This window comes from Strix aluco, chromosome 25 (genome assembly GCF_031877795.1).
Source record: "Strix aluco isolate bStrAlu1 chromosome 25, bStrAlu1.hap1, whole genome shotgun sequence".
NCBI lineage: Eukaryota > Metazoa > Chordata > Aves > Strigiformes > Strigidae > Strix > Strix aluco.
Window position 1 is genome coordinate 3,629,642 of NC_133955.1, and position 121,950 is coordinate 3,751,591.

Genomic DNA, 121,950 nt, shown 5'->3' on the forward strand with positions numbered 1-121,950 from the left:
ATGGCTCCTTCAGTGTTGGGATGGTCTTGCTAACATAAATGTGAAGCCAAATCCAGAACTTGCACCCTTTTGTTCCAGGGTGTGTGGCAGAGGATACAGCCCGAGCTAATCCCTGCTGACCCTGAGAGATGGAAGCAGACTCCTAACAGCAAGGGGTAGTCTGTCCCTGTTCTGAAAATCTCCCAGGAGCTTTGCTTCTCTGGCAAGATGTAAACCCTCTCCATCTTGACATCTTGCAGTCAGTAACTTTTTTTCAAGTGCCTTTTGCATCAGCAGCTTCAGAGTTCAACATTCTTCCTGGTCCTGAATAGGGTTTGTCCCTACCAGGGTTCTTCCAACTGTCATGGAGCTTTTAGATCAGTGTTGGGCACTGCTACAAGTAGAGCTGGATTAGGAAATTCTGGGAGGTGACTCAGCGCACAGCTTGGGTGAGCTCAGCCCCTCCTGACCTCTGCCTCTTGCCCTGGACCTCCTGCCTAGCTAAAAGCTTCCTCATCCAGGGTGATGCATTTAGAGTAGCCAGACACTGCTGTCTAAGGGGAATGAATTTGTGTTATATGTGGCTGAGTGAAAGTGTGGGCAGCAGGTCGAAGGGGGGGGATTCTGTCCCTCTGCTCCACTCTCATGAGACCCCCCTGCAGTACTGAGTCCAGCTCAGGGGGCACCAACATCAGAAGGACAGGGACCTGCTCGAGTGGGTCCAGAGTGGGTCATGAAGATGCTCGGGGGGCTGGAGCACCCCCCATGTGAGGACAGGCTGAGAGAGTTGTGGGGGTTCAGCTGGAGAAGAGAAGGCTCCGGGGAGACCTTAGAGCAGCCTCCCAGGACTGAAAGGAGCTACAGGAAAGGGGGGGAGGGACTCTTGATCAGGAGGGTAGGGATAGGATGAGGGGTAATGTTTCAAACTGAAAGAGGAGAGATTTAGATCAGATCTAAGGCAGAAATTCTTCCCAGTGAGGGTGGTGAGGCCCTGGCACAGGTTGCCAGAGCAGCTGTGGCTGCCCCCTCCCTGGAAGGGTTCAAGGCCAGGTTGGACGTGGCTTTGAGCAACCTGGGCTAGTGGAAGGTGTCCCTACCCATGGCAGGGGGGTGGACTAGATGGTCCTTAAGGTCCCTTCCAACCCAAATCATTCTATGATTCTATGAAAAAACATTCAGGACGTGACTTTCCCTTTTTTTTCTCAGTTGCAGGAGATGATATTTGTGGACATCCAGTGGTCTGCATGGGAAGCAACACACCTGCAGCTCACAGCTAGTTAAATCCTGCAAGGCACAGCAGTACCAGCTCATCCGCTGTACATTTAATGTACTTGTTGAGGTATGTGCTAGTGCTTGAAGTCTGACAAACTGCACAGCTGATTCAAAGTGATGAGGTGATTCATTGTCCCACAGAAATTAATTCCTCAAAGCCTTTCTCTTGAAATGACTTGCACATCAGAAACCATATGTGGGTTAGGAACACCACTGGATTCCCAGAACAGTGCAGCCCTGAGGTCACAGTTTTGTTGTTGCAGAAGATCTGTGAAAGAAACGTCTTGGTCTGGCGTCAGCTCAATGCTAAAATATGCCACCTTGGGGAGCCAAGATACCCTCTTGGCATCTGTCAGCCTGTTCCCTGCTGTGTCCTGACTAGGCTGCTGGGTTAGCTGCTGGTTCATTTTAATGCCGTAGGAGGAAAATCCTATTTTGGGTATTGCCCTGTATTGTCAGTTATTTTGTGAATGTGCATGGATTCCTTTGTTTCATTTGGCTACCTGAAGTGGTGCTTCAAACTGGCCTACCCTGAATGGTCAGTTTGCTCAAGGCCAAGCTTGGCTTTGTCCCCAAAGCTGGCATGAAGAAATGAGAGGCAAACGAGCAGGGTCCCTCTGCTAGGAGCTGTTTCAGACCCAGTGATGGAGACATGACACACGCTAAAGAGCATGAGGGTGTTTGACCTGGTTAAACAGACCTAAAACTCAGGGCATCACGCAGGCATACACACAGTCTGTGTCCCATCCTGGTGCAGGGCAGAGAGGGGCCAAAAAACAGCTTCTGCCTTTCCACATCAGGATTTCTCAGTTACTGTTTATGCCATCTGGGTCACTACTATTCAGATGACTTGGATTTCTCCTACATTGCAGGCTCTGCTGTTGAGGCCTGGGTACCTCTCACTCTGACCCAAAGCCCACCCAGCGCTGTGTAAACAGGTTTGCAATTTTATTTTTTCACTCCTTGCTCCTTTTGAAAGACACCAGGGACAGTTCGAGGGTTTGAAAGACAGGGAGAGATGGCAGTACCTGCTAGTGATGAAGTAAGCAGGTGGAGACTTGGCTTCCCTTGATTTTTCCACTATAAACACTATTTACTACTTAGTGCTGCAAGATTGGGTAAGAAGTTAAAACAAATGGATTTACCAACTAGCTCAATAATACAGACATGCGATTAAAACATGGCCTGAGTGGCCTGATCTGTGGGTTTGGATTGCGATTTGAGTAATACAGTTGTCCAGCTGTGTTTGGAAAGCAGTGCAATAATGTGTCACATTTCTAGCTCCCTGCCCATGTTGCTGACTTAGGGGAGGAGGGCTTGCACCCAAGGCTTGGAGCAGTGAGAGTGATGTTGCTTCTGCAAGGCTGGCTCTATTTTCTTGCCCTTGTCCTGGAGTTGGGCATCAAAATTTCCCTTAATCTCAAGAGCCTCCTTTGCATGGCTCACCAGTGGGTTTCAAGTGCCACATCCCTCTTGCACCAATAAAACAGCACTAAGCAGCTTCTGGAATTGACTCTTCTCATTGAAGTTAACTCTTAAGGGTTCCTTACACTAAAGAGTAGATGGAAAATTATTTCCAGTGCATTTGTTCTCTTGACTAGGTGTGGAAAATATTCCTCTCTTCTTGAGTTTTCTTCAGTTTTTCTTTGCTCTTTTTCCTTTGCAGTTCAGCTGTGGGATCTGCAATGCTCATGCAAGGTGTGTGCAAGGAGCTCAGTGGCTCCTGGATGGGGCACGGGGTGCTCCCATGCAGAATTGGGGCTGGGTTAACACTGTGCTGATAGTGCTTGGACAACAAGAGTTTGGGGTTTAGTGGAGCTCACAGCTGCTGTGCTATCACCAGAGTTGCTTTGCAGCCCCCTTGCATAGATCAGGGCTGCATCCAGCCACAAAACTCACCCAGCACTGCCCCAGCACACAGCAAGAGGGAGAGAAGCATCTCCTAAGCAGTTTTGGAAGCTTTTTTACTTGAAGAGGCTGGGTGGATTTCCATGTATCTCAGAGAAATATGTCCAAGTTCTTGTTATTGCTTGTGTTGGGCAGCTGCTTCTGCTCCTGCCCAGCTTTCAGCGCTGCTTTTCCCTGTAGGAGTTTCCCAATGTCTTGCCTAGCTGCAAGGCTAAGGAGACTTTGCATTTCTGGATGGATAATCAACACATCACTGTGTTTGTCAGACTTTTCTCACCCCTCTTTACTTCTTTATTGACCTGTTGCTCTGCTGAAACCTCAGCCATTTAGGAGTCAGATTAAGCCAGGAGCTGTTACCTGGACTCTGTGTTTTTACCCTTTTGTAAGCAAACTCCAGCCCTGAAATTGTGAAACTAGGAGAACAACTTGGGTTGTGATTTCTTTAGTAATCCAATCACTTTCTCCAACCTCTCCACTCCCTGGGGTGGGGTTTAGTAACTTGTTACAAATGGGGCAAGACAGTTTTGAGCAGCACCTTGCAAGACTCTTGTATACCAGGGAATATTTGCTGATTCCTACCTCCCAAGAGGCTGAAAACTTAGGCTGGGACCCCAGGGTACCACTAAAGCAATCCACCACCTGGGGGAAGCAGCTTTATTCTCTGGTGGGCTGACTTTTGAGGTCCTACTGACTTCCCCTGGGCTGCTTGCCCAACACATCAGTGTGCCATGTGGCCCTCCACATCGCCTGGGGCTTTCACCCAGCAGCAACGTGCACACCTTAGAAACATATTGCAATGTAGTAATTTTATTTTAATGAGTGGTCTTAGGTATTAAGATGTCACGTCATCCACTTCTGCCCACTGCTATTGTTTCACTGGACATTTGACTTAAAGATCTACGTCAAACAGAGAGATATAAGACAGGAAGAGTGTGGTCAGACGCAGAAGCAGGTTGGGAACAGCCACAGCTAAGTATTGGCTGACTGTAGAAAAAAAGTCCAAACCTGTCCTGGGTAGCTGCTTTCTTGTGGCTTGAGTGCTTGGTGTTAGCAGAGGTGATGAAGATAAATGAAAATGAAGGAAGACCTTTCTCTATACTGTTTAGAGGCTGCAGTTTCTTGCTGGCATATCAAGGTGGAGTGTTATCTGCTTTGCGGGAATTGTCACCTGACGTACTGAAATCTGCATCCAGGATCTATGGGGCATCTTCAGGATCGATTGTAGCTACGGCTGCATTGTGTGAGTGCGATATAGGTAAGGGCTATCCCCTTCCATTTATTCTCTGTCTAAAGAGATTGCATTTTGGAGTTGCAAAAGATTTTTTTTTTTTTAAATATCCTTGATCAGTGGTTAATTCCTCAGAATTTTACTTCACTGACTTCTTTAAGAGTGGAAAACATGACTAAATTAGCCAGCTCAGAGAAAATAGACTTGATATTGTTATTAAATAAGTCATTGCATCTTACTAATTTGAATTAACAGTAAGCATATCTAATATAAGAAACAGAAGCGCCCTCCCTAATAAGGCATTTGGGGTTGTTGGTAGATTCTCAAAACACAGAGATGACAGAAAATATTGAATATGGAGAGGATCAGTACTGCTGTTGCATGAATAAAAAGCAAGTTGTAGTCACAAAGCTGAGAAATACATTAGGGGGCATAGATGAAGAGCCACCAGGAGGAAATGTTATGCAAAGGCTTCCTATCAATTTTCTCCCATATCTCAAAAAAAAAATTAAGATGTAATATGGAGGAAATTGAGAGAAATGGGGAAAGAAAACAAAATACTACTTCTTGCAGTATTGGAGGTCCTTGGAAAGTCTGGCTCTACTCATGAGAGCTTCAGCCCCAATGAAAATAATGGCTCTTTATGAGCTTTTACCAGCATGGTAAAATGCCCCCTTACCAGGTGACTGTGCAACCCAGAAAGTACATAAAATAACAATATAAGGCATGTGGAATGATTGCTTTGCTTTGCTTTAGAGGAGCTAAAGCAGTCCTTCCTGAATGCTTTGAAAACCTTTTCCTGGTGGTGTGTTCCTGGAGAAGGCGGCCTTCAAATCTTAAAGAATATCTTAAACAAACATCTGCCTACGAACGCCCACCAGCTGGTCTCTGGGAAGCTGCATATCATCCTCACCCGTCTGCATGACTGGAGGTGTGTGGTGGTTTCTGAGTTTGCCTCGAGGGAGGACATCATTCAGGTGAGAGCAGCCACAGCCAACCTGCGAGGGGATGAGATTTACTGCCTGTCCCTGCCCCACAGCACCCCCGGGGGCAGCCTGGGGCCTCACAGGAGTCCATGACTTCTGCCCTTGCCAGCCTCTGAAGCCAGACAGGGTCACAAGCTGAAAATAATAAAAAATCAGCCCTTTTGAATGCTGGCTGAATTATCTACAGGGCCCTGAGTATACAGGGAGAAAAATGAGGCATTTCACAGGTTGCCTTCCTACTTCTCCAACCCTGGCTGTGGATATCAGACATTGTCTGGTCCGCAGTCGTCAGTGGTGCCCAGTAACCCAGTGAGTCCCCGTTTGGGGGGGATATAGTATACTTCACATTTGCTGGTAGCCATGGTTAATGATTATGCTAGTAGGTATAGTTACCATATGGAAACAATTTCAAGGTCAAGCAAGAAGAACAAACTCCAGTCTCCAAACCCTAGAAAATAGGTAGAACGTCCTGGGCCATAAAGACAATATCTGGGATTGTTCTGAGGATGAATTATTTGACAACTTGGCAAAGTGACTATTCGCTTACTCAACTTGGCAACGAAACTAACTTTTGAGTGTCTTAAAGTGAACTACCTTCATTATAACACTAAAAATCATGCCCACAGGTCAAAAAGACCCCTGCCCAGGTTAAGACCCTTCCCCTGAGCAGGCATAGTAGTAGAAGCATTAGGTAAGCCGTATTATGATTGTATGTTAATCACTCACCAATCAGTATCTAATAGGCATGTTCTGGAAAAGTACTAATCTCTTGTTTTTGTGTATAAAAAGAGCATGAAAACCTGCTGCTGATGTGCTTAATTTGTGGAAAAGTCCACCGAGTACCCAGGCCTGAAGAAATACAGTATCTCTCCTGAGCGTGTTAAGATTGGGTTATTGCACGCCAGGCACGAATCCGCTCTTCGGGTAACAAGATGAGTTTCCATTCCCAAGGCAACAGGTTTTCATGGCTCTTTGCTCACCTCTGTACTTTGCATCTCATCTACCCACAGGCTGTAGTATGCAGCTGCTTCGTCCCTGTGTATTTTGGATTTTCATTGCCTGTGTACCATGGGGTGGTAAGTAGCCTTGTGGTCTGGAGACCCCATCCTGGGTCAGGCCAAAGGTCCTTCTAACCTGCATCATTTCTCCAGTCGTGGCATTAAGCCTGTGTATACCTGCATTTTCCACCAAAATTGCTCGGTGCTGTGTTCACACAGCGTCTGCAGAGGGAAGAACTCAACTCTGTGCCCCACAGTCTGATCTCACTGCAGATGGAACTGCCCTTCTCACAGCACCATCCACCCTCAGCCATGGGTGTTAACCCCTCCTGGGGTTAGCTCAACTCCTTTTTGCTGTGCTTTCCCCCAGTTTCATTAAGGGCTAATTTTTCAGCTGGGAAGGGAGGAGGTGGTGGGTGTAGACCTGGAGCACATGGGACAGTGGTCAGGGCTGTTCCCTGGAAGGGGATCTCTGTAGCCCCAGTACCTCAGTCTAGTTTGGGACTGGGTAGGGAAGAAACCCCAAATGCATGCACGTGTGACACAGCACTCTTCTCCCTGAAAAGAGCAAGGCTCAGGGTTCCTTGTTTTCTCTCCTAGCGTTACATTGATGGGGAGCTCAGCATGTGGCGGGCCAACTTCGTGACCCGGACCACGATCACCGTGTCTGGTTTCGCCGGCGAATACGACATCTGTCCCAAAGATTGCCCAGCTGCCTTCTTCAATTTCCAAATCTCTGATTGCATTTTACAGATATCAAAAAGAAACATCCACCGCTTACAGAGTATTTTTCTGCTTCCCACACAGCAAGTGAGCTGCTTCTACAGGTACCCAGAGCCATGAGACCCCTATAACTGGCCCATCTGCCCCAACTGCCACCTCTCCCCTGCAGGTTCTGGACCAGCTTTTTACCCATGGCTACCAGGACACAGTCTCCTTCTTAAAAAGACTGAGTAAGTGATTGGGAGTGAGAAGCAGGTAGGTCAGGTGCTTCTCCTACAACGCTGGTTTGCTGACAGAAGGTAAGAGATGGTGCCAGTGCACCTAGAGTGACCGGGTCGGAGAGATCCCTGCACCCCTGGCATTGCCAGGATTACTTCAGTCCCATCTTCTCTGTGGCCTCTCCTGAATCTCCCTTCTCCTCTGATGATGTTAGGTTCCCTCTTCTCTGCCACACTGGGCATGGTAGAACTTTCCAGGGAATGCAAGTCCCCAAGACTTCAACAGGAGAAGTGTAGGCTTGGGTGCCCTGTCTGGTGCTGGACTGATAACCCACTGATGCACAAGCAGCAATGTTTGGTGATCCCTGACCCAGGAACCCAACTCAGATTAGCCAGGCACTGTGGTCACCAGTCCCCCCATTTTCCAGTCAACCCTGGTCATGCTGGAGATCTGGTAGTTGAGCAACAAGCAGTGAGAGCTGGATTCTCTTCTCACCAGGTGCATTTGGAATAAATTACCTTGATGAGGACTTTATGCTTTCATTGGCATCATGTCATAAAGATGAAGACACTGTGTACTGGAAGCCAGAAACAAGAGTACTTTGCTCCAGAGCCACAGACCCTGAGGATGTCACTGAAGAGAATCCAGGGACCATCATGGCAGAAGATGAAGAGGAAGCCTCACTCCACCTTCACCACCAGAAAGGTAGAGGACCAGCACTTCCTTTACCCCATCAGTTTTCATTCGCTAAGTGACACTTGCCCAGGGCTCTCGCTGCCAAAAGAGTCTGTCGGGGTTTTTGCAGTCTCCAGTAGGTGAGAACGTCAGGAATGGGAGAGAGTCCCCTCTTGGGTCAGTGATTATTAGTGAAGCCTCATGCTGAACTTATTTTGGGTGAGGATTGAGGACTTTGGCTGTGACCAGGTCAGAAGGGCTCTTCAGAGAAGTAGCTCTATGAAGAAAGCCATTTACTCACCTTGCAAGGTAGTAACAGGTTCTGCCCACACATCATTGCATTGAGGGTGAGGGAAGGAGCAGTGTCTCAACGATTAGAGCTGGGTTTGCTGTGCCCATCAAATCAGAATTTCTATTTAGTAACTCTGGTGTGCAGCCATGTGTAAATACTTAAGTGCAAGAAAAGCTTATTAGAGCTGCAGGTAAACCTCTACCTGTATTATTTTTAGGCAACAGAAGGCAGGTTTAAATCCAGAACTTCTAGTTTTCTGCAATCCTATGCAAAATAATGCCCTCTCCCATTTCAGTTTTGACACGGAAAACCGGTGAACCCTCAGCACTTCAGATTCCAGTTTGTCTTATTGTTATTAGCAGAATACAAAGAAGTATGTGCTGGAGGTGCAACATTTCTTGCAATTTTATTATTTCTTTTCTTTTTCTTTCTGACTCTTTCAACATTTTAGAATTTGTTAGGAAAAATTACACAGCTTTTCCAACATGATAATTTAAAATGTTACCACATAAATAAAAAGTGAAAAAAGATCCAAATATTGTTCTGCTATATCTAGGAGGATCACACCAAATGAGGAATGTAAGAGGGAAAAAACAGGACCATTACCATTCCAGATCTAAAAATAAAAGCCTGAAAAACATAAAATGAAAGCAAAGAAGAGATTTCCATTGATAGCAAGACAACTCTACTTATGGGAAGAGACCCACTCTAGGAATGAAGGACACTGTTAGGCTGTACATTTTCCTTCCATACTTGCTTTTTTAAAGGCTTCATCAGTCTGAACTACATGGGGCTTTTGAGAGCAACATAGTAGGAACCAGGTTCCTTTGGAGGTTGGGCAGGCTCTAGGCTATCAGGAGTCTCAGTGTCTGGTTTGCAGCTCGGCTGCAACATGTTTCACCAACCTAAGGTCACCTGTGGAAGGAATCAAGACCCATCTGTTAGGCCAGAGAGCAGCCAAGAGGTAAGTCAGTGCTCTCAGTCTCCAGAGGAGAAGCACATCAAATTTTTCAGTTCTGGGAAGGAAAAGCCTTGATGATTTAGGCCAGGAAAAAGCTATTTTACTGTTTATCTGCACAATACTATATCATCATTGGTGTTACCAAATAAGCAAGGGTATAAAACTGGGAACAACTCGCACCTGTTTTCCTGAATAAGTCAGAATATTTCCAAAGGACTGCTGCTGTGGTAGAACCTGCACACCAGCAAGGCTCAGGCTGGATTAGTAGATTAACCACAAGGTTAATCTTTATCCAGTGCCCACCAGGACGGCTGCACAAGGAGTTGCACCCTCCTTAGTATCTAGACTAGAAGCAGAGTCTGGCACAAAGCACCTGCAGCCAACAGCCAGAGACACAGGCGGGATTGGACAGAGGTTTGTTTTCATTTGGGTTGGTTGTGTGGATCGGGCCCCAGAACTCCCATTCCCGCTGGTGGGATCTAGCTTTAGAGAGAGCTGCTGCTGACTTGGGTTGTCTCCAAACTCTCAGCCCATCCACCTCAGGCTTCACAACTCTGCTGAGTTCAGGGCAGATCAGGGCAAGCAACAGGATGAGGTATAAGGGCAATATTTTAAGGATATCAAAACCTACTTGTCCTATTACCCTCTAGACAACAGGAGGGAGAGAAGCAGCCCTGATCAGATATTTGACTCCAGTTTGTTTCACCAGAACTGCCAGAAGTGTCTGTCAGATTGACCAATATGATTTTACTCCCTTTAGGGCCATGCCAGCCACAGAAGAGCATTTTTGACCCCACTGCTGCCTTTGGCCCCAGTTCACATTTTAAAGAGAGAATGAGCAACTTGCAACCCAGCCTGCAGTCAGACACCAAGAGGCACTGAAGAGCACACTGTGACAGCAGTGTCACCAGCACAGGCAGGGCCACAACCCCCACAGACCCCAGGTGATTCCCATCACCCACCTTTAAAGGAGGCATTTCAGGCTTGAAAACAGCATCTAGTGCAGCTGGTTTGAGCTGGGTGCAGTTGGGTTTCCCAACTTGCTTCTCTAAGGGTGAAACCAGCTCCTGCACAAGGTGATTCAAAGAGGTGCCAAACTTTGCCTCTATCCATTGCCTCTGGCAAAGCCTCCTCTTGCCATTAGGTCCAAGTTCATACAGAGGAGACAGCACCAGGGTGCTTGGTTGGAAAGATGGGGGATTAAAAAGGCAAAAGCCAGTGATTTGAATGATGGGTCATTAAATACCTATATCTTAGCACACCTCTGCAGGTTTGGAGCAGGAGAGTTTGGTGCTATGACTATTTTGGTTTGGGTGTTCCTTGTAGGCTGTTTTTTGTTAAAAGTTCTCAAAGTTTCACTAGCTTCTAATGATCAAGCACCATGCCATGTAGGGGCAGGTGGGATGCGCTGGGTAGTTCAAATTATGTTCCTGCTTGTGGTTGAGACTTTCAGGCAAATTTAGTGGATTTGTATGACCAATTCCTGTATGAGAATTTTATTTTGGGGATTTTAATTCCCATTCGAATAGGGATAGTGTAACTGCCTGAGGCTGACTGAAATGGTTATATCCTGCCTGGAGGTGGTGGTGCTTGCTAGGAAGACCAGGAGCCTGGTAGAAGCGCTGTTGCAGAAGTGAGGCTGTCTGCCTGGGAGGGAAAGCAGAAGTGCAACATGAGCAAAAGCAAGTGAGGGCTGACTAGCCCTGCTCCTGCCCGGGGAGTGGTGGGTGTCTCTGCTCTCTCCACTTTGGTCCGTGGCAGGAACATAGTCACGGTTCATGAGCTGGTTTTGGCTGGAGGGGTTGAGATGTGAGTAAATCCATCCAGGGTGGAAGGAAGACAGGGGTAGGTTTTGATAGATCCAATGCAAATAAGCATCCTGGTCTCTCTTAGCAAGCTCATTGCAGAGATAATATTCCCAGGTCACTGATTTCAACCAGAGATAGCAGAACATATTATATTAATCTTTCACCAAGCATTAATAGTTAACTTTGAATCTGTTTACATCAATGCAGCCTTCAGCTATTCCCCACATTCATGCCTGCAGTCTCCAGGGCACTTTGGATGAAACTTCCCTCTGTACCATTTCCCTTTGTGCAGTTATACAAGCTGTTTATTCAAATAAACAGCTTGTGCTGTTGTGATCCATTTGCCCATTGGGAACCAACAAACGGGGGAGACTCAGATGGGGTAAAGCCAACCCATCAGCCTCTGATGTGCAAAATGCATTTGGGATGGTTAAGAGTGCTGCCGATTCATTCTATGTACAGACCAGCAACACGGGGTGAGTTTGCCTGGACTGTTTGTACACTGGTTTGTAGCAGCGAGTTACAGAAAACTGCATGAAAAGAACTAATGTATTTGTGAAATGTCAGCTCTCTTGGTGCAATAGGAATTGCAGTCTGCAAGACTGTGGTACTTTGGAGGAGGAGGAGGTTAATCTAGGTTTCTCCATCATTCTCCACAGCTGCAATTTCAGAGGGATCCAAGTGTGTACCTACCTCTGCTGGCAGGAGAAGCAGGCCTGCGAGGGTGCAGGAAGCTCAAGAATAGGTAATTGGTAAAATAACTTCAGGGAACTGGACAGAAATTAGTCTCTGCCCACTGTGACGCTCCCTAAGCCTTCTCCCTCTCTCTGTTTTCTGTTTGATGAATCTCTCTGAAAGTTTTTGAGTGGGAGGAAAACACTTAAAATGTGACATTTCCTGGCAAATGCCTGCCATGTAATCTGCATTAAAGCAGGGGGAGGGATGCTGCTGGTGATCAGCAAGTGGGGAAACTGGTGGCTGGGCTGTACACACATGCAAGTGAAGATCCCTGGTCTCCCCTGGGCAGGCTGGGGTCTGGTCACAGATGCAGCACTGCAGTGCTTTTCCTCGGCCATCATGGTAAAACAGCTCAGGCCTTGGCACGGAGACTGCAGCAGCAGCACTGGAAACAAAATCAGCCGATTTTCCCAAGTGAAAAAAAAAAAAAAAAAAAAACACCGCAAAAAAAACTCCATAAAAAACAGCCGCCGTGCTGCTGTCTGAAATGAGCTCTGGTGTCACCCACCGCTTCCCGGGGCAGCAGAACCGCTGGTGTCAGAGAGCCCAGGGCCCATCCAGGGTGGTTACCTGAGGGAACAAGCTGGTGGTTAGTTGAGTCAGGGGTGATGAACCAGCAGGGTGAGGTCCCCTGGGGTTTCCCTGCTCTGTACCCTGCCCTCCCTCTGCTGAGGGTTTGCATCCCCCGAGCACCTCACCTCCTGGCCATGGCTTTCTTAAGCAAACCAGGCACCATGGTTTGGAGGAGCTTCTGGAACCGTTCTACCATGGAGCTAATACCTTCCAGCAGCCCCCACAGCTTCTCCAGCCTGCAAAACCAAAATAAACAGGCTGAGTTTAATGACTGGTAAATGCAGTAAAAGCAGGGGGGGTGCTAATGGTGAATGCACACTGTAATACTCTTTCGTAACGGAGCAATCCTCTGGTGTTCCTGCTAGCCATGCCCACTCTCCCCGAGAGCTTGCCTTCAGGGAACACCAAATCCCCCTGCGGAGGAAGGGAATGTCACTAAGCCTATTTATGCAGTAGATGTGCAGCAGCTTGCCCTGGTCTGTAGAAAAGGAGGGACTCGCTGCCAGCCCATGCTGCCCCAGCAGCTCCCCGTGCGTTTCCCACGGAGCTGCCGTGTGAAGGATGCTCCAGCCCCTGGCACAACCCAACGCTGGGCTTGCAAGGACACCTGCATGCCTCCTGCTAAGCTCGTACTGTGTCCCTCCAGCTGTCTCGCCCTGCTGAAGGCGCAACCACTGGTTTCTGTATCACTCTCAGCTTCGATGCCTCTATCAAGATGTTCTTACCCCTTCCTGACAAGAGCTGGCAGCCTGTATGGCTGCAACAGGACCTTTGACAGTGGATTCTGCAGTCCGGTCACCTGCTCCTTCCTCCACAGAGCCAAGCCTGGGCCCATGAATGACAACACAGAAGTAAATAAAGACCAGTAATTAGAAATAACCCAATAAATGCAAAAATTCTTCTTGTCCAGCAACTCTTGCTGCAGCTCAGCCTGTAGGTACTGAAGGCCAGGCCAGAATCCAGCCTGAGCTGCTCTTACAAAGCCTCTTTGCAAACAGCTACTGCAGATCTAGAAATATTTACCATAATAAATAACTCAATAATAAATATGATACTACTTCTCTCAGCAGCCCTCAGTGGTCCCAGCTACCCCCAAAACCCAAGATCTGTACCCCAAATCCTCTACCTGGCAGGAAGTAAGGAGTCAGGCGCTGTGGTACCCTTTTGCATAGGCCGGTGCTTCTCCCATTGGATTGTGAAAAGTCATTTTTCCCACACATGCTGGCGAAGCGAAAATTGCCATCGAAGTAGTTAAAGCCAAAGGCATCTGCGAGACATGGAAAGAAAGGGATGATGTTTGCATGTGCATCACGTTTCTCGGCTGCACGTCAGGTCTTGGGGTAACACTTAACTGTTCCTGTACAGGAAAAGGGCAGTGTCCTGGTACCCTTGGGAGAAAATGTCATTCAACACCTGCAAGGAGAAACACTTGAGGTCACTAAAGAGCCCTCCATCCAGGCACTGGCAGGATCTATCCGAGGCTGTTTGACTGCGCAGGGTTGGGGTGGCCCATTTGGGAAGGCAACAAGCACAGGTTGGTTTCCAACCACCAAAGCGCCGATCCGTTGCAGATTGTCAAACCAGGGTGGACCCCATCCCAGATTGGGCCACTCATCAGCAGTGCCCACCAAAAAAAGCACTGCAAAAGCAGTGGGCAATGCCTCCTCGCCTTGAAATCTGATTAATTAATGATGGGATCGAGCTGCACCTTAAAGTTGGGAGGGCAGGTCCAGCATTAATTTGTTTTAACTAAAATAAAGCTGGGAAGAAGACCTGGTGTGCTTACCATGGTGCTAGGTGGAAAGAGAGCATAGCTAATCCTGCAGAGGTTTTCTATCGAGATCTGAATGCTGCCGTTGAAGATCTGGTAACAGAAGAAGATAGCGGGGCAATCCCGCGGACAGATATCAAGCTCTCCCGTGAATGGGGACACAGTGATCACGGCTTCCTCCAAGCTGGAAACAGGCTGCAGGCCGGTGAATCCTCCATCAACGTATCGCTGAGGGCGAAGAGCAGAGGGAGAGTTTGTCTTGAGGACTGTTACAGCGTGTGTGCGAGGGCAGCATCATGGAGAGGAAGGCAAGAAACTGCAAAAGCAACATCTCCTGCCATGAACCAGTCCTGGAATGTCCTCTCTTCCCACTTGCAACTGCATCTCTTCCCACCCCTTGCTCTTTATCATGGCCTTTGCCAGCTCCTTCTGCTGCCCTGCCCATGGCACCCAGCCACCTCCTCAACCAGGTGCTATAATTCACAGCAGTTATTAAAATAGAAATATAATTATTTTAATTCACAAAGCTTTACAAAGTTGTGTAAAGCAGTCATTAGCCAATTCAAACATCACTGAATTTACAGCATCGGATAAATTTCAAGTCCTGAGCTCAAGCAGTAGGGCTCCCGCATTTAATAATTGCCTGCAAATCCCTGGAGGATTATTCACTGGGCAAGGAAAATGTCACTTGCTGTATTCCAAAACGAATCTGAATTTACCACCCACCTCAGTGGGTTTTGAGGTTGCAAGGACTGCAGCTGATCGAATTAAATGCTCGTGAAATAACAGTGCAGAGGAGCTTCATGCAGCAACACTGCTGAGTTCTGGGTCGTGCAAACTTCATGCAAAGCCCTGCAGTCTGGGGTAAGCTGGAGACCTGACCTACCAGCCAGGTACAGGCATCCAAGGACTAAATAGGCTCAATCAGTGCAGCCCAACAAGAGTTAAAGAAAGGTCCTGGCTCTACACCAGCTGCAAATGTGGTATCGGGGCTTTGTGGGCTTTGAAACACCACCAGGTCACGGTGCATCAGCTGCTCTGTGGTCCATCTGCACACACTTCCCCCCCACGCTGCTGTGCTCCTCCTTCACTGAGGGTTAGCCACAAGCCAGCCCAAATTTGTTGACTTCACCACGGTGTTTCGCAGAATATGAGTGTGCACGTGGTTGGGAGAGGATCCTCCCACGAACTTTTGATATTTCAGCCATGCAAGTCTGCACCTGAGCTAATGGAATCATCTGCGCTGCAGACAGATCCTGCCCAGGGTAACGGGGTTGTCTGTCAAAGTCCCGAGTGTGGGCATCCCCTCATCTCACTTTGGTGATCTGCAAGGCGAGGTTTAGTCATCCAGGCTCTGTCTGTAGGCAAAGCAGGAGAGGGCTCTCCAGATGGAAATTCCGCCCAGCTACCATCTTTGGATGGGGTGAAGAACAAGCTAAAAGGCTTTATCATCCTCCATTAACTAAAGAAGCAGCCTAGACATATCTATCCCTCTCTGCTCAAGGGCATGTTGTTCAAACCCAAGAACGTACTGCTGGGAGTATATATTTTATTGGAAATATCACTCACCACACCTCGGTAGGATGGAGGGATGAATCCACAGTAGATAGGAAGAAAGCAGCTGCAGAGGAGAGCCTGGGGAAGGAGAGGGATTGCAGAAGTAAGTGTTCCCAAAGTTCTCCTAGACAAAAGCTATTGACTGGGTGCCTGCAAATTCAGCCTTGACAAATCATCTGGAGCCAGGCTGCCAGTACCACCTGGACTTTGCACTCGACTGTGTCAAGAAGAAAGGTTCCAAGAAGGGGGAAACATCTCATTTCAATAAAGTTGAAACACTTCTCCTGAGAAGGACATAGCACTTCATTTTTTATTTTTATAGCTGCCAGCAGCATTAGAGTTGTGTATCTATATATCACTGTCTAAACACTGCCCTTTGATGGTGGCAAGGAGAAGCTTTGGCTTCATTTTTCATATTTGTGGGGTTTTGGACAAAACCAAGACATCCTCCCAATGCATTTTCATTCTGCTGGGTTTTGTCAATGATAAAGCCACTGCTGGGCTGTTTGCAACCATTTTCCACCAATCTCATCAGCTGAGAATGAACATCCAGGCTCCCGGGTTGACCTCGGGCTGGCACCACGGGGTGAACTCCAACATCTCCATGGACTTGTCATCCTCTACTGATTCCCTGGGACAAGCCCATGACCTTATGGGCATCTCTGTTAGGGTTTTACCCTGGGATTTTTTCCCCAGCATCTAATTTACTGGTTAATCAGCTGCTTGTTGTTTGGCAGCACAGACACTTTGTCCAGCTCTTTCCTCCCAGGAAGGTGCTGAGGCAACGAGGAAGATTATTGCCAGTGGGACTTGGCCAAGGAGAGACCTGTCCAGAAAGCTGAGAGGTCATGTCAGCGTTAACACCGCTCTTTGCAAAGAGCCATTAGCACTTATTAGATGTGGACAACATGTCGACATCTGCTTTTTGAGGCTGGAAACAAACCTGCTGCTTTTTTAGCATGCTTTATTCCTGCCTGACTCTGGACCTAACATCTTCCTCCCTCCCTCATGGAGCTCACTGTGATGGGACCATGGCTCTGGCAGAGCTTCCTGACACTCTCCCCATCTTGGGTAGAAAACAGTGCGGTTAAAGTCATCAGCGCTTCGGTACCTCCATCCCAAGCAGTAGGTAGAGATCTTCCTACGGCATCAGCGGAAGGTCCCTTTACCTGAATGAGCTCCTCTTTCGAGCTGAACTCAGAGGCTATGACATTTTGGCCGTCCACCACCCGCGTGAGCGAGATGTGCAGCCGCCCTGAAGCCAGCTGGTAGGAGTCCTCTGGTAGTGTCCGCTGCAGAATAGTCTTGATGTTCGCCAGCAAGCTGCACTTGGGAGAGAGAGGGCCCAGGAGGGTTTTCCTGACTTCCTTTGCCATGGCAAATAGAGATTCCTTTATGTCATCTGACACAGAGAGGGGGGGTGAAGACAGAGAGAAAGTCAATATCGCTGCTGCCCTAAGAGTTAGATTTTTAATCCTATTTTTAACACTCCCCAGCATGTGTACAACCCCGGGATGATACCGCTGCTATAACAGGGGATGTGGTGGCAGGGCAGAAAATGGGAAATCACCCCCAGAATGTCCTCAAAGGACAGTGTATTGCTGAGCATGGCCCCACTCGTGAAATCCCTGTCTGTACCGGTGATGGGTGCTCAGGATGTGCCTGGCCAGGGACTAGGGAAAGGCTGCAAAGAGCCCCGGGAAGGGGGTTATCGGTGCCAATGGGACTTGCACAATATGTTCCTGCCTTCCACCTCTGATTTTGCATGTGGGCCACCCCAGGCTTCACAGGGGAGCTGGGATGGCTCAAAGGTGAGGACAAGGGGCAGACCCCCACCTCCTCTGCTTAGGGCTTTCCTGCAAGCCGAGCACCCTGGCTCCACCGTCCCGGGACTCCCTGCTCCCCTGAGCTTCCCCAGTGACCCCCCAGCTGGTGTTAATAGTCATTACATGCACCTGCACGTCCCAAAAGCTGGATTAAAGGAGCAGAACTGCAGAGCCCCAGCTGAGGGCTCAGGAGACACTGAGTTTTAGAGTCTGTGCTGTGATGGGAGAGAAGAGGGGTGCAGCAAATTCCACAGTCAGCCTGACCCCAGGGAGGGAGCTTGGTCGTTTTGCTGAAATGGGCAGCTAGCTTGGGGGAATACCCCACCCTGGGCAGTTAAACTCTTGCAGCAAAAAACTTATTTGGCTCCCCAGTGCTGCAAAGAACCATCCTTGCGCCCGGGTGGTGTCCCAGCCCTGCACTGGCATGAAGCTGTGGGTTTGCTTTAGCACCATGGCTTTGTAGGGGCAAAGATTTCAAGGCTGCCTTGTGAGATTTCTTTACAAGCATGGACAGACAGATGGTTTAGGTGGAGTGTCCCAGAGGCAACTGGAATAACACAGGTATTAAGAGGAGTTCTAAATGTTTGAGTGGATGTTCAGGCAGTGTGGTGTGATGGTTAATGCTCGGTGGACTCACGCAGGGTCCTCAGGGATCCTGAAAGAGCCAGAGACACCCCAGGCAGGTGATGTATCTACCAGGCACTGTCTGACTGCTCTGTGTCCTGGAAATGGGAGAAAGCCTGGGAAAACCACCCGCAAGCTGCCGGGTAGGAGGCAAGAGCAGACTCCAGCTTTGAGGGCTTTGACTCTGGACAAGGCTTTGACTTGGGATGAGCGAGGGATGGTTCTGGCATGCAATACTCTTACTGTCCCGCCTGCACCAGCTCACTGGTGACAAGCCTGTGCCCAGGAGGTGACCTGTGGGATGGCAGAGGACAGCCTGGCTCAGAGAGCTTCTCACCCAGCTCAGGGCAGGGCAGGGGCAGGGTACACGACCGCAGCCACCCCATGGGACACCCCATCAGGAGCCAAGCACACCTTTAACCCTCTTTTTGCCCCAATCCTCCCTAGTGTGAATTTGTGACCAAGTTTGTGCCACATTCATTTTCCTTATGAGAAACCCAACCAGAGTCATCACTACCCAAAATGTCTTACCCTGGGCAAGATGTTCTGGGCACAAGATCATCTCAGCACCTCTAAGTGGATGGTGCCTACCACCCCCAGTAAAGCAGACCCCCATTTCAGCACTGGTGTCCACAGCAAGAGCAGTTACCAAACAGATACCAGCTCCATCCAATTACACCAGGATGAGGAATTAGAGAGGAAAATTTTGGGACCCTTGCTGATTTGTAGAGGAGTTCATTCCCATTTGGGCAGAAAGGTTCCTTTCTGCTTTGTCTAAATGTGTTTGCCAAAGTGTTGAGTTGGTTTTAGCTCCAGCAGAGTGGTTGTAGCATCCACCGGAGGTTTCAGGAACTGCGTGTTTCCTCCCTGCTTCCTCCATCATTATTTGGACCCTAAAACCCCTGCTCCTCCTAAAAGTCCCCATTGCTTGAAGCAGGGCTTGGATCAGTCTTTGAAGATTAAGTCTTGTGTACAGTTGTTTACACATGGACACTAATTGGAAATATGGGAGGATGTGATTATTAAAAGTGGATTAACTGCTTTGAATTAATTCTACACATAGATAATCTTATGGCTAGGGGTTCCTGTTTCCACACTGTCTAAAGAGGTTTGGAGTAAAACCTCTTCTGCAGCAGTAAGAGAAGGCCCAGCCCTGGGCTGGAGTGGGGACTGCTGTTGCCCCGGGTATGTCCTGCTGACGCGCCCTTGAGCTTTTGCTGGGGCGAAAGGTGCTCTGCTGTCTGGGAACAGGAATCACACCACATCTTCCTTTGTGCTGGGAAGGTTGAGTGGGATAACCCAAAGCAACACGCAGACAGGGCTGTCAGCTCTATGGGTACGTATGTGACTGCCACTCCTGTCCCTTTGTAGCTAAGGATGACAAGGGACCTGATCCGTAGGGGACAAGGGGGCTTTACATGGGCGTATCCACCCACTGTGGCCACGTAGTCTTGCTTTGGGACACATCTCAGCACTCCTTAGACCTCATAGCAGAAGAGAAGGAGATCTGCTCCTTCAGCAGGAGCAGGCAAATGAGCCAGTGAAATACAGGTACATCCAGATTTACCTGTGCAGTATCTACATGACCATCTGAAATAATATTCAGACAGTAATAACAGGCTTTTTCAGCTTACACCGCCCAAAATTGCTTCAGGGTGTCTGCCAAAGGTGACAACATCCGCAGGTTTCTTTGATGCCTTGTGAGTGATGTAAGTTACACCAGTATCGCATCCCCAGTGGTGCTTTAAGGCATTAGCTCCTCTATTTCTATTCTGAAATAAAAAAACTATAGTAAGGAAATCTAGGCAATAATTGTCTTACCGAGGCCGACGCCGCACACCACAGCAGCAGCGATGATCGAGCCGGCGGACGACCCATAGACCTTGCACGCAGACTTGAGGAGTTTGGGAGCCAGCTCCAGGAGGGACTGCACCACCCCAACCTGGTACAGGACGAGGAAGCCGCTGCCCGAAAAGGAGAGCGAGAAACGGGTGCTCGAACCCTGGAGATCCTCCTCAGCCATCTCAAGATCAAATCGGCGTATCTGGCTCAATGTCTTGAGTTGTCCTTCTTCACCAGAACCTCAAGCTCTCTTCTCTGCTTTATCCAGGCTCATCTCTGGCTGCAGAGGAGTCCAGAAGATGGATCTTCTACCTCCTTTTATGACAGCTCCCCGAGGCGTTTAGATTCACGAGCTATTTTAATTGCTGCCTGTGCTAAAAACAGAAATTTTCCCCTGATCAAAACAGCTCTTGTAATCCTCGACCACAGCCAACTCACATGCTCAGTGCTGAATCAAGGCTCCCCTTTTATATCAAGTGATCTGAAGTGCCCCAGGAGCCCTCCTGGAGATGGTCCCCGCATTACTGTGCCCGTCACACTTGGAAACATCCATGCAAAATTTCTTCTTTGCTTTATGCTTTCTTTATCAAGGGTGTTTTCATAAATAGGATTCTCCGTCAATCCCGGCTTAGGCACAGCTCAGTACTGAGTGAGTAAAGGCTTGTGTAAGGCACTTAAAGCCAGAGGGTGTTACACAAGGGGTGGATGCAGGGCGTTACGTTGGGTTAGGTTTGGAAATACTGCTTATATTTGTTCCATATTGGAAGAGATTTGTCCTTGCCTGGTTCTTGGATATCCTCGGGGCAGGGGGAGGGGTGGGGGGGGAGGAAACAGGGAGATGGATTTGCTTTTCTCTGCGCCCCGTCTAGCACTGTGCTCTATACGGCCCCAGAAAGATGCCCACAGCAGCACCGTGTTCCCCAAATCTGGGGTTACTGAACCAAAACCAAACTGCCTTTGGGCTGTCTTCACTGGCTGGGTGACAGTTTAAAAAAATAGGGAAAAATTCAGTAGATTTCTAGTGTCTTTTCAGCCTTAATAACCTAATGCTGCTGCCAACATGCAGAATAAAAATTGCCATTTTAAACAGATGTATTTATTAAATATTGCTAAATACTGTGTTGCTTATGTTGTCCAAATGCCGACAGCGTGCACACTATATAATGAATATTACATATGTTACCTTCGAGGTTGTACATACATGCCTCACGTGAGCACGTGTGTAGTAACAGAGAGGCTGAAGGAGGGAGCTTCCATTCCCCGTGTTGGTGCACCAGGGCGCTGGGTTTGTGTGTGGTGGGGTTGGTGGTAGCAGGGGAGGGGGCTACAGCGATGGCCCCTGTGAGAAACCTCTTGAAGCTCCCCCACTCCAAATCAAGGGCCAAGGTCGAGCCAATTGGCGGTGGTGGCTGTGCCTCTGTGATAATGTATTTCAGAAGGGGAATCTGGGAGGGGGGTGGGACTGGTGAGGAGGAGTTACGAGAAGGACACCTGCGAACACCGAGGGCAGCGGAAGGAAGGACGAGGAAGGGTGTGAGAGACGACTTGTGAAAACAGGCCCTGAAAGAAACAGGCCTGCGAGAAATGAGAACTGAGAAAAACCAGCCTGAGAAAGAGATGAAAGTCAGCAGGGGGAGTGGAGGCCCTCTGAGCTAAGGAATGTCTCAAACACTCGCAAGTAACGAAACTACCCTCACGCAGTGGATGGTGTGGAGGTCGAAGCTGATAAGGCTGCCCCAATAACACAGGAGGCAGCTGGAGGGGGGAGCCCTGTGGGGACAGGACGGCTCTGCTCTGGGGCACCTGGTCAAAATTCAAGGGCCATCTGTCCAGTGAATGACCTTTGCTTCATTATCCACGAAAAGCATATTAAAGTTAACACCCCTCAATATGCTAACGAGGACTAACAAGATCATGCTAATTGCATCATCCCATGAAACACCTTACCCCTCCCCATCCATGGGGTACGTAGGTAAGTGGGTCAACCCAGGGGACGGAGGACCCAAGGAAAGTGTGTTTAAATTGAGCGGGGGCAAAGGGGAGGGGGGGGCCCGGAGAGTGAAGTGAAGTGAAGAAGACAGATGCCTCCTGGAACCCTCGCTGGCAGGAACGACACAGGAACCCAGACCGGTGATCTCTATTCCCTTCATCTCCCTCCTTTCCTTTTTCCCTTTTTCCTTCACTACCACTAACACAAGGCATACTGTGTTGCTTGCCACAACTCGTTATATACTCAGCCAATTATCATGTATCCAATTAGTACATTGTGGGAAGTTAATAAATGTTTGGACTTTGAGACTTCTCTCACCGTTGTCCACTCCGTTGGGGATTTACGAATCTGAGTCACTTGTCTCTGTCGTCTGAGCGGGATGTGACAAAGGCGGGGAGGTGCACTGGAGCAGACCCCCCCTGTATTCCGTGGTGAGACATCAGGGACACCCCCCTGCCACCCATGGAGGTCCACGGTGGAGCAGAGGTCGACCGGTGGCCTGGGGAGGACCCCACACTGGAGCAGGCAGCTGCGCCTGAAAATGTCCGGGGCTCTGAGGGGAGAAGCAGCCCCTGCTGTTGTAGTTCAGCGCTGGGAGGGCTGCAACATGTGGGGGTGACCCACACCGGAGCAGCCCGGGAACGGCTGCAGCCCGTGGGGAGGACTCATGATGGAAAAAGTTCATGGAGGATTGTCTCCCATGAGAGGGGAACCAAATGGAGCAGAGGGAAGAATGCGGAAGGGTGCTTCCCCCCTTGGAGGAAGAAGTGGGAACTGACTGAAAACCCCCCATCCCCTGCCCCTGCACCGCTGGGAGGAGGAGGTAGAGATATCAGAAACAAAACTGAGCCCAGGAAGAAGGGAGGGATGGGGGGAGATGTTTTTCAGATGTGGTAACATTTGGGCACCTCAATACAAGAGAGATCTTGAGGTGCTGGAGCGAGGGCAGAGGAGGGCAACGAGGCTGGGGAAGGGCCTGGAGAATAAATCCTGTGAGGAGCCATTGAAGGAGCTGGGACTGTTCAGTGTGAGGAGGAGAAGGGGAGGGGAGACTCATCACTCTCTACAGCTCCCTGAAAGGACGTTGTGGAGAGGTTAGTGCTGGTCTCTTCTCCCAGGGAATTAGTGACAGAACAAGAGGGAACGGCTTGAAACTGCAACAGGGGAGGTTCAGGCTGGACATGAGGAACAAATGTTTCCCAGCAAGAGTGGTCAGAGAGTGGAATAGGCTGCCCAGGGAGGGGGTGGAGTCCCCATCCCTGGGTGTGTTTAAGGGCCGTTTGGATGAGCTGTGGGGGGATGTGGGGTAGGGGAGAACTTTGTAGAGTCGGGCTGAGGGTTGGACTCGATGATCCCAAGGGGCTTTTCCAACCTGAATGATTCTGGGATTCTGTGATTCTCACTGTCCCATTCTGTCTGTTAAGTGTTGTTGTTGTCAGCGTTTTGAATTAAAGTGATGTTCTTTTTCCTCCCTTAACGAATCTGCCTTTTGCCTGTGACCGTAATGGCTGAGCCACCCCTCCCTATCCTTATCTCAATTCCTGAGCCTTTTGCTTCATTTTCCCTTCCCAGAGCTGGGGGGCCAAGGGGTGAGTGAACAGCTGCGTGATGCTCAGTTGCCCTCTGGGCTCAAACCACCACAACCAGTCTGGCCAGAACGGTACAAGAAAATAGAGGACGGTTCCAGCATCCTGATGCAACCTTTGCCATGCTGTTTCACCCCAAATTTTCATACCTTTTTCCTTGGCCTCTCCAGCCATCACTGGGTCCCCATGACAAGAGTTGTGTCCTGTGCGATACCTGGGGGCAGAGCCCCCCCACCTCGATGGGAAATATGTCCCTGGGTTGGCATTTCACTGGTCGCTGCCCATCAGGTGAACGTGGCCTGCAAACCCCCCAGATAAATGTTACTCAGCGTGGCCAAGGCCGTCCTCGGCGGCCGCTGCCTGGACAACAGGACAAGCAGGAGCAAGTTGTCAGCTCAAAAATATATTGAAATGGGATCTGGACTATCCTGGAGGTGAAAAACTGCTTGAATTAGGGCATTTGCATGTGACCACCTCCTGCTGTAGATATCTTTACTGGATTTGGTCGTCTCATTTCTTGTCTTTCCGGTGTTTGATGTTGGTTTTACATTATCCCTTTGCTGGGTGAGTCTCCCACACGTTCCACCCTTTCTACCAGCCTTCTGGTGATACCTGAGCTTGGATCTGTGTGATTCCTGCCACTGTCTCCACTAGCCCTTGGCAAAGCCAATTCCTTCATTTAAAGGACTTTCTTCCAGCACTGGCAAACATCCGCAGGTAGAAGAAAAGTAAAAAGTATCATCTCTCATTGCCACACATCCAAACGTGCAAGTGCATCACAAGCGCGTGAGTTTTTGCACACTGAAAGAAATTGGTTCCGTGTTCTCTGTGCCTTAATTCTGCCAATTATGTGTGTCAGGCCCCGGGGAATTCAACAGACACTGCCTGGAAGAGGCGTAGGATGCTCCTGCTTCACTCAGCACTTGCACCTCCCAGGTGGAGTCCAGCCCCAGTTGCCAAGCTTCAGGAAAGCTGTAAACAATCCACAGGACCTGCGGGAACACACTCCTCCATCCAGTGCGGAGGACGGTTTCCTCGTAGGAGCTGGACTTGCGAGGACTTCACAGCATGCTCAGGTACCCCAGGCTCTCCTGGGGATCCTCAAAGCCCAAGAGGAGCTGGGCTCTGGGGACACACCTTGGGGGTCTGCCGGCTGAGGGGGTGCACAGCCACATCACAGCATTTCCCACAAATCGCCCTGTCCTGCAGTGAATTACGGGGGGCTTCTCAAGGCAGGGGGGGATGCAAAATCTGCCCTGCACCCTCACCCACTGCGAACACCGAGGCCCTGGGACAGCATCCCAGGAGACAGCATCCTCCCTGGCCCAGTGCCACACTCCTGTGAGATGAGACCTTGTCATCATCCTCTTAATGACAGAGAATTTTACATTAATTGGCTCATTAAGTGCCAGGCTGATTTTCTAAGTTGCCCTCCCCCACCTGGCATTTGGTAAAACAGGATTAGCAGGGACTAATGACTTCGGAGACACAAGATCACAGAAGCAGCCTGAGATGTTTTCAGGAGACGGCCCCTCGGCTCGCGTTGAGCGTGGGGCAGGCAGGGGGCTGTGCAGGCTGCAGCACATTGCCCGGGCAGGATCAGTGCCCAGATGGCTGGTGTCTGTGATCCCAGGGATTTTCAGGCAAGGCAATTGCTTTAGCTGTTTGAAGCCACAGCAGGGCGTCTAGGGAAGGATGAAGGTAATACCAAAAGTTGGAAACCGTTCAAAACCCTGGGGCTAATAACTTGCCCTTCTTTAATACCTTCTTAATATCTTCAGTGGCCACAGGCAATCAGGGTCTCAATTTTATAACCAGGAGATTAAGCCAAGATGCTGGAGTCGCTCACAAGAAGAGAGCTGGGCTCCGAGAGCCTCCAGCCCTGGGGTGCTGCACTAACGCCAGCCATGGCCGCTCCCATCCTCATCCCACTGTGCCAGGCTGGAGCAGCATCCGTGCTTCGGGTTAGGTTATTTGGGACCAGGGGCCCATTGTGCAAAGGGCTGTGAAGGTTTTTCTTCTTGTTTCTCCAGCACCGCTGCCCTGATGGGTGGGGAAAGGTCCAGCAACGACAGAAGGAGAATATTTGGTTCAGAAAAAGTGAAGGAGAAGGAAACAGGAGAGATGAGTTGTTTTTCTCACTGGTGTTTTGCCTGGCAGGCATGTTCCAAGTGCGGAGGGAAGATGATGTCCTCTGGGAAGTCAGCGAGGAGACAAAAGCCTTTTCTGCTCCATGCAAATCCCAACCCACACCTGGCACCGCATGAGCTCAGATGCAAAACAAAAGGGCGTCGCGTGATCCTCCCACTGGGTCCCCAGCATGTCCCCAGCACCAGCTCGCCCTGCCCCGGTCACAGCCCCGGCACAATCCCCTGGGCAGGGGACAGGAACGTCGTGATGGTTGCAAACACGCGACAGTGGTTTCAGTTTCTCCTGCAGTAAAAGTCTCCCAGCTTTGGACCCCGGCCAAAAGGAAACACGGTGCTGGCGCTGTGCTTGTTGCTGGCATTGCTGGGCAGGACACGGGAACTGAATTGGATGTTTTTCACAGTCCTAATTACACTGGGCTAAATTAGATGGAGCCCCTGCAAGGTAACGCCGCTCCTTGGGGCTTTTTGGCATCTGGTGATTCAACCCTCTGCAGCTCTATCAAATGTTCCCTTAATGGCTTCGCGAGAGGGGGATGTTGATCTGCGTGGGCAAGGGCTGTTTCCTTCCTACATGGGCTCTGCTTCCCCATTTTGTTTTACTTTGGGTTTTAAAAGGACTGAAACAATCCGATCCTCCAGCAGAGGAGGTGCTGGGCAGACACGAGCTGTCACCGGTGGCCCATGGTGGACTGTCACCCCAGGCACAGCACAGACCCAGACCCGCAGGTTTGTTTGCCACCATCATCACCTTCAACCCACTAGATCATCCCACCGCTTGCACGCTGCAAACCCCCAAATTTTGTCCCCTTCACCCCAGGCTGGGTCTGACCCTGGCAAGGGAGATGCTCCTGCTGGTACCACCACTCTGAGCACTGGCAATCCCCCCAGCCCCAGGCTGCCTTAATCCATGGCCCTACTTAGGGGTCTGGGCAAAGATTAGCTGGGAACATTCCCAGTGATTAGGGTTTAACCGCTTTGACATTCCACATCTTCTTAGACCTTGTAGGTGAGACCCTGGCAGCTGTAAATCCCCTCGGCCCTTGAGGGAGCAACAGCAAGGGCAGCTCCTGCACCACAGGAACAAGCTTTACCCAGTTCTTGGTGTCAGATCAAGCTGCTTTGGCTAATAAATCTCCTTCTGATGGAAAGGGAACAGCTATAAATAGTACAAAATGGCAGGGCTGCACCATGTATCTGCTGTAAGACTCCCTTTGTGCCACTTTGCGTTAGGCTTGAAAGGAGCAGCCCACAACAGCTGTAGCAAAGCAAACGTTATTCCATGTATAACATCACCCATTAGACAAGCCTGGCTGTCATTTAGGGACCAATTTATTTGAGTTTTAGGGGTTTTTTTCCTGAACTGGACACTTGGCTAACAGCAGAAGCTACAAAAATTACGTTGTACATTCACAGATACATATAGAAAAGCAGGTAAATAAATACACATACACAAACACAAACAGTGAGGTTCAACAATGCACCTGGTGAGAGCTAAAATGCAAATATAAGGTGAAAGTTGGGTGTTGCTTAATTTACAGACTCTTTGCCCCAGCCAGGTGGGTTTTCAGCATTCCACGCTGTTGCGGCTATCGCTGTGGTTTTCCTTAGATTTTAAATCCACAGCTCAGAAAATCACCCCCCAACTGGGTCACCAACAGGGACTGTCCCCCCTCATCAGTAAATCCGCATCCTTGGGTTCCCAGGCAGCACAGGCCCTTCAGAGCAGCTGATGTCAGTCCGGGCTCTCGCAGTTGTCTGTGCTGAACTTTTCTCTGTCCTGCTGAAATAGAAGGAAACATCTGTGAGGTCCCTTCCCAAACGGAGCTGATGCTATTGGTCTTCCAGATGGGTTTAGGAGGAAATTCTCCCCAGGGAAAGCTGCAGTTACACCAGGTTGCAGCAATGCCGTGCACCACAGGGCATCTCCCGGCTGTGGAGACGCAGCAGGCAGGGAGCAAAGTTCTGCTCCTTGTGGGTACATGGGCCATGCTCATGTTGGAGGAAGGCAAAGGCAGCCCAAACAGGACGGGGCAAGATCCAGCACCCAGTCTCCCCCCCAGTATAAGCCAGCATGACTGCTACCCACCCAGGTCTGTCGATCACCCCAAAATTACACCACTTGCCCTAACTTGCTGCTGGAAGCTCAACCCCAGACTCAGTCCTCCACCCTACCTGGAGAATTTTGCTGTAGGACAAGGGTGCAAACGAATCTTCCAGGTAGCGGGTGCCGAAGCCCATGATCCTGTTCACCGCCTGGTTGCAGATACCCGCCACCTTGGCGGTGAGGTGCACTGCGAAGGCAAACTGGATCTCTTGGGGGTTGACATCGGGTCTACTGGTCGTCATTTCCTTGTGGACGTACGCATCAGCCAAGTTCTTGAAGGAGCTGTAGGACATGTCTCTGAAGAACATCCGTAGCCGGACATCTTCCTTCACCTGGTTAAGAAGCAAGTGAATACACACATTATGAGTGAATAACTCGGTGTGTCATCCTTGTGTTGATGCCTTCACTCCACACTAGGATGGCATCTGAGGGAGGACAGACAGACAGCCGTGATCACACCCAGTCGGGGAATTAAAAGATGCCATTTCCTTGATTTTACTGAGTGTTCCCCTGCACCGGGGAAATCAATGGTGTTGCTGTATTTTAGAGCAGTACAGAGCTTGGCCAAAATTCCCTCGACCCCATCCAGCTGTCCACAGCTCTCCTCTCACCTGTCTGTCCAGCTCATCTCCTGCAATCTGGAGCAGGGCGACGATTCTCCTGATGGCTTCATCTGCAGAGAGAGATCCCACATTATCTCCAGCCCTTTCTCCAAGCTTTACACCCAGATGCTCTGTTTAGTCCCCAGGAAAAATTCCCTGAAAAATGTTTATCCACCTCCATCCCTCCAAAACCCATTTCAGCTCATTGTCTTGTTATCCTCAGGAGCAAACCCACCCTCCTGCCTTTGAATTTCTCTCTCCCCAAATCAAGCCCTGATGCTGAAAATCTCCCCCAAAGTCTTCATATGACTTTTCAGGTCATGTAAGCCCCTGGGTCAGGGTTGAAGCAGGTTTGGGTCCCGTGTAGGCTCTTACATGGGGACAAGTCTCGTGCATGTAAGTTTTCTATATGTGCCAGCGATGAAGCACTTGCAAAGGCAACACTCACCAACCCCATCAGTGCTGGCCGGCCGTGGTGGCTCCCCGCATCCACGTGCTCTGCTCCCCTGGCTCTCACTGCCCTGCACGATCAGCCCGATCTCTTCTGAGACTCGTGCGTAGTAACCGTCGGGCTGCTCCGCATCTGCTGGAAGGAAAACGTGTATTCAGAAGTGTGGATTTATTTTTTGTTGGCCATTGATTGAAAAAAAAAAAGCAGCCGCAGCAGTGACTGCATCCACGTGGTGCTCGTGCCCACCCTGGATTAGTGCATACCGCCGGAGAACGATGGGGCTGTGCTCTCTGAACCGTGACTGAGCAGTTGTAACTTGCCTCGAATATGCTGAAGCTTCACAGAAATCCCCTTGCCAGCTTTTCTACAGAGGAAGGGCTGGGGCGTGGACAGGGGTGTCCCATGGGCTCTGGCTGCCGTGCCACGGTGGCTGGCTGCCTGCACCCTTCCCCACAGCAAATCGAAAGCAGCTTAACATTGGCCCTAGAGTGGCTTAAGATTTAATCTCAGGTCTCAAATGCAGGTTTAAACTAAACCACTATATCCCTCATTTGCCAGAGGGGGAAAACCTGTGCCTGGATGGTGCTCGGGGTAACTTGCTGTGCTCAGAAGTCAGAGCAACGACGTGTGCTCAAAGAATGGGCAGATTGACCCTTTCCTGGGGCAGAAGGTTGAGATCACAGTCCCCAAAACCTATCCCAGACCCCAGAAAGCAATGGGAGGGTGATGCACAGGGTTAGGAACCAGCACTAAGCACTACTGCTTTCCTAAAAGATGCCCAATGGAAGTCCCGTTGGCCGTAGGGTTGGGTTAGGGTGGTGGGGGTCCCACCTGGTGTGGTCGGCGCCCGGACATGCTGCAGCGGGAGGCAGCTGGGTCGCTTGGCCCTTGCCCCGGCTGCCGCCTCTCCCCGCTCCTCCTCCACGTGCTTCTTGAAGGAGAAAACCCTCTTGAGGCTGGATCTCCTCTTCAGGGCTCTGCCCAGCGGCGGGGACGTACTCGAGTCCCCTCCAGATCTTTTAGCCCCTTCTGGTTTGGAGCTGTGAGGAGCTTTGACATCTTTTTCTTTTGCTTTTTGCCCTGTATTTTCCTTCTGCTCCTCAGGGCTCTTCTTGAAAAGGAAATTTAAGAAACTTTTGAACCAGGTGCGTTGGGTTTTGCCCTGGGAGTTTTTTGTGCTTCTCCTCTTGGGTTCCAACTCCTCTTTAGAGCCCTCCTTGGGAGCTTTGCTCTCATCATCCAGAGATTTGTCTGGGTCCTGTGCTTTGGGTTCCTCCTCCTGGTCCTTCTTGGGGCTGAATTTGGCACATGAATACTTGCTGAAGTCACTTTTCGACCGTTGCAGCCCATCTGCCTTCCTCCCTCGCCTTCTGGCTCCCTCCTGAAGCGTCTTCTTGGCCACCAGCGAGTTTTCACAACAGCTTAGCGAGCGCCTGACGTAGATCTCCAGCACTTTCTTGGCCCCTTGCCTGTCCAGTGAGAGAATCTTGCCCGACGGCTGCCTCCCCACGTCCCACCGAGGCTTCTCCACAGCCAGAGCCTGCATGTTGCTGCAGAGAAAAACAACGTTTTCAGCCCAATTTTTGCTTTCCCTGGGATGCTGCGTGGTCAGATTGGGCATGATAGAAATCAGCCCCATTTTGGCACCCAGGGGTGCTGTGGGTGTCCAAGACTGTTTATGTTCCCAGTAAATGATCAACCCCTTTTATTGTTGTTATCTGAGTGCTCCTTATGCAGACTGCACACGCGAGGTTTTACGATGGGCTATCGACACTGCTGATAAAGGAAGTGAAACTGTGGGGAGGAGGGAGACGAACTGGTCCCATCTCAGGGAGAGAGCCTGGTTATTACCCAGAGGGTTTAATCCAGCAAGGGTATCATCCAGGTACCGTGGTGCTGTATCTTCCCATTGCGATGTGTTCCCATTCTACGATGAAAAACTATGCACCAGGAGCACCATCCCCCCAATGAATTGCACAACCCAGATTTTTTATTGTCTCCCCTTAAAGTACTGGCTGCTAAAAAAAAACCAAAAAACAAAAATCAAACAACATTCCCCAACAAGGCTGGGTCCTTCCAGCCCTTGGAGAGGCCAAGGGCAATGTGGGCACTTGCAAATGTCCTCAGTCACTGACAATATTGGCCGAGCACCTTGCAATGACGTAGCCCCTCTGCGAGCTCTCACCAGTACAGGGCTGTGAACAGAACTCAGAGCACCTGGTGCCTGACTTTCCCATCACCCTTTTTCTCTACATTTACAAGCAAAACTAAACAGAAGATGCTGCTATTGAAAAAACGGAGAGCTGTGCCTGTGCCTCGTGTTGGCTCTGCTTCCAAAACCAATTTCACCCTTCAGAGAACCAGACCCAAACCAGACTTTCTTTACCACTGAACAGTACATGGGAAGCCGACACCAAAATCCGACACGCTCGGCTGTACAACCGCCCTGCAGCCAGGCATCAGCCTCTGCTCAGTCTAGATGAGCCTCATCAGAAGGCGTAAGCACACCCACCCACCCCAACCTGGCCTTTTTTTTGGATCAAGAAGGCAAGTTTCCTTCATCCAAGCCAACACCAAAGCCACCCGACCACCCAATAATAAATCATTGAACTAGATTTAATCACAGCAAAGCAACAACCCCCATCCTACTTTGATTGATTCCAGTACATTGGCCACATCATTCTTTATTTGCTCTTTTGGTATTTACCTTTCCATTAGTATTTCTGCCCTTCTGGACATCTGTCAAGAGAAGCTCCTTAGCCACGGGCACTAAGGGTTGTCAGGCTCTCCTGAGAGGTGCCTTTTTTATACCCAGGGCTGGCAGCTGGCTGAGTAAGTCCTATTTTTAGCAGCCATTCAGGTAGGAGAGCGGCAAATGCTTCCGCCTGGGATCCCCGCTATCACCTCCCTCGTGGCGGAAAACCAGCGGGCGTGAGTTTCGCTGGAGGAGAAAACAATTTCCTTATGACAAATAGCAGCAGCACAGCATAAAAATCACCTGTCACCTGGTGTAAGCGCTGGCCTTTGAAACCAGCTATCTAACCCATCTGTTTGGCATTTGGTTTTGGTTTGTTGTTTGTTTTTTTTTTAATGGGTGTGATGCCATGTATGGGCTTTTCCGAGTTGTTTTTGTAAGAAGAAGTCATAACTTTCTCAGATAAATGGGGTTTCAATGCAGTAAGCAGATTATCCCGCTCACATCCCAGGAGCTTCCAGGAAATTGGATGCTGGGGGCTGTTGTGGCACTGCAGACACTCTGGAGCATGGTGCTATCAAACTGCTGCCTAACACCCAGCATGGCTGGGCTACAACATGTTTGAAACCCACCCTGGGGTCCTTCAGACAGCCCGTGCACCCACCCTAAAACATGAACCAGGATGGGCTTCATGACCCGAATCCTTTGCACCCACGTGGCTCCCACTCAGCCTTGCCCAGGGGCAGAGCATCTCCCGGGGCCGAACTCGCAAGACAGATCTGCACATCCCAACATCTACAATCTGCCCCTTGGGCCCAAAAAATCCTCATATGCCTTTCTTACACCAAAGGTCCATTTGGCCCCACAAGCCACCTCAGAATCACAGAATTACAGAATCACAGAATCATCCAGGTTGGAAAAGCCCTTGAAGCTCCTCCAGTCCAACCATGAATCTCACATTAACCGTTCCCAACTCCACCAGATCCCTCAGCACTGGGTCAACCCGACTCTTCAACCCCTCCAGGGATGGGGACTCCCCCCCTGCCCTGGGCAGCCCATTCCAACGCCCAACAACCCCTTCTGCAAAGAAATCCTTCCTAAGAGCCAGTCTGACCCTGCCCTGGCGCAGCTTGAGGCCATTCCCTCTTGTCCTGGCGCTTGTTACTTCGTTAAAGAGACTCATCGCCTTGCACCCCAGTGCTTGTGCAAGCTCCCGCAGGCTGCTGCTCACCATCCTCATTGCTATTTTGCCATCTGATGGCAATATTTCGCACTGCACCTTGCAGGGACGGTGCTGGATGCAGATGCATTTGCCGGGCAGCAGCTGCCGGCACGCCGGCTTTGGAAAACCCCTCGGCAACATTTCCACCTGAGCAATGCTGCATTTTCTCTAGCTTTCAGCTGGGATGATGTGCTGCCCAGGTCCCTCCCAGATAAAAATGGTCTTCTCCTGTTAATGGGTTCAGATTGCAACTGAAACAATCCAGGATTATTTTCTTTCTGTTTGTACAAACTTTCTGGGTCGTAATTTCCTATAATTAGGAGAGATCCAGCCCATTTCCCTCCACTTCTCCTGAGCCTACACTGATGAATCAGAGTCTGGTATTGATTAAGAATTACCTGGCTTTGTTTTTCAGCATCCCCATCTACTTCTGATAAATAATTAAACCGTCCGTGAGGAGCTCCGTGCTGCTAACTCGCATATGACCATGTCCATTCATAAGCAAGTCGATTCCAGTGGGTGAGAAGAGTTTCACAATCAATTTTGTTGTTTTCTTGATCTGCAACGTCCATAAAACAAAAAGCCACATCCCCTCTGGCAATGGGGCACAGTCTGGCCATTTCCAGTTTGGAAATCTTGCTCCCTGAGTCCAAACACCATCCCTGCTCATGGGAGACTTCTCATGATTAAACTGGGAATCAGTGTTGACTTATGACCTCTTGCAGGCTTTTCCTCTTTGTAGTAGCATTTTCGGATACAGCCTGAAGACGGGATACCCAAAGTGACTTCAGGAAAAGTCTTGACCTGAATTGTGATTCTGAATCCAGATCTTTATCCAAGTTCAGATCCTTTCTGGGCTTTGGGACACGTTCAGACCTAATGGGAGAGAGGCATAAGAGAAAGATGTTTGCAAGAGACCCAAGACAAACCAAAAGCCCATTACCAGAGTTGGAAGAAGAGATTTACATCCAAATTTGTCTGCTTTTCTCATCAATACTGGGAGAGAATGAGGAAGCTGCCTGGAAATGTGGTCACATGGAGGGAGCACACAAAGCCAAGGTTGGTATCTTCAGGCCAGCAACACTGGAGGGAAAAGCAGAACTAAAAGCATGGGGACACAGCAGTGGATAACTGGCTTTTTTACAGGAACTTGCTCCAGAAGATGGAAAAAAACAAGGGAAAGGTATTCCCTGCATGGAGCTGTGAGGTGTGAAGGGTTACAATGGGCTCAGGAGAAGGCAGGAGTCAAGTCACCCACATTTCTTGGGAACAAGACAGACAGACCACAGGCTGGTGGCTTTTGGACATCAGAAAAAGCCTCCTCTGCAGAAGGGTGGGTCAACCTCAAATGGGTGTCCAGAGGGGCTGGGGATCACCATCTGTGGAGGTCCTCAAGATTTGGCTAGCCAAAGCCACAGCGAACCTGACTGGGTGTTGGAGGCAGTTGTGTTTTAAGTGGACCAGAAAGGTCCCTCCAAGCCAACACCAGCCACAAAAATACCCGCAGTTTCAGATCTGAACCACATCAGGGGTGTTGAGGGCAACCACTGCTCCCTGCACGGTTTGGACAGACAGCACAGCCAACACATGGCTCGGTGGAAAACTCTCAGCCTGTTTGTGCAGTGCCTCTGATTCAAGATGGTGACGGGCACCAGCCCCCAAAGCAAATCCTCTTTTCTTTCAGCCCTGGGACTGATTTTAGCTGCTTTCCTCAGCAGATGAACAGTGCGAGACAGCCATGGGCACGCATGGGCGTTTGCATTTGCTGCTGTGCAACACCCTGTCCCAACCACCACCAGACCTGGGGCCGCTGAAGCAGGGATGATGACCTCCGGGGAACAAAGCACCTGCAAACCTTCAGGAAAGCCCACATGGGGCACCTGCCTGCGTGCCACCATACCTGGACTTCAGCCACGGCAAAAGTCACCAACTGCTGCGTGCTCTCCCTCCCACACACCCACACCAACCACGCCGGCACAAGTGGTGGTTACTCGGCTGTTTACCAAAAGGGATGGGTCCCCATTCCAGGAAAGCAGCAGGTTTACAGCCTTCCCGCCTCCGTTTACCACAAGAAAAAGAGACACATCGCTCCAGGAAGGACATGAGGGCTTCCTGGGAGCGTGGAAAGAGCTCGTCATTGCAGCCCATCTTTGTGAAGGTGCCCTTTGACTTTCACCCTCCAAGATCCTCCGGAGACACAGCGGCATAGCACAGCACAAGGAGAGTTGAGTGCTTTTGGCAGCTTCCCAACCAGGAGAGGAAACCCCCGTCAAAGTCCAGCAGGAGCCTTAGTCATCACAAGAAAAAAAAGGTGAAGAGCGGGCATCTCGCACAATCCCTGTGAGCACCGCACGAACACTGGGGTCAGCAACTGCCGCCTGCTCCAACAAAACAAACCACGCAGGCTGGAGAAGTGATGGGATGTTCAGGAATCATCGGGGCTGTTTCCATGGCAAGAAAACCAGGGGGATGTCTTGTTAGGAGAAGGTCTGGAAAAATGCACCCATGGGTGTGTATCCCAAGAGGAACACATGGCCAAGATGGGACAGTTGCCAAGGAAGGAGGTCTGCTTTGCCACCAAAGCTGTCCCTCAGGGCTGGGCAGGACTTACACTGACTCTCTGCCAGGTATCACCCCAAGAAAGATCTGGCTTTAGTCTTCTCTGGGACAAAAAGCACCCTTTGTAGAAGGAAGGATGAGGTCTGGGTGCTTCACTGCACCCTCCTGGTATGGTGCATCCCCAGGCTGCAGCTTGGCTGGGAGCTGGGTAACCTCCAGCCCCCTCTCCTAGCAGAGATTTTCGCCTCTCTTCCCAGCTAGGGCCTCCCAAAGGCTGTGGGTGACGTTATGCTCATTTACCCCACCAGAGCTTCTCATTTCCTTCTCCTCCCTCACTTGACTTGTCAAGCACTTGCGTTTTGCCAACAAGCTGATGATTTTTTCTGGAAGTGAAACTTCTCAGCCAGCATTTCCGGAGATGTTGTACTGTTGAGATTTTGCCCACCAGCCACCATGTGTTCCACCACCATCTCTTGCTGGTTAGAGCCCACCAGCATCTCCAGGCTTCAGTTAATGGGTGTAAAGTAGTTTTGGAGGAGCAACACCAGTTACAGCGAAAGGGACTGTAGTTTCAGGTTGGCAACAACCAGTTTTGGTGGAAACAATCACCAACCCTTGCCAAAGTTTTTCACAAGACTGACAGTTCCCCAGACCCATTCACAGCATTGCTGCCCCAAAAGTGGTGCCGATGCAGCTCTGAGACAACAGCTTGGGCTTGGAAAAGGGTCCGGAGCGAAAATAGGAGACAGCAGGATAATTTCTGCTGTGGAAAAACCCAGGTTGGAAGAAACTCACCTTTTCCTGTCAGCCATGAAACACGAGGCTGCTTCATGACCTGTATCTGTGCTTGCCCACGTAGCTACAAAACACCGTGTGTTTGCACAGCATTCACCCATCAGCTGCTGAGCAGCTTGGACTCTTGCACTCTGGTTTAGGGGCTGCTGAGCTTGGGGACAAGATCTGGGTGCTCACAGGAGCTGGTTTGAAATGAGAAAGGCTTGTATTTCCTAGTTTCAGACCTTCGACCAGCAAGAAGTGAGATTTTCAACCTTACACAGTCACAGGATTTTATTTCCTCAATGAAAAGCAAATGTTAGTGGATATTTTCGGAGTTAAAAAACACACACAGATTGTTCCTTCCAGGTCACTAACAGTGCCTGGGGTTACACATATTCCTGCTTTGGACTCAAAGCAAATAACCACATATCTGACTATGAGTGTGGTCATATTCATTACTGGCTTTGTTTCTTTTCACATTATTTAGTCAACTAATTACAAAAAGCATTACATGGAGGGAAAGGAGTTAAAATGAGACCCAGCTTAGGGCATCTGTGCAGCCTGGAGCTCCAGCCAGGCCTGATCCAGGCAGATATTTCAGCACACTCCCACCCTTAAGCACAGGAGCAACCCCACAGGAGACAGTGACATTACAGTGTACAGTATCTCTGCAATATAAGTCCATTCTCAAATGGAGGAAATGGCTCGAATTCAGGGCAGTACGTTTGTGCTCAGGGCCACCGATTGCTGCAAAAGCGCTTCGGTAGATGCTCAGCCTGGAGCATGTGCTCTCTGCACGTCTCACTGTAAGAGCAGAGCCGTCTTTACCAGCAAGTTTGAACCTTAAAGACAAGCATCAAAATCTACAGAGCAAAAATATCACATTCACTCCCTGAGGACTGAAGAGAAGCAAGCAGAAGACCATCCCACATGTTCACCTGTGCTTCTGGGGCTGGGGGGCAGTTTCTGGATGTGTTTTGCTAAGGAAGCCCCAGAGATGTCACAGCTTTGGCTCAGAGCAGGTTTTGAAATCCAGGACCAGTTCTGTGGCCTTCTGTCCAGGAGATGCAAGAGATGCCAGCACTTCCCAGCAGAGCACAAGTCTGTCTACGATGCACTGCAAGTGCCACCTTCAAAGACTTCCTACGGTGAAACCTCCAGTGGGTCTTCTTTCAAATCTTCATGGTCCTCGTTCTCCAGCTGCTCCAGTTTGCTGGATTTCTCATGGATGATCTCCCCAGGAGTCTTCAAAAACCTGCAATACATTTTTAAATGGCTTTAAGGGCATGTCCAAACACAGCCCCAAACTAGGCTGTAAAAGCTGGAGCCCTTGACCTCATCAGCTGAGCCTGGAGCTTGCCAGAGCGTATCTGCCATTCCTGGGCTTTGCTAAGAATCCCAGCTCCTGCTTTGCACCCAGGATGCACCGAGCCTGGGGAGATAAAGCTCAGCACTCATCAGCTGGCATCTGAAGTCCAAACTAGTCCCAAGGAAGCAGCCAGCACTGGAAACAGGAGGCTCCTGACTTATTTCCACCCTTTCCCCTGTCCAGAGGTGGACTTCTGACCTGATGTCACTGGGGAACAGGAGGGACCTGTCCAGCTTGGGCAGGCTCAGGGGCATTTCCTCCAACACCCACCAGACTCCATGCAGGAGAGGAGATGGATGCTGGCCCCGGGGCAGGTTGCTGGCCCACAGCCCTGGAAAGCACATCGGATGGGACCAGGAGCCTGGACACAAAACCGTTGGGGTGTTGCATTTGCTGGAGAGGATCTCGCTGGATGCTGCCAACATCTGGAGCCCACCACCTTCCCATGCTCCATCTGCACTGTCCCAGGCAGCTGGTTTCTCTGATCTGCTTCATCTCACCTGAACAACAGCTTCTGCCCTGGCTCCTTTTTGATGATGTTGAGTTTGTAGTAATGTCTGAGCGCCCGTGACATCTTCTCGTATGTCATGTTCATCCGGTTCTGGAAAGAAAAAAGAAGGGGGGGGGGGGGGGGGGGGGAGTAAAAGCAAGCACCAACACCTGGTTTAGGTCCATCTGCAGTGGGACCACGTGCGGGACATTCGAGGTGGTTCTTCAGCGTTGCAGGCTGCAGCGTGGGTGTCTAACCCAGACTTGCTTCTGGGTCCACAGCCATCATGGTTTGCTTTCCAGGGGATGAGAAAGCCTCCCTCTTTAATCACCAGGAGACTGGCACCTCTCAGTAGCCCTGCTCCCACTCCGTCTCACCCTTCCCAGTCCCTGTGCCATCAGCTCTGGGGAACAGGTCATGAAGCCGACGTGCAGAAGCCCAGGAATGAGAAATTTGTTCTCAACTGCGTTTACCTTGTGGTTCCCCCAGAGCTGGGCAAGTCCATTTGGGTTAACGACCCGGAAGACCTTGGCTTCCTTGTCTTCCCACTTGATGTAAGGCTCATAACGGCTGTCGGAGAGGAGCTGGTACACGTAATCCCACAGCAACCTGCAGTCTGAGCATTGGTGGATGATAAATATTCACAGAGCTCCCACTAAGGCACCTATGATCCAGTGAGGGTCAATCAGCAACAGGATTGCTCATGTTAGCAACGATAATAAATATAAGAAGAGCCCAGAGCTCATGCACAGCACTTTTATTGCTAGACCTCAAAACACTAGAAGGAACTACAGTTTTTCAGATGGGGAAACTGAGGCGAGGAAGCACACATTGATGCATGGAATAAATGGAAGGGAGACAGATGGGCAGACAGGACAAGGCACAGTCTCATTTCCCCAAGGAACCAGGCTATAAATTCATAATTACCCGCAATTTTCCCATCCACTGGGGCTGATGGGGTCGTAGGAAAAGAGCAGATGGCATCTACCCTGCAGCTGCCCTCCAAGCTGTGATGGGAGAGGTTCAGTGGCTCTGCACGGCTGCAGGACACAGGCTGTTCTGCACAACCCAAGCAGGAAGAAACAGCAACTGGGGCAGCCTCAGCACTACAGTCTGTCCCTGAGAAAGAAAAAAAAAAAAAAAAACAAAACCAAAGCCTGTGGTGTATTATGGCAGGTCCCAGGAGATGTTCCAAAGTCCTGAAACAGGTGGGGAGGGACAGCTGAGGTTGGTTAAGAGCATAGGACTGGCCCAGCCAGAAGAGGCAGGTGCTGAGGAAACCCTGGGACTTTCCTAAGGCAGGAGCAGCAGAAGGTCTAAGGGGGGTTGGAGGAGATGCCAAGTACAGTGAGGATCGGATACAGAAGAACAGCTGGAATAGGAGAATGTAGCAGAGTACAGGCACTCCCTTGTAAATTGTCGTGGGGGCTTAAGATGTTCATCACCCTACAGCTGAGCCAGCAGAAGAGCTCAGGAAAGCACTCCCAGATCCACCTCCATGCAAAGCCAGCCACTGATACCAACCGATTCCCCACCCCCCCCCAAGTCCTACCTAGGTACCTGAGGGCACTAACAAGCCTCACTGGCCCTGACCTCACCTGGGGCCTCTCCCCACTCCACCCACTGGCCCAGAAGCTTTATTTAAGCACAGCCCTGGCTGCTCTGCCTGGCTATTTTCCCTCCCTGTTCCAGATCTCAATCTGTAGACAGACTTCCTAGTGTGCCCCTAGTCTTGCCTGGTCACCATGGACCCACCTGATGCTGTCTAGGCCTGGTTCTGACCAGACCTGCTTCATCACTACAAGATTCCTTGATGACCTGGGCTTTGTTAGACCTGGCTGCCATCCTCAGGATTGTCCTGCTTGCCTCACTAAGGTAGTGTGGGATGGGTTCAGCTGGTTGAGCTTCAAACACCAGATGTATGCAACCCACTGCAGCTGAGGGCTGGCTCTGCTTGATGGACAGCTGCCATTCTCCATCATACCTTCCTCTGCGCTCCTGGCTTCCCTGAAGGGTGAGTTCAGCAAAGGGCTGCACACCAGAGCTCTTCTTTCAGTCTTAATGTACTGGAGTATTTCATATAACACATCACCTGCAGGGAAGGAAAGTCTGCTCAGATTATAGTCTCTCCCAGGTGATGGTGTTGCTTAGACTTTGGTGCTAGAGAGTAAAAGGTTATTCCCCATCCCAAAGCATTCACAGTCCAGATGTTAGGACTAAAGGAAGGAAGGGGGATGATCTTGTCTCCAGCACCCACTGGCCAGAGCTAAAGCCTGGTCTGCTGGGACCCATCCAGCCCCTCTCAGCAGACCACAGCTTGTGCTGTACTGGAATGGTCCTCGGAAACACCCTTGCACTCGGTCTAACCTGAGCTCGGAGCTCGGTATCTGAAGTCATCCTTGGTGAGGATGCACAGGGCTTTGCCGTTCATTTCAAACTTGCTTTCATCAGTTTGCCGAAGGGAATACTCTCTCTCAGCCCATCTTAGCCAGTGGATCACGTCGTCCTTGCTCCACAGTGAGGGCTGGATTCCTGAAACCAGGGGCAGCCTCTGAAACAACTCAGTCTCCATCTTCAACGCTGCTGAAGGGCAGGGTGGGATACTAGTCTCCTCCATCACCAAATTTTCCCTCTATATTAAGCACTCACAGTCAAAATGCCCCAAAGAGAGAAAATTAACCCTAATGACTGGTCCAGCTTGTCCCACTTGACAGCAGGGAATGGTCCCTGGGTGGGACACCACAGTACCCACCATGTCCCACCCTGTGGCAGCTCCTTTTTTAAGCAGCATTGACTTGCTTAACATCTACTCACTCAGCCTGCCTGGAAGCTTGAAGATGTCCCCCTCGCTGCTGGGTGTGTGTCTGGCCTGGGATGGGGGCGGTAACAAAGCTGTGACAAGGGAGCTGGAAGAGCTGACTGCCACTTTACCCTGGGGAAAAGAGATCAAACACATCAGTGGGGGAAAATTCCCAGCTGTGGTTCTGCCTTTGCTTTGGAGACACCTCCACTGCAGTAAACACTGCTCAAATATTTTCTAAGTGGCTTCTCATAGCAGCAGGATGTGCTGTCGGATGTTCTTCCACACTGGCTCTAGGTCCTTTAACAGCCCCTGGATGAATCTCTGGTTGCCCAAGACAGCATTAGTAGCCAGAGATCCCCCTCTCTTTCTTCAGCTCTTTTCCTTAGCAGAGGTACCTGCCCCCATGCAGGCTCTGGGTGTGGGTTATCCATCCCCACTGCCCCATGACTCCAGGGAAGTAGAAGATGGAGCCAAGATTGGCAGAGCCTGCAGTGCCTATGCTGGCTCCTGCTTCCTGCAGGATCCTCAGATGCTCGTTGGATGCCCAGGGTTTTAGGCCAGTCCTTCAATTCTTTAGAGCTGTGAAAATACAGCTGGCAATAGCGCTGAGATTTTGTCTTAAAAACACTGTATGAAGAGATCTCTCTAACTTTTTCCCTAGTGATCATTCGGACAGAAGTGGAAATAGCCATCCCACGGTTTAGGGAGGTGTCCACTCATCTTGCTCACCTGCCATTAAGTCCTAGCCCCTCAAGAACTACTCCTCCCCCTCACCAAAGAGCCCCTCCAGCCTCACCAAATGGGTGAGATGGTCAGTGCTGGGAGGAGAGGCAGCCCCAGCACCTCTGCTGGGCTGGGGGGTCAGCATGCCCCCTCCTCTGCCTCTGGGCTCCCATCCAGAGCACGTGAGCCAGGAGGGAGCTCAGATCCTGCTTTCAGCCCCATCGAGATCTTGAAATATTACTGGCAGCCAAGCAGATAACGTTCCCCTTAAAAATCTATTAACTTGAATCCCAGCAATTTCTCAGCTTCATTCTCTGGAAAATTAACAATTTTGCCTACAAATAGTATTTTCCAAAGCGGTTGTCAACCCTGGGTGCTTCAATACACCCTCAGGTGGATTTTCAGAGGTGGTTAGAGCAGCCAGCGCTCCTCGACTGCGTGTGGGGGTAGAGGAGCTGAGCCCCCACTGAAAATCAGCGGTGAAGAAAATCACAGCGTGCACTGACAGAGCAGGTGGTGGCTGGACACATTTTAAATTAAAAGCTGGTGTCCCCAAAACCAGGAGGGTGGGAGATGGGAGCAAACGCTTCCCTGTGATCCAGGGGAGTTAGAGCAGGAGAACGGCAGCAGTTTGGGGAGGGGTGAGGGGTTTTCTTTCTTCAGCAGAAGTATGAGTGGTAACAATTTGCCTGCTAGTGGTGTCATGATTGCTGGCGGTCTCGGGGTCGTTGGTTTTAGCAAAACAAGCAGCTGCATAATATTGCACGAGTAAACCAGAGAAACTCCAGTATAAACCCCGAACAGGCTTGGTAGCAATGCAATCTGTCTTTCAGATTCATTCTAAGCAATAAGCTACAGAAAAAATAAAAGTGAAAGAAATTAGCAGCGTATTTTGTCTCCTCTAAAAAAGGTATTTCAGTTTTTTCTCATTGGTATGAGATTTCTCCCAACGAGATTTACAGTAAAAACAGACCAAAGGTTTGATTATTTTTCTTGCTCCTAAAGATTTCTAGGGCACGAGAGATATTCTGAATTTTTATTACTTTGTACCGATTTTATGTTTGGGGTTTTTTTTTTCCTGCTTAGCTGCTTTCACACACGTTTCTGAGATGGCATTTCCTTGCTCCAAGAAGAAATACCGTCCGTGGAGGGGTTCGAGTGGGACAACGAGAAAAGGGGGATGAAAAAGCCCGGATATGTGAGAGCAGCTTTCGGCTCAGTCCCAAGTCGGGGGGGACGGAGCCCCCCGGCTGCTCCGTGAGGCCGTTTGGAGGTGGATGGGGGGGTCACACCCCCAAAACTCCCCCTGCGGAGAATCAAATTCCGGCTCCTCATCGAGGGGGGGGACGAGCAGGGACGGGGGGGACGGGGCCAGGCTGGGGGCGGGCGGCTCTTACCTGCATCCCCAGTGGCGGTGGGGGGCCGCTCTCCGCAGCGGTACGGCCCAGTGCCCGGCGCGGGCGGGTCCCGTCCCCGCGACCGCTGCGGCTTCGGCGCGATCCTTCTGGGAAACGAAACCGAAACAAGCCGGAGCCCCGGGAGGCCGGAGAGCGGCGGGAGGGGCGGGGGGGTCAGCGCCCAGGCCCGTGCCGCGACCTGTCCCGTCCCTCCCCTCCCCGTGCCGTGGCCGCCGCCCGCTGCCGACACCGGGACAGCGCCCTGTTCTCCCTGGGGGCACCGTCCCGCCGCGGACTGGAGCACGGCCCCGGGGGCGGACACGCTGCCGAAGGAGGGAGAGATCCTGGGACACACCGGGGGCGGGAGGGGGGCGGACACCACAGCTCGAATAACTGGTTTTGTCCTTTTTTTTCTCCGCCGGGTGCGGCCGGGACAGGACGGCGCTGCTGCAAGCGGGGCCGGGGGAGCCCGGGAGAGCCCGGGGTAGGGGGGTGCGGGGGGAGCCCGGAGCCCCGGCGGAGCGGGGGAGGGCACTCGCCGGGACGCACCGGGACGCACACACCGACCCACGCGCGCGCCGCGCCCCACCCCTCCCGCTCCCTCCCTCCCCATTGGCCAACCGGCTCTGAGCGCGGGGCCAATCGGGTAGCGGCGCGGACGGGGCGGGGCTTAGCGGCGGGACCCCGCCCACCGCCCGCCTGAGGGAGCGGCCTCGGCGGGGACGCGGTGAGTGAGGCCTAAGGGCGGCGGGGGGACGGCCGGGGGCTCCTCCTCGCCTTTCATGGGATCTGGGACGGCCTGTGGGGCCTTCTCGGCCCTTTGTGGGGCTTGAGGAGGCTGTGGGGACCCTTTCCGGCCCTCTCGGAGCTATGGCGGGGCTTTAGGGGCCTTCCCGGCCCTCTCTCTGCTTTGAGGGCGACTCACGGGCCTGGGGGCGTCCGTTGTACGCTGTGTGCTCGAGCAAGGGGCGGCGTTCGGCGTTCGGGGGAGGCCTTCCCTGCCCCCTGCGGGCACTGAGGAGGGTGTCTGTGGGGTCACAGTAGGCTCCGTTGTTGTGTGTGGGCGTTGGAGGGCCCGGGGGGGCCGCCCTTCTCCTGTGGGCGCCTGGGGAGGTGCGCCTGGGGCCGCCTTTGTGTGCACTGAGGGAGGGCCAGCTCTGGGGCTGGCAGTGCCTCCACCTGGCCCGTGTTTACTTGGCGAGGGGGCCTTTGGGGCCTCTCCTACACTCTGTGTTTGGCAGGGAGCTGGGGCTGTTGTCCCTTGTGTTAGTGCTGCATCCCTACATCTTTGACATGCTGCCCCTTTCCCCTGTAACATGTGGGAGGCCTCGGGGCCTGGACTGTGCCCAGTGCCCTTTGGTGAGGCTGCTGCTTGTGACCACCACCTCGGAGCAGGAAACATCCTCTGGTGCTGATTGGTCACTGTCCTCCTACGCATGTTCTGGGGTTGTAGGCTGGTGCATTATTATTCTTAAGCATGTTTTAGGCTTGATTCTACCTTTCCTCCCTCTTTTCTATCCCCATTGTGCTTTGAAAGGGAGCAGGAGTTTCTAAGCAGGATTTTCCTGTAAACGGGTGCAGGAGGTGAGACCTCAGCCTGCCTCTGTTTGTCGGAACCTTTTTGTGTCATGACTTTCCCCATCTTCGATCCTGCTCTCTCTCTTTCTGTACTGCCTTCTCAGTGACCTTAGGCTTTTCGGGGAAGGTTATATTGCTAACAATCTTGGGTATAAACCTGGGAGGCTGAGAACACACCTCTGCAGGGAGAGTGTTTTGAATTACTTTGCCAGGGTTACTGCAAACCTGAATCCTGTTGTAGTAGTAGGTTATGGCTTTCAGGCAGAAAATTCACCTGTGCTCCCTGTGCCTGCCTTATCCTCACCACAAGGTCACAGTCCTTCCTGCTGGCATTAGCAGAAAACGGGAATTCTTAATTGGAAGGAAGTTGTGTCTGGACAGTCAACAGAAAGGCTCAGCTCTCCCTTTTGAGGTGTGTCCTTGTTTATCCCAGTGCCTGGGAGGCTGCACTGCTGACAGTCACCTGGATTTAAGGGTTATAAATACTTCTGCCCTCAGTTCACAGAAGCATTTTCAGTGCTGTAAACATCAAAACAGTGAGTTACTGGGCCCAAAAATTGTGGGCTACTCTGTAGGCAAAGCTGCTTGTAAGAGTTGTTATTATTCTTCAGACTGGATTTGCACATGCCTTTATTACAGTGGAGCAATTTTATTTAGGCAAGCAGTCACCTTTTACTAAAATAAATACACTGATACTGTTTACAACCTCTGTGTACTTAAGTCACTAAAAAAAATGCTCTTTTGCCAAACAGCCTGTGCAACAATTGCTTTTACTGGCACAACTGTCTTTATTTTCTACAATAACATCCACGTTAGAGGGTCTTCTGTGGTCTGATCTTATGGTTGAAATAGAGCAAGTTCATGTAGACTAATCCTAAGTGAAACCTGTGCAGAAGACTGTCCAGACTTTTTTCAGCTTGTCTTAAAGCAATTAAGAACAGGTTAAAGTAATCTGTGCTGTTATGGAAATAGGTGTGTACTGAGCTAAATTGGTGTTTGTTTCAAGACAGGCTTATTTGCAGCACCTGAAATGCTTTTTGATCTCTTTCAGTGCTGTGTTTTGCTGCTAGAGTTGAAGGGGATGAGTTTTCGGTTTGATTTGGGCTTAAAAGGAGTGATCTTTCTGGTAGGAGTTCATCACATAATTTTATTTTTTGGGAGCTTTCTGTTTTGTAGTTACTCTGTATAAAGTTGAGTGGATTTCAGTGAGCCCAGTCAAGCTGCGGGTGTCTGCCTGGAAGAAGTTGTTGTAGTGGAAAGGACCAAACTGCTTATTTATATGCTTTTCAACAGTGGTGAGAGACAAGTTATAGCAAAGACAGTTGAGCTGTTTGATGTAGATTGCATGTACCTGTACGCAGAGAGAGTGGTTGGGTTTTCTGGGGGTTGTGTTTTTTTCTGGAAAGGTTTTGTGACAGGTAAGATAGTAATTCCAGGGCCTCAAAAACAGGAACCCTCGTCGCTGGTCGTAATTGTGCGAACAGGAATGTATCATCTAAGATCCTTCCCCAAAGTATTTTTAACCATCAGAATTGAGAAACCCTCTTACTTTAGCTGTTTTGATATAAATCTGATCTTACCTCAGTCTTTTTGAGGTGCCTTCATATCTTGGCATGTTCAGTCTTGCCTTCTCAGAATCCAGGAGGTTTCATAACCACTCGCTTAGAGTTTTCTGTTCAGGATATTGTAACTTTTTTTTGTGTGGTGATTCAGTCTGTCTTTACAGGTCATGAGAAGTAAGAATCATGCCTCGTTTTATTAGTTGTTGCTTTCAGCACAGTTTGGGGCATGCTAGGATATGTTTGTCACTTGACCTGATCTTGAACTCATTCCATGTGCCCATGACAAGGCAGCCAAGTGTTAAGCTCACAGTTCAGCAGCATAGTCAAAGGAAGCGGAGTGTAATATTGTTTAAAAGTAATGCTATTAACTCCACTTTAAATACCTGAAAACCCATAAGTAGAAAATTTGTGTGTAGAGAAAGGTAAATAATACTTCACCCTTTGTAATGAGTTTGCTGTAAGACTTCAGTGCTGTATAGCAATTAACAACACCTTTGTCTCCTTTTGCCAAAAGCTATGATCATAAAGGAATACTGGCCAAGCAGTAGGTTGTAGTGGTACTGTATTAATAATTGCATCACAAAGTTGCAGTCCTGTTACGAAAGTCACTGTGTGATGACAGGCCAACTCAGCAGCCAAATAACTTATGAAAGGAGCCTTGCGGAGCTCCCTGAAATAGCACGTACCTGTGCAGTCTCTCTTAGTTACATGTTCTTGCCAAAGCTGATGTCAGAAACTCTTCCTCCTACTAGAAAGTAAAATCCTGGTTAATAAATGCAAAGTGAGCCTCCCTAATACATTAGCTTGGGAACGGACTCTGGAACTGCTGCGTTCTGCGTAGAGATCCCCGAGGAGTATGTGGATAATGAGCTCTTTCTTTACAGGAAAAATGCTGAATTGGTGCCTGCTGATAAAGGCCACTTCAGCTGTCTAAAGGATCTCCTGATTTTTAAATGAATTGCTTAATAGAAAGTAAATTTAGGGGATGGGTTCATTACTGGGTAATTTAACCCATATCCAGACAAGCAGCATAATAAATACTTTTTCTGTGGGGAAATGTAAAGAGATGGGGAGCCACCACCATTTTTTCTTCCACTTTATTCATAAATAGTGTAACCAGAGCTAATGATGAGTTCAGAAAACACCAATTTGGTAAAATTAACATTTTCTGTAGAAGCAATGTGATTGCAATATCTGGTTTTTGGGGGGACTTGGCCAGACTGCTGATGACAGCCCCTCTGATTTCAGGTTCCTGATCCCAGCATCCCCTCAGATTCCAACATGACAGTCAGCTAGAGTGTGTTGGACCATCTTTTGCCAAGGTTAGTACAATTTTGGGTCCCTGGCTTTTGAATGGCCTTGCCATGTGAATTGTTGTCTACTGAACAGCCTCCCAGTTCTGAAAAATTCCCAAATTTCATCTTCTGCCCCGTAACCCAGCCCGATCCCATCTGCATTCTGGGGAGCTGAATCACCTTCCAGTGCTTGTTTCTTACTCGTGTCTGTGTAGGAAAGCTGGGACTCGTGCTCTAGGCAGCTCGGGTGGGATGAATCCAACCCCTTGTGCTCCAGGGTGAACAGGGAGTGCTGAAGATTATTCTTCCCCCCCCCGTGCAGCCCTGCTTTATCCTGGGGAGAAGGAAGGCGACCACTGCTGCATATGAAGGGGACCCGCAGGAGGGACTCCAGCCAGACTGCAGCAGGGAGGAAGGCAGGTTAGCAGGGTGAATATCAAAACTGTTGTTTTCTGAGGTGAGACTGGCAACTGGCTGATCTCTGCTACCGAGTCTGCCATCCTGAATTTGCTGCCGCACGTTCCCCAGAGAGGCCCGGGCAGCTCACAGGTAAGATGGAGCCCTGGATCTGTCTGTGCATGGCAGGAGGAGAGGCCAAGGGTGACTGGTTTTGAGGGTCAAAGGACATCCTGCTTTCCAGAGAAGGGGGTTATAACATGAGGGCAGAGATGAGGAATATGTCCTGTAATCTCAGGTCTAGAAGTACTGGGAGATTTTTTTTTATCAAGACCTTGTTAGCACATACCCATGGAACTGGTGATTGGAATTCCTTTGCAGCAGACTGGTGACCAAACCTGGCTGGGTTGTAATGTAGCAGAACCCCAAAGGCAAAGTGGGCTTTCACATGGGTGTGTTTCAGAAGTCTATTACAGGGAAATAATTACAGATGCTGTAAGTAACTGAAGTCCTGGGACTTGCCTTCCTTATGTCTCATTTCATCAGCTTTTGTGGCTGTGTCTCCTCCTGTCGCTTGTTCCAGTTCTAATTTGTGGTCATTATGTGTCCTCTGACCTGAGCAGAGACTGTATAGCTGGCCTGTGTGGTCTTTGGCTCCACTTGTCAGAGCAGAAAAGAGAGCTGGGACTTCTGAAGGGCAGCTGTTTCATGAGCACAGAAATTGAGAAGTAAAATCAATGGCTGTTAGTCTTAGAAGAAACATTGAACATGGGCTGTAGTCGCTGAAGTTCAACATTCAGTAATTTTGTCTGCAATGGCTGGAATTGTTTTTTCGCTGGCTTTTGCCCTCAGAACAACCTCAAATGTGTTACGTACAGCTATCAAAAATGGTGTAAATCCTTTGATTGCTTCTGAGCGTGGGAATGTTCAGTCCCTGCTTCAGTTTTGCTACTGAACACGCCAATATAGTAATACCCTTGTGAACTGTAAATTGGAACAGGTTGTACTTATCCCACTGTCAGAGTGACTAGAGAACTAGTCAGCAGTTTACTCTGAGAATAAAAAAACTGCCTGGGATCCAATACTGAAATAGCTAAAAGAAGCAAAAAAAGGGACGAGAGAAATTGAATAAAGATAGAGGAATGAGAGCATAGCTCTGTGTGTGTCAGGTCTGCCTCTGCAATTTGTGGACAAATAATATGGATTAAAATTTATTAGTCATACTTTCAGTGGCACAAGCGTGTATTACAAGAACTGGGAAATGAATGCAGCTACTAACTAGCTCTCATAAAACAGTGCTACATCCCTGACCCGTGTGTTGGGATGTTGTAGTTTAGCTCATTGATTCAGAGTTTTCAGAAGGAAGTAGAGCTTGGCAGCCATAAAAGTGGCAGAACTGAACCTTGTGCCTAATGCTCATCTCCACGGAGTGGCGCGAGAACGTGCAAGTCTAGTGGCAGTTGCTGTTGTGACAGCAATAAAAAACGGTGTGTAATAATTAGTAATCACTACTGCCAGGTAATGCTTCTTGTATGTAAAGTTTGGGTAATGTAGCTTTGAAAAACAGATTAGGCAGACAAAAATAGTGAGGCCATATTTAGTAAAAGAAGGGTTTCCTCAATAAATATAATTCTGGGTCTAGAAAGTGTAGCTGGATCTCTTAGAGCCCAGCCCAGTGGCTCACTCTGCTGGACAACAGCTGGTCAAGTTTCCTGAAATTCGTCTGTGAGTCCACATGATGCTGTAGGATGTCCTGTTGATTAAGCATATGCCCCAACTTTAGTGATTTTTCTCAGTTTAATAATGATTGACATTATTTGGTATTTGTTTTATAACTTGAATGACTGCAGTTCTCACTCAGTGTGTTCTGATAGCTTGGAGAAACTGGAGTGAAGGGTCCACAGAGGAGGTGAGTAGGGAAAAGCAGGAAGAGAGAAACCCTTCCCAGCCACTGTGTTGCAGCAGCTGAAGGAACAGTTTCTAGTAGGACTGGAAATGAGCTGAGTGGATTTTGCAAATCCCCCAGTTCATGTACGGTTGATGTCATCTGCTAGTTCATCATAACTGGTACAAATAACGGAGGAAAACAGAATAAGGAAGCTTTAGCCCATGTGAAAGATGGCTAATTTCTTCTTCCTCTGGGTGACTGGATTAAAAATCATGGCGTTGCATAACCTCTAGCCATGGAAAAGCTTACGTCTGTCTGGAATGTTATCTGCTGCAGCACTTGGTAGTTATGAATGAGTTCCCTAATCCCTTGACATAAATGTTCTGGCAGGCACTTGCAAACCTTCTTGTGGTCTAATGCTTTTTGAGAAGACTGCCCTTCATCAGGTGTTAGTGACCAGTACAGGCTTGGGAGATGGACGTTTACACTAGCAAAGGCCTTTTCTACAAATACAGCTTTTAGAAAAAGACTTTACTGCATGTGTTGAGGAGGAGTCTTTGGGGATTTAAAAAAAATTTGCATTATTTCTTATAGTTGTTCAGGAGGCCAACTAAGGAATACAAAAGAAATAAAGATTCTTTAAATTTCAGGAAGCGCTGACTTGCTGTTATGATTTGATATGATGGAGTTTCTCATATATATATATAAGCACAATCTTTTTTCTTCAGGCTGTTTTCTATAGGATCTACTTTGCTCTTTTTCCTTTCAGACTAAGTTGCAAGTATGAAAAATCATAAGATTATTCAATGATCTTCAAATCAGATGATTCAGGTATATTTGTGAAATGGTTTAGCTTTAATATAAAGAACCTCAAAACCTCAAGTTTTTGCTCATATCCACAGTTTCTGAGATCCATTCTTATGGTGTGTAAATTATCTAATGTTTGAGTCATTTTGGACTAGATGGGTTTTAGCTTTTACCCTTAATGCTGCTTATCTCTGGATTAAGCTGTACTGCACAGCAATTTAAACCCTTCTTTTTGAGTATGATCGAAAGCCATTGACTGGGATGCTCCACTAAAGGAGGAAAATACTGATCATGTGCATTTCTTGGACGTGTGGGAGAGGAGCTTTCTCATTATCGCCTCCCAGAACAGTCCCCCCTTTTTGGATCCTGTAACGGGGCCTGAGCCTGTGTGTGCCCCCCTCCCTGCAGCAACCTGTCCGTGTTCAAATGCACACGTGAGGCTGGGGTCAGATGTGCTGTTCTGGCTGCTGGTGAGTGGTATGAAAAGGTTGCTGTGACTCAGCTCTGCGGCGCTGCTCGCAGCCTGCAGGAGATGGCAGTTCCCCTCGCAGGGCTGTATGATGTGGCACTCTCAGAAAGACCTAAATGAACGTGTTTGATAGCGAGGAGGTGTGGTTACGTGCAGTTTTGCTGTCAGACTTGAGGAGCAGTGATAAACAGCTGGTTTTGAGATGGTTAGCTTTGAACGTGCTGCACAAGATACTGAAGTGAAACCAGTCTAATAATGTCTGTTTCCTAGTTTTGGATGAGCAAGGGGAAACTGGATTTCTGTTTACTGGTAATTATAAAGCCATGGAGAGCTCAGTGCATTAGGGCTGTGCTATATTTAAATGGTACCCTGTCTGTCAGATGTTCCTATTACAAAATGTTCTTTGCCAAGATCATGGGGTGAGCCTCTCCTTTTAAAAGGTGTTTTTGAAACTCTTAGTTGTTTTCAGAAAATTGGTAAATGTGCCATGGCTGTGACATCTGTATCTGTCTTCACTTTGTGCTATTAAGTCATTCCAAGACCATTTTAAAGGTGTTGTAGACAACTACGGGAAATGCCATTTCACCACTTGTACAGTGGATTTATTGCATTTCTGAAAGATGAAACTGTTATTAATGCAAAAAATAGACTCTTCTCCAGTCTCTCACCCCGTGCGTCGCAGTCACTTAGTGCTATCTTTAATTAGGAGACTGTCACAGCTGAATTAAAAATAACAATTCAAAAAAAACCCAACCTCCTGTGAACTCGGGCCAGTGTGATTGACAGTCATGAGACTTAAAGGTTTTACTTATCCCTAGAGGAGCTGGAGCCCTGACAATGAGCATACCAGCACCCTCGTGCTGCCCCGGCAGTGTCCCGCGCACAGGATGGGAAGAAGCATTCACCCGCTGGTGTGGGGTGTGCTGAGACTTCTGCCCATGGGGGTTTTGGTCCGGGTTTGCCACCAAGAGGTTCACTTAGTGATGGTGGTTTCTTGTAAGTGTCTTGTCTAGTTGACAGTTAGATTGACAATAGCAAAGTCATTTCATGCAGTTCATGTTAAGAGCTCTAAAATGTCACGGTTTTGGTCATGTCTGGGATTGAGTTGAAATCCTAGGGCTAGAGAGAGCTGCTTTGTACATTAATAGACCCTTTAATTAGCAGGCTCCGCAGTAAGACCTATCTTCTTGTTAAGGATTTATTAAAATCATGCATAAGCTCTGCTACTGGAATATGCTAATTTATTTGTGAATCTCTTGGATTATTCAGCAGAGGAGTTGAATGTTCCTCACAAGGACAGCCTTTGAAGACTGTTTCCTTTAAATAAATAAATTTTTAAAAATCCTAGCCCTTCATTTGCTTGTTGTCTTTGAGATAAACGCTCATGAAACCAGCTGCAATTTTGACAAGAATATTGATGGGTTTGCTTGCTTGTCACATTAAAAATGACCTGGAGTGGACTGTTCTGGAATAGACTTCAATTTTAGAACTTTCCACTTTCAAGAGCGACCTCATTCAGTGCCCAAATGGTCACCTTTCCTCTGCACAAACACCTCATTATGTGTGCTGAAATAGGTATCATCTCTGCTTCTTCAATTTTGTTTTTTTTTTAAGTGGTATTTTCCCTTTTTTAAACTTCCACAAAATATGGCTACAGTTCCTGGCTAATTTTGCTGAAACGTGACACTAGCCAAATATTTTTGTGAAAGAATTATTAGTCATATAAGAAAGAATGTAATGGCATATTCTTAGAAAGTGTTATAACTATGCTTGACATGTAAAATATTTATCCAGACATGTAAACAAAGCAAGAAGTGTCTTGCCAATGTACCATCATAAACCTTAGTTATTTTGAAATCTTGAGCAAGATGTTTTTCAATTCTTGAAAATAAGGTATCAAGTTCTCTGCTGACATAAATTGACAGAGTGCTAATGGTTGGCTTTACCTAGCTGAAATTTTAGCCCCTGCTTTTGCGTCCCTAAAAATAAATCAAGATGTGTTTTCCTGAAGAGCTGCAATTGTGCTAAATAGAACTCCTCTGTTTGTTTTGGGTTTGGATCAGTTTAGTATTACTTGCAGAGTTCACTAATGCGGCTGCGCTCTAAGAGGTAGGCCTTGTGTTTGGTTTGCTTTTTGTTATTGTCTGTATCTTAGTGTGAATTAAACAACTCGTTTGGTTCAGAGAACTCGGTTGTTTCTGCAGACAACGCTGATAGCCTTTGCTTTGCTCATAAGGGGTATGTCAGCCCTTTGGCTGGACGGGGCTGTAGCTGGCTTCCAGCGACTTGCCCTCCTGAAGGTTGTGGCCTCATGGGGATGCCAGGTAGTTACCCTGGCAGGGACCCCATGCCAGCCTGTCTCGTACCAAAGTTAGGTAAAGAACTCCTGGGCTGGGTTTTGACACTCGAGTTTTGCCAAGCCTGGTTCTGCTCTTCCACACTGGACACAAGCTGCTGGTGGACCTTTATTCAGAGCCAGGCCCAGAGCACCAGAGCCCTGTGCTGCGGGTGCAGGGGCTGGCTGCTGGGCTCTGCCCTCTTCCTATTCCCGTCCCCCTTGTGCAGCCTCTTCAGGCCCTGAAACGCTGACAGGGGCGTACAGCAGATCAGAGCTTATTCAGGTACATCGGTAGGCACTGAGCTCCTCCTGACTGTAGTACGAATGAACCGCTTTTTCAAGATGGGAATATTTACTTTCAAATTTGATTGTATTTCATGCTGCTTCCCTGGTTTTGGTTTGTTTTCTTTTTTTTGATGCTGTATGCTCTGTTACTCTGAAATCTCTTTGGTGAAGAGCTACTGTAACTGCATTCAACTTTCAAAAATCTGCCATCTATTGTTTGGTTTTCAAGCTGCTGCCATGTAATTGGTTAAAAATGAATGGCAGTTGGAGTTGTAGCAGATGAGCTGGGAGTGAGTGAGCAGTTACTTGTTGGGATCCCTTCCAGAGAAGGAAGGTGGAGTTTGAAGCTGCTCACAGCCTTTCTAAAATAAGAGTCAAAGCAAGTAGGTGCGTTTTGCCATGGATGAAACAACTAACTTTTTTTGTAGGAAACTAAAAGTTCAGTAAGTGAGGAGAGGGATTTTTAGTCTGAATATTCTTTCTACCAATATTCTGCTGTAAAATAATTCACTCCTATTAAAACTGTTGTGTATTTCAACATACTCTGATTCTTAATACACCGATCCTCACCTCAGGAGGATCCCCACTGGCTAGTTGCTATGCCAAGAGCAAAGAGGGCAGTTTATCTGTTACGGTGCTGCAGGTTGATGTTGGGACCCTGCGCTGCAGGTCAGAATTGCAGGTGGTTGTGGTAGCAACAGCTCCAAGTACTGGGCTTCAGGTGGTGTCTGCAGCTCCTGGCTCTCCTAAGGCCACTGTGGTGAAGGAGACAGGAGGGGGTTATGGTGTGTTCAGCCTGTCAGTTGTGAGCTGGTGTTAATTTGTCCCCTGCTGTTGTCGTCTTGCTGATTTGGGGGTGAATGCTCTTCTGCATGCTTTGAAAGTGCAACAAGCTGCGTGGCTCTTGAGCATTGTGTGCTCTAGGTGGAGTTTTCACAATCCTGAATGATGGTAACCCACCTCACCTTCTGTGGGACAATATGCCTTAGTGATTAGAGGCTGTTGCTCTTCCTTTACATCCCCCCAATCTCCTTAACAGGCTACAGGTACGTTCTTGCACCTACATCTGGCTAGACTAGATAATTGGGCATTAAAGAATTAAAAGCTTGCACCCAAATCAAAAGTAATAACAAGTGCTTGCAATACCTTGTATGTATGTACAGTAAAAACATGAGTTACTTAGTAAATTAGTGACAACTTGGTTTTATTACGTTGGCTTGATTGATTTGTTTTTAAGTGAGATATCTCTTAAGGCATCTTTCATTAATCAGGTGCTATGTAACGATCAGGCTTTAAAACTCATCAGTACACACACGTGCTTTATCACTGGTATGAGTCAGAACAAAAATAGTTTCTTAAGGTTCTATTGCATTAAAAATGATATATTATTGATGACATGTGGCTGATGTCATCTACCTGGACTTGTGCACAGCATTTGACATTGTCCCACACAACATCCTTGTCTCTAAATTGGATAGACATGGATGTGACAGATGGACCACTTAGAGGATAAGGAATTGGCTGGATGGTTGCGCTCAGGATTGTGGTCAATGGCTCGGTGTCCAAGTGGAGAGTGGTGACCAGTGACGTTCCTCAGGGGTCAGCGCTGGCACTGGCACTGTTTAACATCTTTGGTGCCATGGAGAGCGGGATCGAGGCCCCCTCAGCAAGCTCCCTGCTGACACCGAGCTGTGTGGTGCGGCTGACGCGCTGGAGGGAAGGGATCCATCCGGAGGGAGCTGGGCAGGCTGGAGAGGGGGGACGTGCAAACCTCATAGAGTTCAACAAGGCCAAGTGCAAGGTCCTGCCATGGGTCGAGGCAATCCCAAGCACAAACACAGGCTGGGCAAGGAGTGGGCTGAGAGCAGCCCTGAGGAGAATCACTTGGGGGTGTTGGTTGACAAGAAGCTCAACATGAGCCAGCAATATGCGCTCACAGCCCAGAAAGCCAACTGTGTCCTGGGCTGCAGGGAGAGAAGTGTGGCCAGCAGGTTGGAGGGGGGGATTCTCCCTCTCTGCTCCGCTCTCGTGAGACCCCCCTGCAGTGCCGTGGCCAGCTCTGGGGGCACCAACATCAGAAGAACACAGACCTGCTTGAGTGGGTCCAGAGGAGGCCACAAAGATGCTCGGGGGGCTGGAGCACCCCCCTGTGAGGACAGGCTGAGAGAGTTGGGGGGGGTTCAGCTGAAGAAGAGAAGGCTCCGGGGAGGCCTTAGAGCGGCCTTCCAGGACTTAAAGGGGGGAGGGACTCTTGATCAGGGGTGTGGGGATAGGGTAAGGGATAATGGTTTCAAACTGAAAGAGGATAGATTTAGATGAGATGTAAGGAAGAAATTCTTCCCAGTGAGGGTGGTGAGGCCCTGGCACAGGTTGCCAGAGCAGCTGTGGCTGCCCCCTCCCTGGAAGGGTTCAAGGCCAGGTTGGACGGGGCTTTGGGCAACCTGGGCTAGTGGAAGGTGCCCCTGCCTGGGGCAGGGGGGATTTAATTTCCCTTCCAACCCAAACCATTCAGTGATCTTTAATTCTGTTGTTCTGTAAAATTGTGTTTGGAGCAGTCTCTGAGCAATCCAGATATATCTTAGGGGAAAACATTAAGAACAACAGAATAGATTGATTTAATATTTGAACTGGTAGAGGGTAACATTTCCAGGTGACATAAACGTGTAATGCCTGTGCAATGCTGTGCATAGGCACCCAGGCTCTGGGGGAAGAAGGTACTTACTGGGGCTCATTAGCAATACATCTTAGGGGGAGTTAATGTATCAAAATATCCTCAGTTACTGTAAATTTGTTTGGGCCCAAGTCCAAGGGCCTCTGGACTCAGGAATCCTTATGCACATGGTTGTGTACGTACTCAGAAATTCTGGTAGTTAATTCCTTTCTGCCTGCATAAGGGATGTGTGGCAGATGAGTGGCAGGAGTGTATTTAACCATATGGCATCAGGGGTTTAATAAAACCTCGCCTTTTCTACCGCGTAATTCCTGCAAAAACAGGCTGAACCAGGCATCTGGGGGGCTTTTGCTGAAAATAGGAGGCTTAAAATAAAGCTGTTTGCTACCATACAGTTTTTTCTATTCAAACTTTTCAAGAATCAGCTGGGGGGAGACGGGGACTTTTAAATTGAAATATTTACATGAATCAGACATCTGGGCTTTGGGGGAGTGACCATTGCTGCACAAACAGTTTAAACTCTGAAGCTTTGCTGTGACTTAGTGCTTCCCTCTATTAAAGAAGGATTTCAGGACATTGGTGCTGGTAGCACTGAGAACACATGAGCCGCCAGTAAGTAAGGAGCTGTGTTATTTGAGAGGGGGTGCTTGGCAGAGGGTTTACTCCGGAGTTACAGTAGAAACGTGGGTGATTATTTCTGTTCAGAAGTTCTAGTTGCTGCAAGTATATCGGGCTTGGGGTTAGAGCCTTCTCAGAAATACTGTTGTCCTTATGCTTTTTTGTATAGTACATAATTGAGAAGCTTGACTTCTCGTAGTGTAGATGTAGGAATTGGTGTGATTTGAAACCAGTTTAAATTTAACTGCCTAAGAAGAAAAACTGAGAAAGAAAATAGCATTTTAAAATCTAAACAGTAGGTCTTGCTTTTATGTTTTGTTAAAACGTGGGTTTTTTTCTGAAAGCTTTGTAAGTAGTTTTGCAGAAAATGGTGGAGCGGAGAGGACAGGGCAAAACTCTGTCTGCTGCTATTGCTCCTGTTCAAGACTTTTACAGAAGTGTATGTGGCTTAACCTAGTACAGGTGAAGACAAAGTGTAACTCATAGGTGTCCCCTGGCTTAAAACTGTATTTAGCTCAGTATTATGTATTTTAGCAGGGGAACATTTGTTTTTCCTGCCTCTAGAGAAGATGATCCTGCTTAGATTTGCAACAGCTCATCTTTCCCCCGGGGTTTTCCCCCTTACCCTGGTCAGATCTGCATACTCCAACCTTCTGTCTAGAAAGGAGATACATATTCTGTATTAGCCAGCTTTATTTAAATTGCTGACTGAATTTAATCACATAGCACTAGCACAGCTGCCATTACCATAGCGTTAAGAAGCTCTTTATGAGGGTCAAATATAAGAATTACAATTTTTCAGATGACTGTCTTAAACCCAATAGTGTGAAGAGTGGGAATAGCCTTTATAGGTTGCTTGGTTGCACTCTTTAACGCTCTAGTACCTTTGAGGCTCACGGGGCAGAAGTAGCCCTAGCAAAGCATTAACCTGTTGCCTTATTCAAAATTGTGTTCCCTTCCGAGACACCCGGTGGTGGGACGTTATTGGATGCACTTCATCTGTTCCAGTTGGTGAGGCTGCCACGGTATGACTTCACTATTTTGGAAAAGCCTATAAGAGGTTACTTTGAGTTAATAAATCTCAGTGAGTTTTCTGCATGTATTGGTCTTGGTGATTATAGGTTGGCAAAAGAAACGCTGCTGTCGGAGGGGGGCACTGATGGGGGTCAGCGCTGTCAGCAGCGATGTGAACTTTCCGCGTGTAAACCAGGTGCTGGCAGTTACGGGAGGACCTGGTGAACCACAGGTCTTCAGTCAGGGTGTGGATGTGCAGTGTTAAACCATCAAAACCGTATTGCAGACTGGAGTTTTGAATTGCATTTGTAGAAACAGTGGATTTTTGTTAAAGACTCAAGTAAACGAGTAAGTCTGTAAACTTTGCTAACAGTGAAGCACTATGCACAGAATAGGAGAAAACAATCGAGCATTTCATCAGCCTTCTTGCTGTCTCTTGCCAGAATTTGCAGGCTGTCCTGCATTGCATCAGTCCTGCTGGACATTATTTTCCATCTATATTTCAAAGCCAGATGGAAAATGATTCCTCTGTATATTGATAGAGTTATTTCATAACAAGGGAAAAGCCTTTTGTAATGTGCCGGTGCTAGTTCAACCTATAAATCATCCTTTTATTGTCTGGTTATGTTTGTGTCTATAGCAGAAAATGAAACGATCATTAGTAGGTATGAGAAAAGCATGTTAAAGGCTCCAGGTAGATTTTCTATCTGATGTAATCTGGGTGAATGCACCTTTATGTTGTTCTGCTGTGGTACAGGCATATCTACAGGTGCCAGTGAGTGGCCAGCCTCGGACCTGCCGAGTCTCACGTTGCCTTGAGCGTCCCCTGTTTGGTTCAGTGCCCAGGGCAGCGCCTGGGGCTCGGACCCTTGTGCTTGTCCAGGGCAGCCTGGTGACAGCAGCTTCCCTGCTTATGTGAGACTTCATGCATGGCCCCTCGCCTTCTGGAAGAGGAGAAAAACTGCTCTCCTAGACAAGTCTTATGCTTGAAACAGAAATAGTAAGTGAGGAACCGCGTTTGTACTTGACAACTGGAAAAATGCTTTTTAAAAAACCACCTGCTATGAGAATGAGAGACCCTCTGAATCTTAAAATGTTTAAAGACTGTAAAATTTGGCCGAAAGCAAGGAGTAGGATTTAAAAGCAGGATGTGTCATTGCTTTAGAAGTGCCTTTATATTCTACTGTAACTGCAGTACTGACAACGTGGGCCCATCACTCGCCTTTATTTTTGAGTAGGTAAAGAACTGATAGTCTTGTGTTCACTCCAAGCAACTTGCATTTTAAACTCTAGAGGAGTTTTATACAATTTATACTGAAGATGTGTTTTAACAGGCAGGTTTTGTCCTTATTTTGTCTTTTCCGATTTCCTAACGGTGCTGTTTCCCACTTACTGGGAATGCGGAAGGGAACAAAGCAGAGCATAAGACAGGAGGCTCTGTAGAGCAGGCACAGCCTGGCAGGTTTTTTGCCAGTGCCCTTCTGGGCTGTTTCCTTTTCATACTTTCTCCATTTTATTTTTTAAAGCCTTCGGGGACTCCCAAGTTACAGGTGTGGGAATGAACAGAAGCTGGGGCCAAAATTCCTAGCGTTAGACTCCAGTCACATTCGTTCAAATTCAAACCTGCTGTTTTCAGTGGATTTCCTTCATATTTACAGAATGAGACCCCAGATCTGATCTCAATCTTCAATAGAGCAGAAAGTTTTACTTTTTGCCTTTCTTTCTAATGGTTGGATTTCTCATTCAGCACAGGCCTCTGGAATGCGTCCCTGCGACTGGGGAATTTTTATTGCCACTGAACTGAGCTGACAAGCAGTATGATTATTTTTCTCTTCCTTTCTCTGGGGAAGTATGTAGCTGATGATGAAAAGCAAATAGTTTTTATGAAAATTAGAAAGTTGGATTGCTGCCTAATTGCCAGTGTGATATTTTTTTCATAGCAAGTTTGATTGCTTTTTTTTTTTGTTTTTTACTTAACCCAATTCCAAAATTGTGTAGGGTGCACAAGAGCAGACCAGCTGAGAGAAGATGGATGTGAGTGGTTACTCCATGAGAGAGGCCAGGTTTACAAACTCAGCGTGGTACAGGACTGGCACAGCTGGACTGCATGTGGCCTCCAGCTGAGAAATCCGCACCTTGTGTACTGCCCAGGGAGGCCTTGGCCAGCAGATCTCTCCTGGTTTGGGTATCTCTGTGCTGCACTCCCGTTGGGGGTTAGACGTACCCTATACTGATTCGCTAACCCTTATGTACAGGAAATGCTTCTTGTTATTTATCTTACGCATGTGAGATTTCCCTTTTTTTCTTTCCAGAGGAGGAATTCAGTCATTGCGAAGTTGTTTTTCTGCTTTTATGTTTAGAGGAACTTTTGGCATGTTCCAAGGATATCTTTTAAGAAATTAAAGCAAGGCTAAACTTTTTTGAAAGACGTGCAATTGTATTAGAAATACATCTTGTTCTAAAGTAGTAGACTGTAGAATTAGGTCAGGCACACCCTGCATACGCGTGTTTCCTGCTTGCTCATATTTCTGAGAATAATTGTACATGGGAATGTTTTTGTAGATTTAAAGGAGTGTTGTCACCTTAAAAATGAGTTGTTTGGAGTTTTATTTAAGTCATTGTGGTTACGCTGTGGTTTAGGAAGAGTGGAAGATTGCTAACTGTCTGATTCACTTGCTCAATGTGCTGCTGGTCCTTCTTCGCCATTCGCAAACCGAGTGGTGAAGTAAGGTTACTCACTTCTACTATTTTTACTCTCATACAACTTCCTTCTTGTCATGCCAGATGATGGTGAAGCAGTGCATAAGCAGTTGGATGTTAACAGTAAAGGGCTTTACTTTTCAATGGATTTTGACAGCTCAGCTTTTCATTATTTTTCTTTGAAGTTTCTGTGGTGTTCTGCGAACTTGATACCTAAAATGTTTTATAATGGCTCTTAAAAAAAAAATCCCAAGGGTAAGGATAAGGAACAAGTAATATAATAAAAAGTTAAGAACCAGCAAGTCTGTACTGATCTGTTATCTTTTTGCTTAATAAAATGTCCTGTATCTAAATGGGTTTTCTCTGCTGGACATGTTACTGCCTTTGAGTTTCTTTTCTTTGCACACATCACCTATGTGCTGTTCACATTGGTCTGGACAAGTTAAGCCATTCAGCTCCTTCCAGTAGCTGGATGAGAGCTGTATGCTTTGGGAAGCGGGTTTGGATGTGCCTCAGATCCTTTAGGATGGGGAAGGATAATGTGCTGAAGATCAGCCCAGGCCTCTTTACTTTCCAGTACACTTCCCTTTTTTCTTAATTACATAGAGCAAGGATCAGCCTCTTTATCTCTGCAAAGGGTTTGTAGCATGAATTGTTTGTGCCAAATATGCATTGCTAAATAAAACTGTTTCCAATTTGTGTTTAAAAAAAAAAAATTAAATATCACTTCCATATTTTTCTGTCAACAGTGTTGGCTCTAAACAAGTTCAGATAAAGAGGACTTCACCGTGACCATCAGCACGTGATGCTTGTTCCGTTGCACGGCTCATTCTTAACGCTGTGTTCTGGAGGCAGGAGGGACTTACATGCTCTAAACCAGCAGCTGGAGTCAGATGTGAATTTTGATTTTTTGACTGTGATACCGATTTCCTTTAAAAAACCAACCAAACAAACAAAAAAAACACAAAACAAAAACCCCAACACAGCCTATTTAGGAGTGTTTTCTCTGATCTTTAGTGCTGGGCTTTTGATATTCGTGGATCCCAGCTCCCAGAATCCAGCTGTCCACAAGCTGTGAGTCTTCACCTCCTCTGCAGACTGGTCCCTACCTGGTCCTTCAGGATCTGAACATACAAACAAGTTACTGTGAAGTGAGCTAAGAAGTCAGGGTGCTTGTTTACTGCTCATGATCAATTCTGGGGTACCAGCCAGTTTATGCTTACCAGAGGGTAGGAACGTGCATAGAAACAGACCTCAAAAGAAGATGGTAACCTGTTAGTATTTGTCCTGCTAACCACAGGGTGATTGCTGGTGCAGGGCCAGGGAGCTTGAGTAGTGAACGTGCTAAAAGTCAGCATAACACCTAGTTAGTGGGCCTGAGACTTTGGCTGGTCCTGAAGATTATGTCTCTTTTTCTGTGTCCCTGTTCTCTCATAAAAGACTTCCCTGCAGTGCTTCCCAGGGCTGGTAGGAGGAATGAGCAGTTAATATTTGTAAAAAGCTTTGAAGATGAATAGTGCTAATTATTATTTATAGGTATTCATTCTCACCATGGGTAGTTCACCTTGATCCTGGGCATGAAAGGAAACCAGGACATTTGTAAGCTGGTCAGGCATGAGTATGGCCTTCTGAAGTCTTTATGTACTAGTTTCCCTACTGGGTTGTGTGTGTGATTGCATTATATTTGTCATGTTAAATGACTAGTTTGGCTATTTCTTGTACCAGGCAGATGTGTTAAAGGAACCTTACTCATTTGCCTCAATTCTGCTGACACATAATGTGTAGGATTTGGGCATGCCAAGAGGGGACAGAAGACAGGAAAATGCCATTAGCCTGGTCCAAGTCGGATTATCAGCAGGGTTGGACATTCAGTTGCCTGTAGATTTAAGGAGGAAAGTCAGATCTGGTGCTTGTAAGAGCCACTGCAATTGTGAAGAGCATCTGTTTCTGAATGTTCCCATCTCTGCAGTTTTTAGCACCTTTCATTGGTGCTAAACTTGGTGTAATAGAAAAGAATGAGGAGAAGGGTGTCAACAGCTGGGGCTATTTAGTAGATTAAGCAGCGAAGGGTGGGGAAAAGATCAAGGAAAACTAGTGTAATGTAGTTCCTGTGTATCTGATAATATTTCTATAAATAGTTGCTGATATATTGTAGTAGAGGACTCTGCTGAATGGTATGCAGACTCTCTTGAACTGTGTGTGCATTTAATCCAAAGTTTAAGGTGATGAAAAAAGATTGATTGTCAAGTTAGAGATGCTGCATTCATCGAACCCAGTTTGACTGTTGTGAAAATTCAGTCTGTAGGCATTTCATGCTATTTGACATCACTTAAATATGGCTTATAAGGCAGACCTCTTGTGAAGTTATGGAATGTAAGTGTCCCTTGATAAAGCTGCTGTTTGCCTGGATATAAACTGTTTATTGATCTGACTCCCTGCTTAAATTTTCCTCTCTGCTAAGTAATAAATAATTAAGAGATTGTTCAGACAGTGCAAGGGGAGCTTATTGACAGAACTGCTGCAATGGAACACTCTTGAAAGAAAGAGGCCTAAGAAGTAAATTTTATGCTTATCAGGTTTTCTTAATAGAGTTCTTGTCAGCTCACAGAGCAAAGTCTGTTCCAAGCAAGTGTGTTAGCATCTCAGTTTTATCAGGGAGCTTGTTTCTATATGGAAGAATTGGGGAGGAAAAAAAGAGTTCCTGAGACACAGCCCACTATGTTGTTTGTGTTCCTCCCAGCGATTAGCCAGTCTCAAGAACAACTCCTCTTAAGGGTTTTCCCAAGATGATTGCATATCCCCTCAACAAGGATTTTTATTTTCCCCATCTCAAAACACTTTTGCACAAGTAAATCAAACTACAGTTTTAAAAAATATGTTTTGGCTTTCTGTGCAGGTACCAAGTTTTAAAGCATCTTGGTCAAAAGGTATAAGCATAATTACAATGTATGGAATGCACCGAATATGTTTGAATCAACACTATTAGTTGTATAAATAGTTTAACATTTGCAGTCTAGGAAACTCCATTTCCTCACAATAATTACAATAGGCTGCATGAAATAGAGGAATAGTTGACTTTTCATTGTTCCATTTGACATTGTCAGTTGAGGAATTGATTTAAAAGCTTTTTTTTTCCCCCCCTCTGGGGTGTTGTACAGTATGTGGGTTTGCGTAGTTAGGTTTACTTTAAACAGTATTTTCTACATATTCTGTATGTTTACTCATTTATATAGAACATTCCTGGGGTAGTAGATTTGTCCTGAAGTTGTATGAGTAGGGCAGTTGGTATGTTCTGCTTGGGGGGGCTCCCCACACCCATGTCCCACTGCCCAGCAGCCTGCTGGCCTTTCTTACACCCCTTTGCTGGTCTGATGCACGAGAGAAGAGGGCAGAAGACTGCAGAGGTTTATTTATGAGGAGTTTGGGTTGCCCTTTGCTCAGTCAAAAGGGAGTGGATTTGTTCATGTATGACCACAGGGCAGCGTTCACGGGGACTGTTGGGTGTCTGGTGGGACTGAGGAGGGGATCTCTCCAGGGTCCAGGCAACCAGTGCAGTGGGTCCTAGAAAACAGCCTGGAAAGTGTCAGGAGAGGGAGTTTCCTGAGCCAACAATGGGTGTCTGGTGAGAGGAGAGGTGGATAGCGATGCACTGCGTGCTGTTAAGTTTGCTGGAACCAAGGTGGCCCTCATAGGCTCCTTGTGTTGCTGTTCCTACCAGCCAGCCAGAGCCTTTAAAAAAAAGAAAAAACACAGTAGCTTTTTACATGGCTTTGCTGTTGCCAAAAATCTTCTTTCTGATTAATATCACATGATGCGTAAGCAACAGATATTCTAAAAATATACAGATATAATAATACTGGCAACTTAGTATTTGTTTTACAGAACAAGAGGAAGGATTTGTTATTCCTTTTCTAAATTTCTAATTAAGAGTGAAATGCTTGCACTGACTGCCGGTAACGATGGGCTTGAAACCCACCACTGAACTGCTCATTAAAGCCTTCATCCTCAGCAGGTCCTGACCAGAAAATTCGCCAACTCTTATTTGGCATTTTGTGGTTTTATTAGTGATGTATTTTATCTGGTTTGTATCTAGCTTTGTCCATGTTCTGCCATGCTTTATAGATGGCATCCGTGGGCCCTGGAGTCTTAATTCAGCCAAGAAAAAGACACAGGACAATTGTTCTGCAGGGGGGAAATTGGGAAAATTCATTAATGAGGAAATTGGTGTTTTATGTTTGAGTGAAAGGAAAACTCTTCAAGCCAAGAAAGGAGAGCTGTTTCTTGTCCAAGGCAATAGCAGGACAAAATACATGCCAAAGAGAGAAGGAGGGAAAGAGGCAGCAAAAGAGAGCTGTTAGGAGATACAGAGGGGTAAAGTGGGACTTAAAGATAGGAACAGGGAAGAAAAATTTCACTTAAGGGTGAAATCTCCAAACAGGAATAATGGAAGATGTCTCTGTGCGTATGCTGAAAGAACATTGGAGATTTGAATGGCCAGTGGATGCGAGGCTGCTGCAGTCATGGCTATGCTATGTGATACGAGTATTTGTTGTAGGACTATAATAGTGGGGTGAGCACTGTATGACAGGAGGGGGCTAAATCAAGAAAGAGGAAAACTAAAAAACAATGACTGGGAATAGGGAACCTCCTAGTCAAACCTCGGAGTGATTAAGAGGCAGTGCCTGAGGTGTTAACTGGGAAGATGTTGTGTATGGGGCTATTGCCAGGTTACAGACCTCATTTTGCCAGTGCTGGGAATCCAGAGGTATGTAAACGTTTTTGAAGGGCTCTACTGGTCTAGATCACACATGTGATCCAAAGACATCAGTGGCTTTAGACTTACTTTTAAAAAAGCAAAGGTTTATAGATGAAATAGACCCCTGGTTACTTTAAAACCCTTTTTTCCCCCCAAAGCCCCATATCTGAAGAAATGCCTCTTGAGCCTGAGGGGCTTTGCTTGCAGTATCAAGTAGAGGGATTTGAGCTTCACTGCTTGGGAGTTTCTTCCAAAACTAACAACCTGGTATTTTCTCTCCTAGCTCTTCCCTTAGGAAACGCAACCACCTCCTCGCATCACGGAGGCCCAGCATGAATGTTAACTGTGCTGGTGGGACAGACTGGTCAAGAAGTCTGGAGTCCAGTTGCTCTGTGGAAAACATAACTGTAGCAGTCCATGAGTCAGAAGAAAGTAATGTGGTGCTAGGAGGTCACAGCCCTGCTGCAGTTCCCAGGACTGAGGGTAAGGATAATATCTTTACATTATAGTAATCTTTAAGGGAGACTTATTATTTTTTTTGAGAGGTGTTGTTTTGGAAAAATTCCAGTATCCCAAGGCAGCTTGCCCTGGGGAATATGTACCCTGCCTTTGCCAGGCTGGTCTGAAGAACAACAGTCCACAGCAGAGTTTAGGGTCTTGCTGTCTTGGCAGGATCACCGCATGGGTATGTCCTGGCTGGCCAACTTGCAGCTCCTCCTGAGGTGGTCCTGAGGTTGAACAGATTAACTGAAAGTAGCTGGACAGCCCTGATGAGCTGGGTGCCCACCATGGTCCGGGCATCAAGCGCTGCTGGCTTAAACCACCTCCAGTGTGGTGTGTGCTTCTGCTCCAGCTTTCCTGTGAGAGTACTGGTCAGTGCTGGCAATCCGTGTCTGTATTTCTGGCCTTGTCTAATTCCTGTGCTCCTGCTCTTAACTCACTGAATCTGTCTTGCTTTATCAAGGAGTATTAAGCATTGTGGTTCATTGGAAAATTTTTTATCCAAAATCTGCTGACTCAGTTTGAAAATACAGTTTAGTTTTATGTCAGATAACATATATCGACATCCTTTGTTATTGTGTGACTCCGTTTTCTCATTACTGTAGGAAGTGTTACTATCAAATGATGTTTTTCAATAAATTATATTTTCAATAAATTATTTTTTCAATAAATTATTTCTTACCCTTGCAATATTTGTGTGTCTCAGGTTTAGATTCTGAATGTCGACACACTGCTTATCCAGTAAGTCCCCAGATCAGTAGCATGTTGTCTGCTCCCGAAGACACGCACAGTTGTCATTTCCAAGATGGAAATAAGAGACAGTCAGAATATTTTAATACCCAGGAACGCCATGGATGCTGCGCTTTGTCTTCAAGCAACAATTCACAAACAGTGGCTCCAGAGAAAGTGACGCTTGTGGTAGATGGCACTCGCTTTGCAGTGAATCCACAGATTTTCACTGCTCACCCTGATACTATGCTGGGAAGGTGGGTGATTTCCACTATTTTCAAGATATCTCAAGGGGGTCAAATGTTTGCTAAAATGGAACAAACTCCTAGTGTTTGTTTTGCAATCTCATCTGTATGCACAAATGAAGCAAGGTTGACCTCATTCAGAGCTTGACTGTGAGGCCTTGAAAACATGACCAGACGTAGAGAGAGTTGGTAGGTCTCTAGATAACATTCTCCCTTTCATCAACTTCCTTCAAACAATGTGCACTTTTAACTAGACATGGTCTCCTTTTGCCTTCTCTCCAAGTGTTTGCCTTGTTTGTAAGTAGTACATCTGTTCAGAGCTGATAACCTCAGTTCCAGAATGAGGAAAATGATAATGCTTCATCCCCCTCCTGCTCTTATCTTTTGATACTCTACTGAAAGAGAAGTTACTCAGCTCCCTGTAACGTGGCCCAAAGGTTGGAGCCTATTGGTGCGGCAAGAAGCACTCATGTTTCTGTATTGCCAGCACTTTCACCCATCTCTGACCAAAGGGAGACAGGTTCTGTTGGGTTACTGACCCTTGCACGGGTCATTGTGTAAAACAAGGGGTCACAAGGCGTGCGGCAGTTATCTTCTATAGCCTCAGCAAAAGGGCTTTATTGCCAGAGTATTTTCTGACCCAGGCTTGAATGATCTGTTCCTTTGAGCTGTGCCTTGTTCCATACAGCGCAGCTATAGCGACAGACAGAGTCCAGCTATAGGAGGACTTAGCTGAGACAGCTCTTGTGCTTATTTACTGTGTAAGAGATTTGAGTATAGGTTTCCAGTTACTGTATATAAGTGTCACTGCTGGTTTTGTTTAACCTCAATGCACCTACTGGTCTCTAGAATAAATGCATTTAAATATACTTGTGCACTCACCTGGATTTTTATTTGTTCAGAATGTTTGGACCAGGAAGAGAATATAATTTCACCAGGCCAAATGAAAAGGGAGAATATGAAATCGCAGAAGGAATTAGCTCAGCTGTATTCCGGACTGTGCTGGTAAGGAGATGTTTGAGATTGAAAAGAAACCGATCTGTTTGTCACATGTGCAGAGCTGAGCCATCTCCCAGGCAGCTGCACACCCCCTGGGACATATTCTTTTATTACTGTTTTGCATTGTGATTTTTTTTTTTTTTAAAAAATTATAGTAGACTTTGGTATGAGTCAACATTTCAGCTATTTGCTAATGTTGCCTTTTACCTTTCATGTGTCATGCCGTTGTAGTTCCTGAGCTGTGTCCTGACCTTGTGGTTGCATATAAATGCATATTGCATATGAGATGTTATGAAACCCAATGCCATGGGAAAAGTTTTAACTGGAGCTCACCGTTTATCAGACCCAAGAGGATCTGCAGAGAGACGTAGATTCTCGGACAGGCAGGGCTGGTTTTACTGTTTGCAGAGCTATATATAGCCTCTGTAACTCTCAGATGTTGGTTAAGAAAACAAAGAGCTAATTAAAAATTACCAGAGTCCAAGATATTCTTAGTTTTTCTCTCCAAAAACTGTCCTTTTATTTGCAGGACTATTACAAAACCGGAATCATTAACTGTCCTGATGGGATTTCCATCCCAGACCTTCGAGACACATGTGATTACCTCTGCATAAACTTTGATTTCAACACAATCAAATGTCAAGATTTAAGTAAGTATGGAGAGAAATCAGCTCGTAGGAGATCATCTGCATGATGTTGAGCACTCTGGTCCTGATTTGGTGCAGTTCTTAATTGTGTGCTTTAATTTAAGTGTGAAGGTGTGGACCCTGGTAGGACTCACGTATGCGTTGTGTTTAAACAGCTTCCTTTTTTGCTGCATCAATCTGAAGTGATTGAATCTTGCAGAATGCAGACACCTTGCTCAAAAAGCAAATTGAAATTGTAAAAATTCTAGTCTCCTCTTGTAACAGAGGCTGAGAAGAAGAGCTTGCTACTACAGCCAAACAAAATGAAGGCTAAAAACAGGGTTATAACTCCTGTCTAAAATTTACCAGAGAATTAAGAATAATTTAAGCTAAAGGGTGATGGGCAGAGCAGGAACCAAAGATACCAGAGTTGGAAAGTAGTAGAGAGTTCCTAGTCATGAAGGGATCTGATTGGGAGCAGCTTTTTGGTGGGTATGCTGGCAAAAAAGTACTTTTAACATAGGTAAACCTGTGAAAGGCCCTATAGTGAAATGGGGTATATGGTATCATAGCACAGCTGTGGGTGGAATTTCCTATCCTGTCCTCTGAGTGATCACAGAGAAGGCAGAAAATGTGCTTTCAAGGACAGAGGTTGTTGCTGAAAATTCAAGTTAAGTATCATAATGAATTAATTATTCAGTCTATTGCTGTTTCACTGTATTGATTGGACCTTGGTGGTTTTTTAATGGTAATGGAATGGTTCTACAGTGTAATTTGCATGCCATTTGAAATGCAGTCTCATATATCTGATTTTGCCATTTCTGGAGCTGGAGACTATTGATGTATCTGAACATATGTTAAGGAGTTTGTCTAAAGAATGTGGGCTGTGCTCTTGAATGTATCTGGAAAATGTAGACATATTTTCATACTGTGTAAAAAAGCTCATCCTCTGATTTATGTCTCGTTAGGTGCTCTGTTACATGAGCTCTCCAATGATGGTGCTCACAAGCAGTTTGATAGCTACCTGGAGGAGCTAATTCTGCCTATAATGGTGGATAGCGCAAGGAAAGGGGAACGTGAATGCCACATTGTCGTGCTGACAGACGAAGACACCGTGGACTGGGATGAAGATCATCCACCTCCGATGGGAGAGGAGTACTCACAAAGTAAGGGCTCTACACTGGGGCTCCTGGCTCTGTATTCAGTGCCCACCCAGACACCTGGCCATTAGGAAAGGACCCGTTGCCCAAACAGCAGTCTTCCTCCAGGAAGAGGTGTTGGCACGTGGATTCCTTTTCCTTCTACAACTCCCTGAAAGGAGGGTGCAGAGAGGGGGGATGAGTCTCTTGAGCCAAGGAACCAGCGCCAGGACAAGAGGGAATGGCCTCAAGCTGCGCCAGGGCAGGGTCAGACTGGCTCTTAGGAAGGATTTCTTTGCAGAAGGGGTTGTTGGGCGTTGGAATGGGCTGCCCAGGGCAGGGGGGGAGTCCCCATCCCTGGAGGGGTTGAAGAGTCGGGTTGACCCAGCGCTGAGGGATGTGGTGGAGTTGGGAACGGTCAGGGTGAGGTTCATGGTTGGGCTGGAGGAGCTTCAAGGGCTTTTCCAACCCAGATGATGCTGCAATTCTGAACTGGCTGCTGCTAGAGGCAGGATAGCTGGCTAGTTAGAGCTTGCATCGGTAGTGACAGCACGCACTGCATCTTTTCCTTTTGTTTATTGCTTCCCCCTCAGCCTTTTCGTTACTCCCTAGTGAATGAATATTCTGCTTTCCCCACCCATCACCACCCATTCTACCCAGACTGTAATGTGTATCACTGCCCTCTCACCACGGAAGTGCAGCTAACCCCAGTGATGAGAACACACACCTGAAGTAGTTCTTGGAAACCAGACCTGGCACCCCGGCGGCTGAGCATGTCAAAACGGGGAGAAGATCCCTCCTTGCAGATTCTAATCACCCTTTTTATTTCTCAAGTCCTTTACAGTTCCAAGCTGTACAGATTCTTCAAGTACATTGAGAACCGCGATGTTGCAAAAGCTGTATTAAAGGAACGGGGCCTGAAAAATATTCGCATTGGCATTGAAGGTAAAATATTTCTTCAACAAAGGAAATTCTAAAACAGGTGACTCCGTAGTCAGTAAAGCCTGGTTTCCTCTGGACTCTAGGCATTTCCTGTTTTGCTCTGGTTTAGTAAGCATTTATTTTCGTGAAACTCATAGAAGCTGGGCATGTTCCTTCACCTCTATCATGTTACGCTGAAATTGGCCAGGAGGCCTAGAAGTTAAAGGAAAGTGGAAGATATGTAGCACGTACTAGCAAGTGCCTTGTCTCTTCAGGACCGAGTAAACAGGAAACGGGAGTCAAACGCTTCAGCCTGCTGATCTGAGCATTCCCTTAGGGAGCTCAGAGAACGTTGTGCTGGGTCCTGGGAGACTGTCTTATTTTTACAGGAGCTGTGTTTGCTCACAAAATGGCTAACGCTGTGCAGCCACTGATCGTATGACTACACACAATGCTGCACCCTCTTTTCAGGGGAAAAGAGAACAGTCTTTTGCAAGCTAATAATGATAAATGTGGAATGTGAGCATTTGTCTGCTGTCCCCCCGACCCCACAGTCACTCCTACGTGGCTGTTGCTCTGGGATCCTGTTGTCCTTTTGTACAAGTCAGAGGTGTGTAGTGCAACTGACTGGCTGTCTGTGTTTTCAGGATATCCCACCTGTAAAGAGAAGGTGAAGAGGAGGCCTGGTGGCCGGTCAGAAGTGATCTACAACTACGTTCAGCGGCCGTTCATCCAGATGTCGTGGGAGAAGGAAGAGGGCAAAAGCCGTCATGTTGATTTTCAGTGTGTTCGGAGCAAATCTCTAACAAACCTAGTCACTGTGGGGGATGATGTTTCAGAGGACCATGAGGTTATAATGCATCACCCTCCACAAGTAGATGAACTCGACAGGCTAAACTCACCGTTCTCCCAGATGGCTGTTAACGATCTACCAGATTAGTCCTGGCTCAGGGTGGATAGTCCTGCTTGATGTGGGAACGTCTCAGCATAGTTTCATCCCAGGTGATGGAACACAGACTCCTGCAAGGTGCTTTATCCTCATTGATGCTCTTACTACGTTGTCATATTTCAAGCATGTTAATAAAGAGCCACACTCCATAGGCTAATTGTGCAATCAAAAGTAATGTCTCCTCAAACAAAAAGAAATTATGCTGTTTGTTTCTACTACAAAGGCTTCCAGATTGGTGGGTGCTGAATATTTTACCTAACCAACTAAAAGAGGACCAGAAGTATTTAGAAACATCTTGTTTGACATGAGAGAGGAAATTCTGGGCCTGTCAAGACAAAGCTTTCCTTTACCATTAGGCACTTAGCTTTGCTTTTGTGATAATCAGTTACAAAGGACTGAACGCCAAAGCAGGACAGATGATCCTCTTTCATCAACCAGCAGAAATGTAGCACAGTTGTGATAGCAAAACACTGAGTGTGGAGGAATGACAGCAAAATCCTAAGTGTGGAGGAATCTGTTTACACTGCCACCTGGCTTTGCATCCAGCATGTTGTACTGCTGTTCTAGGGAAGGAGGAACTAGCTCAATAGGAAGCATATGCCTGTTCACAGGAATTTCCCATATATATTTCTCTATGAGGTGGAATCACTGTTTTTAGGGATGTTGCCTGTTCAGTAAAACAAGTAGATCATGCTGAAGGAAAAAGCAAAACAGAAGAGACTGTAGTTGATATTTTACCCACAAAGTAAATCTGTTTAGTACCCTAGTAGATGTAAGAAGCTTTCTAGAGGTGACTGTGCATGCTAAAGACTTTCAGTTGTCTCCTCCATCTCCCTGCTAAGACAAAGAAAGCCAGTGGAGGAGCACCCAGTACAGACTGAGTAAAATCCTTGGTCTCATCAACCTTAGTCAGTCAGAATTCCTGTAGACTCTCCAAGGAGCACTCTACTATTGCAGCTTTAAAAGGCCGGCTACTTTCTTCCCAAATTGGAACTGACTTTACCATTTTGCTGTCAGGCAGGTGAGAAATACCAATAGTAAACCAGCTTTCAGTAGAGAAAAATAGACCTGGGAACAACTCTGCTTTGCTGCTCTGAGTATATTATCCTTGTCTGTGGTTAAGGCACTCTGTTCATTTTGGATCCAGGGCCCACAAAGCTGTGACTGTAAGTATAGACACACTCCGGGCTGGCTTAGCTCGGTTATGTTAGAGCCTAGCTGGTCCTGTTCCTGCTGCATGGACTTACCTGTAGGCTTGCTTAACCCCCTGATTAGCCCAGCGTGAGCTCAGTACTGCCGCAGCCAAGCTGCACGTCAGCCAGAACGGACCTGCCTTACAAAGCCGTCGTTTCTGACAGCTGTGTAGAGGTTTTACAAACCCAAAGCAGAGTTCTTAAACGTGGTGCTGGTGCAAAGAAAAGCTGAAGCCTGTTCAAAAAGAAAGAGAGGGAGATTGTTCCCTTGCGATGTTGTTAAGTTCAGGTCAGTTCTGCTCTTGCAGTTGGCTGCTGTTGAGCCTGTACCACTTACGCGTTGAGTTACCTGGTCGTACTTGGCACAGTAAAGGTATGTATCAGCCTGGCCCTAGAAGGTTTAATCCTTTGTTGTCAGGGTTGCATCATGAAGCAAATTTTTACTATTCTCCATCTGCCTGGTAGACTTAGCATTGAAGATCACTGTTTGCTGCTAAGGATGTTTGGTTTTTTCAGGGTAAGTAACGATGACGATATCAAGCACAAATTTTCCTGAAAGTTTATGAGTGTCATTTTAGTTACGAGTAACAAAATCTCTGCCAAGGCATGTACTTGCTGATATATTTAGCTCCCATTTGTATGGATACAGGTTCCATTCTTTGCAGTATTTCTGTTCTTGGCTTCTTTCCTAAGTGCAGCAAATAGCTTTCTTCTTTTTGTAAGTGCCTATGGGAAGATTTCCAGAAGTGCTTCAGGACCTCCTGAGAGTCCCAGGGGTTCAGATGCCCAGGTCCACCTGACTACTTTTGAAAAATCCTCCCTGTGTGTCATTGGATCAGTATAGAGAAGTGTCCTTCAGCATCTGCACAGAGATGGTGTGCAATCACTTTCCATTATTGCTCTAGATTAATTTCTATTTTTGTAGTAGAGAAAGGAAGACATATGGACCATTAACCTTCCAGCTAAGGGCCAGACCACCCATTACCTGCCTTGGTAACGAGCTGTTCCCACAAGTCAAGCAAAGGTACTGGTGAGACTGTCTTGCTGGCAATGATGAGGCTTGCCCCCAGGCCCTATGCATTTTTTTTTTTTTAAAATGTGTATTTATTTTTACAGCAGTGTAAGTTTTAAGTAAATGTGTATTGGTATTGACCAGCTGGCTTGGAATTGGGAGTTGACACATGTCCTGCTCCAAGGCCCTGAAGTGTTGTGGTGTTGAGCTCTACCCCGCAGGACTGTGTCAGGGCATCAGAGACTGAGCATCTGCCATCGACGGCACCTCATGGGATCTGACAGCTCAGCCAAACCTAACCCCACCAGTGCCTGGCCCTGAGCCCTGTGTTAGCTTGGCCCCTCGAAGGATTCAGCCAGTTTATTAGAAAGGGTGACCGCAGGTACTTAACTGCAACTGGCCCTTGCCTGAGGGTTAGAGACTGTTGGTGCCTTGTAGGAGCTTGTTGGGACTCTGTAATCAATTGGACCTTCAGCATGGGATGGAGATACCCAGCTGCCATGATTTCCATGCAGTTTTTATCACTTCGCAAAGCCTGATGTAGTTTATTGGCTTTCCCAAGTAATTAAAGATTAATTTTGAATTTTATTTTTTTGTGAAGTGAGTTCCACTGGAACTACATCAAATTGAAAAAGTATGCATTTGCTTTTCCTCCATTTCTCATGGTCTCCTACTTCAGGTACAATGTCAAGTTTTGTCTTATTCTAGATATACTGAAGTGTTACCTGTGGTGTGTATGAACTACAGATGTGTGTTTTTTTCTGTATTAAAGTATAAATTATATGTGGCTTGTTTGGCTCTTTCAAAAATTGTTTTAAATGTGGAGTAAAAGCACCGTCTATGCTGCTTAGGCTTCGGGATTTTCCATAGCCTTCGTGAAAAAAATGGACAGGTTAGAGCCGAGCAGCCTTTTCCTTCCCAAGGCTCAGAAAGCAAAGAGCACCAGGGTGAGCATCGCCCAGCCCCACACCCCAATTCAACCCCCTAAATAATTCAGGAAGGGCTTTTTGAGGGCAACCAAGCTTCTGCAGATCCTTCAGACCTCCCTCCCTTCCCCTTGGCTCCCCGTGCAGTCGAGCAGCACCAGCCAAATCTAGGACTCCAGAGTCATTGATGTTGGGAGACCAAATCGGTCCTGGGGTGTGTTGGATTTTGTTTCCCAAATTGCAAAGTGACCCCAGTCTTAAAAGTACTTTTGCATCAGACAGAACCTGGTTGTTTTGGCAGGGACCCTCTAGAAGTGTTGCCACCATTTGTGCTGAGAGCACCTCAAAGTTCACCTCACTGCAGTGATGTTCCAAAAGCATCACAGAGCACAGGTATGAGACAACACTATTTAACACACAAACTGCAGCATCTGTAACAAGCCCTAGGGCTATTTTTGGTTGGTATGCTGTGAAAGATGCTTTCTGCTTATACCTACTTCTGTCTTTTGAAGAAAACAGCTTTGGAATGGGTCTGGCTTTTGTTTCCATCTTCAGTGTTGGATGTTTTTAAAGGGTTTTCATGATGGAGCTTGAGAAAGGCATTAAGAGTTTGAACAAGGTAGAATTCAGTAATTCCCCTAAAGTGATAAAAACTTGTACTCACAAGTGGAGCTGTCACAAATCTGAAGCTATGAAATAAGAACTTCAACTTGACTTTGTCCTGTTACAAACTGGTAGTAAAAAAATGAAGGGTCATAGCTTTGCTTCCAATGCCACTTGCTCACTGCTTATTATCCCTTCTAAAAATAGAAAAAGATTAAAAACAACTTGCCCTGAAGTTGGTAAACTGAAGTGACACTTACACAATACAGACTCCTAGGCCTGAGTAAGGCCAGGATCATCCACCCTTGCTCGGAGGCCAGGCACATTCTGCCAGAAAGGTTTAATTCTTCTGAAGATCAGCCCTGTCTTTCACCTTTAACAGGGTGCTGCTCCTCTCTTCGTGGCTGCTCTGTGCCTTTTGGAAATGCAGCCTTCAGCCCCTGAGTTACCGCTGCATTCTCATACCCAAGCAACTGATCCTGGAATCACTTTCAAGTCTGGAAAAAAAACCAACCAGTTCATAAAAACAAAACATGCTAGCAAACCTGTGTTTACTAAGAGGATTTTATTTACACAACACAATGCAAAGATCATTCCATAAAAAGTTGGCTCCCCTAGCAACACACAATACACCTGCCAAATTTTACAGTGCAATTTAGTAACAGCTTTTAAATATTTACAGAACACTTTTTCAGCTTACAGGTTAAGGCAGAGTCAGGGCACAGTGATAAGAAACACTTAGTGCAGTTTTGTGCTAGGCATGATACAGAGATGACCTGGCAGCATAACTCATGTTCAGATCCATTGGAAATTCAGTTTGGAATTACTGCTAGAAGTCCAGCAACTGCTTGCAGCTTAAAAAAAGAGCTAAAAGATACATACAACCTCAATACACAAGCCAGCAGCTAAGAAAACTGTTTGGCTAACATGGGAGATGGAACAGGCATACAAAAAAAAGATCTTAATCTGTTAGCAGTGAAGTGTGGATCCTGGAAAGAAGACACTGTACTTTTTTTCCTAGTATTGGTGAAGAGCTGTAGTAGAAAGCAGGCTTACAATGCAACTGTGACACGAAAGGTGTGTCCAAGAGGACTTAAAACATCCAACTTCTACCGAAAGACAACAGGAGTGAGGTACCCAGCTGCTCCTTGTGCCTTTGAAAAACTTCACCTTTAACTCAAAAAGTGAACAGTCTGAGGTGTCAGAAGACTTTAAAACACATGCACTAAAAATGCACAATACATATTACTATATAGTTTTTTTCACAGCAAGTTATCACAACTTATAATTGTTTCAGCTTCTTCATCTTTGGTATTTATAAATAAAAATGCCAGTCCCTTTTGGAAAAGGGCTTATAATGCAGCTACTATCTTAAAATCATTTATTCCTAATCCACAGCAGCTTTAAAGGACTTTGATTTTTTTATTATTATTTTAAGGCAGTAACTAAGCTGTTTGGAATTTAAAAAAAAAAAAAAGTTTTGATATTAATACCTCTTAGTTTTCCACTGGTTTATAAGGCAACATTTTCAAATGGCTAGAAGAAACTGCAGGATAAGGAGATGGAGCATCTGAGAAGTTGGTATCAGTCCTTCATAAAGAGTAAAAAGGGAGCAGAGGGTGATATTGCTGACTAGTTGATGACAAGCCTGATCCTATAAATCATGACTTCAGTTAGCCCTTATTGGTCTGAGTAAGCCCTACTGACTACAGTGATCCTGGTACTTCTAGTTAAGGCTATTTTTGCATTTCAGCTTTGTAGGATCCAACTGGTGTCTAAACTGCTTATGGCAATTCATTAAGTGTCCAGGACACATACAAAAAGCACAAGGGATGGTTAGGGAGAGGATGCTAACGAGTTATCACCCAGTTTTAGCTATATACGGTACTTTCAATCCCCCAATCCTTCATGATGGCACTCAATTCAGAAGACATCTAAGTAAAAATTCCCTAAAAGCACCTATTAAAAAAAAGTTTCACTACAAACCCATTTTGGTTTATTACCTAATTAGAAAGTTAGGACTAAATATAACTGAAAGCCTTCCTTTTACTTTGGAAACACAGCTCTAACTTTGTTCCTAAACAGCTATTTTTTTGTCTGTGCTATGTAGTTAGTGTTCAGCACCAATAAAAGTTTGCAAGTATCCAAGACAGTTAAAATTGAGACATTATTTTTAGAAACCTCATTAAATTTATATTTTTTTAAAAAATCTAATTGAAGACTGGAACCAGGCAGGCCCAAAGGTTAACACCACCTGCCCCTGGAAGTGCAGAGTTAACTACAAAACAGGTGCAAAGTGGAGCTCATGGTTACAAAAAGGAATTAGCAAAAGCTCAGCCGAGGGAGAATCCTCCTTCCCAAAATGCAGTCATGCTCTGAGAGATGCTTAGGCAAGGAAAGGCACTTTGGGGCTCTCCTGGAGAGCATCCTTGATCATAACTGAATGTACTTTTATAAATTACATTAGGCAATAATCAGAGTGGACAGCGTGGGTTCCACTGCCCCAAAAGTGACCCCACGAGGCACTGTCTTTTTGGAAGACTACAGGGACAGATGGTTCAGCCATGACAGCAAGAGGAGCTCTGTAAGGAAAAGCCAGGGAGGCCTCCATCATCAGGACTCACGAATCTGATACTCTTCTGCTCAAAACCAAAAGCAAAAAGGCCACAGAAGATGGTTTTGTTTTTAAACCGATGAACATGCAGCAGCTCTTAGAAGTGGCCAAAAGATGGCAGCAGCAGGACCGGGAAGCCTCAGGGCTGACCCAGCTGTACACAAGGTGCCCACCGAGGATCAGGTTAAATGAATTTCCCTCCCTCTCTGCCCTAATTCCAGATTCACTTGTGTTACCTGCATTGTTATCTTGTTATTATCTGCATTGTTTATAGATCCATCCTTTCATACAGTAACTGAAAACTGTTGGCGCTTGGTGGAGGAAGTGGCCGTTTCTCCTATCGCTGGCTAGAAAAGAAAAAAAAAAAAAGGTGTTGCACAATTTTTTAACTTAGAAAAAATAGTAAATGGCTTGAGGGTCACTGTCTTAGTACCAAAAGTAAAGTGCACCGCAACTGGAGGCCACTGCGACAGAGTTGAGAAATGCTATTAAAGAGGCTTCCAAGTAGCATTATAAAAACCAGCACTACAAACTAAGGTTAAGGCAATACAAGTTGTGTCCTTCTACTAGTTTACTGGAGAGCTGTCTATCTCAAGCTTTAATTATTGCTTTGATTCCTCTGTACTGAAGTCCTTAGCCACTGGGAAAACAGTGCTGGCAGAATTGGCAGATTGAGTTTGTCACTTAATGCAGGACTGGCAAAACAGTCCCTATGAACACCACGTGCTTTGCAATGTCAGAGTGAAGGCTTGCTCTCATCTCCTGATGGACTGTACAATCTGGCAAAGAATTTAAAAAGAAAACAAACTCTTGCTCCTGAAGCGGCAAAACGTGCTTCAGCGGGGACGATGCAAACACCTCGTGGAATTTTTCAATGGCGCATAAAGAATAAATCCTTAGTAACAACCAGGGTGTGTAACAAAACAGGGTCCTGAAGTCTTCTCCAAGAGTTGATAGCCCTCAAGTTTTCTTTAAAAAAAGAAAAAAGTTCTTTTATGGGTAGAAACCCAAAGTACAGGAACAGAATTCCACGTCTCAGAAGTAGTCCCAGGTGAAGATTTATTACTTTCCTGCTTTCATATAGGATGGTATTGCTCCTCGGGCTGTCAGACCTTCAAAACGCTTGTAGGTGTAATTGATAAAAACCCAGTCTTTGTTCTTGTAGTCAGTCTCTGGATGGTTGCTTGTTGCCACTGATAAGACACAAAAAACAATAAAATTACCCTCTGAAGACTGAAAAGTTTATTGTCATACAAAACAACGGACGTGGAGCAGGGGAGAATGCTTCAAAAGAAAGAAATACATATCTAGGTTTCATTCTGCAATCCCAGTCAAGAACTGCTGTAATTTTTTTTTTTAAACACACAGAGCAAATGTGTGACTATGCTTTGACACATAAATACAAGGATCCTCTAGAGATTTACACCCAAACATATCATCCCCTCCTGTGCCACCCTCCCCTCTATACTGTGTTAGACACGCTAGCAAGAACTAGCCAGTACCAAGGGGTACTCGCAGCGTTGGGCTCACAGGTCCTGCTGAGATTTGAACCTGCCGGGAGCTCTGCTGCCTCTTAGAGATGCCCTTCCTCAGACAGCTCCTGCATCCTTCACAAGTCTGCATCCCAGCTCAACTACAGCTTGCACACCCCTGCACCACAAGGCTACCAGCTAACAATCTGATCGTGATCAAAAATAACCAACCTTAGCATCTAGCAAGATCCTTTCTCTGATTAACTGGAAAGTTACATTATTCTACTGGAGAAGAGGAAGGGTTGTTTACATGCAGAATCAAAGCATTTACCTGTTGGTTTAAGGATATCAGATTCTGGAAATTCATCAAAGTTTGAGGTGTCATCGATGCTTTTAATTTCTATTGAAATTGCAGCAGGTCTCTCTCTGCCAAGAAGAGCAGTTTCAGCATTAAGATTTCAAAGGCAGAAGAAAGCAGGATTCAGCCACTTTCCATTTCTTAACAGAATCAAAGACTGAAGGTACCTAAACCTTAGCGAGCTTCAGATAAGGAACAAAACACTCTCACCCACACCTAGATATAATAAATGCCAGTCAAGCTGCTCCCTTCTGTTGAACAGGACTAGCTTTAAACAGTCCACAGAGAAGAGCAGCTTGCTTTTCTGCAAAGCATCTTACCTGATATGCTCCCAATCAACCCCTTCAAAGAATGGGTTACTCTTTATTTCCTCCACACCAGATGCACCAATTCTGTGCTCCCATTCACAGCAAAATCTGGGATGGAAGGAAGAATGAAAATGAAGGAAGAATGAAAATGAAAGCGTTCCATGCAGAAATGGAACAGCTTTCTGAACTGATACTACTACAGTTTCTTAACATATAAATGGAGAAGGTTAAGAACTCCCACTGCAAAACCAACACACAAAGTTATGCTTGGGAATGTCATGTCAAATGCTACAATTAAGATGTGGTATTCTTTCACAACAGGATAATGTGCCCTTTCTATTTCAGGACCAGTGTAGAGCAGGAGAACATATAAAGCCTAAAAAGCTAGACATTTATATTTCTGTCCTGAGAATAGATAAGTGATTGAAAATATAAATGAAAGAGGAAGAATCAGCACACACTGGGATACATTTGTATGCTGCAGTGCATACAATGTCAAAACCATTGCTACTGTAAGAAGCTAGCTCTGGCAAAATGATTAAGTTGCTTCCACAAGAAGCTCCCAGACAAAATAAAGAGCAGAAATATTTGTATTTTGCCAGACTAGCAGCACTTACATGGGAGCTCCTTTTTAGCACAGTTCTGTCGGGGCCCCACTAAACGACCTCCGAGAGACAAATGTATTTGACTAGGGAGTTCACTTGATGCGTGTGCCTAAGAGTATGTAGCTGTCACAAGCATCAGGTTTTTTTCATGCGAAGCAAGCTATGAGAGACACATAGTACAGTCTGCAAGTACTATATTAACTGGCAAACCATATGGCTGGCACCTCAATATAAGATCCTTTGCTTTATCAGATATTGGAACTTCTGGAGGAAATGTCAGAGTCTCTTTCCAATTCATTACTTTCTTATATGTTTCTTGAGGAGTCTCAGAACAGAACGGTGGATAACCTGAAAACAAATAAAAATACAATCTTGTATAAAGCAAAAATAGTTCCTATAGTTACTGAAGTCTACACTGCACCAGAACACACCTCACAAACCATGCAAGGAGTGGATGCTTTGAGAACCTGACCCCAAGCACATCAATACAGCTGATGTCCTACACCACAATTCCTGCGTAAACCTTGTGCACTGCCCGTTTCTTACCGATCAACATCTCGTACATGATGACCCCAAGAGACCACCAGTCACAAAGCTTGTTGTATCCAGTCTGCATGAAAACTTCAGGAGCAATGTAATCTGGAGTACCCACAGTAGAAAAAGCCTGGAACAAACACCATCAGTTATGTATCTTTAGAGAAAACTGCCTGATATGGAAGTGGGAACTTACGCAACAACGGTTATTTTGAGGAACACACCAGATTGTCTCTAAAATCCTTTAGCAAAGTTGTTTAAAGCCTTTATTTCAAGATATGTAGAGATAAAATCAACATGTTCATGTAAAAGAGTCTTTAAAATATCATCAGGGAAAGGTACCACTGTCTATACACACCTTGGAATGTGTCATTAGCCCTGTGTTATATTAAAAGTGGCAAGAACTGTTAGTTTTAGCTGGGAGGCATCAGATATCAATGTAAGTAATTATGGCAGAGCTATCTCAGGCACATATGTCACCAGCTGTTCAGCAGATGGATGAAGGACAAGCTAGAGTCGTTCCTCTTTTTAAAAGAAAAAGCATGAATCTTTTTATTTCAGCATTGTTCAGAACTCTGAAATGGATTCATGCCTGGCATTTAGCTACGTGTGCCATTTGAATGCAACAGCTCAGCACAGAACATTTCCAAGCAGGTGAAACGTACTCACCAACTGCCGCCTGTTTCTCTTCCAAGTCTCTGCTTTCCTTTTGGAATTCATGTTCTGGAAAGCTAAAGGAGATTGGAATATACGTGACCGGTTACCCAACATACACTTTTACCCCAAAACCATTACACTAAAAATCTCCTTTACGACATCAAAAAAGGTAGCCAGGGCCTGGACAGCCACCCACTTTGGATTCAGCTGTCCTGGGAAGAGGTTACAGTCCCCAGGTGCTCATCACTGGCCCCTGTTGCCAAAGTTTACCACCACGGTGAAGCTGGAGCTATTTGTGGAAGCACGCCTTAATTCACCTCGCTGAAGATAAGCCACACCAGCAGAGATGAACTAGTTAACCCGCCTCAGCCTTGCCCTCCTCAGCTTAGCTGACACAGTCTAAGGGGTTGCGATCTGCGATGCAGATCAGAGTGGTCAGCAGCCTCTAGCAGGCAGTGGCAGGCAACAGTCACAGGCAAAGCAGGGGATGTAACCTCTTCCACCGGTACAGATGGCTGCAAAAAGCACATCTGTCAATACCCTAAACCCATCAGCAACTTCCAGACCTATGTAATACTGATAAAATTTTACCAAGCCGTTCATTAGCAATCCATGCTTTCGGGGTTTTTTTAACTCCATGATCAAAGTTATTCCCTTTGAGAAAATTACTGAATATTCAGAGACTGTGTGCTGACTGATTAATAACACATGAGATACAGCCAGCATCTACCAAGTCACACTGAGTTTTCATTCAAGGTTCATTACACAGATGAAGAAGGGCTACAGCAGAGTCTATTTCAAAGACAAACTTCTGGAAATGAAGATTTTTGTACATTACAGTAACTGAAGTTACTTTTATTAAGACGTTTTACAGAAAACCAAAATTACATCTCAAGATGAATGTTGATTATTAGACCCCCACCGTGGCCTTCAAGCCTCACATTGGAACAAGTTATGTCAGGCACTGAGAGCGAGTACAGATACCCCTCTGAAACCAAATAACTTACTGAAGTCACTAGGAAGACTGTGGTTCAAATTTCTATAAAATTCTGTTCTGTGAGCTTTCTTTAGTCCAGTACATAGACCAAAATCTGAGAGTTTCACGTGGCCCTAGAAACAAAAAAAAAATTAAAAAACCTACTATAAAACCAGTATGAGACATTATCATAGCAAATAAACTTTTCTACTCCTTCCCCTCCCTTTATTTTGTATAAAATAGATGCACTCTTTTTGCATTCCTTTCAGCCTAAGAGTAGATGTGTACATAGAATCAAGCTATTAATACCTCTATCACTACTACACAGAGAAAGACCAGTAGCTATTTACTTCAAGAAAGCTCTGCTCCTGCAAGCTCCTGACCGCTTCAGAGTGAAAGCAAACATCTCCAGAGGGAGCTGTAATCCCTGGAGTGGGCGTTGACTCCAACAGATAAGAAGAAACACCTTAAATTCAGTGATTGGATCTGTCCTAGCGCGTAACACGCGACCACGCTGACTAGGTGCAATTTTTAGACGTGTATCTAAAATGTACATCCTTTGCAAAGTCCTGGATTTGTCTGCGTCTAGATGCAGACATACTGAGTCACATTGGAAATTCCAGAAGTGCATTATTAGCTGGCTAGTAGTAAAGTATAATTATTTACCGTTGGCAAACTTTTTCCAGACAAGCTAAATTTTAAGCAAACGTGTAGTGAGCAATAGAATAGTGAAACAATCAAGCTTTCTGCAACCTGCCTGCAATAAGCATCTAGAAGCAATGAGGTAGCCTGGCCAGCCTGCAGAAATACGTCTTGGTTCTGAGGGAGATGCTATCTCCATTTCCAGTCTCGCTAATGGAACAGCTCCATTCTTCACATTTGATACGATCATCTACCCAAGTTTGCAAGCGTGAGCATAACAGATGTGAGAGCAAAAGGAAACATCTTTGACTAAGAGGGGAGAACTGAAACTGTTTTAAATTGCAGCTGAAATAACCAAAAATAGCTTAAACAACTGTCAGGAGAGCTCCTGAGGGAGATATGGATACAGCTGGAGGTGGAGGAGAGGCCCTTCTTGGCTTGTTTTCCTTTCCCTAGCAGTACAGCAGATACACCCTCAAAGCTAGAAGGAACAGGGCTAAGAAAGAAGCTCCATCTTCTTTCACAATTGTCCCCACTGGTTCAGGTCAATATTAAAAGTGACAGGACTTACTACACCCCCATTTAGCCAGCCACGGGCCAGTAGTTAGTGCATACCTTGCTATCCAGAAGCAGGTTGTCTGGTTTTATGTCCCGATGGATAAAACCCAGCTGATGAATAGAATCAATGGCTAGCACGGTCTCGGCTATATAGAACTGTGTCTCTTCTTCTGTGAGAGTGTCTTTTTTCATCAACAGTGTCATCATATCACCTAGAAGCCACCCCGCAAATAACAAAGGTAAATACAAGCGAACCACAACTCCACTCTCACTAATTTTGAAGACATTTACAAAAGAAAAAAACTAAGCTATTTAAAACCTCAGGAAATCCATATTGATTTCATATAAAATAATACAGTTCCCCAGCACCTCCGTGCCAAGCTTTTGTATTTTCCCTTGTATCACCGTCCGTGGAAAGGCTTGTACTGTAGTTGCATTAAACTTCCCGAGACAGCTCAATAGCATAAAGATGAGATAGCAGCATAGAAGCATCCTAAAACGAGACTCAGCTATGGACTGCCACTCTTGCCTACCCATCTGAATCACAGATTAAAATAGATACTTTCAGCTACCGAGCTGTTACAAAAAACAGATTGCATTTGTGCAGTGTCATCTCAGCATTCCTGTGGTTTCATTAGTCACATATATTACAGGCTTTCAGTATAACTTTCTTCTTAGGTGAATTACAGCAGCATTATCATTCAAGGACAAACATCATAAACCTCTGAAAAAAAGGATCTTAAAAGTTACTCTTGCTGCAAGCCAGCAAAAACAAAAGATTAGAAGATCAAAAGCTGGTTCTGTTATGGATCTATAGATAGCCAGGGCACGGTAAGGATAAAAACTAGCAGAACATTAAGGCCAAGTTTCAAACATCTGCAGCTAGAAGGCCCAAGCAGATAACCTCAGTCTGACCCAAAGACCTCTACCCTAACTCCTGAGAGCAGAAAGCTGCACAATGACTTATTTCCTCACCACGTAACGTCCAGCACAAACACCACTGTACACTGACCACGTACACTCTCATCCCAGACTACATTTGTAATTAAGAAGTTAGAAATCCACAAACAAAAGGAAAGCAGCCTTTTGATTTCAGGTAGTTACCTCCAGGCAGGAACTCCATGATAAGGTAGAGGTTTAGCTTGTCCTGAAAACTATAGAACATTTTCACAACCCACAAACTGTCTGCCTCCACTAGAATGTCCCGCTCTGCACGAATATGGCCAACCTGGGGATACACATATGCATCTGATTAATTACAAGTCTTTTATTACATGTGTTTATTTCACAGACAATTCAAGTATTATATTGAAAAGCATCAGAAAAGCATCAAATATTGCAAAGACAGCAGGCAAGCTTCTGCACAAGGGCAGAAACACCATCAAAATTTCAATAGTTATACCCCTCAATATTTTCAGGTAATAAAATAGCATAACATGTTCAAAATCAAATCCAAAAGTCACACTTCTGACAGCAAAAAGGTGAAAAGCTTTCGTTAAACTGCTATATTTTTCCAGAATGTTTGTTTTTGGGTTGTTTTTTTTTTTCCCCCTTCTTCTACCTGGTAAAGCCCATTGAACACCAACTCCATTTTACTCCTCAGCATGAAGATGTGAAAGACCCTTTTAGATTCGAAAGTTTCCACTGGAAAGTTTATGGGGACTTTTGCCTTTGGACATTTACATTTGAGTAACATTTATACTTAGTGCATGACTTCTGCTGCCATAAACTGAGACGTGCATTGGAGGGCACGAGAGCACTAACCTCGTTCTTTTAAGTAAAAACTCAAGCTAGAGAAATTTAAACCACCCTCCTGAACAACAAGGTTCCATACAGAAAGATAACTCACATTTTTATTTTTATTCTTTCAATTTTTATGGCATTTGGTGCGCTTTGAATCAGAACTGTACAAGGGATATGGGACACTATGAAAACACTTATGTTAAAACCACTTCAATAACAGACCACTCCAAAACACAATTTATTACTGTGGGAAGATTCAGGAGGAGAAACATATGGCTGATTATAAGAACAGGTTAATCCTATACACAAAAATTTCTCAATTTTTTACAAAAATATCTAACAATTAGATCCCTACAAACCTAGCTCTTCTCTAAACAGTTAGCACACCCTTTGATATGGCTTCAGCCTAGTCCTGCAGGTTTAGACCAAAGCTCTAATTTAGCAGTGCTGCATAAATCTTGTGCGTGAACACACCACTGTTTGTTTTTTTTAAAAACAAGAACTTTCAGAAATGAAAACCAGTTCCTCATTTTATGAACACACACACATGCACAGCGCTTCCCAGATTTATCCCAGTGCTGAACAAGAAATTATTTTCTCAGACCATTATATTCCCAGAAGTCCCAGCAGAGGAAAGCCTTAAAAATGTTTAACGCTGCTACTTTATGTCTTTCCAAGTCAGAATTCCAGCAGTCATATCACTTTGATATTTATATCTGATTCCACAAATCAGAAATGCAGTAAAACACAGATCTTGACAGCTACACCGAATCATTTGCACATGTAACACACATCATCATAAAACGAGGAGGAGGAACATAAATCAGATACATAGGACCGTCTTCCTCTTTCACTGGAGAAAGACAAACATAGTCCTTAGAAAAATGTTCTTCTTCCCATGTTTTCAAGTAGAGAGTTCAGTCCTACCTTGCTTCACGCTGAAGAGCGTCTTAGAAAAGTGTTACAACTTCTTTAAGACTAAGCAAGGCATTAGAGGTTGTTTGAAACACTGTTTGGAGCATTCAGTTACATACAGTAGCCTGTAACTACTACCGTAACCCTATACATATATTCCTCAACCTTTTGCATTATTGTAAGGAATGTTTAAAAAAAAATATATACTTGAAGAGCCCACTAGAAGACATATCCTTATGAATTCATACAAGATTCTTCTGAACCATTTCTTCCATAAAAAATAAAGGGAAAAAACCATATAATATTTTAGCTAGCAAACCTAGACCACAGATGCTTATTACTCCTCTCCACACATCACAATTACCTCCCAAAGTCATCTAAAACACGGATGGTAGCATGGCTACTCAAGGTGGCTATTCACCTGCTCTTTTTCAAGCATATCAGCTTTACGCAGGATTTTCATTGCATAAACATGCCCCGTATCTTTCTTCTGGACAAGTCGCACCTAGGAAGTATGCAAAAATTTGAGTCAAATACAGCATTACCACCACAACTCTTGACAAATCTGGATATCAAGCCTTTGGCTTCCATTTAATAAAATCATATCAGATTATAAAAACAAAAAGCATTACACAGCACACAGTAATGATAAACAAGTTCTGCTAATTCTGACAGATTACATAATTTTAACGGCGTTGACACACTGAGCAATCATTCACCTAAAGCAGAGAAGACCAAAGCCACTTTCTCTGAAGAAGGCCACCAGAAGAGGCTACTGCGAGTGGCTCTCCAGCTCTCCCTGTCTGTAGGCCAGCCCCGGGAGGTCACAATCCAGGTACACTGCTACCTTGTATTTAGCTTGGCCCCCAAGTCCTCTTCCACAGCGTTCAGGTTCCCATAAAGCACGCTTTGTTTTTAAACCAGCAGTTATTAGGCACAGACACAGGTGCAGGGGACTGTTAAGCTAAAAATCAATCTGCGGTTGTTACAACATTTATCTTTCACTTGCATAAACTATGCAACTTTTTAACAAACACCAGTGCCATTTAAAAATACGTTTAGTCCTGGTTTTTGGACTCACCTCTCCAAATGCTCCTCTGCCTATTACTTTTAAAGACTCAAAGTCTTCCAAACCAAGTCTTGTTCTCTTTAGGCGAAGAAACTCTGTTTCCTTTTGTGCATGTGCCGACCTCCTGATTCTTTTCTAGTGTTGAGAAAAAAAAAAAAAAAACCACAGTCAGAGTTCTGCAGGTGGGCTCCACAGAGATCACAGCAATTCCAAGTAAAGATCCCAGATCTCCATTTATTAATCACTTGTGTTTAACTATTAAGATAATTTTCCCATATTCATTACCTCTTCATCTTTCAAGCCTTCTTCTTCCATCATTTGTTCCAGCTTCTTTTGTCTATAGAAGAGACAAATTTAAAAAAATAAAGGTTGAATCATTGTTTCTTGATCACACGTACATAGCCAACACCTCTGGTCTATGCTTGCTGTGAAAGGAGGATGTAATGCCAGCAATTAACAAGTGTAAATGATATATAAGGGAGACTCAGGCATGAGATTAATTTTGAAGAATCTAATATTATGGCTTTACCATTCTAGCTTTGTCCTCTCTAATTCTGACAACCTAAACCCGCCTCATTTCACATCTTATTCAAGTGTATGTTTTCATTGTATACAAATGCAGATTGAGGAGATCTGGGTTCAATTCTTGTCTCTCTCTTTGAAAGCTGGGCAAGGCACTCAGGGCCAGAGCCATAATAAATATTTAAACACCAAACTCTCACTTATTCCAGGGAGAACTGGCTATCTAAACACATACCTGCGCTGTAATTTCTCTGCATCTCAGACTCATCGTATGCAAAATGAGAAAAGTTATTTTATATTTCCTGAGATACTCAAAGTGTTTGGGAAGAGGAAACTTGTCCATACACATTCTGCCCCTTAAAGAATCAGAAATATTTAAGCCTTAGTGCAAAATGGTTATCTGAGAGAAAAAAAAAAAAAAAAATGAAGCAAGACTTCAGAGGGGGGATGGCTTCAGGGGACATTTGGTTACCCTCTGGGAACTTCTTCCCAATACTGATCATATTAATAGCTGGCTGGACTGGGATTAGGGGTTTGTTTGGGTTTTGTTCTGGTTTTTTTTCCCTCTCCATGTGTGTGTTTATTGGTATAACATTACAAATGTACTAAAAAATTCCTTCTCTTTATGCAAGTCATCCTTCGCAAGATCCTCTTCCGGCCTCCTGCGCCACTACGCAGCTGCTGCAACATGATAATATTTTGGGTTATCGCTTCCACTATCAGGCACATTTAAATCGCTTTGCCCTTATTTAGGTACCCAGTGAGCCCTGTCCAGTCATCTCATTTAGCACTCAAAGCAGTGACTCCAGCAGCAAGACAACTGCTGCGATATGCAGAATTAAATAGCTCAGCATGACTGAGCAATGCTGAAATTCCCCCAAATATCCTTAATAGGTCCTATCTGCACTCTAGTGTACATTTGTGAACATCATTTAAACGCCAAATTGCACATCCACAGACACATCTATTGTTAAAAAAAAACACAGAACTTGTAAAGTCCAGTATGGTTGTTCAAACAATGTCTTGATCCTAAACAGAAAAAACCCTGTCATTGAGGTTTTGGGATTAGACAATAGCACTTATAATAAAAAGCAAGAGCTATGCAAAGAGAAAGAAAGGAATTAAATCAGTGATATTTTCTGTTTGGATTAGACCTCAACCTCTCATTACTAATTTGAAGCTTTGAAGAAAATATGTACTCAAGTTAGTATTTATTTCTAAATTGCTTCCTCATTTCTGCAGTTAGTCGTTAGCAGGCATTCCTCTTGGATCTAGTTAGGTTTCTGGCAGCAAGTCTGCAAGCAAACAAACACTAAACCTTTTTGAAAATTCTGATTACAGACTGCATGGCAAGTTGGGAGAACATCAGAAGTCCCAGTGCTACAACTTGAGGGTATTCAGAAAATTAGAGGGTTCCAGCCAAAGGAAAGTAAAAGTAATACTTCTCAGTAAATCGCTTGTTACATTTTGACCAATATATTTAAAGAGATTCCATAGGTTCAGCTAACTCACAGACAAGAAATTAGCATTAAGTGACAGTCCTTACAGCAATCCCTCATTGTCTCTAAAAAGATTATCTTCCTTTATCAGCTGACTTGATCACACATTATATAATCCAAACAAACTGATGCTCTAGAATGAGTTTTAAATATTCCAACCAGAGACATAAAATGGGAAGAGGCAACAGGACAGACACAAGCAGGATAAACATTTGTAAACACTGGCTTTCTACTTCAGAATTGTGCTTGAATCACCCCAAGCACATCCCAAAATCAGTTTCTACTTAGTCACACAATCAAATATACGGGTTTTTTAAAAACTTGGTCACAGTCATATCACTTTTGCATTTGCAAGAATGTTTCAATTCATTTCAGAAGGAACTTGAAAAGCTCCAGCCTAAACTACCGCAGGATGCAGAAACCCAGCGGCCACCTCCGGACGCTCGTGCCAAGCCCCATCCAGGTGCCCATCTCAGGAGCCGAGGTACACGCTCAGCAAAGATGCTCTATTTTTGCTTTGGCTCCAGAAAACTAAATGCAGTTAATATATATTTTTGGCTCTTACCCAGTTTGGAAAGGATGCAAGAAAGATTTTTACCTCATCTCTCGCTCTTCGTGCTGTGCAATGAGATTGCTGTAGAAGTTTTCTAATGTCACCTTTGTCATCGTAACTCGCTCCTTGGTGTGGTTACTCATGGACGAGCACGGTGTTGGGCCTGTCATTGCCATGGCTATTGGGAAAGAAAAAGGGAGGAAACCTTTAACATTATAAATGAGAAATGACCTTCAAACACGAGCTGAAATCAATTAAGTGATGCTGAATCACAGAGTTAAGATTTTAACAACAAACACTAACAGCCCAGTGGTCTAAACTAAAACTAAGTGGGAAAAAGTCTTACAAAATAAAAGGTACAAGTCAAACTTCCTGTTTTGAACATTTTTGATCTGAAAATAAGAGGGAAGGAAACTTAAGAAACACGATGCCTCAGAAACCACAATTTCAGGCAGTACTGCAAATGTTTATTTCTCCAAATATATTCTACCTTTCATAAATGTTAAAAATTCAGAAATATCCCCCTGAAACATCTAATCCAGAAGTAGTTCTTCCTATGACCCTTGCAGAAATAACTCCATCTCTCTCTGCTGTCTCTTCTGCTGTGAAATTTATCAAAATCCTGAAAGCCATCCCAATAACGGAGCAACTGAGGAGGAAGGAAAAAGGCATTTAGTTACTTTTAAGCACTCTCGCTTTTACTAGATGCTTTCACACAGAAATCTGGCAAAATCCAGAGGAGCACTGCCTCTGAACAAGTTGTAGTTCAGACAAAAAAAAGCCTAGCGTAAGTATCCTACATTGACATACTTGATTCTCTTAAGAAATAAATATATCAGAGCGTGCCACTTCCAGCACAGCATCTGGGCGTACGTGACAACCCAGCTCTACTACATCAAATGCATGAAAACGCAAAGATTTCAGGTGTAAAACCACCTCAGTCTAGTTCTGGTCACAACGTAACTTGCGGTAACTGAGTTTTGCAACTATTACTAGAAATTGCACACAAATATAGGTTAGACACACACTTCCCGTTTTTACAACGCCTGGGCGCTGGCAAGGTTTTAGGAGTTACTCTTTTCTGTTTACGTTTTGCTGATCTTTACAGGGAATCATCCCTGTGCCTTTGCAAATCGCCTCCTTTACAGACACCAACTATTTTGTTTGCTGCGTTTACAGGTTCGTCCGCACAAACGATAACAACGTGGGAGCCGGTAAGAACCTCCAGCTGTATGTTTTTTGAGATGGAGCTATGTTTTTTTGAGGTGGAACTCTGTCTTTATGGCAGAGCAGCTCCGAGTGACCACGCGAGTGGCAGGTCACGTTCTCTGCGCAGCCCCGAGGAGATGGCACGTTACATCCCTGCGCGCTGGGAGCAGGTAGGTGTGACAGCCATGCCTCTGGTTTTCACTTCCTAGAGAACAGAACGTGAAAATTGTCTGACAGAAACAGGTTACGGGGGGGTGCAGACAAAAAAAAAGGGAAGAAAAGTAACCGTCTGGAAAGGGCCAAACCACTTGTTGGTCCCTGTTCTACCCGGGGCTGGTGCTCGGAGACAACCAACACCCACCACAGTGAGGGGATGGTGACGGGGCAGGATGCTCCCGGCACCGGGGCTCGACCGGAGCTGGTCGGGGCCGACGCAGCCACCGGGGGCGGCGGCTCCGCGGCCCTTCGTGCGGCCCGACCCGCCGCGCTGGCCGAGGGGCCCGACAGCATCACCGGGAGCGGACAAAAGGGGCCCAAGCCCCCCAAACCGAGCGGGGGGAGGGTGCCCTCACCGCCCTCGAGCCCGCAGCGCGGCCACCCCCGGGAGGAGGCGGGACCTCGCCGCGGGAGGGACCCCGGCCCCAGCGCCCCCGCTCCCAGCCCCACCGGACCCGGGGGCTTCGGGGGGCCGCCCCCTGCTCCCACCCCCAGGAGCGGCAAAGGGCCCCGGGGTGTGGGGGGAGGATGGTGGGGAGGGGATGCGGAGCACCGGGCGGGGGGGGAACACAGGGGTCGCTATGGCAACGAGGAGGGAGCGGCTTACCGGAGCCCCCCGGGAAGGGGGCGGTGAGGAGCTGAAGGAGACAGCGAGGTCCCGGCGCCGCCAAGTCAGGCGAAGCGGCTGCGGAGAGACGGGACGAGATGGAACTGGCGGGTAGGGGGACGGGACGGGACCGGGGCAACCAAACCCCCGCGCCGCTACCGCCACCCCCCGCACCAACGGCGACCCGGCCGGGACAAGCACCCCAGGGACCGCTACAGCAGCGCGCATGCGCCAGCATCCCCCCGCCACGCCCCCTGCCCGGGGCGGGGCTGCCGCGGCCGCGCATGCGCACGGAGGCTTCGCGCCAGCCCGGGGGCGGGGCGGGGCGTGCCCTGGCGCATGCGCAGGGTGCTGCGGGCCCAGGCCCAGCGGGGGGCGGCGGTCACGGCCACGCGCTGTGTCTCAAATCAGCCCTCTTTCTCCGTTGGGTCCAGGCAGAGTTACGAGCACTTCAAGCTGTTGGGCACCAGCCTGCCCGCAGGGCTCCTGGGGAGCCCAGTCCTGCTTCCTTCCCTCCTCCCCACAATGGCGGGGGGCCCTGCGGTTGCACAGTGCATCCTCACTTCAGCGTCCAGCCCGCGACGGAGGGGAGGCCGGTTTTTCCCCATCCCTAGAGGGGTGGCATGCAGTGGGTCACCCAGTGGTGACCCCAGGAGTGAGGTGTACCCCGGGCCAGGTGCCACTGAGACACCGATGATCACCTCAGCCTCCCAGAGCTCAGGAAACAGTCCCCCAGTCCGGGAGGACAGCACATCCGCAGGGGCAGAGGGACTGACCCGCCGAGCGGGACACGGCGACTGCCGAGAGGTTTGAGCCGTTCACAGCCAGGTCCCCTGGGTTTCAGTCCCCAGCTCTTAAGTTGAAGGGTCTGGAGCACATGTACGAGGAGTGGCTGAGGGAACTGGCGGGGTTTAGTCTGGAGAAGAGGAGGCTGAGGGGAGACCTCATGGCCCTCTGCAACTCCCTGAAAGGAGGGTGCAGAGAGGGGGGAGGAGTCTCTTGAGCCAAGGAACCAGCGCCAGGACAAGAGGGAATGGCCTCAAGCTGCGCCAGGGAAGGTTTAGACTAGATATTAGGAAGTATTTCTTTACAGAACGGGTAGTCAGGCGTTGGAATGGGCTGCCCAGGGAGGTGGTAGAGTCCCCATCCCTGGAGGTGTTCAAGAGGTGGGTTGACATAGCACTTAGGGATCTGGTGTAGTTGGGATCTGTCAGTGCTGGGTTAACGGTTGGACTAGATGATCTTCAAGGTCCCTTCCAACTGAGATGATTCTGTGATTCTGTCTGGCCCAGCCCTGAGGTTGGTTTGGGGCAGGCAAGGCTCCCACGTCCCAGCTCAGCAAACTCACTGCTTGGGTGCTACAACCAGTTTGCATCTTGGCCCTTTCAGCTCTTCAGGAACATCTGAAACCATCTGCTTCAGTAATGGTTTGATTGGCCTTGGGAATCTAACAGGGAGCCCTGAGGAACGGCATGATAAAAAAAAACGTGATTCCGTACTCATCCCTAATGTGCAGAAATGCTGGCAAAAGAGAATTTTGCTTCGTTTTATTTACATTTCTACCAAAAAAAAAAGCAAGTGCAATCCAGAGGGTGAAAAGGGGTTTTGTTATTGGCAACATCAAGGAGTTCCTGGGTTTTAATGATTGAGAAATACCTTCTGCACATGCAGTTGAAGTCTATCAGCAACAGAAGAATTTCAGGATTTAAAACAGCGTGTATAGTCCCGACATGATGGAAACGCTGATGTATTTGTATCACATGTGACAGACTGAATCTCTGAAAGACTAATTTTGCAATTAAACTGGACCTTGCTTTGCTTAGACAAAGCTGGTCCGTTTGACATTAAAGGTGAATAGTAAAATCATATGCTACCTCTCAGGAAACACCAGCAGCCTCGTGAAGCTGTCTTTCTGCCAAGAAAACATCGTGGGAGCTCTTGGAGAGGATTTCACATGAACAAAAAAAAATGTAGGAAGTCTTGAAATAAAAGGCTCAAATATGGACCCTGGAAGCTGATTCTCATCTTTTCCACCAGCAGACAGAGGTGAAAGTCTAGGGCTTTGGCTGGGAGGGTGGGAATCACTGCCAGCTTCTACCTCTCTGGCCTGGCAAAAGTTTGCCACCCTGAAGGAAAACTTGAGAGATGAGAGACTTAAACCATTCTATGTGCTGGAGAAGCAGGAAAAAAGCAAACATTTGGACCTAAAGTATAAGGGAAGTTATTACTACTGCAGAGCAGGGCAGAACTGCAGGCAGGTGTGAGAGAATCTGTATTGGGAGGTAACTGCTTCTCCGTGAGTCAAATCATTAGAGCAAGTGAGCCTGTGAATATGCAGATTAATGAACCAAACTTCCTGCTGCAAAGAGCTGCTGCAGCCCTAAGATATCAGTAACAGACAGGGAGGGCCCTGCCATGGCAAGGGCCTGTGACAAATGACCCCCACTCACAGTGACAGTACTTAGATTGCCTGCTAGGGAGAGAGCCTGGGTCCTTACAAGGGTCTCTACTCAACATCTAGGAGTAATTAATGGAACAAAGGGACATTATTATTCTTCTGCGGTTCACCTTTGCGCTAGAGCTTTTCCTTACAACATTACATGTCTGAAGCAATGGACGGACTGAGCTGGGTTGAGGCTAGTGGGAAAAGTTCTGTGGCTGGGTGCTAGGATTGCTCTTGCTGCCCAGCTCTTTGATTTGAAGGAGGTCGAAAAGGTCTTGTGGGTTCCAGTTTCCCTTCGGGCTCTTCACACACAAATCCAGCTGCTTTAACGGGGGGAAGCCCTGCTCCTTCTCCGTCAGTTCCAGCAGCTGCTTCAGCAGGCTTGAAGTCTCGTCTCTGTTGGTGCTGCTGTAGAGATCTGAGGGATCTTGGCTCTTCTGCGAATCCCACATGGCATTTGAAAGCGAAATATCCCTGCTGCTGGCTGTGTGCACACTGCCTAGGGCATTGTGGAGCCACATCAGGCGCTTCAGCCCTTGAAATGCCCTCCCTTTGTCATGCATGAGCTGATGCTCCGTCACTGCTCTTTTACTGCAACAACGGGAAGAAAGAGTTAGGTTAGGAACCAAGCACGGCCAGATCTAAGCTCCTGTTTCAAACGTGGCAGATTTGCAGCCGTCAGTTTTAGATGCTTCTCTAAACTGAGGAAGGAGCGTTGGTGGAGTCCACCCAGGATGTGGAGGACAGCCCCGAGGCGAGGCTCGTAGGGCTGGTGCCCGCAGCCAGCCTGGCCCTTGCAGGGCCCGCGGCGTGAGCACTCCCCTGCAGGCGAGCTCGGGCAGGCGGGGAGGCAGCCAGTTCCTGAAGATGGGAAGCTGAAAAACTGTGCCATTCCCAAAAGGTATTCCTTGGATCACCTTTTTTTTAAAAAAATAAACAACACACACACACACAAAAAACCCAAACAAACAAACAAACAAACCCACCAGACTGGGGAGACAGCGACAAAATTACCTTAGCAGGCTTTAAAAGCTCTTAGAGAGATCTGGTCTTTCCCTAATTTGGGTTCTTTTCAGCGGTTTAAACACCAGAATAAAATTCCCTTTTCATGACCTTAGTGTTCTAGGATTGTTGGGTTTGTTTCTTTCTTTCCAGAGCTGTAAATCAGGAGTAATTTAACTGAAGTCAGTGTCCATGAAATTAAAAAACCCCTTATCTTTCTCCCGATACACCAAAAATTTTGAGCCAAATATTGAGTGGGGAGGGCAGGCTAATTCTGGGATGCAATATTTCTGAATTTCAGGCTGTTTAGATAAACACCTCACTGCAGCTATAGGCTCTCACTGCAGATTTGGATCTGAATGGGAACCTAAATACAGAACTGTAGTGTGTGCCATTTCCACGGCTTGCATTGAACATCCTGACGTGGTTTGCTGCGCTGTGCTTAAAAGCATCAACTGAAATGTGGTGTATGTTACGCATCTAAAAACGCAATCGGTCTGATTTTGTACTGCATAGAGGGCGATGTAAAATGTTGCCATATCAGATGTAGAGGATTTTCCTTCCACCATGCTCTGGAGTAAGTGCCAGCGGTGGGGAATACAGCCCATTAAATCAAAGGCAAGCAGTCTTCTGATGGTATTAAGTAAAAGGATGATATTGCTTACTTTTCAGTGTCTTGACATGTTGCGAAACAGGCAAAAAAAAGAATTGCCAAAAATGTAACCATCTGCAGAGATCTCTGGGGCAGGAACATTTTCTCTCTTCTTTAAATCTGCTCCACAGGACAAGAAGCCGGCAGTATGATCAAAAATCTTTTTTCCTCTGTTCTTTCTTTCACCTGACAAAATGAATTTCAGCCTTTAAGCACTGGGAAAAGTGGAGCATTGTACTATGTTACATCATCCCTGGACCGCCCAGAACATCAGGCCTGTGGATTTGTAATATATACCAGTAAAAGATTAATAGATTTCATAGTATATTTCTACATTTCCTTCCTAAGAGTCCTAAATCTCCTTTTCCACTATTGCCTCCCAATATACTACTTCCCACTCTTGTACATTTGCAAGCACAGGAGATTATTTCATTCAGAACTGGCAAGAGACCTTCCTAATAAAAACTTAGCAGAAATTTAACAAAAAGATCAGGATTGGTGCCTAAGAAATCTGTCGCAAAACTCAAAAAGAGTTTAAGACTGGACCATGCAGATCAAGTTAAAAAGTGTAAACAGCCCTGGGACTTGACCTTTAACAATACAACCTTTTCCACGAGCAATACAAGCGCTGACACCCAAATCTGCCACTGCACAAGGAGGGTATTAGGCTGCTACCGGATTTCTTTTCTGTCAAGAAGTGGATTTCTGCTTAGGGAAGTGATAACTAGAAAATGTAATTCTACAGTGATTATTTTCATCTAAGTTACAACTGCATTCAGTTCTGTGTCTGCTCTTGGCATCGGTACACCTCTGCCTGCCCATCCTTCCAACCCCACCACTCTTTTATCGCCAGGTCTGTCACTAAAATTTCTGCATTCTTTTACACTAATGACTGCACCCTGCTTTTAGGATCAGCTTCAGCCTGTCTCTTTAGTTATTTACCACCAAAACCTGTATTAATTGTTACATCAAAACCTAGATGGACAACAAAACAGAAGTTGCAGCATTTAAGCTTGCGTAAGAATAGTAAAGATACGTTCCTGTATAATGAGGCTACTATTTTTTTTAAGAAATACTTCTTTTTGTGCTGAAGCAGTTTGGGTTAATAAAAAACGCAGCATCTCCTCAAATTACTTTTCTTTATACTAACTTGAATGTTGAATTGTCAGTGACTGGATAGAAAGGCAAATTATACATTTGGCTGTAAAAATTAAGCTTGTTCTTAATAAGTCTACTCCACTAATTTGTGAATAATTTCCTTGGACAATGTGTTCAAGAGAAGCTAGACATGAAATAACAAATGGGTATTAGTTCTGATTTAAAAATATCTGTATTAAATACAGATACATACACATAAATATACATATAGATGTGTGTATATTTACATGCTGTATATTTTGTTATGCTAATGTAGAACTCCTGCTCATATAATAGATAAGCTCTACTTTTCTATTGTGATCAACACTAAACTATGTATTAATGAAAAAGCATCTTCCAGTTACAAAAGGAACGTTATCTACTTACTGATGAACTTGTAGATATCACAGTTCTGATCTGCCAGTCTTGGCGTGACGTTCCAGTCGCAATGCCAACGAGTGCCTTTCACCTTCTTTTATACCAGCACAGAAACCACGGAAACAATAGAAATGATCTCTACAGCACTTTGTGACTAAGACCTTTCCTCTCGTGTCAGTGAGACAGCTCCCTGTTTCCAGCGATAATAAATCTTGGATTCTGAAGTGTTCTGTTCAGCCGTGACTAAAGAAAAGATCACATTTGTGAACAGTTTTCTTATTCCTTTGCCATCTCTCCTGTTTTGTGAGAACTTTAAGATGATGCAAAAGGGATATTCAAACCTGTTTTTCCAGGGTTGATCAGGAGAAATGTCTCTGGTATGCAGAAGGGATCTCCCTCCTCTGCTGTCCTCATGGACTCACATACAGGACACTGAAGTTGCATAGGAGGAAGCAAATCAACAATACTGATGAACTCTGTGATGCCAGTTATCATACAAACAGCAAAATGGGACCTTTCACAGCAAATCTAACTGAGGAGTTGGTAAATAAGATGCCACTCGATTTTAATGGTCAGTACAAATTTCATTTAAATCGTTGATTTTACAGTACAGTAAACATTTGTTTTAAATCTTGGAAACTGGGGACATACAGAGAAGACTTATTAACTGATTAAACAATAAAACTGCAAGTGGTAGCTTAGGCAAAAAGCCAAATTCTGATCTGCTTTGGAACCCTACAAGTTGATGCCGTGTGAGGTTTGATACTCACTTCACGATCTCTGACCAGGTAATTTCAACAGAATTTGGATACTCAGGATGTGGCCGGACCAGTAGGCTGAAACACTAGTCTAGAGAACAAGTTCCTATTTCTCAAAGTGAAAGAAAGTGAATGTATTTGTCACCTCTGAGGAAAAATTCCCTGGAAGGATTGAAAAGATAATTTGCTTAGTGTTATCAGAAGCTACTGATTCCTTTTAGCCAAGCCATAGGCACAGCCATACGTTCCCATTAAACCCAGTCTCGGGTGAATGCAAACACATTGTCCAAACGGAGACAGGCCCTATTAGCAGTGCTCGCACGACCTCATCTATTCTCGTGGCTTCTACGGACATCAAATTGCTTTTTATTACAGTCCTCATGACAGCTTATTTTGAGCCCCGCTATTTCAGAGCAATCAAATAAGTGTTTCTGATTTCATTACGTGAGTCCCAATTGTTAAGGAGAGTGTCACTCATTAAAGAGAACAAAGTGTACCACCAATTAAAGATGACATTTGTTAAATATTGGTGGCACAGGGGCCTGCTTCACATCTTAGTTTCCAGGGTAGCAGTTACACTGCAGTTACACTGAATTATCTGCCTCTGAAACCAAGGTTTCTTAGTTACATCTTCAAGGATTAATAAGCACTGGCCAAAGTCATGTCCAGAACATCTGGTCTAATTCATCCATGAACTTTTTGAGTCTCCATTATATAATGGGTTTTCACTGAACGTGGTTACCGGCATCTCCACTGAAAGAACTAATATGCCATTAATCCGAGTGACTACAGACAGCCAGAGACACTGACCTGGGATCAGTAACCGGGCACTTGAAGCATTCTGTGATGGCCAAACCACATTGCCGTGGCTACGCTCTTCCACTGGGTATTTCTTTCCACCCAAGAACTTAGAAGAAGTCAAAATAACTCTGGACGTGACTTTGTTACATCTCCCTGAGATGTGAGGACAGACTGCGGTGAAGTTACGATCTATCTTGGAGAAGCATCCGGCGCAGTAGGGAAAAGATGCTTGCAGGGATTTGTTTGCAATATTTCTAAAGAAAATATAAAATGTGTTGATTGAACAGTTTATACCACAGCCACACACATAGCAGTTAGTATTTCTAACCATGATGGGGACATTGATAATTTCACAAGGAGAAATGCACAAACAGCACTACCAGGTGATATTTTTAGCTGATATAAATGAATCTCTGCAAGAGCTCTGAACAGTGTAGAGGAGACTAAGAGCTGCCAGGGAAGTAACCAGCAAACCCAGCTGACTGGAGTTTGGTTACCTCGGGGCCTCCCTCCGAGCACACTCGGAGCCATCAAAGGTTTTAGCCTTGGCTTCAAAGCCTTCGCTCGCACCCTCCGGCTTTTCCTGGTCCTAAGGCCTGACCTCATTAGAGGGTGCCTTTGCTCTTCAATCACCTTTTTCAGTGGGAGCGGCTGAGCGAGGAGGGCTGTGCAAATTACGGTTTCCCAGCCAGTGATTCTGTTGTTTTGCTTTCCAGTCCTCTCCCCAGGGAGCCAGGTGGGGGAGGAAGGGAATATGGCTTGCTGCAGAGCATGAAAGAAAAAAGCAAGAGAAAGCCTGGAGGCCCAGTTGAGGGGGAAGAAGGAATGGGGGAGGGAACAGAAAGCAAAGCAAATGTGCAAATAACCTCGTTAGGGCAAGGGGGATCCTCTTGCCTGGGATTTGAAAACTTAATTAAACAAAGACTGTACTGCATCAAAGGGATCCTCTATCTGCAGGGAGATGGACAGACAGATCTGATGAATTTTTTCCACATGCTGTTCTCTGTTATTCACCAGTAACAGGAGTGTGGGCTCCGGCAGGCTTCACGCTTCTCTAATGTAAAAATCGACTTTGCTTTTTTGGATTGTTTTTTTTTTTTTTCCCCTAACTGCTCTTAGCCTCACAGAGTAAAATTCATATGAGCTGTTCAGTACGGTGTGTGGAAAGAAAGACACCGCCCTGTTGAGAGGAAACTGTTTGACCACACTTGGATGGTAAATATAGTTCCCCTGAGCTGCTGGTGAAGCAGCTGCTAATGAATGGCTGCTCTCCCTTCCTGGCCTCCCTAATTGAGAGATCAGAGGAAATGACACCTCGAAGCAAACCCGGAGGCCACGAAGACTTCTGCACCACTACACCCACATCTCTGGGCACTACGGGGGCCATCACCAGCCCTCAGCCCCGGGAGGAAGGAGCCAGCAGCAGCATCGCCTCAGTAACCATTTAAAGGAGATGAAATTCTGCTCCTAGAGAGCAGGCTCCAGGCTTCCCCTCGGCTTGGGTGCTTATAGCTCTGCTGTATCACCTTCCTACTGCTGGGGGGACAGTCTTGTGCGATCCGGAGAGGCGTATGTAATCGCATTTGTGGGGGGTAGGCTCCAGGGCCAGCGTCTGGCCTGCGTGGGCAGTTTTAAATCCTGACCCCTAATCCACTACATACTGCATCATCCCAGAGAGAACTCCCATCTTCCAGGGGATTAAAATTGGAGTGGAACAGCAGTGAGTCAGGCTCACTGGTTTAATTTTCCGTTTACTGATTTCAAGTCAGATTTACAGAAGTGCCTGAGCCTCACAGCTCTATCTGAATAGGATAGCAAGAGTGTTTTGTCCTCCAAAACCTGCCCCGGAGCCAAGCCTGGGGCTGATTCTTTTTCCCTCCCAAAACAGTCTCCAGATGGAATATTTTCTGTGTGCAAAACAAATTCAGGTGACGCTGAGACAAAGCCACTGGTCTCTTGTGCTGCTTCTGTAACACCTGCTGGGCTTCTCTAAACTTATCCCTGGTTCGACAGGGCTGCAGTAAACCTGGAGAATTCCACCGAGAACCTCGACTGAGCAAAAACAAAATACAGGGAGGGGTGTCTCCCCTGGAAGGAGCCGGGATGCGCCCTGCGAGAGGCGAATGCCGCCATCTGGTGCCCGCAGCTCGGTGTGGCCGGGCCGGGCGAGGGGGGGCGGGCAGGGGCTGGCCCCAGCTGGGGGGGAAAGAGGTGCTGCGGCTCAGGGGCACCCCAAATCCTGCCGGAGGAGCCCCAAGGTTACCTGGGAATCAGCTGTCTTGTCCCCAGATTAGAGGGCTTTGTGCTAGAGGGGGTGCCCAGTCGCTAATGTCTGTAGGACCAAAAAGAGGGTTCTTAAAGGACTAAATTGGCCAAGGGCTGGTCTGGGTTTCTTATTTCTTTATCAGTGACAGCAAATGTTCCTGAGGGAGAGTGGTGCGTCAGTGTGCCACCATGCAGGGGTCATAGGGCTGCCAGCAGTGGGGTCTGGCGTTGTAATCGACACCCCGCCCGCAGGTGTAAAAGATGCAGAAGGAGGTGGAACCCCAGCAGTGGCAGAAGGCTCACGCCTGGGAGGATGGGGTGAAGGTTGGGGAGCTAAGAGTCTCCAAATGACTTGGCACTCAAGTAAAGGGACGTCCTGCTAACTAATCCCCAGGTGCTGAGGCTTGGGGACGTGCTGTGCCCCTGCGCGGGATGCGGGGTGTGTCTTAGTTTAGGTGTATGATGTAGAGATTATAGTCTGTTGTTTCACTCTCCCTTTACTTGAGGACTGAGGCACAGCTAAAAGCTTGAACAGTGAAAAAAATCATATACTTTAGAAGTGGGGGGGTAAGAAACAGGGACTTGCACCCTGTAAACAGAAGAGCAGTTGTGGTAGGAATAAGCTTATGGAAGCTGGTTGTAATATATGTAAAAATCAGGCAAGTGTAAATCACTGTTTCTTTAGAAAATAGCCTTCATCAAGATTAGTCTATTAGCAGGATGTGAAAATGGGTTGAATCCACAAGAACTTCACAACCTGCTAGCTGAGGTATGACTATGTGCAGTCAGCTTTCTGACTGAAGTAAAGGCCTGTCCCGTCAGACCAGTTCCTGTTGTGTTTGTGTCATGACATTTCCTAGAAGACCTTTCTGTAGGTAGAATAATGCCAGTAAATAAGTATTTTTGCTAATGTTGTCTAGGTTCGCTTGAGGAGCAACTCTAAGAGATCCTATTGCTGATATAAGTATTCTTCAGTAAATATTGTCTGTCTCCTGAAGTATCCCTTAAATTTGGCTCACATGGCTGAGGTTTCTTCCAAATCATAATGGCTAGAATATGTTCATTTTCTTATGAGATTTAAATCTCAGAAACAATGATAGCAGCTTGAATAGAACACCTTACTTCTTGTCAGTCTGGTCATGGATTCTGATCTGGCCATGTTATAAAATAGAGAACTCTGTAATTGTGGGGGTGTTAGGTGCCTTTTCAGTCCAGCCCACCTCATTAAAGTAGATCTGATCTTGTTTGTAAGGTCAATGTTCTCTCCTTCCTTTTGTGGAAGATCCGATGAATGTAAAAGTTCTGTACATCTCACAAATATTGGACCCGAGTGGTATTTTCTCACTGCAAAAGGAAGAGAGGTGCAATTGCAGCAGGATTTTTCAAACACTTACAAACTTGGAATAAGGCAGAAAGTAACGTAACACAGTGCAGCGTTCATATACGTATGCACATATACAGTGCTGCTCAGAGCTCTTTCAGGGGATCATCTTTTGGAGGACAATCAAAACGCTGACTTTTGAATTACTGAAGTGCTGTGTGGCTGTGTTGGGGCGTCCTGAAACCGACTGTGGAAATAGGTTGGGTTTTTGGCTGAATACAGTTGCCTGTGTTCTGACCCCTGCCTTTTGTCACAGTTATGTGCCACATTTAGTTTCTTTATAATGCCAAAAGCAAACTGAAAATGGATTATGTTTGGATGACGTGCTTTTTATGGCATGTGATTTATAGAGCATGGTGATGGGCCTAAGCCCACCTAAGAAGTGTCTTGAATAAAGCAGGTAGTATGTCCTAGATGAGTGCTGGATGCTGTGTTTATTTTGCAGGAGGTGAACTTACTTCTCAATAAATCCTTTGTTGCCAAGCGTGTCATCTGTAACTATTTTCATATGTCATGTGTAACTCTGGTACAAAGTTAAAAGATCTGTTAAGATTACAAGATTGTCCGAGTTGCCCTCTAACTAATGTTTGGTGTGGTTTGGTTTCTTTTTTTTTTTTTTTTTGATATTGATTATTGCAAAACTTAAATCATGTTTTAAACGTACATTATGTTGATATGAGGCAGCGTCTAGTTAATGTTGTAAATCCCAGTTGAGAAGGGAGGTGAGCATGGGAAATCACCATCTCAGAGGAGTCATAAAGTGAAATGGCTGAACAGCCCCAAGTAAACTTCGAATTATTTCCTTTATGTTGCCTCAGGAAATTAACCGTCAACTAATTTAGATTACAGAATATTAGATTTCTTTAATTAAATGTGGGTGACTGTCAGATAACTGTACACATTATAAAGTTACTTTAGAGCATCAGTTACCTCAAAATCCTTTGTTTTTCTGTCCCTTGGCCAATTTTGACTCTCAGAAGGATTTTACTGAAAAGAGGTTTTTAAAAATAATGAGGGATGCTGCAAAAGATTTTGGAAAATTCTACTGGTTGTCATTAATTCCAATAATTTTTTTTTACATGCTGGTACAATTCTAGCAGACTGAGGATGCCCCATCCTCTGCATAGTTCCTGTTTGGAAAACACAGTACATGTGCATTAATTTGTACTGAAAACGCCTTATCACATATAATATTACTCAAAGTATTACTAATTATACTTGTACCAGATAAATTTGTCTTGTCTGGTCCGAGTCAAAAAGGTAAAGTCTGGATTGAACACAGCCCACAGATATGACTTTTGAAAGTTACTGCAGCAACAGCCCTGGGTGGGTTTCTCACATTATTTGATAACCTGAAACAAGAGGTTTGTTATCTAAGGCAATCCCTCTAGAGCAAGTTGTTTTTTGAACTGATATGTCCTAGCTAAATGAATCAGAGTTTAGTAAAGTACGTCAACACCACTTAACAATGCCCTCTGTAACAAATTTATCGGTTTCAAATCCTCTTGTTTTCTTGAGCGCTGAAAAAAAAAATCACTTCCCTCTTTTGTGCCTCAGTAGGCAGAAGCCCGGGCATAAATTTTACCAAAAACTATTGAGTTAACACCGGTTTGCTCAACACATTTATTTAAAGCTACTGCCCATGGGGAGAAGTTATTATTAGCGAATCCTAGCTTTTATAGATGTAAAACACTAATGACAAGGGGACGATGCTTAAAAAACCCACGGCCTGAATGTACCCCACCGGGTCAGAGAGACACGAGAAATGAAAACCTTCTTTCTCTTTGTAGCCAGCAAAACAGCCTCCCTGGGTGTGTTGTCATTTCCTGATTTCCGAGACTTGAAGTCTCTCCTCGATAATCAGTTTCTAAAGCGAAATTTTGTGCGAGAGGAGGGGAAGGGCTCGGCCTGCGGAGCCGCCTCAGGACTCCCGCCGCTGGCGGGGAGGAGGAGCCCGCCCGCCGCCGTTCGGGGCCGCGCGGAGGCGGCGGGATGAGGCGAGCTGTCAATCAGAGGAACGGCGCCCTCTGATTTGCTGCCGCGTGGAGTCACGTGGGAGCAGACTGCCAGTATATAATGGCGGGCGGGGTAGGTACCCGCCGCCATTTTGTCCAGTGAAGAAAAGCGGAGCGGGAGTCTCGTTGAGGGTCGAGTCGGCTACGAATTTAGCGCGGGCTCCCTTCGCGCGCCCTCCCTCTTAGCATCGGTGAGGATCTTCACCTCGGAGGGCGGGGGGGAGGTGGCACCCGCGGTCTCGGTCCTCGGCAGGGCGGATGGAAGCGGCGGGGCCCGGTGGCGGCAAACAAAGAGCAGCCGCCATTTTGTAAAGCTGGGCCGCGGGCGGTGGCTGCCGCTGCGCTGAGGAAAGCCGGGCGGGGAGAAGGCGGGTAGGCCACGGGTTGCCTTAAAGAGCCCGCTCGCCGCCGTTTCTCTGCGGCTGTGGCCAGTGAGGCGAGTTACGGCTGGGCGGGGGGTGGTGCGGCGCCTTTCCCGCCCGCTCCGGGGGAGCGCCGCTTCTTCACGCCGCGTATGCGGCGCTGAGGAGACGCTAGGGAGGGATTCCCCGAGCGCTCCCGGCGTGGTCTCCGCCGGAGGTGGCGCTGCTTTTCCCCCCGGCCTGTGCAGTTTCCCCTGAGTCCCGCTCCGAGAACAATGGAGCCCCGCTCCGGCGCAGCGCTCCCCCTGCAGGCCCGGCCCCCGCAGCAGCCCAGGGGCAGAGGGGCGCAGAGAAACAGCCCCATGCAAAGTTGGGGGCCTTAAAAGTAAGCGAAATTCCCTGAAGCGGTGAATTTTAATCACGGTTACGAGATAGTAGATAGCTTTTCTGTTCGTTTTTAAAACACACTCTTCCACACCCTCCACCCCTTCCACACAGGTAAATGTTTATCATGTCAGATCATATCACTGTTGTCGTTTCTGGGAAAAGGAACCAACAGAATTGCTTCCTTTGTAAATGAATAAACACTTGCTGTCTGTTAAGTATACATGAGCTTTTTTTTGTCCTAGCAATGCATCGTGACTCTTGTCCGCTGGACTGCAAGGTTTATGTGGGTAACCTTGGAAACAATGGCAACAAAACTGAATTAGAGCGAGCTTTTGGCTACTACGGACCACTGCGCAGCGTATGGGTGGCAAGAAATCCTCCTGGTTTTGCCTTTGTGGAATTTGAAGATCCACGAGATGCAGCTGATGCAGTAAGAGAACTAGATGGAAGGTAAAACGTGCTTCTTGTGTGTTTGGCTTGCCTGGTGAAAATAAGAGAAATTGTGGGTAGTGGTATAGTTTAAATTGGGAAGCTTCAACTGGCAAAACCATGGACTTGACACATTTGTTACACAATACTTATTTGTATGGTGATATAAGGCCTTAATAGTACAGGAATAGCACTGGGACAGTTAATTTTACAATTTAGAGTTGGACTCCCAAGTTAGTCATGACTTGGACCCCTTGGTGCGTATTAGTTAAATTCAAGATGGTGTTACTATAAAGAGGAGAGAGACACTCCTTGGTTCCTTCTCTGCTCGCTTTAATAGCTTGGCAAGCTTTCAGAAGCGGCCAAACCTTTTGTCTGTCCTGCTGGAGTCTGCTTTTGTCGACTGAATACCGTGTACTTTAATGTGTTTAGCTAGAATGTTTTTCCCCCTTGTTGCCTCTTCCTTTTCACCCTTGATTCCGTAGGCTTTCTTCTGCACGCAGCCTTTCCCGGGAAACGCTAACTGATGTCAATCTCTTTTCCCAGAACCCTCTGTGGGTGTCGTGTCAGAGTGGAGCTCTCCAATGGTGAGAAACGGAGTCGGAACCGTGGGCCACCTCCATCCTGGGGCAGGCGTCCTCGAGATGACTATCGCAGAAGAAGTCCTCCTCCTCGTCGCAGGTACCCTAGGTCCAAGTACACTCATAGAGCTGTTGGCACTGTTACCACTTAGCGTCCTAGAAGCAGGCTTTTTAAAAGCATGTTGATGGATAACGTTCATCTATCTGATCACAATTTGGAGATGGCAAATGCTAAAAAAAAGAAAAAACAAACCCCAAAACCCCACAAAATCGAGGTGAACTTGTGTTGAATGTTGGCTTTTGTCCTTAGGTCACTGTGCAAGTTGGTAGTCAGTGCCCTCTATCCTGGACTTACCCTCGTTCCTCCTAAAATCTGCTCATCTTCTAGTCACACTTTCCCTTTCTTCCCCATACTTCAACTTAGGCTGTTCCTTTCCTTTATTCCATAATGGCAAAACATGACATACAGCAGCTTAGCATTTCCATACAGATGTGTTTCTCCGCTTTGTTTGCACAATTGAAATACTTTCCAAGCAGGCAGCTGTTTAATAATAGATCAAGTAACAGTTGCTCTAAACATCTAGAATCTTTACACTTCAGTGTTAGTTTGGAATTAAACCATCGTGTGACGATCCTGTCACTTGAGGTTTGCAAACCCAGCTCTAAAATATAGCAGGATTTTTGGTAACTGACACGTTCTTGGACCCAGACTAGCTTGTCTGGCGGTTTAAGTCTGCAACGTGGTTTTTGCAGGACTGAATTTACCTGTTGCAGGTGAGTGAAGTCCTCACAAGTCAGGGTTTCAAGCTTACCCTTTTGCTGTTGAAAATAACACATTAGGAGTATTTGTTAGCTAATAGATGGTTGTACTGATGGCTTGTTTTTCATTTTTTTTATGCTTTTTGGTCCATCTATTAATAAAAATGAACCCGTTACAGAGTCACCATCATGTCTCTTCTCACCACCCTCTGAGTCTGCATTAGCCAGTCAACTAGCCCTTTCAGCGTCATGTGACCAGCGCGCCCCATGCAGCTTGGCTGGTGTCGTTTCACATGACCCAGGCATGGCCAGTCGTCAGGTTGCACCGCCCTTTGGTTCCCGAGCATGCTGTTTTCTCTCAGCCTTCTCTCCAACCTTAACCAAATCGGCAGCAGCCACCTCGACCGCCCACACATTCCCGGCCAATCAGCTCAGCTGTTTATTTACCAAATGTCTTCACAACAACTACAGCAGCAGCCTTCGGCTAACAAAAAAGCAGGAAAAATCCACAACACCCCCTTCGCCAACCAACTAAATACAACGCAACATCTGGCAAAACCTTTTCAGCAAATTCTTCTTGGCAGTCAGTCCGGCAGCCTCACCTCACCATTTCTAGCTTGTTGAAACCAAAAACTAGTAAGTTTTTCCTGCTTATACAGTTTACTGCTGGTTAAAATAAGGAGTAAGCGGCTTATAAGTAATTACTTTTCTCAATCAAAGGCTGGCTGTGCATAATTGAGTGGTAACGTACATATGTTGCTTGAGAAAACTTTTAAGGGTGATATGGAAGCTCTTACACTGTGAATAACGTAAAAACCAGTATATTTGCATGTGAGATGCCAAACTAAATTTTTAATAAAGCTCTAACAAACTTAGCTTTTCCTTGCCAGAAAAGTCCTATCACCTTTAAATGGTTTTACTAACAGTTTTCAAAACTTAAAACAATTACTTTTTGGGATGAACTGGGCCGAGCTAAGGTTATTTTTTTTATTTTTTATTTTTTTAAGAAAATAGTCTAAACACACTCTATGGCATTAAAAATGACAATCACAGATATGCAGTTCTAATGTAGCACTTAATGGCATTATCAATATTTACACTGAGCGCATTTTCACTTTTTTTCCACTTGGTATCTCTTATGTCTTGTTATGGACCTTTTTGGCTTGCATGGGTTCCAAAACATTTGGTCTGTGCTATTTTTTTTTTTTTTGGAACCACTTGTGGGACTTTGGTGTGGTGTTCTGGGCAGTGTATTTAGTTGAAATGGAAAGTGTTGCTTTGGACAAGTCTGCTATGAAGCATTCTTAGTTAAAGTGAATTCGTGGTTGGAAACGTGCTGTTCACACTGAGCTTTGTTTTACTGCCTAATCTTTCCATGCCTTTTACTGGATGATGGATGCCAGTTATTCTTGGCACGTTCCCTGGGCCCAACAGTGAGTTTGACAAGTTGGGAAATGCCTCACCCCATTAATGCTAAAAGAATTGATAAAAAGCCTCACATTTCTTTTTCTGGTTCTAGATCACCGCGAAGGAGAAGCTTTTCTCGCAGCCGCAGCAGGTACGCAGCAGTTCATGACAGCATGGGCCGTTTTGTCGGGGAGGTTTGAAAAGAAAGAAACCAAAGCAGCGTGACGTTTGGGCTGCGTGGCGTCCAGGGGAGGCGTTGTAACTCGGTAAAAGGGAGAAACGGGCTTGCTGCTGTCACGTTGCTTGCCTTGGAGTTAATTTACACAGCTATTTGAGATTCCAGGGTTAGCAGTTGAAGGATATTAAGAATGGCAGTAATAGTTTTTCTGTTCTGCAGCTGTCCAAGGTTCCTGCCAGTTTTTCTTAAAATTTCTGTGTTCACATGCTCCTCTCCTCCACATCCCGAGAGCCACGACACAGGGGATAAAAAACCCATCGTGAGCATGTTCTGCTGTCGCGTACTGCAGAGCGTTGGGTGGTGGTGATGCAGTTTGTGTTGGGAGCTTTGAAGCTTCCAGAGCTCACGTGCGATTTTTGTTCTTGTAGCACAGGAAGCTGCGTTGCTGTGAGGGATGTGTAAGTCCATGTGGACATGCCAGGTTAGCTGAGGCACCGATTTAAACTGTGGTTGCCTGTTCACAGCGTGACTTAAGCAGTGTTGGACGGCTCAAGCTGATTATTCTTACCTGAAGGAAAGGCTAATACAATAATCATTAACGGGTTTCCCCTGGTTGAATAGTTAAAAACCTTAAGGTGCTGAAGGGAAGCTCTTCAGATCGCATGCTTCGCCTCATTCAGCTTTGATTTGATGCTGCAATCATCTTGCATTGTTGTCTTTAACAGGTCCCTCTCCAGAGACAGAAGAAGAGAGAGATCACTCTCACGGGAGAGGAATCACAAGCCTTCTCGTTCCTTCTCCAGGTCTCGCAGGTAGGATGAGTCTTGCCGTGGTTATGCAGTTTGAGTAAATCTGTAAAGATGATCCTTGCCGTGGTTTGGTAATACTGAAGAGAGTTGTGGTGGAGAATCTGTAGTGTCCTATGAGGTTCTTCACCTTGAATTCAATACTCAGTTTATTAAATGACCACTATTCTTAAAATGCTTAAATATCATCTACTTAATGTCATCTAAAGGTCACTGGGGTTGGGGGGATTTAAAGCGAAATCTGCTCTTGGCCTCTGGATACTAACGTGTCTCTTCTTCCTCAGTCGCTCCAGGTCAAATGAGAGGAAATAGGACTGTGAGCAGGAGCTGTGTACAGGAACTCATTAGATCTGAGGACAGGAGGAGTATGTACAGAACATTGTTTTGTTTTGAAACTTCATAAAGCTTGGTGCATTTTTAAAATGTTTTAGCTGTTGAACTTGCTTTGTTCCTTGTATCTTGTAACAGGTGGCAAATGTAAAGATGTGAATCTGTATATGGTTCTGAGCAGATCATATGATTTGTAATATTAATCGCTTCACAATGTACCGTTACGCACAGTTGTTTGTGTTGAATGGGAAGCAGTTTGTCTTGCGTAGGTAGAAGAGTGCGTCTGGTCTTGACCCGCTGGGCTCTGTTTTGCTGGGACTCTGCGCAATGGCGACGTGTTCATGGCGGAGGCGTTGGTCTGTGCAGAGCGGGGTGCCGATGCTTCCCGGCGCGGTTCTTGGAAACAGCCAGGAACGCCGAGGGTGGCCTGGGGGGGGAATGGCTGAGCTGCAGTGGCATCCCGAGCTCTAGTTCTGACTTTCATTACCTGGAACCGAGCTACTTTATATTACGTGGAATATAAATTTTTAGCCGTATGGTCAGTTAATTTTGTACTTTCATGTGACTAGAGTACTAAAATAGATGATTGTTGGTTGACCATCTATTCCAGAACCTCTGAATAGACCAAATACACAGCAGAACTGACAGCTGGAGTGGGTGTGTTGCGTGCGTAATGGTACATTGTAAAAGTTAGGAATTAAACATTTCTTTACTGTACAAGAATTTTCATGTCACTTGTAAAATGTCTTTTGTGAGATCCTTGGGATTAAAGTTTTGGTTACAACTTGTTGTTCAGTATTTCACTTGAGTACCTGTTTGTACATTCACATCGTGGAATGTGGCGCAATGTGGTTTAAAATCAGTGTGGGCTGGGGTAAGATGGTGCTTGTGACATCCCGCTGGGACGCGCCTGGGAAGGATCGGGCGCTGCTCTACGTCGTGGGTCCTTCCCTGTCGCTGCTCCGCACCCTCGGCCGGGGCTTTCATTCTCCCTCACATGAGTGCAGTGAGAGCTCACAAGCTGCCCTGAGAGAGGAGGGGCTGTATCAGTTGTGTGTGTTTAGATTAAATCCATTGTACTGAACAATTGTTTAATTTCCTTCACTTGTGCTGCCCAGGTGAGGACAAGATGATGGCAAGGCTGCAGTGGAAAAATTCTGCAGCTTCACAGGCTACACCAGTACAGGTGCAGCAGTCGGGTGTTGCCACCTTGGTTGTCTTGATGCATTTATTTTTTTTTAACTGCTCAGACAAGGAGTTAGGCAGCCCTGGCCCAAACCCCACTGTGGTGTGAGCAGAACTGACCTGTTTGCTGAAAAGCAGGAAGGCTGCAGAGGGTGTGAAAGGCCCCCCCCAGCCCTAAATGGTCTTAAACTGGGAGCACCCTGAGTTTGAAAAGACAAACATCGGGCTTGGCCTGGGGAATTTACTTCTGTGTGAGGGTCAGTACCGCTGCCCGGGGGTTTGTTGCTGGGAGAGCAGCGTAGGGAGGGTCAGGCTCCAGCTGAGGTGGCCCCTGGTGCGGTGACTCCCGGTGTGGTGGCCCCTGGTGCGGTGACTCCGGGGCGGGCGCTGTGGCCGCGCACTGTCGCGCTTCCCCGGCAGAGGTCGGGGTGGCCCCGTCAGCCGGGTCGGGGCTCCCGTCCTGCTGATTCCGGGTCAGGTTCAGCCTCTGCATGTGTGTGTTGGATGAAAGGCAGCCAAGGCCCCAGATGGTATCATGCGCCACACACGGCCGCCTTCCCTTTTTTAAGACGTGCTTCTGCCCGGGTTTGATTTGTGGAAGGATTGCCGACGTGTTGCCTGGGAGCCGGCCTCTCTGCTGGTTCCTCTTGCGGTTACGCCGAGGGGAGGCGGCGGCGGGGGTACAAGTACCCTTCGGTAGTTTCAGCTACCGCCGGGAAAGGAGGGAGAGAAATGTGAAGTGCCAGAGCCAGCGTACGCTGCGGGGAAATGCGTTGTGGTTTTCGTGTGCAGGGCAGTCTGCAGAAGGGGGAATGTTCACTGGTTTCAGGTTTCTGACTTGGTACTTTACTCCTGAGCTGAATGAAGAAGTTGGCCCTTAGGCTGGATTGGAACTGCTGCCTCGCAGCAGAATACTGGTTTTATGTAATCAGGTGGGTTTTTGATGGGGAACAAAATTAGTAACTTGTAGAGAAGGATGGGAAATATATAAATACTGACTGCGAACAGCCCTTCTGCCAGGGTATAATTAAGTGTTATTTTTAATGCAGCAACGCGCTCATGGATTTCAGTCTTCCAGTTTGCTTCTGTGAGAGGGTAACCAGCCTGGGAGCGCCGCTTACAGCATTGTGGCTCCTGGTTAGAAAGTCGACTCTGAAATTAAATTGACAAGGAAATGTTTTGTGTTGACCTTCTAAGGCCAGGAACATCCCTGAGCAATTCTTAAACCAGGAAGCGCCGCCGAGCAATCTGTCCTGGCCAGAAGAGGACAGACGGACGCTCTCCGGGGGTTCCTCGGCAGAAGTGGGTGGCTCTCACCCCACCCTTGGCAACAGCCCAGCTCTGAAGACTCCCGGGGGACGGGGGAATCTGCTGTCTGCTGCTTTCAGAGTTGTTTCCGGGCCAGGTTTCATGGTACTCAGGCTGGCGTGTTAAGCCACGTTTAGTCTGGGGAGAGGTTTCTCTGCCCCTGCTTTTGCCTGGCCGAGGCTTCCCGAGGTCAATCCTGCCGGGGCTCCTCGGCCGCCCGTCGGTGCGGGGCCTCAGCACATCCCAGAAGCGCATTAAACGACAGAACTACCCTCTGATGATGAGCGGTTTGTTCTTTTCTCACACTCTCCCTAGGGAGAGTATTGTGTGCAAATGGTTTTGCGAAGAAAGGGATTTTTTTTTTTTTTTCTTTTTATGTACATGCCACTCTTTGCTCATGGCAGAGAAGATCATTTTAAGAATGCGCCTCACACTTAGAGAGGTGAAATTTGTTCTTTGTTTCAATGGGACGTGTTTCACCGACCCACAGACAGGTTCAGCTCACCAGGGCCCTGCGTGGGTGAGAAGCTGCAATCTGACAGAACCCCGACAGTCTTTTAGTTTAAAAAACCATGTTTCAGCTACCTTTGGGGAGCCGCTGCAGTTACCTCTGAAGGATCACACTTCTGGAGCTGGGCTGTACTCCGCTCCAGTCACACCAAGAACTAAAATATATTCCTGATAGACGATCGCTTGCATCTCACGCTCTGTCTGTGCATTTCTTTTTGTTTGAAGTTCAAAGGAGACACGAGAGAAGCTGCACCAGCCCCTTGGCTCTTCCCGCAGCAGCCGGTGCTGCCTGCAGGGGCAGGTTCTGCCTCTCATCTCCGTGGTGCTTCGGGGGGGACCTGTCAGCACAACTCACCGCTGCTGTTAACGTGACCTCTTTTCAGTTTCCAGTTTTACTTTCTTTTACTCGTGATCCCATCACCGCAAGATGTCACAACCTGACATAAAGATCCGTGAAGCAGCTGAACATTCAACAAACTTTCTCCCATTTCTGCTGGTTGTAATCCCTGTCCCCATACCCACGTTCACACCACACCCCAGAAACACTGTCCCAAAACCTGAGCTACAGCCACCATCATGAATCATCCTGCTCTGGTGCTGATGGAACTTAACTAGAAAAGAAACAAGTGAAAAAAACTGGAGCATCAACCCCTTTGGCAAACAGGAGGGCGAAGGGCGGAAGCGCAGTTCCAGTCGCTCCGGTTCGACCTTAGACCCCGCGCAGCGAGGCGATAGCGCAGCACCAGACCTGCTGGAAAGAGGCGGGTCTCGGTTTCCCGGCTGCTGAGATGCAGCTAGCTTCCATTTCACACCTCGACCTGCCAAAAATAGGCAAGATAAAGACAGTTTTCACTTGGCAACTCTTGCAGTCCCTTAGTGAAGCCGTTGCTGAAGCCGAAGCAGCATCCCAGCCTGCCAGCCCACGCAAGAAGCGTTCTGGCTTCCTAGAAATACTGTCGCTGTCTTGGTTTTCTGTTTCATTTCTGAAGTTTCACTGAGGGTCTTCTCCTGGGTGACTGAGGCACCACCATCAGTTCCATTCTGTGAGTGCCCTTCAAACAAATACTGTTGTGGCCTAAAATAAACACGAGACCCAGACAAATATAAAATAGACTATGCAATAGGAACGCTATGTTCTCAAGTGATTCATTCATCTATTATTTAATAATTTAGTAGCTGACATAACTCTTAGTTGAACAAATCTTCACATTGATTCAAGTGGTGTTTCTGCTCAGCCCTCAAAGTAATTTTAGCTGTCAGATTTTCTGAGGGAGTCATCCCAATTGGAAGAGGGAAACGTACCTCCTTCCCAGCTAGATTCTACCACCGATTTCAGTGGTGTTACTCCACAATCTGCCTGTGGTACCCCAGGATTCATCCTGCTACAGTCAGAGCCAGACTGTGCTGTCCCCGGGCTCTTCGCTGGACAACACACGAACGCACCCATGGGTTGTGATGTCCCGATAGCACGTGCAGACCCCGCGCTCTGCCCGCCGCCGCCAGGCACGAAGTCGTGGTGTGAAAGACTCTTGGCAAGCTGCAGCCTCCGTCGGAGCCGCGGTATCAGGGTGGAGCAGCAGTATCAGGGTGAGGCACCCATGTCACCCTGGGTATCACTTTGGAGCCGGCTGGCAGATCGCTACAGCCAGCTGTGAGAGAGAAGCATTATCTCCGCCGCGCGCAGAGGCCGCTTTGCCCGTGAATATTCAGCAATATTCAGCGGCGTCTCTGCGGGGGAAGCCCCGCTGCTCCACCCAGCCTTTCCCCCAGCGCCGCCGACGGAGGGCTCACGCTTGGTCTTTGCTATAAAATGTTTGCAGTCGCTCGTTTCTGACTAATACTGACGTTATTTGCCGTCGCATTAAAACGCGGTCGGTCACTGCAGAGCGCCCGCCGGCTGGACCGGGTGCCGTGCTTCCTGCTGCTAGGAAATGGTGGATTGATCAGCTTTTCATGCAGTCTGTTATAAGCTTTTTGGGAGGAGGTTGCCCCAGCCACAGAGATAGGCTTCAGGTGTGGTTCACTGCTGCTCCTGCCAATAGTAATTCTGACTGCCTGCTTGACATGTCCCACTCAGGAACTCGCGGCTGAATGTTCCCCAGATTTGGAGTCAGGAGTTCCCCTGCACAGGCCCAGTTCGATAGGGACCGGTGGGGTATTTTTTGATCTACATTTTCAGGTTTTCATGTTTCACAACCTCCGTCTCCCTCTTTGTCTCCTTCCTGCTCTCTTTGTGGCAGCTTACAGTTGGTCGTCTGTAAATCTTTTGGTCTTCTGCAAAGCCCAAGTTTGTTACGGGAGGATGAGAAGGGCTCTGGTGCAGCATCACTGCTGGCGGGTGACGTACGGGACGTTTTTAACCCGTTTCCAGCCTCTGTTACATTACTGACAGCAGCTCCAAGATTCAGCAAATCTCCTTTCCCTGATGTATTGTGCATTCTCACAGGCGAGGCAGAGAAACCGGTGAGGGTGGTGGAAACCAAAAGAAAAAGGTTTTCGATTGGCACCTGCAAGTCCCCGACTCAGAGCCCGGTTGGGTGGAACCGAGCGGAGCTGCACCGCGGCGCATGGGCCGCGTCTGAACCCGTGGGCAGCTCTGGCACCGCTCGGTGTCGAGGCCGGTGGAGGTTCAGCGCAGGGTGAAAGCTGCTCCTTCCCCCCCGCTGCAGGAACTCCTGCTGCGCGTGACCGACACGTGGAAAGGAAAGTGCAATCGACCCTTACCCCGGCGTCTGGGCGGCGGCTGTCGTGTCATCACCGATGGCTTTACTGGGAGTTGTACACACACGGCTGTCCCCTCCCACCGCCTCTGCCCCGCACAGGGCTGTGCACCGGCGTGAGGCACCGTGCGAGACCGCCGTCCGTCCGTCCGTCTGTCTGTGGCGCGTGGCCTGGGTGCTGCCCTCCTGCAGATGCTGTTTCAGGCATCTCTCAACTCGCCGCACCACGGGGCCGATCCATCCCTGGCTCTGCCCCTTCCCCCTCCTCTGCCCCACACCCAGCCCCACTCCTCGCCCCCCAGCACAAGGGCGAAGTGAATCACGACCCCATGCCCGCCCTCCCCAGGGGTGACAGGATTCCTGAAACGTGTGACATGAGCGGGGAGATCCCAGGAGATGCTGACACGGGATGAGCCACCGCCTGGCAGTGCTGGGATGGGCGGGCGGGCCGGCACCTGTCCCGGGTTTGGTGTCGCTGCCTCCGTGAGACGGGACACATCCTGGTGTCTGCTCTGGGCGGAGGGTGCTCCGCAGAATCGGGGATTATTTTTAAAGCTTACAATCGTGAGCAAGCGTTAGTCAACAGCTCTCCATAGTCACCTCCTTCTCACGCGTGGCTATAAAGGACCAGATTGTGCTCCCGATGGAGTTGAGGCAACGCCGTGGCTCAGGGAGCAGCAAATCGGGTTGACCCAGCGCTGAGGGATCTGGTGGAGCTGGGAATGGTCAGGGTGAGGTTCATGGTTGGACTGGAGGAGCTTCAAGGGCTTTTCCAACCTGGATGATCCTGTGATTCTGTGAAATCCCTCCCCAGCAGCACGGTGCACACGTGTCATCCGTTGGGAAGAAGTTACGTCAGTCGGCAGCTTCCCCTGGGCCTGGCTGCACCAAGATCCGCCGAGGGCCGGGGAATTGTACACCGCAGGGACGGCAGCAGTTCTGCCCCACGCTCCGCTTGCTTGTTCCCACCCACACGGTGAATCCTGCTGTGGAAGGTCCCGGTGGGGCCTGGAGCTGTCCCTGTCCCCCCCCTGCCCACTGCCACCCGCCCGGGAACTCTTCCCCTGCCCTCACTGAGATGCCTGCGGGGAAGAGCTGGCTGCAAAAAAGAAAAACCTGCGACGTTTCGGATGGACCTTATTCCCCACAGGGAGCTTTGCAAAAGGCTGGAGCCGTTCACCCCAGTTCCCAGCGAGGTGTCCGTGCCCCTCGGTGGGTGCCGGCCGTCTGCACATCCCTGCCTTGCTCTCGGGTCGTAGTCAATGAGGTGAAGCAGCAAGTAAATAAACAGGCAAACAAGCCCGAGGTTCGAAGCCAGGTACTCCCTGCCGCCCTCGCCGGGCTCTGAACAATGAGGTCCTTTGCTGCCAGCAAAAAAAAAAAAAAAACCCACAAAGCTTCCAAGCTGCTCATGGAAAGTCAGTGAAGCAATTACGTTAATGACTATGAATGGGGCTAAAAACAATCTTGGATGAAAATGAGTGAGGGGCTGAATGAAGCGACCAATTCATAGCCCAGCTCCCGCATCCAGGAATATTTCCAGTAAGCAAAGGCCTTGTTTTAGGGACTGTCTCATCCCCCATTTGTGCTTGGTGGGACTCTATTTCCACTCTGCTGGGTCCGGTGTCTCATCAAAATGCCTTCATAAATGGAGCAAACAAGGGCTGTATATGGCAGGGAAACAGTCAATTAACACGATCCGAGTTCTTTTAGGGGCAGAGTTAATCAAGCATTCAGCGTTTTGTCATTCTTGTCTTTCTTTCCTGGGAAAATCCTATTAGTATAAAATCACTTAATTGGGCACTTCAAAGAGCTGATGGGAAAACAGTCTTCGCTGGGATATAAACGCCATTCAGCCGAACACTGGGTTCATTTAGACTTTTGCTGGAGCGTGAGTGTTTCATTAAGAGCCTTCACGTTTCCCACTTAAAAGAAAAAAGCTTGTTAGTAGAGATAATAAAAAAAAAAAAATCTTGGGGATTTGAATCTTGCTGAAGAGGGTTTTTACTGCCTGAATACGCGGGGCTTTGTTTTGGGGCTTTGTCCCCAGCAGAGCCTCTTACACCTCTAGTGAGTGCCTGTCACTCTGCTTTCCTGAGCCGGGCGGTTTCACACCTGCCTCTGGTGCTCTTGCGAGTAAAGGCGGTTTGAGGAGGGAAAGAGCCACCCCTGTGCCCCAGGAGAGGTGGGTGACAGCCCTGCTCAGACCTTTGGGGTGTAGGATGGTGCGTTTCGCAGGACCGAACCCCAAACCCCGTGTGCTCATCCCTGCTTTCCATGCTGGGTTGGAGGTTCCATGGTAGTTCCAACGTTCTCAGGTTGTTTCCCTGAGCAGAAATTCAGGTTTTTGCAGAGCTTATGTTTATCCCAGCTTGAGAAATCACACAGTGTGCCCTGATCTGTCATGGCCAACTCCAGCCCGAAAGACCTGAGGGGTGTCCATCTGCCAACTGTTGGCTGTTCCTTCTCCCTACATTGGTTGATCTAACAGGAATATTACGTTCCCCCCCAAAAAACCCACTTCACGTACACCTTTAACCACCAAATCTCCAAACCTTCCTCGCTGCCGGGGAGGGCTGGGTGAGGAACCACGCAGATCGCTTCATTTCTGCGGTCGCCACTGGCAGGCTTATGTCTGGGAAAACATTTCCAGATCAACCACGTGCTTATGTATTAATGACATTTTGTATTCAGCCTTTATAAAATCCTTACATGTAGGTGTTCATGTGCATTTAAAACAGTTGTTATGAGCATGGGTTGGACCTCAGCGTGTGATTCCCATCCAACGCGCCGAGATCCTTCCCTGGCACGTTTGGTGCTTCGCTTTGGGGTCAGGATTACCTGTTTGCCCATTCTCCACCTCCTCACCCGAGGCTGGGGCATGCGAACCCTGATTTCTTCACCCAGCTCAAACCATTCCCCCGCTCTGAGCTGAAGCTCCCACCTACATCCCCTTTGGCTTTTCAGGGTGCTGCTCCCCACGTCCCCAGAGAGGATGAAACGTGGTGTCAGAGGTGATGTGCCTGGGCACGTTCCCCTGACGAGGCCCTGGCCGTGCCGGTGCTGAGGACGGGCTGAGTCACACCCCAACTCTGCCCGCTATGAATAATGTATTTGCATCCATGTCTGCAGTGGCTTCCTCACCCCTCGGCGTCTGCGGGACCCACCTGGGGAGATTCCCCCGGGAGGGAAACGCTCCCGAGGGTCCCCGGCCAAGGCAGTGACTGCCGCATGGTATTTAGGTGCTCCTGGTGCTGGGAAGAAGGTTGCTTTGAAGGCTATGAAATACAAATTCATTTAATATATTCCTTCTGCTTCCAGGCGTTAGGATGGGTTTTTCAAGCAAATTACAAGGGCGGATTCTCCCACGATCACACCCCTCCTGGGTTGGCGTTTGGGACACCCCTCAGGGAGGGTGAGCCTGGGATGAGAGGGGTGACAGCACCCCCGCGGTGCCTCTAAATGGTGAGAAGGAAATGCGTCGATCCTGGTCGCCAGCCCCGCACCTCTGACCTCCTCCTACTACATCTTGTTGGGGCTGAACATCATGAGTCACCTTTGGGTTTGTTTTTTTTTTTTTTCCCAAAGTTCCTGTACCGCCTTCTGTATTAATCACACTTTTTTTTCCCCCTTTTTTTGTGGTGATGCCACTGCAGACTTGACCATGGACTCTCTGACCCAGACCCTGACGCTGTTCCTCTCCCCACTTCCCATTTCCAGTAACCCACTTTGCTGAGGTCTCCTCCGATGCCGGTGCCACCGTGGAGCTGGAGCTCCCCAGCTCCCAGCACGAGGAAGGGGAACACGAGTGGAGTTTGCAACAGCCAGAAACCTGCCCCCCCCCAACCCCGGGGTGCAAGGAGCACACCCCCACCCCACCAAAAAAATCACAGAGATAAGTATAGAGCTACTTCCCTAAGGGAAAAATCTTCATCTGATTTATTTTCTGGCTGGTTTTGCGCTGGAGCACATCCCCTGTGTAACTGGGGATGTTCGCATCAGCCCGGCTGGTCTGTTGTCTCGTGTCACTTTGCTTTTTTAATCCCTCGCCTTTCATCAGCGGTTACTGGAGTTTGCTGCGGGTTGCACAAGCAAGGCCACTGCTTCCTCTGCCCCTTTTGGGGCTAATTTGAAAAACTGCCGGTTTTGACAGTCCTATTCCCTTTTGTGTATTCGGGAATGGGGGCTTTCATGGGAAAAAAAAAAAAAGAAAAGAGCTGGTTTAAGTGGTGAGCAGCCTCTCAGTAAATGCTGCTTCATCCGAGAGCCCCAGCTCGCGGCTGGAGGCTGCGCTGGCCGGGGGAGGAAGCCCACGGCGCCGCGGCTGAGACGGCGTTGGGCTTCGCTTCAGTGCCAATCGCATCTTCCTCGCGCCCAGAGGGAGTGAACCAGCACCCTGCAGCTGGAGCAGAGCTGGCGGTTGGCGAGGAAATGAGCCGCTACCGCACAGCGACGCATGCAGCCCTCCGCACTGCGGCTCTCAGAGCTGCTCCTTGCAACCGGGAGCAAAAAAAACATTCCCACGTGGAAACAGCTTCCCTGCGAGGAAGGGCTGTTCCAGCTCGCCCCCTCCTTTCCCTGCGTGTTATGAACAGAAAGGCTGAATTCGGGAGCATCCGCAATTTGCCAGGATGGATTTTCTGCAGTGTGTAGTATTCATTTAGGATGTTTTCACATTCCCCATCCTCCTTTCACCTTTCCTCTCCATCCCACCGTGCCCGCCCGGAGGCAGCCGAGGGGCCGAGCAGCTGACCATGACCCAAGCACCAAGGCCCAGCGCCACGGAGCGGGGACCGGTGATGGCAAACGCTGCTGTGGCGTGTGGCAGCCTCCAGCCAAACATGCCCAAACATATTCTCCAGCTGCTCGGGCCGGTGGGAAGCTGCTGGTCCAGCCAGGAAACGCTCGAGCATTTTGCACACCGAGGGCCTTGCTCAGCACCCCAGCACCCGCCAGCTCCAGGGGCCTTCAGGGGTGCCTGGCGCTGCCAAGGGACCACTTTAACATGGTCATTGTCACTCGGAAGAGTGCTCCCACCTTCTTGTGCCCCACAGGAGTTCACCACGATCGCACCCTTGCTTGCTGCCCAAGTTGTGGTGCCCGGGGTGCCTGGGCAGCTTACACCACGCTGGGAGGGTGCTGCAGCATACGCCCCCCCCCCCCCCGGACACCAGGTAAGCGACCCTGGGGGCATCAGCTCTTGCACCGTGGGGCAGAATCAGACCCACTGACCCAGCTCCTTCCGCAGCACAGGGGTAGGTGCCCTCCGGCCTTGCAGTTTAACCCCGGCAGAAGCTGCCCTGGGCTCGGACCTTTCCTGCCTGTGGACTTGGATGGATTTTCCAGATAAGCCACAGATCCCTCCAAATCCTCCCCGCAGGTTCCTGCAGGACATGCACAGACTTGTTCCTCCTCCTCATCCCTGCCCGGGAGCCTGCAGGACTCAGACCAGCAGTTCCTTCCCAAAACGCTTTTCTCCGGCCGCAGCCGGTGCCGGGGGGTTCAGAGGGCAGAGGGGAGCCAGGCCTGGGGGAGAAAATCCATCAGGAGAGGCCAGGAGCAGCCTGCGCGGGCCAGGAGGGGGTCGGGCAGTGCCTGTGGATTCGGGGAGCATCATCCTGCCATGGGTCCGAGGGGGCCACCCCGAGGGGCTCAGTCACCCCTTCCTTCATCCATTATCCCCCTTCCTATGGTGACCTGGGGGGCAGGAAAGCCCAGGTGGGATGGGGACACCCCCCCTGCAGCCTGGCTGGGCCGGGGGGCCGGGGCACCCCTGTATCCGTTGATGGGGGGATCCCTGCATCCCCGGGGAAGGGGGTCCCTCTTCTCCACAGGGAGGTCCCCGCACCCCTAATGGGGGGTCTCTCCATCCCCTGATGGGAGGGTCCATGGACTCCCCCCTGGAAAGGGGTTCCCTGCATCCCTGATGGGGGGGTCCCTCCATCCCCTACTGGGGGGGTGTCCCTGCACCCCCTCTAGGA

The 121,950-nt window shown here is 47.3% G+C and overlaps 7 protein-coding genes across 27 annotated transcripts; 2 read left to right on the forward strand and 5 right to left on the reverse strand.

The window, feature by feature from the left end:
* Positions 1-11,789: 11,789 nt before the first annotated feature.
* On the reverse strand, positions 11,790-20,243 carry PNPLA1 (patatin like domain 1, omega-hydroxyceramide transacylase). Its single transcript, XM_074850159.1, has 9 exons — positions 19,960-20,243; positions 16,858-17,090; positions 15,701-15,766; positions 14,147-14,359; positions 13,713-13,773; positions 13,487-13,627; positions 13,086-13,185; positions 12,486-12,596; positions 11,790-12,357 (listed from the first exon to the last, which is right to left on the reverse strand). The coding sequence occupies exons 1-9, from the start codon at positions 20,159-20,161 to the stop codon at positions 12,354-12,356; spliced, it is 1,131 nt and encodes a 376-aa protein (XP_074706260.1). The 5' UTR covers positions 20,162-20,243; the 3' UTR covers positions 11,790-12,353.
* Positions 20,244-27,013: 6,770 nt separating this feature from the next.
* LOC141934767 (uncharacterized) lies at positions 27,014-36,344 on the reverse strand. Of its 3 annotated transcripts, none has more exons than XM_074850492.1 (8): positions 36,135-36,344; positions 33,179-33,656; positions 31,571-31,804; positions 29,695-30,413; positions 28,861-28,995; positions 28,422-28,483; positions 27,879-28,142; positions 27,014-27,486 (listed from the first exon to the last, which is right to left on the reverse strand). In XM_074850492.1, exons 3-8 carry the CDS (start codon positions 31,600-31,602, stop codon positions 27,439-27,441), a joined length of 1,260 nt encoding a protein of 419 aa, XP_074706593.1. In that variant the 5' UTR covers positions 31,603-31,804; positions 33,179-33,656; positions 36,135-36,344; the 3' UTR covers positions 27,014-27,438. The 3 variants fall into 3 exon arrangements, with proteins under 3 accessions (XP_074706593.1, XP_074706592.1, XP_074706594.1); XM_074850491.1 differs by having other exon boundaries at positions 28,861-28,998; XM_074850493.1 differs by lacking the exon at positions 31,571-31,804 and having other exon boundaries at positions 28,861-28,998.
* Positions 36,345-36,389: 45 nt separating this feature from the next.
* Positions 36,390-43,321, reverse strand: ETV7 (ETS variant transcription factor 7). 2 transcript variants are annotated; one of them, XM_074850503.1, is made up of 8 exons: positions 42,899-43,321; positions 40,790-40,907; positions 40,343-40,507; positions 39,960-40,067; positions 38,903-39,094; positions 38,449-38,591; positions 37,986-38,086; positions 36,390-37,371 (listed from the first exon to the last, which is right to left on the reverse strand). In XM_074850503.1, exons 1-8 carry the CDS (start codon positions 42,902-42,904, stop codon positions 37,260-37,262), a joined length of 945 nt encoding a protein of 314 aa, XP_074706604.1. In that variant the 5' UTR covers positions 42,905-43,321; the 3' UTR covers positions 36,390-37,259. The 2 variants fall into 2 exon arrangements, with proteins under 2 accessions (XP_074706604.1, XP_074706603.1); XM_074850502.1 differs by having other exon boundaries at positions 40,343-40,558; positions 42,899-43,318.
* A 236-nt stretch (positions 43,322-43,557) lies between these two features.
* KCTD20 (potassium channel tetramerization domain containing 20) lies at positions 43,558-74,372 on the forward strand. 9 transcript variants are annotated; one of them, XM_074850482.1, is made up of 10 exons: positions 43,558-43,625; positions 47,287-47,360; positions 47,656-47,882; positions 65,559-65,758; positions 66,483-66,762; positions 67,653-67,755; positions 68,279-68,399; positions 69,344-69,541; positions 70,349-70,459; positions 71,083-74,372. In XM_074850482.1, the coding sequence occupies exons 4-10, from the start codon at positions 65,608-65,610 to the stop codon at positions 71,373-71,375; spliced, it is 1,257 nt and encodes a 418-aa protein (XP_074706583.1). In that variant the 5' UTR covers positions 43,558-43,625; positions 47,287-47,360; positions 47,656-47,882; positions 65,559-65,607; the 3' UTR covers positions 71,376-74,372. The 9 variants fall into 9 exon arrangements, with proteins under 9 accessions (XP_074706583.1, XP_074706584.1, XP_074706582.1 ...); XM_074850483.1 differs by having other exon boundaries at positions 47,791-47,882; XM_074850481.1 differs by lacking the exon at positions 47,656-47,882.
* A 1,292-nt stretch (positions 74,373-75,664) lies between these two features.
* On the reverse strand, positions 75,665-92,421 carry STK38 (serine/threonine kinase 38). Of its 9 annotated transcripts, none has more exons than XM_074850465.1 (16): positions 92,176-92,268; positions 91,233-91,557; positions 90,634-90,792; positions 90,189-90,321; positions 87,855-87,906; positions 87,582-87,704; positions 86,922-87,005; positions 84,947-85,070; positions 83,900-84,054; positions 82,674-82,776; positions 81,679-81,740; positions 81,022-81,139; positions 80,700-80,823; positions 79,883-79,978; positions 79,536-79,630; positions 75,665-78,925 (listed from the first exon to the last, which is right to left on the reverse strand). In XM_074850465.1, exons 3-16 carry the CDS (start codon positions 90,674-90,676, stop codon positions 78,795-78,797), a joined length of 1,443 nt encoding a protein of 480 aa, XP_074706566.1. In that variant the 5' UTR covers positions 90,677-90,792; positions 91,233-91,557; positions 92,176-92,268; the 3' UTR covers positions 75,665-78,794. The 9 variants fall into 9 exon arrangements, with proteins under 9 accessions (XP_074706566.1, XP_074706565.1, XP_074706563.1 ...); XM_074850464.1 differs by having other exon boundaries at positions 91,172-91,557; XM_074850462.1 differs by lacking the exon at positions 90,634-90,792 and having other exon boundaries at positions 91,506-91,557; positions 92,176-92,421.
* A 2,391-nt stretch (positions 92,422-94,812) lies between these two features.
* Positions 94,813-96,374, reverse strand: LOC141934671 (parathyroid hormone 4-like). The gene is made up of 2 exons (XM_074850312.1): positions 96,286-96,374; positions 94,813-95,209 (listed from the first exon to the last, which is right to left on the reverse strand). Exons 1-2 carry the CDS (start codon positions 96,372-96,374, stop codon positions 94,813-94,815), a joined length of 486 nt encoding a protein of 161 aa, XP_074706413.1.
* Positions 96,375-105,068: 8,694 nt separating this feature from the next.
* Positions 105,069-111,030, forward strand: SRSF3 (serine and arginine rich splicing factor 3). 2 transcript variants are annotated; one of them, XM_074850506.1, is made up of 6 exons: positions 105,069-105,198; positions 105,999-106,206; positions 106,732-106,866; positions 109,045-109,083; positions 109,836-109,922; positions 110,201-111,030. In XM_074850506.1, the coding sequence occupies exons 2-6, from the start codon at positions 106,001-106,003 to the stop codon at positions 110,226-110,228; spliced, it is 495 nt and encodes a 164-aa protein (XP_074706607.1). In that variant the 5' UTR covers positions 105,069-105,198; positions 105,999-106,000; the 3' UTR covers positions 110,229-111,030. The 2 variants fall into 2 exon arrangements, 1 of the variants encoding a protein (XP_074706607.1); XR_012626421.1 differs by lacking the exon at positions 105,069-105,198 and adding an exon at positions 107,705-108,161 and having other exon boundaries at positions 110,201-110,343.
* The last annotated feature ends 10,920 nt before the right edge of the window (positions 111,031-121,950 follow it).

Bases quoted from the DNA above. Each gene is read 5' to 3' on its own strand.
- PNPLA1 (XM_074850159.1), bottom strand. From the start codon at position 20,161: ATGGCTGAGGAGGATCTCCAGGGTTCGAGCACCCGTTTCTCGCTCTCC. The intron at 13,628-13,712 runs GTTAAGTGTTAC...CATGTCTCGCAG, and splicing joins CCTTTTCCTGTACAGGAACA to ATGCCTTTGGCTTTAACTAC. The intron at 12,597-13,085 runs GTAAGAACATCT...TTGGTTTTGCAG, and splicing joins CCAGCTCTTGTCAGGAAGGG to GCTGGAGAAGCTGTGGGGGC.
- ETV7 (XM_074850502.1), bottom strand. The intron at 40,559-40,789 runs GTGAGTAGATGT...CCTGCCCTTCAG, and splicing joins CAAGCTTCCAGGCAGGCTGA to CAGCGTTGAAGATGGAGACT. The intron at 38,087-38,448 runs GTAAACGCAGTT...TTTTCTTTCCAG, and splicing joins AGCTCTGGGGGAACCACAAG to AACCGGATGAACATGACATA.
- STK38 (XM_074850462.1), bottom strand. From the start codon at position 92,403: ATGCGCGCTGCTGTAGCGGTCCCTGGGGTGCTTGTCCCGGCCGGGTCG. The intron at 82,777-83,899 runs GTATGCACTAAC...TTTTGTTTCTAG, and splicing joins ACCTGCTTCTGGATAGCAAG to GGCCACGTGAAACTCTCAGA. The intron at 81,140-81,678 runs GTGAGTACGTTT...TGTTTGTTCCAG, and splicing joins AGAGAAACAGGCGGCAGTTG to GCTTTTTCTACTGTGGGTAC.
- SRSF3 (XM_074850506.1), top strand. From the start codon at position 106,001: ATGCATCGTGACTCTTGTCCGCTGGACTGCAAGGTTTATGTGGGTAAC. The intron at 106,207-106,731 runs GTAAAACGTGCT...CTCTTTTCCCAG, and splicing joins GTAAGAGAACTAGATGGAAG to AACCCTCTGTGGGTGTCGTG. The intron at 109,923-110,200 runs GTAGGATGAGTC...CTTCTTCCTCAG, and splicing joins TCCTTCTCCAGGTCTCGCAG to TCGCTCCAGGTCAAATGAGA.
- KCTD20 (XM_074850476.1), top strand. From the start codon at position 58,749: ATGGCCCCTCGCCTTCTGGAAGAGGAGAAAAACTGCTCTCCTAGACAA. The intron at 65,759-66,482 runs GTAAGGATAATA...TGTGTGTCTCAG, and splicing joins TGCAGTTCCCAGGACTGAGG to GTTTAGATTCTGAATGTCGA. The intron at 66,763-67,652 runs GTGGGTGATTTC...TTATTTGTTCAG, and splicing joins CCTGATACTATGCTGGGAAG to AATGTTTGGACCAGGAAGAG.
- LOC141934767 (XM_074850491.1), bottom strand. From the start codon at position 31,602: ATGTCCAGAAGGGCAGAAATACTAATGGAAAG. The intron at 30,414-31,570 runs GTAAATACCAAA...TTTTCTCTGCAG, and splicing joins GCAGAAATACTAATGGAAAG to CAACATGCAGGCTCTGGCTG. The intron at 27,487-27,878 runs GTAGGGTGGAGG...CTTCTATTTCAG, and splicing joins CCTACAGCAAAATTCTCCAG to CAGGACAGAGAAAAGTTCAG.
- LOC141934671 (XM_074850312.1), bottom strand. From the start codon at position 96,374: ATGTTCCTGCCCCAGAGATCTCTGCAGATGGTTACATTTTTGGCAATT. The intron at 95,210-96,285 runs GTAAGCAATATC...CCGTTGTTGCAG, and splicing joins ACATGTCAAGACACTGAAAA to TAAAAGAGCAGTGACGGAGC.